At 41.2% G+C, this 125,112-nt stretch overlaps 1 protein-coding gene and 2 long non-coding RNA genes across 7 annotated transcripts; 2 read left to right on the forward strand and 1 right to left on the reverse strand.

Annotated features, from left to right (window-relative positions):
• The first annotated feature begins 8,007 nt into the window (after positions 1-8,007).
• LOC309482794 lies at positions 8,008-9,223 on the forward strand. Its single transcript, XR_014200374.1, has 4 exons — positions 8,008-8,116; positions 8,596-8,699; positions 8,886-9,089; positions 9,171-9,223. It is a non-coding gene; the product is annotated as an uncharacterized lncRNA (long non-coding RNA).
• Positions 9,224-44,974: 35,751 nt separating this feature from the next.
• Positions 44,975-120,036, forward strand: LOC309482689 (adhesion G protein-coupled receptor F4-like). 5 transcript variants are annotated; one of them, XM_082148181.1, is made up of 23 exons: positions 44,975-45,021; positions 46,407-46,510; positions 54,584-54,632; positions 54,783-54,929; positions 56,429-56,575; positions 56,680-56,826; positions 57,843-57,989; positions 63,456-63,602; positions 65,068-65,214; positions 71,395-71,463; positions 72,033-72,133; positions 99,579-99,646; positions 99,764-99,900; positions 99,992-100,186; positions 109,974-110,174; positions 110,711-110,866; positions 112,954-113,129; positions 113,218-113,388; positions 114,150-115,493; positions 115,669-115,710; positions 119,264-119,308; positions 119,406-119,469; positions 119,579-120,036. In XM_082148181.1, exons 2-23 carry the CDS (start codon positions 46,412-46,414, stop codon positions 119,659-119,661), a joined length of 3,882 nt encoding a protein of 1,293 aa, XP_082004307.1. In that variant the 5' UTR covers positions 44,975-45,021; positions 46,407-46,411; the 3' UTR covers positions 119,662-120,036. The 5 variants fall into 5 exon arrangements, with proteins under 5 accessions (XP_082004307.1, XP_082004306.1, XP_082004308.1 ...); XM_082148180.1 differs by lacking the exon at positions 44,975-45,021 and adding an exon at positions 45,331-45,358; XM_082148182.1 differs by lacking the exons at positions 44,975-45,021; positions 65,068-65,214 and adding an exon at positions 45,331-45,358.
• On the reverse strand, positions 53,548-62,997 carry LOC309482799. Its single transcript, XR_014200379.1, has 3 exons — positions 62,405-62,997; positions 58,454-58,837; positions 53,548-53,684 (listed from the first exon to the last, which is right to left on the reverse strand). It is a non-coding gene; the product is annotated as an uncharacterized lncRNA (long non-coding RNA).
• Positions 120,037-125,112: the final 5,076 nt, after the last annotated feature.

Raw genomic sequence — 125,112 nt, forward strand, 5'->3', positions numbered from 1 at the left:
TGAGGCCTGTTCAGCGTCACCTCTTCTAACGTCAATCCCCCCAGGGATTCCATGTGAGACTGTGTCTCCCATGATCGTCAGTGCCTTCTCCTCATGTACTGTTAAGGGTTGCGCCGAACTGGTCCCCGCACCTGTCCTCGCTCGGTCTCTACGGACAGCAGAACCTCTCACCTTAACCTGGCTTGAAAAATCATGCCATTCTTTCCTGACGTCCTGCCAGGACCTTGGTGTGCCTGATCCGGAGGCAGCCATCTTCCGTGCTATGTCGCTCCGTAGCTCTTTTTTGTTGCTGTTGCACAAGTTATTCCGAAAGCTGGAAAACAGTGTCACCTTGTGCAAGCTCACCTCGTCCAGCAAAACTTCAAGTTCCTCTGACGAGAAGCTTGGTGCCCTTTTTTTACGTTGCTTCCCCACCATATTCTGTATCTAACTCTCTCTCTCTGTTCATTGTAGATAGGTTGCTTTTTATTGAAAACATTAACCAATGGCAATCAATACCGCATTAAACAGAAGTAACTGCAGCTGCTTGCCAATCAATTCTGATTGTAAAGTACCTTACCATTAATATAAAAGTGTATTACATAATTTTTAGAAGTCGTTAAACCCATGTCAAGAAGCGGCACAAGTGGATAAGGGATAAGGAGGGTGGATGATTAGCGAGGGATACCCGGTTCGTCTACACGTCACAACATATCGTGTGAACATATTACTGACAATTTGAGAATTTAATTAATAGTCTATATTTTACTGATAACTTAAACTATGTTAAAATAAATGTTACTGGAATAATTTGAGGAATGTTTCATTTGCATAGAACGTGTTGTCTTTATTAATGCCGTAATGCACCTTCGCGTGAAGTGGAAAATCGATTCCTGAGCAATCGATGCCAACTAATTCAGCACCTACCCTTGGGACAGCGCCTTTGTAACGTCGAACATAAGAGGCAGCGTGTTAAGAAGCTTCCTAAGGGACACTTCAGAGAACACACTTAGGAACATAAACAACTTTGGTAAGATATATCTTTCGAGTCTTCTTAGCGCGCTAAGAGTTAGCGTTATCGGGGAACCGAGCCCAGATTGTTTTCTCTTCTTGACAGATTGGTAGAGAAATAAACTTTTGGTTATGTGAATTAAAATTTGGAAATTAAACAATCGTATACATTATTTATTTTTTTGTAAGTTATAATTTGTAAATTTGTTTATTTTTGTAATGCAAGTTATTACTTGTAAATGTAAAGAAATTATTCTGTACATTTATTTTTGTCATGTCAATTCATTTGTACATTTTATACAAAATAAATTGTTCTATACATTTTCACTTACATTACTTTTTACAACTATTTACAAGATAAGTTATGTTTAAGATAAGAAAAACAAAATAAAAGTTTAAATTAACAGTAGGCTATACCCACTAAACATTGGACGTCGGATAGACGTACAGATCATGTCTATATTTGGTCCGTCGGTCCATGACCAATTCTGGACCTCTATTCGACATCAAATCTAGGTCCACTATTTGGACGTCCAACCATGACCCAACTTGGATGTCATTTTGACGTTCAACATTTGACCTTTGAACTGGGTATTTTTTGGACGTCTATGACAGGTGCAGTATTTGATGTAATATTTTTTTATTTACAAATATCCACATTGTTGTTATCAACATAATTAATTAATATGAATACAGATATAAACACTTAAGATATTATTTATAAACAGACACGATTTATTATGTGTAGGCCTATTTATTTATTCAGTAGGCCATTTTCTTTCTGTTTTTCTTTAACTGGTTTATTTATTTTAACTAGCCTAATCAAGTTATTTATTTTTGCATAAACTGTATGTATTTTTGCATCTGTTTATTTATTTGGAAATGCAATTTGTGGGAAATTATAGTTCAGAAAATAATTTCATGGTAGCCTAGGCCAATCCACTGACTTAAATAGAACCAACAGCAGCAGAAAATTCAAGGACAGCCCAGCACAGCTCTATCAAGGGCATAGAGAGAGAAGAGTTGCGACACTCGTTGAACTCACTAGCGAAGTGGTCAAGTGGTTCATGTAAGCCTGTAGAGTTCCCCACACAGGTCACGCTGTCATGTTCTTCTATGGGACTGACAGCAGCGATTGCGAAATTGAAAGGTAAATATAAATGAAAACACATACACAAGTCCTTGTTTGACTATTATTGCATTATTGCATATTTTTAAATGTCAGTTTTACATTTGGAGTGGTAGGGTGACAACTGAAAGCTATATAGCCTATATACAGTAAGTATTACTTAGATACGTTTTGGAGGGAAAGCTTCACGTTCATGTTAGCATGGGTAGAACAGAGAGGGATTAAGAAAGCAGAGTAGCAGCAACAGTCCATTCAGCATTTAGTGTCCAGTCCTTTTCTTCTGATGAGGCATGAGTTGACCACAAACCAAGATAATTTTAAGACTAACCCATACACAAAGTACCAAATATATTTAAGAATAACAACTCATACTAAGCCATACACAAAGTATCAAATATATTTAAGAATAACAACTCATTATGCTTGGATGAATGAAGGCAATAGTATTTTTTTATTTTTTTTTTATTAAACAATGAGTGAGACAACAAGAACAAGTGTGTGTGTGGTCATCAGTTCATGAAGTTGAGGAGAAGTTGTCAACCACTCTCTGTGATGTTCAATGGTGTCATGTGCATTGGTTACAACTAACATTTTATAGATCAGTGGTCATACCATGGTTTGCTGTGCAGCTTTTGGATGCTCCAATCGGTCTGAGAAGGGTTACCAAATGTATGGCTTCCCCAAAGACCAAGAGTGCAGGAAAAGATGGATGGCAATGGTCAGCCGTCAAAACCTGCAAATGACAGGGTCCAGCAACAGACGAAAACTGTCATGTAGGTGACATCACTTGCTAGCATTTCAAAGGGCATCATATTTGTAAATGTAGAGAATTATGACTTTTCAATGATATTTGAAGTACAATGGAAACTGACCTTACAAGCCTACCTACAGGTACACTTTGAAGATGACCAATTCACTTCCACAAAAAAAGGAGGCAAAGTGAAGTTGAGGCCAGATGCTGTGCCAACAATATTCATTCACCGGCCTAAGCCGAAGAGGTGGAAACCCCCTTCAGTGAGGGTGCCTCCAGCACCAATCCAAACTACAACGGACCACACATATTACAAAAAATGTAAATTCGGAATGGTACATGCAGCTAACAATATTCTCCATTTCATATAATTCAATGATTATTCATATTAGTAAATCCAGCTTCAAAACAACCAGTGGGCAGGGATTCTCTGAGGATTTGCATACAAAATGTAGATAATTTCAAAATTTCTAAATTTCAAAATTTCTACAAATTAACCATTGCCAATAGATTAACTTATTCATTGTATTAGTTTCTGATTGTGATGAATGTTTGATCCACGTTACAGTAATGTTTCACTTTAATTTATTTTATTTTATTTAGGAGTGTAGTGTACCCTTACATTGTAGATGACAGTAGGTGCAAAGGCAAAATACATATAACAGCAACATTACCTTGTTATTGTTACAGAGATTGAGGGAGAAAATGAGGTGGATTTCGAGGGCAATGAAAGGGACATGACAGGAGACAGAGAGAGCAATCAAGAGGCCCCTTTGCCAGGGGCAGGTGATCCAGGGATGTTTGTGCCGAGGGCCAGTCAGTCAGGGGCCAGCAGTGAAGAGACAGCTTTGCCAGGGCCAGTTGCTCCAGAGACCAGACTGCCAGGGACTGATAGGGCGACTGTGGAGGACTTAATAAGGCAACTTAAATTGGAGAAATTAATGAGAAGGAGAGCATAGGGCTCTTGCACAACAAAAAAGAATTAATTTGGCGCTAAGAAAGATGAACAAATTAGTTAACCAGAAGTTCACACAAATGTTTAACAGAGACCAAATTAGAGCCCTTGGACAGGAAAAGAAGAAAGGAATACGGTGGGGAAAGGAGACAATTAAAAAGGCAATACAAATACAATTTACCGCTGGCTCCACTGTTTATAAAACCCTCCAGCAAATGCAGATTCCACTGCCTAACATCCGCACGCTGCAAAGGAGGATGCAGCATGTAAAACTGGAGCCAGGAGTTTTGGGGGAAGTGTTTGAGATGCTGAGGCTGAAGGCAGGTGGCATGAGTGAAATGGAGAGAGAGTGTGTGCTCTCCTTAGATGAGATGTCCATTACTCCAGGCGTGGAGCTCCATGTGGGAGCTGGGAAACTATTTGGCAATATCATGCTGCCTGACCATGAAGGACAAGCAACGCATGCACTGGTGTTTATGCTGGCTGGAGTTACAACACGGTGGAAACAAGTTGTGGCTTACCACTATAGCGGCAATTCCACCAAAGGCGCAGTTTACCGGCCCATCATAGTCAGCATTGTTGAAGCAGCAGCGTCTGTAGGGCTTCGTGTGCTCAACATCACCACAGACATGGGGAGCCCCAATAGAGCAATGTGGAAGTCCTTTGGGGTGACCTGTGACAAGCCATGGTTCCAGCATCCTGTTGAGCCAAACCAGCGCCTCCATTTCATGCCTGACGTTCCTCACCTCGTCAAGAACTTGAAGAGTGCCATTATCCGTGGTCACATCATCACCATACCACAGGATGTGGTGGAAAAAGAGCAGCTGGCCTCCAATGAGGTCTCTGTTGCCCCCTTAAAGGATCTGGTGTCCTTCCAAGAGGGCATGGCACTTAAGCTGGCACCCAATCTGTCCAGAGGTGTCCTGGAGCCTAGCCATTTTGAGAAGATGAAGGTGAGTTCAGCAATACACGTATTCAGCAAATCAACAAGTGCCGCCCTGAGGTACATGGTGGAGGAGGAGCGCAGACCAGAGTCCTACCTTACAACATCATTGTTTTTAGAGAAGATGGAACACTGGTTTGACCTCATGTCGTCCCGCAATGTTGTTACTGCCCTCAGTCATTTCAAGATGGAAGAGTATGAAAAGGCCATCAGCTTCCTCCGCGACTCGATCCATCTTTTTCAGAGCCTGAAAATCGGTACCCAGGGCAGCTGGAAACCTGTCCAGACAGGACTGGTAATGGCCACAATACTGGACGTCCAGCAAGATCTGTTGAGAGAAGGGCACAAATTTGTTCTTACAAGCCGGTTCACTCAGGACTGCCTAGAAAATACTTTTTCTTGCATACGTCAGAGGAACTCTGTCCCGACTAGGGTTGGGTATCGTTTGAATTTGAACGATTCCGATTCCGATTCCGATTCCTTGTTTCGATTCCGGTTCCTAACGATTCTCGATTCCGATTCTTTGGCAGGGTCAAAAAAGTTTAGATCAATTTTAATTATATTAACTTTTTACTTTTTATGAAATTTACTATGAATTTCTCACAGGGCTGTTTTCAACTACAATATAAATATCAAATCTACTTTAAACAACTTTTTTGACATTTTAAATGAGCTAGCTAACCAACGGTCTTTCTGAAGGAAATAGTCTGACCTTCTCCATCAATTGAAATATAAAAAAATTTGCTTCACAATAAGTGTATTGTATTGTATGTGATTGTCACTAACATTTTAGTAACTAAACTGAATTTTATTAGGTTTAGTGACAACATGTTACAATGTTTACATGGTACAATTTCTGGTAAGCTACGCTTTTTAATTATTTCATTTCAATTCAGTTATTGTGATTTGATTTAATATTGACTCATTTGGATAAATATTAGGTACTCAAGATAGGCTTTAATTTTTCTCAAGAAAAAAACAACTCACCTAATGCTGTAAACATACAGAGAGCCCTATCAGCTGGCAGTATTATTTAAGGTTAAAAATAACTCAAATTAAATATAATGCTTTTTTTTTTTATTATAATAACAACTTTATTTAATGATATAAGTTCAAATATAATAAATATGTAATATAGTACACATATTTAGCAAAATACTCTCTATAGCTCTTTTTTTCTTGCCAACTAGCCTATGTGCTACAGCCTATATGTTCATTAAATGGCTTTCCTGAGGTAAATATGACATAATTGTTCTCCAGCTATGTTATTGACCTCTTCACGCTGATAAAAAACACTGATTGATCGATATTATATATGAGGAATATACAGTTAGGTAAGTTGTAGTCTACTGTATCTTTCAACAGTGTTCGTGTTTTTTGTACTATTAGCTGCTAGTCGAGATGATCGGTTCACGTGCGCTAGGGATCTGTCGCGTCACATTTACAAGCGGCAAAACGGTATTTATTGTTATAATTTCGTAATAAAATTGACAGAATCTGAGAGCTGAGATTTTTTTGCATATCATAAAGTAACTGCTCTGTCTAGTCTGTCGGTCTCCGTGTCCTCTTTGCTTCACGATTTTATTGTGCGTGAGAAAATGGATGTGTGGTGTGAGAAGTGTCAATTGCGTGTGTCTCACGGTAAATGCGTGAGAGTTGGCAGCTCGTAAATGTGTTTTCATGAAAATATTTTTTTTTTTACGTTCGCCGGCATCGCGTGCAGTTTTCAAACGGACGAGCAGAGGACGAGAGAATATGGTTGCAACTTGCAAGATACCGAAGAATAAGAAAACATCATATGTACGTTTTTAAGGTTTAACGTCAGGGTTGTTTGCTCTGAATACATTTTATGAGACGCTGTGTGAGTTAATAAGGCAACTCACACAGCGTCTCATAAAATGTGTCGGTTCGCAGTTTAGCATAACAATCAATATAAGCTTACACCTGTGCTAGTACACGCATTTACCATGCCGTGTGTACGTTACAAATGTTTAACTAAAGTGTCAGCGAGTTAACATTTGGCAGTTTGAAATCGATTATGTAGTTACTTCAGTTCAGAATAGGGCTAGAAATGACTTAGACAGCGGTTTCTTCTTCCGGTCGGCGGACTGTGAATCGAAACTAGGAATCGAAATTTAAACTTTTGAACGATTCCGGGAAAATCGCAAAGCTAGTCCCGGTTCCAATCGATACTCGATACTCGATACCCAAGCCTAGTCCCGACCCCTGTGGAGTTCCACTATGCACTAAGGGCTGTCACTGTGGGGCAGTTCCTCTCGACAACACATACTGGCAGTTACCTGGATGATGCCTCAGACAACTTGGCAGACTTCCTGGACACCCAGAACAGCAGCTGCAGTGCTTCTGAGGTTGTGAGAGTGGAGCAGCTGTTAGACCCAACACCACCTGACTTGACAAAGACCGAGTCCTGTGTCCTCTACCACCTGGCAGGATACATAGTGAAGAGGGTCATCGGTTTCTCACTCTGTGGGGAATGCCAGTGTGCACTGGTTGAAAAAGTTACCAACACCACAAGTGAGAGAGCTCTTTTACTAGAGTTAAAATAATTTAAAAGGGGTGCATTATACCGGCCATCCGATGAAGTGTTCACTCTCCTGCGGAACGTGGAGCAGCTGTTCCGTTTGCAGACGAGTGATTCCCTCATGGAATCCTCCAATGTAGTGGCACAGCTGGAAAGAGAGGCCATGAGTCTGGACAGCAACCTTCCCTCATGCCATGAGCTGAAGAAAAAAATCCTGTCGACATATATCAGGCTGAGGTTAAGGATTCAATCAAAGTGCATCAGGGCTGAGAGGAAGGTAAACAACCGTAATAAGGAGTACCTTGGCAGCAAGAGTCAGACTAAGAAGGCCATTTCAACACAGCAGATTTCCTCAGCAAAGGCCATAACATCTAGGCCTCTGCAAAACACCTTACTGGTTGCCATGGATGTATTTGGCCTCTCCATTCCCGGCACACCGTCCACAGCCTCCAGTCTCCTCTCATTTCAGCAGCCATCGACAGCACCAGCCGCCACCACCTGCAGCAGAGTACAAATCAGTAGACAAGCGCTGTATTGTAGGTCAATGCGTTTCCCTACTCATAGAAGAAATTAGTCACACTGTTTAATAAACATTTTATTCAAGCTTAATGATCCTATAGAAGATTTCAGGCAGTTTCTCTTTTTTTTAAAAATAAAATATTTTACAGCCTTTTTATTTCACTTTGTGAAAAGTTTCAAAAGATAGTTTAGTGTTTCTAAACCAGTCTTTTCTTTCTGTCATCTGGTGTGCGATGTCCTTTTAATTTTGGACGTGGATTGAGGTCTCCTGCCTTTTAAGAAGCAAGGTACGTGTTGTGAACTCATCCTCCTTCCCTTCGCACATGCCCCAGTCAGTGTTAATTTTGACAGCAAATTCTGATTTAGTCTTTGTTTTAGTCTTTTGAATAACACACATTTAGTTTTAGTCATATTTCAGTCATCTTAGTCTAGTTTAGTTGACAAAATACAATAAGATTTTAGTCGACTAAATCTACAGTAGATTTAGTCGACTAAAGTCAAATGGGTTTAGTTAAATTGTAATGCATTCATTTAGAATTTCTCTACAATTTCCAAACCCATATATGTAGAAAACATCTGTTAACCTGTTAATATGAATATTTTTTAAAGGTTGAACATGCAATACAGACACAGATTTAGCACTGTGACATAAAATATCTTAAAAATAAATAAAAACACTTCTCCTAAAGTAAAACAGTCTTTTTTTTCTTCAATGAATGATTATGCAGTCTTTAAACTAACATGCATCATTCTTTATTCTTTCAAGCATCGTGAAAGCGATCTGTTCCGCAAGGTGGCCTGCCTCCCACTAGAAACTGTCGGTTCTGTCCTCATACCCCCTCGCCATGGTCTGGAACACAAATACTAAAGGTTAAATTTAGCTTTTAGCTGGATCCCAGAAGGGGTCATCTGTTTAATCTGTTTTTCTGCATCTTCCTCGGTGACTCCTGCCACTTGCATGTCCTTTCTCACTACATTCATAAACAATTTTGAAATTGAAAAGTTTGAAAATGAAAATGTTAACTTTTAGTAACATGCGTATGCTGTCCTTTCCAGATCATGTACGCGAGGGCTGTTTGGAAGGAGGGTGAACAAGAGAAGGAGGGTGTAGTTCCTTACAATTGGATCGACAGGAACAAGAGAACCCTTAGATGGCCAGGTAATATGAGCACCACAAAAACGGAAAGAGCTCTAAGGGACGAAATTAACCCCAGGATGACTGGATGACTTTCCCATTAATAAAGATACAAATGACTTCAGGTAAGTTTGGGTTGATGAATAGAAAATTAAATGTATATCCAAGTCAAAATATTTTTAAAGTTGAAATGTCTTAACTTCTAGCCAAGTTTTGTGAATGCAACAACTACGACCTGACCAGTCAGGCAGAGGAGGAGGAGGAGGAGGAGGAGGAGGAGGAGGAGGAGGTAATGATTAGATCGCACTAAAAAAGGACCTCCGGATGGTTTTATAAGAAATGGTATGTTTCTCTTTCTCAAGTAATAAATACATTTGTAGTCTGTTGTCTGTTGACAAATTGGGCCTCAAATTTTAGGCATCAATGTTTATAAACAATTTATTTTGCAGAATTAACAGATTCAGATGAGGAGAACGTCAGGGTAATGATTTTCTATAATACATTTATAATTCCAGTTTCAAAATGAATCAAATTCTTTAAGATTATGCCTATTTGGGGGGAAATGGATATGCTTATTTTTACTTGATATTACCTCTGTATAGGTGACAATCTGCCCAAATGCCCTACTGCACCAAGGAAGCTGCAGTCCATTCAGGACCCCAGCATGATGCACAATGCTTGTGAGTACTGATGACAACTTATGAAGCATGGTAATGCGTGTATCCACAACATGATCATTACAGGCGGATTCGTGTGTTTCAGCCTCTGAAGATGAAGCCTTGTCTGTCCAAGTGGAGTGTGCTGACAGCTCTCAGGGTAGTGAAATGTCCAATCCTCGTGAGTATTTACTTCTCCCCTTGCACCAACCATCCCATTCCACAAAGTTAAAGTCCATTCATGACGGCTAGTTTCACACTGCACGTGAATTAAGCATGGTAATGACTATAGTATTCACAATATGCCGACAGATCTGGGCAGGGAGATGACCACTCCACTTGAGTATAATTACATTTCCAGTTGCACCAATCATCCCACTGGACAAACTTAAAGCAACTCTTACCTTTCTGGCACGTCACACAGTACTTTGACCATGAACAACACCACCCTCTATTTGGATCAAATTAAATGATTGGTCAGACTTATCAGAGCCGTATGAGAATATTGATTTTCAAGACCTGGTGGTGGACCTCTTGCATTTTAGTGTGCCATCAGCTTAAAGGGGTCACTTTTACAAGTTGATTGTACTGAAATGTGTGTTGGCAGTGCCTGTACATCATAAAATGATAAAAATCCATCCAGTGTTTTTTTTTTTTTATCTTATGTTTTCCCCTCTCTCAAATCAAGCCGTCCCACGATTGTTGATTGACAGCAGCGTTTCAACACAGACCCGCGTCCGCGCAGACCGGCGCGGTCATTGTTGATATGCTGGAGTATGGAATTAATTTTGTGCCAATAATAATGAACGTAACTTTTCAAGAAACTAATGAAAATATAAATTGAAACTAAATTAAATATCTTTGAAACTGAAAAAGAATAAATCGCAGGCAAATTTTTTTACTTCGTTTTTAATACACTGCATGTTTTGCTAACTATTTCTCATATTTCAATTGCTGATCTGAACTTACAAATGCGCTTCGAGAGTTTTCGTTTACGCTTCTGAAGTTTTCGTTCGCCTTTCTGACACATTTCTCTCGTGGGGGCGGGGCTAGTGGCAGTGTGTTCTCATTGGCTACTGAGTTTTTGATTGACAGCTTCTTTACCTGGACGTGAAGACGTCAGTGGTGTGTTTATGTGTGGATGTGAGCGTCTGTAAATCACAGTTTTCTATTTCATTTTAGTGATAATAAGTTTATATCTGTATTTATTTGCTGCTACACTATATTGTTGCGTTTTTTCAGGTGGAGAAGCATTTTAGAGCTCAGTGAGAGCCCATAACATTATACAGCTGTGTTGTCTTGATTTAACTGTTAGCCCAATCATTACATGACTTGTTTATCTACATTCGATTACAGTCTTCGATTAGGTCATATTTCCCCCAAGCCACCCCAAACAACATCGGGCTAGAGTACTGTACAGTATCTGTAAAACTATGTAAGAAATGAGTTTAAAATTGACATAGAAATGATGTCCACAATGACCACATTTGGACTGCAATTAGCCCTTAAATAGAGGTCCTGTCGACGTCCATACCGGATGTTCGAAGGACGTCGGAAAAAAGACGTCATCTGGCGTCACAGTCTGCACCTTCAGGGGAGCATATTTGGATGTGCAAAAACGACGTAGAAAAGACGTCGTTTCGACGTGTCTATGCACAGTGGATCCTCATGCTTCACAATTTACCTGGTCTAACAGCTCTGGTTCATTGAGGTCTAGGATTGACTTCTGGTTAATATCTGACTCTTTATCTGATTACGTCAATAAGGTTGAAATTTTGCCTTCTCCACTGTCCGATCATAAGTCTATTATTCTGTCTTTTGATAACCCATCTTACTCAAGAACATACAGTTCATATTGGAAACTAAACTCTGCTTTATTAGAGGATGAGGAAACTTGTCAGTCTGTAATTTCTAAAATTCATTTTTTTTTTTTATATATATATAAAGCTCAAGCTGAGAATAACTTTGGTTCTAATTGGGAGCTATTAAAATACAATATTAGGTTAATGTTATTCAAAGTTGGATCTCAAAAAGCCAAGCAAGACAAATTAATAATAATTTTTAATTATAATAATAATTTGTTACATTTATATAGCGCTTTTTCTGAGACCTCAAAGCGCTTTACATGGAAGGGGGGAATCTCCTCATCCACCACCAATGTGCAGCATCCACTTGGATGATGCGACGGCAGCCATATTGCGCCAGAACACCCACCACACACCAGCTTACTGGTGGAGAGGAGACAGTGATGAAGCCAATCAGTATATGGGGATGATTAGGAGGCCATGATCGACAGAGGCCAAGGGGCAAATTTGGCCAGGATGCCGGGGTTACACCCCTACTCTTTTTCGAAGGACATCCTGGGATTTTTAATGACCACAGAGAGTCAGGACCTTGGTTTAACGTCTCATCCGAAGGACGGGAAATTAGAGGAACTTAACATTATAAAAAGTATTTTCTGTCTCTCCTGCATCCCCTTTGAAAATGTATCAGTTGTCCAGAAATTAGAAATGGCTGAACTTCAGAACTCATTAGATAACTTGTATATATGTAAAGCAAAGGGTGCTTTTGTTCGTTCAAGAAGTAGATGAATGGAAGAGGGAGAAAAAACTTCCACGAATTTTTTTTTAGATTAGAGAAACGGCGTAATCATCTCAATTCTATAAACAGTCTTAACATGTGGTTTTAAAAGATCATAAAGTAATTTCTAAGTATTGTGAAGAATTTTATAAAAATCTTTATCGTTCTAGACACTGTCAACAAAATTTTTATTTATTTTTTAATTCTCTTGACTGTATTTAAAAAATTGATGAAATTGGCAAAAGTCTGTGTGAATCTCCTATTCAAATGAAAGATATTTCTGAGGCGATCGACAAGCTGAAACTTAATACATCTCCTGGAAATGATGGTTTGACCACAGAGTTCTATAAGAAATTCACAAATTTTCTTTCTCCATTTCTTCTCCAAGTATATTTTGAAAGCCTGCATAAGGGAACTCTCCTAAGCTCTATGACTCAGGGTGTTATAAATTTGATCCCTAAACCTCAAAAGGACCCTCAACTTGAAAATTGACGACCTACAGTATAAGCTTATTAAATAATGATTACAAAATACTAGCCATGATTTTTGCTAAAAGAATTAAATGTGTTTTAGATAATATAATTTATGACTTTCAGTCAGGTTTCATGAAAGACAGACTTATTTCAAATAACATTAGGTTTGTTCTTGATATTTTAGATTACTCTGATCTGATCCCTGATGACAGTTTCTTGTTTTTTCTTGATTTTTATAAAGCTTTTGATTCTGTTGAGTTTCCTTTTATTCTTAAATCTTTGAATATTTTTGGTTTTGGCCCCAAATTTATCAATGCAATTCAAACTTTGTACAATAACGCCAATGCTTCAATTGAATTACAGCATGGTACTACTCATAGATTTAATATAGATAGAGGCATCCGTCAAAGCTGCCCAATATCGCCGTATCTTTTTCTGCTTCCTATGCAATTATTAGCCATCCACATTCAAACTAGTAATTGAAAGGTATCTCTGTTGCAAACCAATCATTATTAACTGGCTGATGATACAACTCTGTTTCTGAAAAATAAAGATGAAGTTTCTGTAGCCTTAAATATAATTGATCTCTTTTCATCTGCTTCTGGTTTAGTTCTTAATATTTCACAAATGTGAACTTTTATCTATTAAACATTCCACTGATGATAAAGTATATGACATTCCAGTCAAATCCGAAGTTAAATACTTAGGTATAATTATATGTAAAGATCAGAAGAAAAAACCTAACCTGAACCTTGAACCTCTTATTCTTTCTATTCAACGCAAATTTAATTCTTGGTTACAGCGTGATCTGTCTATAACAGGTAGAGTGCTGCTTTCCAAAGTAGATGGGTTATCTATCTGTCACGGATCAAGCAGTCCGGCAATGAGGAAAACAGAAGTCTTGTTGAAAAAAGTTTTTTTTTTTTTTTACACCCCAAAAAATACTAAACAATAGAAACCAAAATGTTAACAACTAGGCCTATAAAAGAGGTCAACAAAATATAACTATACTCAAAACATCATACAACAGACCAGGATATGAACTGAACAACCTGACCTAACTGAATGAGACACAAGGAAACATATATAGTGGCTTGGCCAAACCAATTTACACATAAAGGGAAAACAAAATGGACGACAAATACAAACAACTACAAAGCAAAACAAACTAAACCCAAAATCCCCCTCCAACATGGCAGCACATGGTATGGCTTAATTGGCAGGCCACAGGATATCACAGTCCTCCACCCTTGGCCACACCTTTCTTCCCCAGGACAGACCTCTCTCCAACAGGGTAACAAAGAAACAATGATTAATGGAACAGAAAATGTTTACATAACCCTATAATGTAAAAATGTGTGCACTCCATTTAAACAATGTATGGCTAAAGCAAATAAATGTATATTATACCTGAAATAAACTGTGATCTGTGTTTTCAAATCATGAATTGTTTGGGGTGTGGCTAACTGCAAAAATAACTTTACCTGTGTACCTAAAACATGGCTTGTGTGCTGGTAGGCTTGTATGCGGTATTACCATTGTTGGCTGTTACCCTGCCTTGCCAGTTATTCATCCTGTGTGGCTTGGGCCATCACACTATCCTGCAATGGCTCTGAATGTTTCTGTGGACATATGTAGAATGCTGGTGTAAGCTCGCGCTCGATCGGCCCAAAACCGGCATCTGACCAGCGCGGAAGGTCTTTTCGTGTTACTGTCCTTTTCTCGAGGCAAAGTATTTTTTGATTAAATGCAATACATTTGAATATGTATTCTCTCGTTATTTCATCTGACTCCATAAATGAAAAGGTTTTAATGCTATCTGTGCATCATTAAATGTGAGCGAATGTTCGACTATTCTTTTTAACTCTTTAATGCAAATAATGCCAAAGTCAGTTAGAATAATCAAATGTAACAATTTATTATGTCAGGTAAATGTATCATGCCAATTTCAAAATCAATTCAAAGATAATCGATACAAAACATCCAATACTCTGGAAAATGAGAAGAGATGTAAACCCAACAATAACAAATACATGAGGCTGAGAGTTTTGGCCGTTCTCAGCCTCACGGGCTCCTCTGAAGTACAGAAAGGCCCCGAATCCCCTGCTGCATTTCATTATATAGTCAGGACCTTTTTCACTTGGAAACATGTACTAACAAAAGAAATTTGCATTCAGAGGTTGCACCTTTTCGGGGATGTGTGACCATTTGCATGTCAGTTATCTTTGAACTCTTAAAAACCTTATTACCTTGTGTTTTACTTATTTGGAAATTAGACATTTGTACCAGTCGCAATGAGACATTCAAATGATACTAAATATGTACAATACTCGATGTCAATCATTCACATCAAACTATACATTTTCTTGGGTGAATTCAGATGATCTGAGCATGAGAGAGAGGGGGTGAGAGAAGGGGGAAAGAGATGTAGATTAGGATGACTCTGAGGTGAGATTTTCGTCTCAATAGTGCACGAGGAGGAGTTCAAATGTTAATTTCCAGAGAGGTCCTTTTGTCCTCTCAGGGTCTGGTCGCTCTTCAATCAGACTGTCCGGCATTTTGTAATTTTTCAATTCTTACACTGGACAAAATGATAGTAAACTTTGTTTGGAAATCTAAGAGTCATTTAATTAAAAAGAGTGTTATGATAGCTGATCGAACAATGGGTGGTTTTGACTTAGTGGACTTATCTTAATAATTCTTTCAAGGTTAAGTGGATAAATTCTTTTTTTAAACAATCCTACATCTTTTTGGAATATTATTCCAAATTATATTTTCAGTTCAGTTGGAGGTTTACATTTTTTTTCGCGCTGCAACTATGACATCTCTAAAATACCTTTACCTCTGTCTAGTTTTCATAAACAAGCTTTAATATGCTGGTCCCTAGTATATAATTATACATTTTCACCATATAGCTATTTTATCTGGAACAATATTAAAGGGACCGTAAGATTGTGGCCAAAACTGGTACTGCAATCACTTTCAAATTACTGTAGAGCGGTGTATCCCCTCCCCCTCCCCCTGACTCGAGGTTGCCAGCTATGCTGCAGGATCCAGCAGGAACGTAGGCTGCTACAAGGAGCTTCCAATGGCAAGTGACGATCTTTCAAAGGCATCTCCTATACAAATCCTTGTTTTATTTCGGACTTTGTCACGATGTATTTCGGATTCATAACGAGGTCTTTTAGGTTTCGTAACATTAGACATTTTTTATCCAACACGTTTGTAGCTGCAGACGTGGTAACTAGAGCAGAGCTGGCAACACGGATGCCGAAACACTACTGACGTCGTGATTAGTAGATAGGTGGAGGGTGGCGCATCAAGCCAAAACACAACATGACACAATTTTTGATAAAAACATACTTTTAGTGAGTCAACTTTTAGATGAAAGGGGTGTCTTGCTCTCTTATGAACACTTTATGCAAGAATTCTCTTTTCCATTGTTTTTGGGGCAATTCCTGATTGTGTGAAACCTTTAGTCAAACCTGGCCCTAAAGGTCCTTTATGCTCTCCATCTATATTTGACAACACTAATCTATTTGTTGATCAACGTCCTCTCAGCAGATTGTCTAACAAGAAAATTTGTTCAATTCTTAACAGAGATCAAATTTCTTTGCCTGCTTGTGTAAGCTTTTGCAATAACAAATTTGATGATATAGTATGGGAAGATTTCTGGCTCCTTCAGAAAAAAATTATTTTTATCAAATAAAGTTGAAGTTTCTATTAAAATTATTCGCAATTTCTACCAAGTTAATTATAAATTTGCTAAATTTAATAATAGAATTTCCCCATTGTGCTCCTTTTTATCATCGGGTTGATTAGACAATTATTCATTTATTTTGGGAATGTATATATTGCAAAATCTTTTGGGTTGACTTTTCAAATTTTGTTAAAAGGTATCTATCTTGAAACTTCTGTATAAGCCAAAAAAAAAAATCTCTGAAGCTAGACCCTTATCATGTTACATTTATTTTCAACTTGCTACTTTTTCTTGCCAAATTTTATATTCACAAGTGCAAATTTTCAAAGAAAACTCCTTTTTTCATTTTTAAGAAAGATTTTGATATATATTGAAATTCTTTGAGGTACCCTAAAAACTCTGCTGCATGTAAGACTCTGCAATGGTGTCAATCATTTAAGCTAGTTTAATTTGTTTTGTATGTTTATGTAATGTAACCCTTTGTATTGTGTATTGTTCATTGTTTATTATCGTCTTGTTTTGTATTATTGCAAAACTTTGCAAAAAAAAAAAAAAAAAAAAACGTTTTCTTTTGAGTGGCGTTGTGAGTGGTTTGAGTGGATTCTGACTAACACGCATCTGATTGGCCATTGCGTTCATGCGTTTAACTGACCTGTCTGTGATTGGCTATATTGCTCAACACTTCAAAAAATATGTTGTAAATATGTTTACAACATGTTTTTGAAGTGTTGAGCAATATAGTAGAATTGTAGCATTCCCGGCTGACCAGATGCAGCTTTATACATTTTATGAGCATTGTTATCATATAACCTTGGTGGACCTGTTGCCCTACGAATAATCTTGATCCGTCAGTTTAACTGAATAAGCTGTACATTTAACATGCTCTATTTTTATCCACCAGAAAATAATGTAATGCTTGGATTTTTAATGTGACATTGGTGAATATCTGTGACGAGACCTCTATTCAGTCCACTGTGTGTGCGGTGTTGTATTTCACTGTATTTGTCATGATTCCTGTCTTGTGTTAACCTGTCTTAAGGAATTTTAAGTTTCAGTTTTCCCTGTTCTCATTGTTTCTGTGTTCATTCCTGTGTCATGTGGGCATGTTTGTTGTTTTCCTTGTTGATTTGTCTTCCCCATGTGTGTCTTGTTAACTTGTTAAGCTTGTTTGCCCCTGTGTATTTAAACCCCTGTGTTTCCTGTGTTCTTTGTCAGGTCTTGTCCTACATGGATGTATGCTTGGTATTGCTCATTATGTGCCCCTGTTCCATTATAGTTATGTTTATTTTTATTATTAAACACTTCTGCATTTGGATCCAGCTCTCCCTTTTTTTTTTTTTTTTTTTTTTTTTTGGTCCACTCGGCATTACAGAAACAATATGAAAAAGACTACAGATGTTCTTATCTGTTCTCCATCTGTTAAAATGACTGAAAGCACTTTGAAATTTCCACCAGTGCTCCAGTTAATGACGGAACATATACTGTATATGTGACCCTGGACCACAAAATCAGTCTTATGTGTCATTTTTTCTAAATTGAGATTTATACATCATCTGAAAGCTGAATACATAATCTTTCCATTGATGTTAGGTTTGTTAGGATATGACAATATTTGGCTGAAATACAACTATTTGAAAATCTGGAAACTGAGGGTGCAGAAAAATCGAAATATTGAGAAAATCTCCTTTAAAGTTGTCCATTTCTATTGGCGATTGTCCTGCATCCACTCACAAAAAAGCATTTTTTATATATTTAAGGTGGGATATTTACAAAATATCTTCATGGATCATGATCTTTACTTAATATCCTGATGATTTTTGACATAAAAGAAAAATCTATAATTTTGACCCATACAATGTTTTGTTGACTATTGCCACAAATATACCCGTGCAACTTAAGACTGGTTTTGTGATCCAGGGTCACATATAGACTACATATAGAATATATAGACTTAAATATATTAGAGACCTATATGGTTTGCAAAGACAAGAATTTCCATTTAGAACAGCAAATGCTGCTTGACCAATCTAAATTTGGGTGTGTCTTACCTCTGTTTTAATTTAATGTTACTTTAGATAAGTGTAGGTGGGAAACCACGGCTTGGCCAATTCGAAGCTATTATAAGAGAAGTAATGTTGGTCTGTAATAGTGGCCATACCTCTACTGAAGTAAAGTTAAATTCAAGTGTATGCAATTCCATGGGGGCTATACCAAAGTATCTTTGATTGTGTAAACGGGAATGTGATCGATCTCAGGTATAGCAATTACCTCTGTTTGATGACCAAAACTGATGAGCTTGTGTATGTGAGACCCGCAGAAGACGTGAGGACGACATGGTTTCCTAATCTGAACGGGGTAAATATACTTAAAGAGTTAAAAAAATAATCAAACATTCGCTCACTTTTAATGATGCTCAGATATCATTAATCCCTTTTTCATTATATGGAGTCAGATGAAATAACGAGGTAATACATGAGAAAATGTATTTAATTTAATCTTGTTGTGTTGCGTAAATGGAAAGACAGTAACGCGCAGACACCTTCCCCGTATTATTGGAGACTGCCATTGGACCTTGAGACGACATCATTTTCAGAGATTTGCGTTTTTGTTGTTTACACAGAGACCTTTTCAAAAACGTGCACATTGAACTCCATTTTCAAAAGTTTGCGTTTTCAGCCAAAACGCCGTTATCGTGTAAATGAATGGCCAAACCGCAAACAAAGTTTTATGTTTTTAGTTGAGAATGGTGACGTGTATATAACTGCTGATAAGAACTCATTTTTATCAATTAATCTCATGACCGGATTTTCAGGTAAGTCTATCAGATGTATGATGACTATCTGACATGAAACCTTCCTCACACAACAGTGTCTTTCCTCATTCTTTGTTTAGGCTACTTTGGCCTGAAAAGGCATTTGCATATTTAACACATTTCCTGCTTTTCTGATACCCTAAATGTATAGCACTGATTCTTGAGATAAGGGACAAACATGTCCTACACAAAAAAGCCCTCTTCATTTAAAAAAAAAAAAGGATACTCTGGATACTCAGGACATTTGTTGCTTTTATTTTTAAATAGATTCTTTAGTATTATTTTAAATACATGCTCTATACTTAAAATACATGTAATGTAACCTGTCTGCAGCATGAGGTCACACTGTAAAATATACAAATTAAAAAATATACATTTAAATTGAAAGGCGGAGATCTGTAATATATCAAACAATACAAAAAGTAAATCTTGAATTATATTTTCCATTAAAAAATGCCTATCAAAGTTGTGCCCTCACTTTGCGTCAACTCCGTCAGAATTAATCAGCCAATAAATCAGGCAATGTCATGGTCATCTTTAATTCTGAGGACCCCTTTTCTATTTCCTGTTCATTGTGGATCTCACAGTATATAGGGCTGCGTTCCAGTCCACTTTTAGACACGCACTTGCAAACTTCCCTAAGCACTTCCCCTCGGGGGAATCCCTGCCGCCATTTTGAAGTGCGTTTCACTTCGTGAAGTGGACGAGGGAAGTTTATATGGACAGACCCTCGCTCCCTTGATTTTGACAGAGGGAGCGAGTCTACTTCATATGTACACTTAAGGCACCTATATGTCCCACAATGCAGTATTGTGCCGTCCCCACACATCTCATCTAATCACCACCACAACAAACAACTCTATGATATATTAATTCAATTTTTTTTTTTTTTAAAACAACCCAAACACACCTAGCAAAATTTGGATGCTGCATTATACAAATTCTTAAAGGGGAAAAATAAATAAATAAATAAATAAACTCCATAGCTGATTCCAAGTGATCAAGGGCTTAGGACGTTCCAATTCAGCCCATTGCAGTTTCCGCCAGTAGTTAGTACTCGTGCAACGTAAGCAATGACGGACATCCGAGTGAACGAGACGGAGGGAAGTTAGCGAGTGAAGGGCATGACAATTTTGGACTGGAACGCAGCATAGGACACATAGTCCTGGAAGTTTTATATTTTATACAAACAATTTTGAAATCTCTGCGGTCACAGCTTTAACATGTCAACTCTGTCATTCCGGTGTATCCTGTAAAGAGTTGTGGGATAAATCTTGCCATTTTTTATGTTTATTAAGGCAGCTACAAGTGAGGGAAAAAATGTAATTGCTCAATTGTACAACTCGTGGTTAAGGTGGATTAATATTCAGTTTTGCCAACTCTGTCAGACGTCAACTCCGTGAGGAGTGGGAACAACTTTGTATATATAGTTATATAAAATAAGTAAAAGCAATTACATTTATTTGCGTATATTTATTTGTCTGTTTTGTTATGTTGTAAGAAATCCTTATTAGGTGCACGGCACCAGATGTGAGCCTCCATGCCCATATTATAGGCCCATCATATATGATATGAGTGGGGGGTGATGGGGGCCCACATCAATGTTTTTTCAGGGGGCCCAGAATTCCTTTGCTATGGCCCTGGCTTTGTCCATGAGCTGCATTCAGTTTTGAGTGATGTAAAAATGGCAACATTTTATATAATTTAGTGGCTGTTGACCAATTTAGATAAAAGTTTGTGGAGATGTGAACTTTGATGAAAATATTCTGCCTCAGAGTAAGTTATTTTTATCTATTCATCTCATGATATGATTTTCAGATATTTTTAGGGACATACCCATTTCAAATGGAAGGAGGAAGTCTGTCAGCTGTGAGATTAGGGCTATGAATTTGTCCCTACAAATATCTGAAAATCATGTCATGAGTCATGAGTTGAATAGGTACTCTGGCATTCTGACAGAGAGCTCTGGTTGAACTGATTTCCCTCTGGAACCCTGGGGTCTCTGGTGCCGGCACAGAGAGGTCTGGTTGAGCATGAAGGTGGGCTCTATTTCTCTTAAGTTCCCCTGTTCCTGCTTGAACTATGTAGGACCTTGGTGTATTTGCTGTGCCAAGCACAATTGCTGGCTGTTGCGATTTATAGATCCATACTGCTTGTCTTGGCTTCAGCTGAGGCCTCACAGTGGCTCTGTTTCACATTACTTGCCCTGCCACTAGTAGCCGTTTATTATTGGGCCTGTACAGTTTTTTCTTTGTTTCCATCAAAGTTACGTACCTCCTGTAGTCACATAGTTTCATGGGAATGGCTGTGACAGCAACACCAATGTTTATTTTGAATTAAATGTTTTCCCCATTCAGTGTTATGTCTGAGTACCATCGACATACTACTGCATAATTCCCCCTTGTACCACATTTCTAACATTCCATCCAACCATGAGAGGGGATTCTGCCACATTTGAAACATTTACTCATGTTTGATACATTCTCTGTCTGTTTCATTGCATGTCCTCCTTGTTGTTTACTGTCATATTCTGCCTGTTTTCTTTTTACTGGTCCTGAAACTGCATCCCCTTCAATTTCCTCATAAGTCTGTGAAGAACTGCCCCGTATAACAGCTTGCTGCTGTTTTGCTGTCTCGTTCTGTTTCACCTGACTGATAGCTCTGCTTAACTGCTTATCAAGTCTGAGTCCAGCTGGAGTTTTTCTGAAAGTGCCATGTTAGTTATTCCCACGACAATGCGATCACGTATTACTTTGTCTTTCAAAAGTCCAAAATTACAATGTTCTGCTACAGTAGCTTATGGACGGCTGTTATAAAGCTATAAGCTGACTTTCCTGGTTCTTGTTTACGCATATTAAACTTAGCTCTCTCGAAAATTACGTTATACTTCCCCACAAAATGATTATTGAAACAGTTTTACACTGCAGTGTAGTTAAGCTCTTCCTCTGCATTTACAGTGGAAGCATTTAAAATATCCTTCGCTCCATCACCCATAAAGTAAATTTGAGTATTGACCTGGAATTCCCGACATGACACAGTATCTTCGGAAACGATCCATCTTCTGATCCATCTTGGCCAATCTTTGCCATCAGCATAATTGAATTTGTCAGGAATGCTGATATGAAAACTCTCTGTATGTGTGCAAGCTGGCGCTTCGTTCTCAGACATGATGAAAACAATTCAAAGTTCGTTGCAAACCAGTAAATGTTTCTCGGCCGTCAGAAGAGTATTTGTCCTTTTATTGCATTATCAAAACTTCGGACACTATGTAGAAATAAATCCACAACACACAGCTGATACGATAGACTTTGTTTTACTAAACTTTTTAGTGCATGCGTTCAACTTCTACTGGTCCCTTTGTGGGACGTATACTACAAGTGGCTACTTCCAGCAGGATAATGCACCATGTCACAAAGCTCAAATCATTGCAAAGGTTGTTTTTTTAAATGACGAGTTCACTATAAAATTATATATAATTAAATATAAAGTATTAATGGAGTACCTGGAGTATCAATTTCTCTGAACCTTCACTATGTAACTAACTCAAAGATTAAGTTAGAAGAACTTTACATTTTTATTTTGTAAAATACAAACATGTTAATAATTGAAATATTGAATATGAAATTTGAGTTATTATCATAATAACTAAATAAATGCTAGTTAGCAACAGCGAACTTGCATGTGCTAATGTAACTATTGAAGAGGCTATGACTATTTACTTGCATGTACATAGTTAATCAACATAGCCTTCACCACAATGGTAACCTTACAAAATTTCAACACAACAGAAATCTGCTTCAACTCCGTCAGTTTAATGGTGCGTTCAAGTCCTCCTGGGAAGTTCGCATTTACAAGTTGAGCAGTTGTACTTAAGTATTTTTTGTCGGAGCAAGATGCCGTTGTAGCCTACCTTCTCTTAATTAACTACACAAGGTTTTTAAACTCTACTTCTAGAAAATGAAGAACAAAAAATGTGCATCACGTGTGTAAACATACATCAGCTGGTAGTATTATTTAAGGTTAAAAATAACTCAAATTAAATATAATGTTTTTTTTTTATTATAATAACTTTATTTAATGATATAAGTAAAAATATAATAAATATGTAATATTGTACACATATTTAGCAAAATACTCTCTATAGCTCTTTTTTTCTAGCCAACTAACCTGCTATAGCCTATATTATGGTCATTAAATGGCTTTCCTGAGGTAAATGTTATGTGACATAATTGTTCCCCAGCTGTTTTATTGACCCCTTTCCACGGATGAATGAGGAATATACATAAGTTGTACTGTATCTTTCAACAGTGTTCATTCATGTTTATTTAGCAAGTAGAGATGATCGGTTCACGTGCCGCTAGGGATCTGTTACGTCACATTTACAAGCGCCCAAACGGTATTTACTCTTTGAATTTCGTAATAAAATTGACAGAATCTGAGAGCTGATATTTTTTTATATCACAAGTAACCTGCTCTGTCTAGTCTGTCGGTCTCTGTGTCCTCTTTGCTTCGCGATTTTTCTGTGCGTGAGAAAATGGATGTGTGGCGTGAGAGCGTGTGAAAAGTGTCAATCGCGTGAGTCTCATGGTGAATGCGTGAGAGTTGGTAGCTTTGTTCATGTGCATTCAACTCTTAAATACTAACTTTTTGACATGACTTTATTTATTGACCATTAGTTCAACATAATACAATAAAATTTTGAGTTCAGGTAACTTTTTTTCTATTAAGAACAATGAACTTTCAGTTAAACTGTTCAGTTTTACAGTGAGTATTATGAATGAGTGTGAGAAGATAGTTTCCCAGCCTGTTTCGTCGCCCAGAACCCAGCCCTTTTTTGTCGCCCAGCACCAAGCCTGTGTCTTTGTTGATGCTCCCACCCTGCCTCCAACTCGGCCAAAGAGACAAATTTTGAACGCTCTGTCTGTCCCGTGTCGGCCAAGGAGGCCATTTTTGAACTCTACCTCAAACCTCCAAACCCATCAACCCACCTCGGCACCTCGACCTGTCAGCTTCACCTGGGCTTCCTCATCCCTCCGGCTCCACCTTGGTCAGTCGTTGCTCTGCCTTCGCCATTGACTTCTAGGTCCTTCATCTGCGACTCATCCCTTTTTGGCTCCGTCGAGCTCCTCCTTCCCTTTGGCTCCAGAAATCACAGCAATATGGATCTAGCAGTAGTCAGGATCCTCCTCCTTTTCCAGGGGGATGTTTCCCTTAAGGTGCATAGGCAGAGGTTTTTAGATCTGGTCTATCTTGTCCATTACAGCGACGACAGCCTCTGCGTATTTTTACGGGCAGGTTTGAATCAGCGTATTCAAGCGCTGAGGGAGACAGCCCTCAAGGGAATTTTACTAGGGTTCATTGACTGGGTATTGTTACAGTGCTGATCCCCCTACACCAGTTGCGTAGGCAGAATTTTATTTTTGGCCGGGCATGGGAAAAACTGAGTGGGCACTTTCACATAGGGTCCTTCACTTTCCTATATATTCCTTATATCCAAAGCAAACTAATGGACTCGATATTAAGGTAATGTCAATAATTTTTTTCTTTGTTTTTATTGAAAATAAATACATTTGTAACTCTGTAGGGAAAAAGTATGTCCAATGTCAACATAACCAAAATGTATTCACGATAGGCCCAAGCACTAAATACTGTTGCAGATTAAAATACTCATCTCTCACGTCTGTTCAATTACAAATACAAAACACAGACGTGAACTTTTATCAGTTGTGAATTAACAGCACTTAGAATAGCTACAACTCATCCACATACAAAATAACACAAAAAAGATCTGATTTTCAAAATAAAACAACTTACCTGTTACAGAATGAGCTGGAAACTCCTGAGCTTGGAAGTTTTGCTGTTACCTGTGGACTGATGGATGGGTTCTCTCCCACATCAATGTAGATTTTAAAAAGGTTTTTTTTTTTTTTTTTTTTTTTTTGCGTAAACATCGCTGCTGTTTTTCTATCACAACTGCAAATTATAACTGAATGGGTGAACACAGACAAACTCGCAGTTGTGAAATGCCTAAGACAGCCTGGATAACACCTAACTGCCTAACACGGATGTCAATCAATCAAACATACAAAAACATTTTATGTATTTAAGGATTTGAGATGTAATAATAATGTTTGTAATTATATTAAAAATCAATGAAACAACAATACTCTGTGTAAATATATTATTTGTCCAATAACTGAGGGGCCTATTCATCATAGTGGGCTATATATTTATTTTCTGAATAATAAAAATCTTCCTCTCACACACTGCACCAGCAGCCACAGCCCCAACGGAGTACAGGACAGAGCCCACCACAGAGGCACAGGTAAAAACAGAGAAATCGTACTCGGTTACTAACGTAACCTCGGTTCTCTCTAGAAGAGGGAACGAGTACTTGCATAAGAATATCTTACGCTAGGGGAAAACCTCTTTTCCTCGAGATATTGAAGCCAAAAATTATCCTTAATTTTGCAATAATGTAAAACGCATTGCAGCAGCATGCAGACATGGGCGAGACAGCTCGCGCGCCCATTGGCTGCTCTGCGGCAACTGCACCAGCCTATCGATAGAGGCTCGCCGAAATCGGGTGGGGCCAGGGCTATAAATACGGCCCAGAGAGGCTGGTTTGGTCAGTTTTTTTCATCGCTGAAGCGAATCAGAACATGACGCATGCACGGCAAGATACGCAAGTACTCGTTCCCTCTTCTAGAGAGAACCGAGGTTACGTTAGTAACCGAGTACGTTCTCTTACGAGAGGTCTCTCGTACTTGCGTAAGAATATCTTACGCTAGGGGAACACAATGTAAAACGCCGTGCGTGCTTGAGACATAACACTAACGTCCCAAGGGCAGGTGCCCGGGGCTCATACAGTGCTTAATCACAAGGGACTCACAGAGAATCCGGGAAGAGGGGCTAGAATAGCATCATTCCTGTAACATTGAGCTCTGATAAGAGCATATTATATCAAGTGTTCCACACAGCCAGGGCGAACTCAGCCTGGACTGGTAAATATGGGGGACTAACGTATTGCCCACAGAAGTATATAGGCGATCAGTGATCGACGCTCTAGCAGTTTCAGCATCCCGAGCCGATAGCATCGGGCGGGCAATACTGAAAAATTAAACCGAGAGCAACCTAGCTTGCAAAGCGGGAACCTCGAGGTTATAAAACCTTATAAATGTAGACGGGGAGGCCCAGCCTGCCGCCATACAGATATCTTGCAAGGCAATCCCACTGGACCAAGCCCACGACGAGGCCATGCCTCTTGTGGAGTGCGCTTTGACACCTATCGGGCATTGCAGGCCCTTGGATGTGTAAGCTAGCGCTATAGCATCAACTATCCATCTGGATAGACTCTGTTTTGATGCAGCTAGTCCCTTAGAACGTCCGCTGAACAAAACAAAGAGCTGCTCCGTCTGTCTGAAAACAGATGAGCGAGACACATAGGCTCTTAACGCCCTGACCGGGCAAAGGAAGCCTGCATCCCCTTCCTCTTCAGATACCGGCAGGGCCGACAGGGAGATAACCTGTGCCCTAAACGGTGTGTTGAGGGATTTAGGAACATATCCGTGCTTTGGTTTGAGTATGACTCTCGAGTCATTCGGCCCAAACTCCATACACGTCGCGCTCACTGAGAGCGCTTGCAAATCCCCTATGCGCTTCACTAAAGCGAGAGCCAGAAGAAACACTGTTTTGAAAGACAAGAGTTTCAGGTCTATTGACCGTATTGGCTCGAATGGGGCACCTTTCATGGCTTCCAGAACCGTGGAAAGGTCCCAAACGGGAACTGAGGGTGGTCTGGGAGGGTTCAGCCTCTTAGCTCCTCTAAGGAAGCGAATGACCAGATCGTTCCTTCCTAATGACTGGCCAAGCGGTGGTTCAGAGAACGCTGCTATGGCCGCCACATAAACTTTGAGCGTGGATGGGGTTCTGCCCTTATCCAGAAGCTCTTGTAAAAAGGAGAGAACCTCCGGCACCCCACAGCGTGAGGGTGAAGTGCCACTCGCTGTACACCAGCTAGTGAACACAGACCATTTTGAGGAATAGAGCCGCCTCGTAGATGGAGCTCTAGCCTGCGTGATCGTGTTTAACACTCCCGCTGGGAGGTTAACAGGTACCCGTTGATGGCCCACACATGTAGGGACCAAAGCTCCGGGCGAGGATGCCAGATCGAGCCGTTCGCCTGCGAGAGGAGATCCCTCCTCACCGGTATCGGCCACGGGGCGGTACTCGTCAGCTGCATCAGGACTGGAAACCAGACTTGGTTTGTCCAAAATGGGGCGACGAGTAGCACTGGGAATCCGCTCTCCCTGATTCGCTCTAACACCTGGGGTAGGAGCGTGACAGGGGGAAACGCATAGAGCGGGCAGCGGGGCCAGCGCATCCCTGCTCTTGGAGAAGAATTCCTGACAATGAGCGTTCTCTTGAGACGCAAATAGGTCTATTTCCGCTCTGCCAAATGTCCTCCATAGCATTTTGACTGTCTGTGGATGTAAAGACCATTCTCCTGTCGGCAGATTGTTTCTGGACAGTCTGTCTGGTCCTACATTCAGATGGCCGGGCACATGCGCTGCCCTGAGCGAGCGCAGATTGTGCTGAGCCCAGACCAGGAGGCGTTCCGTCAGCCTGTGAAGGATTCTGGATCTGATACCTCCTTGGTGATTTATATAAGCCACCACTGACATGTTGTCCGAACGGACCAAGACGTGGTGTCTTTTTATCTGAGGACAAAAGCGCATCAGCGCGTTGTCGACTGCCATCATTTCCAGGCAGTTTATATGCAGAAGCTTTTCCCGTTCTGACCACTGGCCAAATAACGGTCTGCCCTCGAGCAGCGCTCCCCATCCCGAGGTTGAGGCATCCGTAGACACCACCTTCACACTCGAGGAAGTCCCCAGGCTTACACCTGACCGGTACCAGTCGGTCACTGTCCAAGGTTTCAGAGCTGCGACGCATTTCTGATCGACCTTGAGGCGCGCGAGACCGGAGGTCCAAGCTCTGCGCGGCGCGCGCTTTCAACCTATACTGCAGCGGGCACATGCGAAGCAGACCCAGCTGAAGCACTGAGGATGCTGAAGCCATGAGACCCAGCATCCTTTGAAGCTTTTTGAGCGGGACTAAATAAGCGCCGTGGCGAAAAATCTCTGTCATGCGCTGAATACTTAGTCTGCGCTGCGGCGACAGCTGTGCTGTCATAGACAGCGAGTCCAGATCTGTGCCCAGAAAAGATATTTTCTGACTGGGAGACAGTGAACTCTTTGCCCAATTGACTGTGAGACCTAAATTCTCGAGGTGATCGAGTAATATGGTCCTGTGTTCTATGAGCTCCGACTGTGATCGAGCTAGAACCAGCCAATCGTCCAAATAATTCAGCACTCGTATGCCTCGGAGCCTGAGGGGTGCGAGCGCTGCATCCATGCACATCGTGAATACGCGAGGTGCCAGGGATAGGCCAAATGGCAGGACTGTGTACTGATATGCCTGGCCCTCGAAGGCGAATCTCAAAATTCGCCTGTGACGTGACGCTATTTGTATTTGAAAATAAGCGTCTTTCAGATCTAACGACATGAACCAGTCCCCTTGGCAAATTTGCGAGAGGATTTTCTTGGTCGTGAGCATTCTGAACCGTCGTTTCAGAAGTGCTTTGTTTAGTCGTCTTAGATCTAAAAATGGGTCTGAGACCCCCGTCTTTTTTGGGTACCAGAAAATATCTGCTGTACATGCCCCCTTCGCTCTGAGCTTGTGATAGGGGTTCTATAGCCCCTTTGCTCAGTAACTTCGCTATTTCGGCCCGAAGTAGGTGTGCTACTTCCTTTTTCACCGTAGTATCGATTCGCGCCGCTCTGCGTTGCGGGCGTCGACCGAACTGTAGCGAATAGCCTCTTTCTATAATGTCTAGCACCCACTTCGAAACCCCGGGTAGCCTTGCCCATGCGTTTGCACGAATGGCTAGGGGTTGAATGCGAAGCGCGCTCTGGTCGCTCAGCGACAGAGGGGCTTCAGTGTGCTGCAACATAAGCGTCGCGCTTATGACATTTGAGGCAGGGGGCGCGCTGATAACAGCGGGCAGATTGCCCGCGCTCGACTCCTCTGCGGTGGTCAACCGAGAGGGGGAGGGCTGGGCGAGTCCCGTAAGACCTGTCATGTCTATGTGTGAATGTGGGCGTGGGATAGTGGGCACATTTACAACACTGAGAGCATTGTCTGCCTGAGCAGAGCGAATGCATGTTGGTTTCGTTTTGCAGAAACCTTGAGACATGCAGAACGTAGTGTTTGTGGGCACTGGGCAGTGGGCACATTTACCACATTTAATGCGCAATCGATCTGGGTCGATTTCATGTGCGCGAGCCCTGTGCGACGGGCTGTGTTCCTGTGTAGGAATGAGCACTGGGCAGTTGGCATTTCGTCTACACTCATAACACCATCGGCCGTGGCCGGAACACCAGGAAATACACTCTATGGGATTTATCTGGGTAGCCGTAAAGCGGCGTTTGTGAGCAGGCAAGCGGGCTGTGTCGCCGACTTGTTTACTGCAGAATACACTGGAACAGTCGCATTTACTGGAACTGAACGAGCGAGAAGTTGCCATAGAAACAGAGAGCGTCAACATGCTGGCGTTTGTTTGCAGGTGTGCGTGTATTACAGTAGGCTCGTCCACTGCAATATTGACATTTCCAGAGAAATGTGTGAGAATGGAGGTAGTGGCACGGAAACCATAGAAACGGTGCTTGGGTGCAGGCGAGCGGGTTGTACAACGCGCTCGTTGGCTGCAAAAATACACATCTGCAGTCGCCTTTTCAGGGAACTGACAGAGCGAGCATTGACGGCAAAAAAAAAAAAAAAAAATCTGTGAAAATACTGCAGAATACACTGGAACAGTCGCATTTACTGGAACTGAACGAGCGAGAAGTTGCCATAGAAACAGAGAGCGTCAACATGCTGGCGTTTGTCTGCAGGCGTGCGTGCATTACAACAGGCTCGCTCACTGCAGTATGACATTTCCAGTCGCCTGAACTTCAGAGGGGAATGAGAAATGTATGAGAAATAGAATTCGGCCCAGCCGCGGCGGGACATTAACGCTCTTTTCTCCTTTCGCCAGTGACGCACGGGAACCATAGAAACGGTGTTTGGGTGCAGGCGAGCGGGTTGTACAAGGCGCTCGTTGGCTGCAAAATGCACATCTGCAGTCGCCTTTCAGGGAACTGACAGAGCGAAGCATTGGAGGCATAATTAATCTGCCGTCAGACCGAGATTCGAACCCCGGTCTCTCGTGTGAAAAACCAAAAATTCCGCCACTGAGCCACAGGGGGGAACACAAAGGCTTTCAGATGCACGAGCATATAAGAGCGTCATGATTGACGCGTGAATGGGGCGCAGAGGCAGGGTAGCTTTCTTGTACGTAAAGAAAAACTAACCCCGACCGTCCGCTTCCAGCCTCCCCTGTGAACGGCGCATTTTGCGCGGCTCGAACAGAGGGAGAGAGAAAGCTAGCCCCGTGACCGTCCGCTCCTGACATCCCCTGTGAACGGCGCGGTTTGCGCGGCTCGAACAGAGGGAGAGCAGGTATCATCCTCCAAGCAGGCAAGGCAAGCGGGCGCACCGGCGAGCTTTGCGGGTTGGGGGGGAAAGGGGCGTCTTGAAAAAGACGTCCGGCTCTTTTAGTGCAATGAGAGTGTGTGTCGCGGCGGCGAACACACACACATACACAAAACACAGTAACAGAGAAAAGGATATGTACGCCGGAAAGCGTCAGCAGGAACGGCGACTGAAGGCGGCGAGTTGTCGACCGGCAGCTTCAGATGCAGAGTAATCCCGCTGGGTGCTTGTAATCAGACGGCGCGGCTTCCTCTCAGGATCCAGCGATGCGTGAGCCTGCTGAAGAGATAAAAAACTGACCAAACCAGCCTCTCTGGGCCGTATTTATAGCCCTGGCCCCACCCGATTTCGGCGGGACATGACGTATTGGGCGCGAAGCGCCCTCATTGGTTCTGACGTCATGAGGAGCCTCTATCGATAGGCTGGTGCAGTTGCCGCAGAGCAGCCAATGGGCGCGCGAGCTGTCTCGCCCATGTCTGCATGCTGCTGCAATGCGTTTTACATTATTGCAAAATTAAGGATAATTTTTGGCTTCAATATCTCGAGGAAAAGAGGTTTTCCCCTAGCGTAAGATATTCTTACGCAAGTACGAGAGACCTCTCGTAAGAGAACCAATAATAACAGTCAGAAGATCAAAAAACCAAGATACAGGGAACCAGGAAAATGTCAGAAAAACTTGAAATAGCTCAGAGATTAACTGCAGAGCGCAATCAAATATTAGTGCCACAGTCACTTGATGGTAGCCTGGTTAAAACCAGACCCTTCTCAGTTGAAACTGAGTATAGGGTCTGGGGAAGGTATGTAGACAAATCATTTCCAAAGGGGCGTCACCAACCGACGTAGCTCAAATTCCTCTGGCCGCAATTGGATAGTCATAAAACCGATCAGATCGATGAAGGAGATGACGTATGCTTCGAGTGTTGTTCTTTGCTCCGGTTTTAACGAAAACGGTAAGTTTAAATCGCTCAAAACAGACACGATAACTGATTCGTTTATATACTGTCTATGATTCGAACGAGTGATGTTCCACGGCGGCATCCATCTTTGTAATGAAATCTCCTTCAGCGTCGCTGCGCTGTCGTCATCATGTAAATCCCTCCCCAAACGTTTCTGATTGGTGCCGCGATTTCGGCGGCACAGAAATGAGTTTGAATGGGCTCTTCTCCAGACTATCCTGGAGAGAGAATTAAAATTCGCCGGAAGTAGTCTGGGTTTTCCCAGGCTAACTTGATGGTGGATCTGGTGAAGAAGCTGTCAGAGATCAAAATATTGATTTTGAAGATGTTGAAAATTATATTTTTGAGAATATGTTTGAGATCGTGAATATGAGCCAGATGCTGAAGGTAGCCTGGGAAATTAGCACTGACGAGGACAGTGATGATGGTATTAAACACCTGCTCAAACTAACCCCTTCCAAGCTCCAAAAGGTAACAAAATGTGAATCTAAATCCAGATATATTTTTTAAGTTGAGTGTACTTATATTTTGTAAATCGGTTGTACTTATATGTTATAAGTAATTTCAGATTAATTATATTCATAATTTTAGCTAAACTATTTTGAGTTGAATTTACAAATTTTTTTCAAGAATCAGCCTGTGAATCTCAACAATGGTGACAATTATAAAGCATGTTGCAGTGCATTCTGTGTGCCACCAATCAAAACTCATTCATGGCACCCATCATGCATTGCTGCATGAATAAATAATGAGCTTATGATCAGAGGTGAACGGTTTGTCACCATTGCTGAGATTCAGATAATTCTTGATGTCTGTGTGTGCCTACATAAAAAGAAAATGTTGACGTTTTTTGATTTGATCATTTGGATTTCATTGAAAAGGCTAAATATATTATGCTGTACAAGGCCAGTGCTGCTATAATTAATAAAGTAAACCTAATTGGGCTCTATATGAATTCAATGATTCAGGTCAAATGATTGTGAAATAATGATTATGTTAAATCACAACCATCACCATCAGATCACCTTTTCTATTTGTTCATCTGGCTGTTATTGTAGCGGCCCCTTGGATATATTAATCAAGACGCAGATAGTTTCAAACGGGTGTCGATTTATTTCTTCCTCTCAATGAGCACCATGCATCACAAGACCATGAACACCGTGAAAACTACAGAAGAAACAGAAGAAATACAAAATGCTTCTATGTAGCTTCACAAATAATTTGCACATATATTATGTTCGCATATGAATCATGTTTACACACAATAAATCATTTCAACAGATGACCAATATGAAATGAAATATGTTTTTAAGCCTTCATGACAAATGAAATATCACATGCTTCTTTTAAATGAAATACAATATATTGTAATTGTTCACAGAAAGAATATGTTTTATATTGATGAAATGTGCAAAAAACCTCTAAACAAATGAAGTATTGACATTCTCTTTTCCTTAAACAAAATCTCTTTTTGATAATACAAACTCCACACATTTCCTTCATACCTCATTCCGCTTCTCCAAGGGCGCTAATTCAAAGAGTTTCTGCCATCAGCTACCATGCTCTCTAGCTCGACACACCATCACAGTTCGGAGCTCGTTCTTCCGACGACGCGTGAGCACCACATTGTGAAGAGAGAGTAGCAGGAAGTTTTTAGCGTCACAAAAAACTTTCCGAAGAAGAAGAACGGCGCTTTTCAAAATAAAAGCCTGAACAGACAAGGTGACAGTGTCGAACTATAATGTCTTTTTAACATATAAAAATAAAATATTATATATTTTATAAACTGTGTAGTAAAATATTAATGCGATTTATAAGACATTTACACTCCCACCAAATCCTAGTACAATGAATGAACAAATATACAAAGAATAAGTGAATTGTGCAGGATTTCTTGACTTTAAGAAATGAATAGCCTTAAGTTAAGCTATCAGAGGTGTAACACAGAGCAGTTTGTGCAGTGTTATCAATCGCTTTCTTCTAGTCAGTTCTCTAGGAGGAGCACCAATTTTTTGATTGGTCTCTCAATAACTGAGGGCTTGGAGGGAGGATCTTGTTTTTTATGAGGTTTCTTCTCCCCAACTTGCACTTTAACTCGACGAACCAAGCCATCACTACTTTGAACAGTCTCAATCACTCGTCCCAGTTGCCACTGATTTCTTGGGAGGTTGTCGTCTTTAATAATGACAATGTCATTCACTTGGAGGTTGCGTTGAGGTGAGTGCCATTTCTGTCTCAAGGATATGTTCAGCAGATACTCCTTTTTCCAGCGGCTCCAAAACTGTTCGATGAGATACTGAACTCTTCTCCACCTCTTTGTCGCATACAGGTCCTCCTTGACAAATACTCCAGGAGGAGGAAGAGCAACTTTAGATTTCATCATAATGAGGTGATTCGGTGTTATAGGCTCCAGTGCCTGTGGATCATTGATTCCATCCACTGTTAACGGGCGGCTATTAACAATAGCCATGGCCTCATATAGCAGTGTTCTGAGGGAGGCGTCATCAAGTCGACCTGGGCACTGTGCAAAGGTGGCATTCAGCACATTTCGAACAGTTCTGATCTGGCGTTCCCAGACACCACCTGCAGGACTGTCAGAGGGAGCATTGAAGACAAATTCGCACTGGTTCTCAGTCAGGAAGATTTCCAGTAGCTTAGTATCACACTGTTTAAGTGCTTCCTTGAGCTCATTCCTGGTGCCAACAAAATTAGAGCCTTGGTCACAGCGAAGTTGTTGAACAGCTCCTCTCAGGCTGATGAAGCATCTCAATGAGTTGATGAATGAGTCTGTTGACAAATCTTCGAGCATTTCAATATGAACAGCTCTAGAGTACAGACATGTGAAAATTAAGCCGTATCTTTTGTATTCTTTGCGGGCTCTCTTTACAATGAAAGGACCGAAACAGTCCATGCCGCTGTGCGTGAAAGGTGCTGAGGCTTCGACGCGTTCTGCGGGAAGCTCGGCCATTTGTTGTCTTTCTGTCGGCCGTCGCAGTTTTCTGCAAAGCACACAAGTGTGTATAAGCTTGGCAACCAACTTGCTCCAACCAATTACCCAGAATCCATTGGCCCGAAGCTCCATCAAAGTCTGGCTTCGACCCTGATGGCATGTTTTAGCATGGAAATGAGACACAATCAGCTTGGTGATGTGGCTGCTATTCGGTAGGATGACTGGGTGCTTGACTTTGTGACAGAGCGATGACTCTTTCAATCTCCCACCAACACAGAGAAGTCCTTCAGACCAGATAGGGTCGAGACGGAAAAGAGAGCTTGAGTTTGGAAGGTCTTTTTTACCCTGAAGCATCTTTATCTCCTGGGGGAAAGCTTGCTGCTGTACGATCTTAATCACTTCTTCTGCAGCCTTCTCGCGCTCCTTAACAGTCACATACTCACCGTGTTGTTTCTGTTTAGACCCCAGCCTCTTGATTCTTGCCACCACCTTAATAATTGTTGTCCAGGAGGAAAACTGACTCAAACGCCTGAGGATGTCATTGCAGTTTTTGACTTCTGTTGCAAACACCTGAATTGTCTTGACTTCAGGATCACCAATGAGTAATTCTGATGGAGCGCTGGGTGTTAGAAGTAACTTACTCTCCCAGAGAAACTTCGGTCCTCGCAGCCAGTTTGTTGAATGAATGTCTGAAGCACAAAGACCTCGGGAAGCGTGATCTGCCGGGTTTTCTGCGGTGTCCACATAGTGCCACTGACTGGGATCACTGTTATCCCTTATCAGCTGAACACGGTTTGCAACAAATATGTGGAACCTACGGGCATCATTGTTAATATACCCAAGCACAACTTGTGAGTCTGTCCAGAAAACCTCTTCATCAATCTTTATGTCAAGTTCACTTTTTAACATGACACTGACTTTCGTAGAAACCACAGCTGCTGCGAGTTCTAGTCTCGGGATACTTGTGACCTTTGAGGGTGCAACTCTTGCTTTCGCCAGAACGAGACTGCAATGGACTTCATCCTTGTCATTTTTGAACCTGAGGTAAGAACATGCACCGTATCCCACGCAGCTGGCATCCGAAAAATGGTGCAACTCTACTCTGACAATGTTATGGAAGTCATGTGGGTGGTAACATCTCGGAATTGAAACCTCTCTCAACCTCTGAAGCCCATTTATCCACTCCTCCCACCGTGGCCTCATATCTTCTGGGAATGGATCATCCCATCCGATGCCTCTGTGACACAGCTCTTGAAGTATACGCTTTCCAGTTAGGCTGAATGGAGCGATGAATCCAAGAGGGTCATAAAGAGAGGCAATGACAGAAAGGCAACCACGCCGGGTTGAAGGCTGATCTTTCAAGCTGCTGCTAAAACTGAAAGTATCAGTTTCAATCGACCATTGAATGCCGAGTGCACGCTCTGATAGGGTTGGATCCAGTCCTAGAGGTTTGATGGTTGCTGCTCTTTCTGTGGGATCTAAGCAGGCGAGGGCTGCTTCCTCATTTGAGTTGAATTTATGGAGGCGTAGACCTCCTCTTTTGCACAACTCCTGTGACTCAATGATCAGTTTCTGGGCTTCCTCGACTGATGGGACGCTGACTAGCCCGTCATCAACATAAAAGTTTTTCTCCACAAATGTTGATGCTAGTGGGTAGGTAGCTTTGTGTTGCCGTGCGAGATGTTTTAAGCCAAAGTTGGCACATCCTGGAGACGAGGCGGCTCCGAAGAGATGAACTGCCATCCTGTATTCCTGTGGTTCCTTCTCCAAATCTCCACCTTTCCACCAGAGGAATTTCAGATAATTCCGGGATTCAGGAGTGACGGAGAACTGATAAAACATTCTTTCGATATCACAGATGATCGCTACGGCCTCCTTCCTGAAGCGGCAGAGAACTCCTACCAGAGGATTGATAAGATCAGGCCCAGTTAGCAGAGTGTCGTTTAGAGAAACACCATGGAATTTGGCTGAACAGTCGAATACGACTCTCAGCTTGTTTGGTTTTCTGGGATGAAAGATGCCGTGATGCGGAAGGTACCACTCAGTCTCTCCTGCAAATGTTGTAGGGGCAGGCTCTGCATCACCCTTGTTAATTGTTTCTTCCATGAATGTTTTGTATTGATCATAATATTGTTTATTGGTCTTTAACTTCTTCTTAAGACACTGCAGGCGAACTGTGGCTAGCCTCTTGTTGTTTGGTAGGTTGGGTGGACTGTTGCCCTTGAAAGGGAGGGGCAGCTCATAATGTCCGTCTTTCTTCTGTGTGATGTTGTCACTGAGGAACTGTATGAAATGAACATCGTTCTGGGACACATATTTATCTTCATAAGTTCTCTCGGTAAAGTCTGATTCTAGGGCTTTTAGAACATCTGTCGTCGATGGAATTGGCAGTTCCTTTACTGTGAGCCGATGCACAAAGCTCTGACTTCCTTGTCTGTCTAGGTGAGGATTTGATGAGCCTATGATACTCCATCCTAGTTTTGATCTCTGTGCAAACGGTTGATTTCTGTCTCCAATGATAACCTCAAGAGGAGCTAGTGCTGCTGGACAGTCATAGCCAATCAAGAGCCCTACATCACAGTCTTGAAGGGGTGGTAGCTTATCTGCCAAATGTCTGAGATGAGGCCAGAGTAAAGCTGTTTCCTTCGTTGGGCCGTAAGACTTGTCCACCGGGATAAAGTCACGGCTGTAGGCTTGCTGTAATTGGATGTGGTTCTTAGAGTGCAGTCCTCGTACTTGTAGACCATGGACGTTCTTGCTAGATATGATTGTATCAATAGCCGTCATAGTACTTAATTTAAATTTTACTGGTTGGGCATCAACATTCAGCTTGTCAAGTACATCTTCTAAGACAAACGTTGAGTCACTCTGTGTGTCCAGTATTGCGTACGTAAGTACTTCTCTGTGTGGCTCTTGTATTGAAGACACAAGGACTGGGACGATACTTGAGGTAGCAGAAGCACGTTGTGTTGATGCATGGGATACAACCTTGTGCATTTCCAAGCTTGCATGGTTTTCTGTGGAAGTGGAGCTATTCGTTGTTGCTTCCACAGGTCTTTGTTTCCTGTCATCGTGCAAGCAGGTTGGGTGACGACGGCTGTATATGTTGCATGTGTGTCGTCTCTTACAATCTTTGGTCATGTGACCCTTCCTCAAGCACCCAAAGCAGAGCCGATTTTCACAGATGAATGCCTTTTTATCTTCACCACTCTTTGCTGCGAAGATGGGACACTTGGTGATGTTATGAGCTTCACTTTTACAGACAGAGCACAGTGATTTTGGTTTACTGCTGTTTGTTTCTTGTTTCTCCTGAGTGAAACTCTTAGTTTGTGTATTTGTGTTGAGAGCTTTGGCTCTCTTTGGTGATCTTTCATCTGTGGCCTTGAAGTTCATCAACAATGGAGAAGCAATAGGGTTACAGGCTATCCGTGCCTCTTTGCTCAGGAACTTTGTGAAGCATGCAAGATCTGGATAGCTTCCGGATGAATCAAGTTCCTCTACAACAATTCGACTCCACTTGCGCACAATCCATTCCGGTAGTTTTTTGAGCAACTTGTGGTTTTCCTCACAATCGTTAAGGATAGCTAGTCCTTTGACGTGGGGAATCGCCTCAGTGCAGCCTTGGAGGAAGTCAGCAAACTCTTGTAGTGCAAGTGGGTCGTTTGTGTTGATCTTTGGCCATCTCATGAGCTTATCTCGGAAAGCCTTTTGTATGATGAACGGGTTCCCATATCTGTCTTGTAAGACTTTCCATGCTCCATTGTATGCGCTTTCCGAATCTCGATAAAATAAACCTTCTACAGCTTTGCGCGCCTCTCCAGCAAGATAATTTTTTAGATAAAACATCTTCTCACTTGGTGGGAGGGGTTTTCTGTCAATAAGAGCTATGAATGACATCTTCCAATCTGTAAACTGTAAAGGGTCACCACGGAACATGGTTGGTTCAGGGACAGGCAAGCGGTTCATGCTTAGCGAGCTGGCGATTGCTTGGGCTAGACTGACAGACTCCTGGGACATTGTCACCTCCGGAGCAATTTGGTGAGGTTGGAATGATGCAGCATCAGGATTTAATCGAGGTTCAGTTTCCTTTCTGTAGCAAGCAGAGTTAGTTGTGTCATTAATCACCTCATCATGGTTCTCAAACCCTTCAAAATCGTCATATGCTCTCACACGAGCTGCTGCTATGGCAACATCTTTTGCTGCTTGTAACTGCTGCAATTTGGTTCTCTCTTGTTCCAACTGTTGTTGCATTTCCACCTCTTTTTGTTTCATTTCTACTAAAATTTTTGCCTCTTTAAGTTTCCATTCACCTTCTAACTTCTGGAGATGTGCTTGCTGAGCTTGGATTTCTTTCATGGCTTTTGATTGTTCCAGCTTAGCCGCAAGCTCGGCTTGTGCATCTACTCTACTGCTGTGGGTACTGGCTGAGCTGGAGTGGTTGCTCAGTCTCTCCGGTGACTCCACTGAGCTCACCGTTTCAGTTTTAGTGTGGCCAAAGACAGACCCATATTCATCTTTGTTTAATGTTTCTCTTACCCTTTCCTTCTCAAGTTGATCATTATAATCTTGGTTAACGGTCTCTAGACGAATACTTATGAGGTCACAAATGTCTTTTGTTAGCGTAACACAGGCATCCATTTTCTTTACAATCTCTGGTGTGGTGTTACTGTTACGAAGTATAGGTTCATACTGCTTGCTTACGTCATCACGCTTTGCTTGAATGTCTTGCTGTAATTCAATAAGGTCTTCTGATGAACAGAGGGTTTTTAATTTTGTCCTAGTCTCCCTTGCTACAAGCTTCCAAGAATCATAGGACTTGTTAAATGCTTTCTCACGTTTTCTGGTGTCTTGGTCATGCATCTCTTTGCCTTTCTCTGTTAGCTTTCTTTCACGTGAGCTAGACCTGCATGGGGTGTCTTTAAGTGACATCTTGTTTGTTTGTGCTGCTGCTTTAAGTCGAGTGTAGCCTTTGATTGCCCAACGCCCAAATTTTCACTTGTAAGCTGTAGTTATCTTTTACCACAGAGTAATGTTTATGCTGAGCATTAACAGATTATGGACATCTAAAGGATTTTTAGCTTAAAACAGTAGTAGCAACAAAAAACTCCCTTTCTACCTTTTCATAAATAGACATTACCCAAGCGCATGAGCTAGTTTCTTGAAATAATCACCAATTTTAGAAGCGTTAGGAACTGAGAATTAGCTTGCAAGATATTTTGACCTTATAATACCATATTATTATTTAAGTCACTTCAGTTATGCTGCAAGGATGTGTGTAGAAATTGTCCCTTTTTAGCTTTTTTGCTCCTTGGCATCCAGTGTCTCTTTTTGCAGCTTTAGCTGTACCTTAAGCATGCTGTCCATTTTAAGTCTTGCCTGGGTGCATGAGTTGGATGCAAGCGAAGTAAACTGGATGGTATTAGGTTGGTGGATGGACCTCAGATGTGATGGCGTCAGCTTCTCACCGGGGACGGCAGGGCTGGTGCAGCGTTGAGTTTTCACTGTAGCGGCCCCTTGGATATATTAATCAAGACGCAGATAGTTTCAAACGGGTGTCGATTTATTTCTTCCTCTCAATGAGCACCATGCATCACAAGACCATGAACACCGTGAAAACTACAGAAGAAACAGAAGAAATACAAAATGCTTCTATGTAGCTTCACAAATAATTTGCACATATATTATGTTCGCATATGAATCATGTTTACACACAATAAATCATTTCAACAGATGACCAATATGAAATGAAATATGTTTTTAAGCCTTCATGACAAATGAAATATCACATGCTTCTTTTAAATGAAATACAATATATTGTAATTGTTCACAGAAAGAATATGTTTTATATTGATGAAATGTGCAAAAAACCTCTAAACAAATGAAGTATTGACATTCTCTTTTCCTTAAACAAAATCTCTTTTTGATAATACAAACTCCACACATTTCCTTCATACCTCATTCCGCTTCTCCAAGGGCGCTAATTCAAAGAGTTTCTGCCATCAGCTACCATGCTCTCTAGCTCGACACACCATCACAGTTCGGAGCTCGTTCTTCCGACGACGCGTGAGCACCACATTGTGAAGAGAGAGTAGCAGGAAGTTTTTAGCGTCACAAAAAACTTTCCGAAGAAGAAGAACGGCGCTTTTCAAAATAAAAGCCTGAACAGACAAGGTGACAGTGTCGAACTATAATGTCTTTTTAACATATAAAAATAAAATATTATATATTTTATAAACTGTGTAGGAAAATATTAATGCGATTTATAAGACATTTACAGTTATAGCTCAGGTACAGCAGCCAAACAAAATCTAAAGTTAACGGTTTAAGGGTAAAGAGCCCAACTAAAACACACACTAATTCCCATAATGGTGACTTAAAGTTACGGTTTTAAAATTACGGTTTTGTCCTTCAGTGATTCTGCTGCAAAATGATGTCCAAAAGACGTCTTTTCAACGTCTTTGTCACAAAAGTCGGACGTTGAAAAGACGTCCACTGAGGAGCCAGAATGAACGTTTTTATGACGTCTTTTTTTGACGTGTTCTGCACGTCCGATATAGATGTTCATCAAACCTTCGTACAAGGTTATAACTAGTTCATATGTGGCCATTGTGGACATATTTCAACATCATTTATGGTCTCATTTAGACATAATTACTTTGACTATTGCTGTCAGATGATCTTAGTGAGAATTAACAGAGGTTTAGATGTTGATATTTGTTTAATTTGAAGTGTCACCATTTTGGTGATTAGTGTTTGCTTTAGTTGGGCTCTTGGTCCCCGTTCCTTTTACTTTAACTTTTATTTGACTGCTTTGTGTTTGTAAAACACAATTGTTGTGGTAGAGAAAGCCAATAATAAGTAAGATCAGCTGTTTTCAGCTTAATGATGAAATCATCACAAAAAAAGCATCTATTGATGTCAGATGCTTTGGCATACATAACCACCAACCTTGTGGAACTGCAATATTGGTTCCAAAAGCATTAAAATGATCACTTATTTGAAGGTGTATAAAAAGCATGTGCACATGATGTTTTGACCAAGTGTATCATGTAAACACAGACATCACGATTTTGCATATGATTCACAACAATGGTGACAATAAAAAATAAAAAAAGCTTCATGCTGAAATGCATGATGGGTAGCTTTCATAGTACAAAACTCATCCTTAATTCCCAAGCTTTTTTGTTTTGATTGTCACCATTGTTGTGAATCATATGCAAAATATTGATGTCTGTGTGTTTACATGATACATTTGTTCAAAACATCATGTTGCAGTTCCACAAGGTTGGTGGTTATGAATGCCAAAGCATCTGACAACATTAGATGCTTTTTTTGTGATGATTTCATCATCATCATCAATAAGCTGAAAACAGCTGATCTTATTTATTATTGGCTTTCTCTGCCACAAAAATTGTGTTTTACAAACACACAGTTAAAGCAGTCAAATAAAAGTTAAAGTAAAAGGAACGGGGACCAAGAGGCCAACTAAAGCAAACACTCACCAAAATGGTGACACTTCAAATTAAACAAATATCAACATCTAAACCTCTGTTAATTCTCACTAAGATCATCTGACAGCAATAGTCAAAGTAACTGTGTCTAAATGAGACCATAAATGATGTTGAAATATGTCCACAATGGCCACATCTGAACTAGTTATAACCTTGTACGAAGGTTCCATGAACGTCTATATCGGACGTGCAGAACACGTCAAAAAAAGACGTCATAAAAACTTTCATTCTAGCTCCTCAGTGGACGTCTTTTCAACGTCCGACTTTTGTGACCAAGACGTTGAAAAGACGTATTTTGGACATCATTTTGCTTAGTGGGTCAGGTGTCTTCAGTGTTGGCAATACAAAATAAAGAGTTCTTAATTCATCTTTGACGTCTGTCTGTTATTCAGATATTTTTGTTTAAACATTTTTAAATGGTTAACTTTTAAGGAATTAATTTGATTAATTATTACTCAATTCTAATGTGTTACATTTAATTAATAATATTGCTTGTAATCTGCACAATTTTATTGAGTAGATATAGCGTATTCACTTTACAGTGTATCTGGAAATATTTTTTTTCTAATTACTTTTAATTTAATGAAATTAACTTGTTTTAAACAAGGGCAGTGAATTTGAAAATTATTAATAAAAAATAAGTAGGATTAAATAACACATTAAAATCAGTGAAATTAACCAGATAAAAACATGTAACATTTACAAGGGGTCAGAATCATTTTTTTCAGTGTAGGCTATTTGAGTTGTTTTCCACTGTTTCAAGATCAGTTTCTTTTGTCTGTGTTCATTTGTCACTATGGTTTGATTTGCCCTCATGTATCACACCTGTGTTTTATTAATTACCTCGTTTTGTCCCTAGTGTTTCTCCATGTGTATATCTACCAGTAGTCCTCATTTTTTTATGTCCTTGTGAATCCTCCTTGTAAATAAGTGGTTGTTTTGCTCTTTATATTTGTATTCCTATTTCCTGTATAAGAGTAAGTTTGAGTTAGTTTAATAACAGAGACTGTTTGCACGTAGATCCAGCACTTTTAATTCCCGTGCTGGTGAAAACCCCATGCTGACAGTAACCATTTTTTATTTAAAAAAAATAAAAAAATAAACAGGAATGCAGTCAGACAGAAACTAAATCACTTGTCCATTTCCTTTTTTCCTTGTCATTACATAAGCAGTCATCTTCTTCTCATATTCAAAACAATATATTTTTTTTTTCTTAGGTATTAGGCAGTGAGAAAACGTATTAGCAGAAAGGCTTGCGTGTGTTTTATTACACTTTACACTTTATTTCCACTTTGGTATAAAAAAATCTATATTCATGAAAAATGTGTCAATATACACTGTGTTCCAAATTATTATGCATGTGACATATATTCAGAACAATAAACATTAAAAATTTTCAAAGAAGGTGTATGTTTGTTGTATTTCTCATATCTTTTTAGGTAACTGGGTACAACCTATCAATCTCAGACAGGTTTGTCAAGTAGTTTGCCAGGTCTTCTTGGGTAAAACCTTTTTCTAAAGATGAAAGCATGAAATGGTACAATGTCTTGGAAAAAGGCATGAAAACAACTAATATTTTGTGAAAAGTGATTTAGAGCAAAGAAGAATTTGGTCAGATAAAGGCTTATTAATGAAAGTTTCTCCAAACAAATTAATTGTATTAAAAGTGTAGCTATAAAAATGGCACTGTTGAGCAGCAAACAGGTCATTTAAGCTGCTGGTGTCTCAAGAATGCATGCTGGCTGGCAGAGTTGCATTTCCTCCTCTTCTAACTAAAGCTCACAAAGAGAAATGTTTACAGTAGGTGTATAAATACATTTTACAACAGTTTTATTGCTGTGGTGTTTTTTTGTGTGTGTGTTTTTTGCAGCATGGGATTGTGCATTGTCCTGCATGGGAAAACCCCCCATTTTATTTCAGATGGCACTATCCTTCTTTTTATACCATAGCAGAAAATGTTCAGTTATAAACTCCACATATCTTGCAGAAGTGATTTTTCACACCTTAAAAGGACCTTTCAATTCACCCAAATCATCACCCGCCTGCCACCTCCTTGTGCTCAGTCTTTTTGGAGTACGTTGGCCATTCCCCAACCATTCAGAAATCAATCCATCCAGACCCTAATTTATTTATATATAGCGCTTTATTTATGACCTTAGAGATAATCACAATATTTATAATGAAACAATATTATTTAAAAAAAATATATTAATCATATCATATCATAAAATTTTATATTTATTGGTTCCTACTGTAAGCTTTATTAAATTATAATGGGATCTCCTTCAAAGCCTTCAGAATCTTTACTTTTTTAAAATAATTTTGTTTCTATATTTTATAAAATGAACATAGTTTAATGATAGTATATTTATTGAGCAAAAAATGTATTCTTTTATTTACGAAAAACAAACCAAAAATAGTACAAACTTTGCTAAAGGGATTGTTTTGAGCGTATAAATACTAGCCAAAGTATTTGTATCAATACTCTGTGACTTTTTCCCAATGCTGTGAGCCTTTTACCCCACCTTGCCACATCATTTATAAGATGGTCAAACAAACAAACAAACAAACAAATAAACATGTTTTCATGCCTTTTGCAAGACATTGTAAAGAGTGTAAAGAGTTAATCTGATACTACTTTAACTTAAGCTAGTCTTTATTATCATCTTTGAAAAGATGCACTCATCATTAAGAAATGCATGGAAACTTTTGGATAAAAAGTGTAAGGGGAATGTTTTGTAGGAGGATCTCACAAAGGAAATAAAACCTCAGATCTTCAGACAGATTACTTCAGTTCAGGGCATCATATCAGCGTTGTTATAAGGTAAGAATTCTATGTTCCTTCTTATTCTTTTTTTGTTTTGATTTGTTATGCATACATTCAAAAGTGTAAATTACTACTTATATATACAATTACTTTATCTTGATGTTGCTTTTACTTAATGATTTAACCAATGCATTCACATATATAATTTTATAGTATGATTTTTTTTACAGCAGTTACTCATGTTCATGATCATATAACCTGTGTTTTGTAATATGACATTATTAAACTCATAGGGCCTATATGACAGAGCCTGGATGAATAAAAGAAAATCCACATTCTGAAGAAATATTCTGAAGTTTACCTTTACCACATGTGTGAAACATGGCTAGTGAAGGTATAACTACACATACTTTTGTTAGAAATCCTGCAGTAGGCATATTTTAAGTATAATCAACTTAAGATATTTGATTATGGCCTGGTTTCACAGACAAGGCTTAGATTAAGCCAGGATTAGGCATTAGTTCAATTAGGGCATTTAAGTAGCTTTTATAAACGTGCCGTTGAAAAACACATTACTGGTGTGCATCTTGAGACAAAACAATGTCACTGACATATTTTTAGATATGTCAGTGCAACTTGTTTTCAGTTAAAACCGCTAAATAATGCATTTTAGTCTGGGACTAGGCTTAAGCCTAGTTTGTGAAACCGGGGGATTACTGTATGTTTTATTAAATTTTTAGTTGGCATAACAATCAAAAGAAGCCCCAGTTAGGCAAAAACATCAGTCCATTTATAGGCAACAAAAATGTATATCTTTTTATTGAACATTGATGGAACAACACATTTTGTTTTGTTTAAAAATCATATGAGGTGGCGAGGTTTAAAATAAATAGGCCCAGCTATATTAGCTTAAGTTATGTGTATTTTTTGTTATATCTGAGTTTATACTTGTTTATTCTAAGTTTCTAAGTTAAGGACCAATCTCCAAAACACGGAAAATGAATAATAATCTCTAAAGCTAGAAGAATTAAAAAGAAGTTATCTTGTAAAAAAAAAAAGAAAAGTAGGCTAGATAATTCAGTAGCCTATATTATTATCAGTTTAAAGGCATTTTTTTGGTATTTTAGGTCGAAACTAATATGTATGTCTCATGCCATTACGGCTGCTCAAGTTTACCACCTACAGTAGTACAGTACAGTAGTCTGCTCCAGTTTTTGTTTTTGTTTGTTTTTCTATATTCGTGCACTTGCAAGTTTCCCTTCCTCGTGCAACCACATCTCTTCTCTGGTGGGAGATGGGACAGGACAACAATCTAACGATCCATACATTTTTACTTGTTCAAGAAGCCGTTTCACTCTGATGTACATCACAATAGGAAAGAAAAGACAATCGCAATTTCCATATCATGCTGAATTTAAGAATGTATCTTTTCTCAATTTCAGGGAAAATGTTAAAATACCTATTAGGAATCAGCATTGCTATCCTGCTGAACCATGTGTGTGTTGTGGAAACCCTTGTTTTTTCAGAAACAAGTATGGATTTACAGGTAAGGAAATGTTGTTTTATAAATTTTATCAACAATAAAAATTAGGGATGCACCGATACCCCTTTTCCCAAATGAGTCTGATAGCCTACCAAATACTTTCAGTTATGTGATCCATTCAAGTAACTGTAACCTGATTATGAGCATTTTAACCTGTAATATATTCTAATTGCAAGTAGGCCTACAACATTTTTGGAATTGGATTAGGCCTACTTAATCAGTGTAATCAGTTATTATGGAAGGCATTTTCTTCCTAAATTAAATAAATCAATTAAATGATAAAAATGAAAACTAAAACCAGATTAACAATTTCATTACAGAAAACTGTACACAAAAATTCTCAATATCCATACTATCCATCCTAAACAGTATGTGAGACGTTGCAGGAGTGCCCACTACTGATATATGTGTGTGTGTGTGTGTGTGTGTGTGTGTGTGTGTGTGTGTGTGTGTGTGTGTGTGTGTGTGTGTGTGTGTGTGTGTGTGTGTGTGTGTGTGTGTGTGTGTGTGTGTGTGTGTGTGTGTGTAGATCAGCAGCTGAGCAATATCAGTTTTTTTTTTTTTTTTACAACAATATAAACAGGTAATAGAAGACAGAATAAGCATGCATTTATAGGAAACAACTCCCTTGTTCAAGTACGCATTCTCTCAACAGGCACAGCCTCTCGGTCACTGTTCGTTTTTTGTTCATCCAAATCAGGTCATGCTTGTGGTCTGTCATGCTTGTGAATCAAGACAGGGTGAATAATCTGTGAAGGACAAACGTTTATGCAATAATAATAATAATAATAAAAATAATCTAAAACAAGAGTGGCTTGAATTAGTAATAATTGAAATCAGACATAATTTCTGCCTTAGTCCGTGTGTCCACCAAAGCATTTTTTTCACGCGGCTGGCGTGTTTTTTCAATTGTTTTCAATGGGAGCGCCGCGTTTTTAAAACGCCATGAGACGGTACGGATCCACTTTTGCGACACAACTGAAGCGTGGAGTCGCAATGCCTCCCCTCATTTGTACGTTGATGGGCATTCCTCAAGTTTAGAGCAGGTCCCAAAGGCTACTGAAAGCTTCTGGGTTACAACTGAACCTGAAAAAGTGTGAGTTGTTATCTATACATGACTGCCACCTTGAGGCAGCATATGGTATCCCTATTAAAACTGCAGTCAAATACTTGGGTATACATATAACCAAAAATACTAAGTTGAGTGAAACATTGAATGTATGGAACAAAATGGATGAATGTAAATCAAGATTAGACAGATGGTTAAATAGAGATCTTTCTCTGTTTGGTCGCATCTATATAACCAAAATGGAAAGCCTTCCGAGGTGTATTTACCCAGCCTTTTCTCTGTCTATCCCCAACAAAACCAGATTATCTGAAAAAAGCGACTATAGTCAGAGCCCGTCTACGGAGAGCCTTGGCACTTCCTATTAGCCTCATTGTATCGATCTTGGTTGCAGTTCCATTAGAATTCCACTGGAGGTGATCGCGGGCGAGTGCAGACTGAATGGGAGTCTATGGGGCTAGACGGCTAAATTTGTCTCTTTCACCCGATTGCCGTTGAGAAATCTCAGATTTTATTGTAGGATTTGCAAGTTCAACATGGGTTATAGGTCGAAAATTGAATGAACGAGTACTTATGTCCTTTCGATTTCTTACAGGTTGAGTTGTTGTTGCCCATAACACGCTAGCATTCTGCTAATGAACGCTGATTGGTCAGTGAAGGACTGATTACGACCAGAGATACAGCTTGATGGCATCGTGGCATCCGAAGCGGGACCAGAAACAAACAAAACAAAAACTCTTCTAGCACGTGTATTTACCTGTGTCAGCTGTGTTGTCGATGCCTCGAGAGAAAAGAAAGTGCAGAGCGCGAAAGCACCAACGCGACTGAAGGATTGCCGTAAAGCAGTATCTCTGGTCGTACGATATGTATGACGTCATTGACATTTTAAAATACTTTTTAAAGCTAATAAGTGACTCTAAAAAAATCTAACACCCAGCAGTGTGTAATTTCTTTGCATCTCCTTTCGAATACAACATTCAAATTACTAGACAAAAAATTATATCCTGAGAAAAGTGTATTTTGAGGGGTATAGCGCCATAGACCTCCATTCATTCTGCACTCGCCTGCGAGCGCCCCCGCATGGACAGAGACGTGTTACTGCAGCCAGTCCAGAAACCGGAAGTAACCAGAGAGTGCCAATTCTCTTCCTATTAGACATTCTCTGCTATAGTGAAAAACTATGAAGATGGTGGGCTACAAGCCATAGACTTTGATTGTAATGGAACCTTAAAGGGGAAATGAAGCAGTCAATCAAGTTTACATGATTTACAAAATGGATTTCCACTATAATCAACAATTATATAAGAAACATGACAAATGTAAACATATAAAATAAAAAAATAAAAAACGTTATATCTTTCGCGGCCAGGGCGCCGCCATTGTGCAGTATTCTAACATGTGACGTCACGGGGTTGGTTGGCTTTAAAGGCTCTGGGCTGAGTTCAGTAAAACGCAGTGAAAGACATAAAACTTAACATTAAACTACGCATAAAAAGCGTTCATCTGCTATCATGTTATCATGTCAAACCTCTCATACATGTTTGCATCACACTGGCTCGTTAACAAGATGCGTGCTGGTCGACCAGCGAACAACTAACGTTAGGTACAGTCATTGTTAGCTAACAGCTGTAAGCATGAACTAGCTAAATAACGCTAACTTAGTGTTTAGCTAGTGAAGTTTATTAGTACCAGACAAAAAGACGAAGTCTAACGTTATGTTAACAAACTGCACACTGTAGATGTTTGTGAAATAATTTTTTATTCAATATAATGTTTTACATTTTACAGACATGTTACAAACTATTTACAGGCTATTTGCTAACGTTATAGCTTTTGTGTGTGTGTGTGTGTGTGTGTGTGTGTGTGTGTGTGTGGACTACTCTTCAATCCTTGGCTCACTGAAATGACAAAATAAAAAAGCCGTCTTCCTGCTTCATTCTGTAACATACAGATCTGTATTATGCTATTGTTTTTGATTCTGTAACATACAGATCTGTATTATGCTATTGTTTTTGATAGTGTTATACATTTCTTACAGATAATCACGATGATCATTGCGTTTGTCTTACCGAATGTGGTATCTTCCTGTCAGCAATTACAGTTTTTCTATAAGCTTTTTTTATTTTTATTAATGCCGACAGTAAAATGTTGCCAGATATTGCTACGAAAAACAAGCAACAATATATATATTTTTTTTATAATAATCCGAAATAAGTTCAAAGCTTGTGTTTTGGAAATAAGATTAATATATCACGAACCCTAACATGCAACTTTCCACTTTAATAACTTCATAAAGTGTGACATTAAATCAGAAAAACAAGTCCAGAAGACTACTGCCACCTTTCCATTAGGTGGATCTGGCAACACTGGATCGCACCCGCGCCCTCACAACGCGCTCTCAAGCACCGTTCACTGCGCTAGATTCTCGCAGCAAAATGAATTGCAAACACTCATATGAGGTGGTTTAAACGGCTAATTAATCATTCAGAGAGCTTGAAATTTTATTTTTGAATGTAAAAAAATGACCGAGGTCCGGACCGAGGTGACCTCATATCTGGCTACGGCCATGTATCACCGGCTGTTCGACATAGCGACGTACCACTGCTCGGTTCCCACGCCGTATCGACTCAAATGCATAAGCAATGGGACACACGGGCTCAACAGGTCTTTCAAGTTCGTCTTCCTCCATTTCAAATCAATTGCGTATTCAGTCCGGTCCAGTAACGCTTCACTCTCTTCACTCACCAGCGGAACCAACCAACCCCCTTACGTAGGCTGTGACGTCACTTCAAAATGGCGACTCGCTAGCTAGATAGATAGCTAGAAATTACGAAAATAATTTAGTCATATCTGTGGTTTTACCAACTTTTTTAAATAAAATGTTTGGCAAGGTGATTTTTCTAATATATGTAGCTACTACCAGTGCCAAAACATGGACGTTTCATTTCCCCTTTAAAGACTAAATGGTTAAGATGCTTTCTAGCAAACAATGGTAGCTTCTGGTATTGTGTCTCCAGGGAACTGTTTAAAAAATTGGAGGTATTGATTTACTTTTACGCTGTGATTTTGATGTTCCAAAACAAACTGTCTGCATTTCATTCTCAAGTTCTGTTATATTGGAAACTATTGCACAAACACAATTTTACTCCCCATGATGTACCCATCATTGCAGATTCATTCTCTTTAGAAATAAGTCCCTGTATTTCAGTGAATGGATGGAAAACAACATTTGGTCTGTCACACATCTACTGGACAGTTATGGCAATGTTTTATCTTTTGAAGATTTTGGTACAAAATTTAATTTTCAGTGCAATCGTAAACATTATGATATGGTTATCCAAAGCGTCTCTTCTGCCTTCCTTTTGATGGCAAAAAATGCACTCATTTGCTCAACCCCCCTCTTCTCCCTTAATTGATGATTGCTGGTCACCAGTTCTGTAGTAGGACTTTGCAAAACAAAGTGTTCCGTGATCTCTTTGCTATAACTTTATACCCAGTGCAATACAGCCGAAACGCTGCTTCTCTTATCTTCAATCATTCTTCTCTGAAGAAACTACACACAGATTTCTTAAAGTTACCTTTATCACCAAAAGCTAAAGAGCTTCACTTCAAAGTATTGAATGACATATATCCTTCAAGAGACCTCCTCTCACGTAGATTTAACTTTGATCTAACTAACTATATATTCTGTGATGAGGACATAGAGACCACGGATCATTTGTTTTTCTTCTGCCCTTACAGTAACACATTCTGGTGTAACATAGACATCCATGACATGCGGAGTCCCTCAAGGCTCAATTCTTGCGCCACTCCTGTTCAACCACATGCTCCCACTGAGCCAAATAATGAAAAAGAACCAAATTGCTTACCACAGCTATGCAGACGACAAACAGATCTACTTAGCCCTATCGCCTAACGATTACAGCCCCATTGACTCCCTGTGCCAATGCATTGATGAAGTCAACAGTTGGATGTGCCAAAACTTTCTTCAGTTAAACAAAGACAAAATTGAAGTCATTGCGTTTGGAAACAAAGATGAAGTTCTCAAGGTGAACGCATACCTTCACTCTAGGGGTCAAACAACTAAAGATCAAGTCAGGAATCTTGGTATGTCACTAGAATCAGACCTTTTCAGTAGTCATGTCAAAGCAATGAAGTGCATAATGTCTGGCACCTACATGAACACTTTACAGTTGGTTTTATGACTGTAAGTCATTCTCTTCAAATGCTATTTAAGTTAGAATCGTGTGTACCAATGTCGTATGTAACTTTAGAGATGGTCTCTAAATGTGTGAATATCCAGTGTCAGGCGAACTTATGCCAGTATATCACTGGGAAACGCTTAGCGTGAAACTTTGCGCGTTACGTTCATATTCTGGTCCATCTGCTTGCCTGTAGCCTAGCCTACATCCCCAATAAGGTGGGAGTTTGGTCTTTTATATCACTGTATTTTTTCCATTGAGTTACTTTGAGTGTCCTGAGACCGCAGGGGAATCCTGGAGAGTGACGTATTGAGGGAATGATATAAAAACATATAGGCTATGTAGGCTTCACTGTATATAAAGTGCAAAAGAAACTACGAGCATGCAACGTCGTTAAGTTGTAAATTAGTAAGTCACGAAATAAAAGTAAAATACCAATAAATCACGTCACTGGTACGTCGTGTGTTAGCTGAGAAGGAATTGCATGCAGGTATGATTTTCATTCTATTCACCAGGAGAAGTTTCCATGCTTCATTAACAGTTCTTGTTAGTATTGTGTATTCACCATGGTAACTGTCGTTTCTATATTAACCCCAAAATGCCACTTTATTTTCATTTTGTGTTATTTTTGATATTTTTAAATGACTGTGGTGGCTCATACCAACATTGTATAAACACAAAGTTTGGGACTACTATTTAATAGCTTTAGCATAGGCCCAATGTTTATTTATTAGTAGTCTTTACTATTAGTCATATTCTTACAATTTATGTGTATGTTAAGTAAAGGGGGACAGTACTTGTGTAATTTTTTTGTGTGTAAACATGTATTATAATATGCATGCATATATATATATATATATATATATTTTTTTTTTTTTTTTTTTTATATTTTTTTTTTTTTTTGTAAATTGTGATAATCGTAATTAATAATCGCAATTACAATTTCAAGTGAATAATCGGCAATTAAGATTTTTGTCATAATCATGCAGCCCTAATTTATGCTATTTATGTTCGTTCATTTTTAAAAACACTGTTCAAAATTTATTTTAGATTAAATCCTGCAATTTACAATCTTAGTCTGTTTGTCAGGTAAATTTCCATAGTTTCCAATGTGCCAGCACGTAATTACGTCTTAACACGCAATTCACACATTAACATGTCATTTACGTGTCAATTTACGTATTAACGCATAAATGACTGCTAATGCGTAAATTGCATGTTTACAGGGCAGTTTCACACGTTTTGGCCCTTCCATACTGCAGATCAACATGCTTCTGCATTTCTCTCCGATAAATGAAATGTGGAGGATTTTAACTGTGACAAGATGATTGACCGGCCAGTTTACTGTGACAGGATGCAACAGAGAGCAACCGTTAAAAACACAATTGTATGACGTGATAGTATGTCCCAAAGCTTGTCTACTTTTTACTATGCACTCAAAAGTATGTACTATTCTTCACAAAAAGAGTACATACTTTTAGGGCGTATTATAAGTAGGCATAAGTCTTCCTATGAGTCCGCACTTTCGTAACGTGATGCCGTTTTGACTGTCGGGAAGAAGTCTGCTGCGGAGCTCGCACCAGTGCAGGCTTGGCAAAAGTGTGCATTGAGGGGACATATCAACCGCAGAGGGGGAGCTCGCGAGCATCCTTCTGAATCCTAAAATGTCAAATGGGACATGATACGGTCTCATGAACTTAAAGGGATACTCCACTTTTTTTGGAAATAGGCTCATTTTACAACTCCCCCAGTTGCGTAATAATCAAGAAACTTTGCTGCCGAGCAGGCGTAATGATATGACGCAGCGCCTGAAAATAGTCCCCAGCTCTGTAGACTATAGGGTCGACTATTTTCAGGCGCTGCGTCATATCATTACGCCTGCTGGACCCATGGTACGGCAGCAAAGTTTCTTGATTATTACGTAGGAATGAGAGAATAGTTCCTAGCCATATCAGCCTAGAAAATCGCAACTTTTCATTTTCCGTCAGGTCTTAGTACACAATGTAACTACAGAAGAGTCAAGTTTTAAATAGGAAAAATATCGAAACTCTTTGGTCATTTTTTTGAGAGAGATGCTAATAGTCTTGTCCGATTCAATGATCCATGCTAAGCTATGCTAAAAGTGGTACCGCCAGACCCGGAGATCGGCTGAATGGATTCGAAAACGGTAAAACTCAACTGTTTAACTCTGGGGGAGTTGTAAAATGAGCCTATATCCCAAAAAAGTGGAGTATCCCTTTAGGTGCACTGTGTAATTTTTAGCGGCATCTAGTGGTGAGGTTGCGAATTGCAACCAATTCTTACGGTGGTCAACAAGTCTTTGTCTGAGACAGCAGAGAGTTGCCAGTTAAGCAATGAGGTTTCTTTACAAAGATAAATTCAGAAATTAGATTTACTTAATTATTAAGGCGTAAACATTGAATTGATGCTTAATATTCTATTAATTCAAATACATTTTCATTGACTTCATAGACATCTTTAATCTCTGAAATCTCCATATCTGTTGTATGTTTCTTAGTCTGGACACAAACACTACATTGCATCGGTTATTGGTATAGGATAACCTATATCATAATATTATGATATTATATAATAATATCTATACCTATATCTATAATATATATATTTTTAAATAATTTTATTACAATAAGATATACATTATGCAACATTGACCCCAAAACACTGTGGGTAAATGTCGAAATTTAAATAAATAAATACTGGAATTAGTTACATTCTTTCAGTGTGAGAAAAGCTCAAACTTTGTTGAAAGTCTGCAATGAAAATTTTGTTCTTTTTACATAATTCCAGCTTAGGGACACAGATGAGTCCGTGCATCATATAAGACGAAGAAGTGCAGGTCTGATTCAGTTTTGTCCTCTACTCAATACAATGCCCTAATAACATGCATATGTGTGATTCATTATCATGTTTTTCATATGTTATTAAAATACTTTTTTTTTTTTCTAATTAGAAAATTATTTTAAATATGGAGATTTTCTCTTTCCAGAAATGAATTCATGTATCAACTCATCATCTGTATGTGGTCCAAATGCCAACTGCACAAATCAAACAGGAAATTACAGTTGCTCATGTTTGGATGGATTCACTGCAACAAACTCAAGTCTCCCCGCCAGCATCAATAACACATGTAGAGGTACATTATATATTCAGATTTGTGTGTATTATTACCGTAGATAATAAGGTAAGATGAATAATGCAGGGTTTTTTGTGTGTATAACATTAAGCACTGGTTTCACAGACAGGGCTTAGATTAAGCCAGGAGTAGGCCTTAGTTTAGTGGTTCTTAACGGGGGCGTTCAGAGAACAACCGGGGGCGTTGGAAGCAAGATTTTTGATAGGGGGGCGTTCAGGCGTTCATGGACAATATATATTCACAAGTTTCACAAGTTTCACACATATATTCACAAGGTTCACAAGTTTACACCAAAGATCCAGGCAAGCCAAGATTAAACATGTAATTACTTGCAAAATAATTGCCTACAACGTTCTAAAATCAGTTTAATGCTACATGTAAGTTATGTATCGTTTCTTTTGCAAAGACTCTAGAATCAGACTCTAGACTGACTAGAATCAGCATCCACATGCTCAAAAATGTGTTTCACGCTGACAACAATCTGGTGGTGGCTAGAACCCAGCGCTGACTAGAATCACACAGCAGAGGAATGAAAGTTGACAAGCCATTAAAAAAGTATTGACTTAAGAACCACTTATACAGTTTCAAATATTTTCAATAAATCATGTTCCCATTCACTCCGGCGATGAATTTTAAAATTAATTAAACTAAATTCTATTTATAAGGTAAAACGTTTACATTTTTAGGCATTAACTAATGCCAATGCCTAATGCCAAAATGTTTTCTTTGTTCACCAAGTAATTTACTGGTCAGGCATTATTGTTAACTCGCAAGACTGTAAGGAGAAAATGACAATTTGATGGATAAATTAAATATATTCTGTAATCACATTTTGGTATTGTATTAATTCCGCCATCCCATCTGAGCACGAAACGCTGCTTGGATAGTTTCAAGATAGTAAAAAATAATTAATAGTACAATAATAATTTAATTGTACATATGTGTTTATTCTTGTTAGAAGGTTTTTTTTTTATTTGTTTTTTTTTTACTGATTATGAACACAAATGAATCATGACAAACCAAATTAATTGTAATTGTATTAATTAAATACCAGCCTGAAACGTTAACACAAGACAATGAATGGACAATGACTGAGGGTTAACACTACACAAATAATCAGGGACTAAATGAATTTAAAATAAAATCTAGGAACTTAGACACAGGAATCGTGACAGATCCACTGAAATGCATTATGGTAGTGGAAGTGAATGTATCCAAAAACAGTAGCAATCAACAAAATTAGATCTTCTGATTTTGCTAGTTGTTAAAAAACATAATTTTTCTATCCCATATGTATACTCTAATCTTCAATAATAACCTAGATTTTATTTTTATTTTATTTATATATTTATTTATTTTTTATATAATTGACAGCTGAATTTCTGAACAAGTTTCTATTTGTTCTACATGATTCAAAGCTGGCTTGCTTGATGGATGATATCAGACTGGATATTTTAATCTTGTCAGCTGCCATGTTTCTATCATCTGTTTTATTTCAGGTATCAATGAATGTATCAACTCATCATCGGTGTGTGGGCCGAATGCCATCTGTTACAATTACAGCGGAAACTATTCATGCTCTTGTCTGAAAGGATATAATTCTACACGGATGAATGAAACTATCAGTAGCAGTAACCCATGCATAGGTGTGATTCATTTATTTGCATTATCATGTTTTTCACATGTTATTAAAAAAATTATAATTTCTAATTAGAAAATTATTTTAAATATGGAGATTTTCCCTTTCCAGATATGAATGCATGTCTGTTCAATTCATCTGTATGTGGTCCAAATGCCACCTGCACAAATCAAACAGGAATTTACAGTTGCTCATGTTTGGATGGATTCACTGCAACAAACTCAAGTCTCCCCGCCAGCATCAATAACATATGTAGAGGTACATTCTATATTCAGATTTGTGTGTATTATTACTGTAGATAATAAGGTAAGATAAATAATGCGATTTTTTTGTGTATAACATTAAGGCCTGGTTTCACAGACAGAGGAGTAGGCCTTAGTTTAGTGGTTCTCAACGGGGGCGTTCAGAGAACAACGGGGGGCGTTGGAAGCAAGATTTTTGAAAGGGGGGCGTTCAGGTGTTCATGGGGGGCATTCACGAGTTTACACCAAAGATCCAGGCAAGACGAGATTAAACATGTAATTACTTGCAAAATAATTGCCTACAACATTCTAAAATCTGCCAGTTTAATGCGACATGTAAGTTATGTATCGTTTATTTTGCAACGACTCTATTATTTTTCCAGTCATAGACCAGCGCTCAAACACTGACTAGAATCCAGCGCTGACTAGAATCAGCATTCACATGCTCAAAAATGTGTTTCGCGCTGACAACAATCTGGTGGTGGCTAGAATCCAGCGCTGACTAGAATCACACAGCAGAGGAATAGAAAGTTGAAAAGCCATTAAAAAAGTATTAACTTAAGAACCACTTATACATTTTCAAATATTTTCAATAAATCATGTTTCCATTCACTCCGGCGATGAATTTGAAAATGAATTAAACTAAATTCTATTTATAAGTTAAAACGTTTACATTTTTAGGCATTAACTAATGCCAATGCCTAATGCCAAAATGTTTTCTTTGTTCACCAAGTAATTTACTGGTCAGGCATTATTGTTTATCATGACAAACCAAATTAACTGTAATTGTATTAACTAAATACCAGCCTGAAACGTTAACACAAGACAATGAATGGACAATGACTGAGGGTTAACACTACACCAATAACCAGGGACTAAATGAATTAATAAATGAATGAAACTATCAGTAGCAGTAACCCATGCATAGGTGTGATTCATTTATTTGCATTATCATGTTTTTCACATGTTATTAAAAAATATATAATTTCTAATTAGAAAATAATTTTAAATATGGAGATTTTCCCTTTCCAGATATGAATGCATGTCTGTTCAATTCATCTGTATGTGGTCCAAATGCCACCTGCACAAATCAAACAGGAATTTACAGTTGCTCATGTTTGGATGGATTCACTGCAACAAACTCAAGTCTCCCCGCCAGCATCAATAACACATGTAGAGGTACATTCTATATTCAGATTTGTGTGTATTATTACCGTAGATAATAAGTAAGATAAATAATGCGATTTTTTTGTGTATAACATTAAGGCCTGGTTTCACAGATAAAGGAGTAGGCCTTAGTTTAGTGGTTCTCAACTGGGGCGCTCAGAGAACAACGGGGGGCAAGCAAGATTTTTGAAAGGGGGGCGTTCAGGTGTTCATGTTCACGAGTTTACACCAAAGATCCAGGCAAGACAAGATTAAACATGTAATTACTTGCAAAATAATTGCCTAAAAAATTCAAAAAATCTGCCAGTTTAATGCGACATGTAAGTTATGTATCGTTTATTTTGCAACGACTCTATTATTTTTCCAGTCATAGGCCAGCGCTCAAGCACTGACTAGAATCCAGCGCTGACAAGAATCAGCATTCACACACTCAAAAATGTGTTTCACGCTGACAACAATCTGGTGGTGGCTAGAACCCTTTGCTTGTGTCTGACCAGCTAGTTGTGCCTCAGGCTTGTTACATCTGGCCCGGCCCTCTAGCTGCTACCGTAGGCGCACACCAGGCTCAACATCCCTGGTGAGTCGGTACAGTCAGCAGCTGCCAACGCCGAACCCCGGGCGGCGGTTAACTAACCCGGAAAACTCAGCTTGTCTGAGCTTGGGCGCGTGGAGCCCCTGGTGGAGGAAATTCCACCAAAACGGGTCTTTGGACCTTCCACTGCAACCAGGACCATCTCCAGTCGTCTTGACTACGTCTTGCCACTGGGTACAGATGTGGCTGGTCGAGAGAGTGAGGTTGAATGCTGCGCAAATCACCCTCACTTAAATCCAAGTTCCCTGCGCAAGTCATGGCACTTTTTCTTACCATCGTCATTATCCAAGTCCTGTGGCGATGGGTGAGCGACGAAGCAGCAGGCACGGATATGCTGGAAGCTGTAGCCGCAAACCTGCACGCAGGCGGCTCAGGATATTGGTCGTTCCCTCACTGGACCGAAGCAGCAGTGAAGTCCGGCAGCACCCTGAGTGACTGAGCAGCCCTATTCAGGATCACACTGCTCACCTCCGTAGTGAGGAAAGTGTTAGAAAAGGTACCCTAAACATTGTCTGCTTCAAAACATCCTGGCCAGCCTACCGCAGCTGGCGGGATCCCATACTTGCGGTCGAAAAACAAAAAGAAAAACAAATAAAACGAAAAAGACCAAAGTGATACCACTCACTGTTGGCGCCTGGAATGTGCGCACCTTGATGGACACATCTGGATCAAAAAGACCTGAGAGATGCACCGCCCTCGTGGGTAGAGAGCTAGCCAGATATAATGTGGATGTTGCTGCCCTTAGTGAGACCCGACTGGCCGATACTGGACAAGTGACTGAAGTGGGTGCAGGTTACACATTCTTCCGGAGCGGACGAGGCCAGGAGGAGAGACGTGATGCTGGTGTTGGTTTTGCAGTAAAAAATCACCTGGTCAACCAACTGGCAAGCCAACTCAAGGGGATAAACGACCGTTTAATGACCTTACAGCTCCACCTATTTGGTAAAAAGGCGGCCACCATCATCAGTGCCTATGCTCCTACCATGACCAACTCTGACGAGATCAAAACCAAGTTTTATAATGACCTGGAAGTCATTATTGCTGCCACAGTCAGCTCGGATAAACTCCTGATACTGGGTGATTTCAACGCCAGAGTTGGAAGTGACCATCAATCATGGAGTGGAGTCATAGGTGCACATGGTATTGGAAAATGTAACAGCAACGGTCTTCTACTGCTGCAAACATGCTCTGAATTTGACCTGCTCATCACCAACACGATATTCCAACTACCAAAGCGCAAGAAAACTTCGTGGATGCATCCTCGTTCACACCACTGGCACTTGATTGACTACGTCATCGTGAGGAGGAGCGACCGGCACGATGTCAGGGTGACCAAGGCAATGTGTGGTGCTGAATGTTGGACTGACCATCGTCTCATTATCTCCAAACTTAACATCCGGATTAAGCCTAGCAGATGCCCACAAGGACAAAGACGTGTCAAGCGTCTTAACATCACTCGCCTACAACAGGAACACACCAGACTGGCCTTTGTTGAGGCTTTAGACCATCACCTGGAGTCTCTAAGCTTCGAGCATACAGACGCTGAGGCAGACTGGACTGCTCTCAAGACCGTGCTGCATTCTACAGCCCTTGAATCACTTGGTGTTCCATTACGTACACATCAAGACTGGTTTGATGAGAACGATGCAGAAATCCGAGCACTCCTTGACGAAAAACATTGCCTGCATAAAGCATATCTGAATGACAGCAGCTCAAGTTTAAAGAAAATTGCCTTCCTCAACATTCGCAGGATTGTTCAGCAGAGACTCAGAGTCATGCAAGACGCCTGGCTGTGCGCAAAAGCTCAGGAGATTCAATCCTACGCTGACAGTAACAACACCAAGTGCCTCTATTATGCACTCAAGCAGGTCTATGGTCCGCAACACTCAGGAACTTCACCTCTCCTGAACTTAGATGGAACAACACTCCTTACGGAGAAGGACAAAATACTTGAAAGGTGGGTCGAACACTACAGCACGGTCCTCAATCGGCCATCATGCATAAATGAGGAGGCAATTGCAAGATTGCCTCAAGTTGAAATAAAACAGTCCTTGGCTGTTCTACCATCCACTGAGGAAACCAACAAAGCCATAACACTTCTCTCATCATGCAAAGCTCCAGGGTCCGATGCCATTCCAGCAGAAATTTACAAGGCTGGAGAGCCTCGCTTAGTCGAGAAACTGACCGACCTCTTCCAGGCTATGTGGAAATTAGAAGCCGTTCCCAAGGAGTTCAAGGATACTACTATAATCAATCTATATAAAAGGAAAGGCAATCGGCAGGACTGCGACAACCATAGAGGTATCTCCATACTATCAGTCGCTGGCAAAATCTTGGCAAGAATCCTTCTGAACCGCCTAATTGTCCATCTAGACCAGGGTCTGCTACCTGAGAGTCAGTGTGGTTTCAGAAAAGATTGCGGAACCACTGACATGGTATTTACTGCTCGGCAGTTACAGGAGAAATGCCAAGAACAAAATGTTGACTTATATATGGCTTTCGTTGATCTAACAAAAGCATTCGACACAGTCAGCCGGGAGGGCCTATGGAAAATCATGGCCAAGTATGGGTGTCCAGTCAAGTTCATTGGCATTGTGCGCAATCTCCATGATGGCATGATGGCCAGTGTCAGAGACCAGCAAGAACTCTCTGATCCGTTCCCAATCACAAACGGGGTGAAGCAAGGCTGCGTTTTAGCGCCAACGCTCTTCAGCATGGTGTTTTCTGCCATGCTGTAAGATTCATTCCAGAATTACAACACCGGGATTAACTTCATCTACCGTTTTGACGGTGGGCTATTCAATCTGCGGAGGATGCAAGCCAAAACTAGAGTGGAGGAAGTCACTGTTCGAGAACTTTTGTTTGCTGATGACTGTGCTCTGGCTGCTGGCTCAAATAAAGATATACAGGACAGTATGGACCACCTCTCCTCAGCTTGCAACAACTTCGGCCTAACAATCAGCACAAAGAAGACTAAAGTCCTATACCAACCTGCTCCTGGGAAACCCTACACTGAGCCAACCATCTTTGTGAATGGGCAAAAGCTTTCAGCCGTTGACAAGTTTATTTACCTTGGTAGTACACTGTCTCGTGCTGTGCACATAGATGATGAAGTTAACATCAGGATTGTCAAGGCCAGCGCAGCCTTTGGACGTCTACGTGACTCAGTATGGGAAAGGACTGGCATCAAGCAGGAGACAAAACTGAAGGTCTACCGGGCTGTTGTCTTACCAACTCTTCTGAATGGGTGCGAAGCCTGGACAGTTTACCAGCGCCATGCCAAAAAATTTAATCATACCCACTTGAGCTGTCTGAGGAAACTGCTGAGGATCAAGTGGCAAGACAGAATCCCTGACACGGAAGTCCTCAGCAAGGCAAATATCCCCAGCATCTACACCATGCTTGCGAAGGAACAGCTTAGATGGACTGGCCACGTGACCAGAATGCCCTACGTGAGACTTCCAAAACAAGTCTTCTTTGGCGAGCTGAAAAATGGCAAGCGAGCACAAGGTGGCCCAAAAAAGCGCAACAAGGACACACTTAAAGCTTCCTTGAAGAGCTTTGGACTCGACCTGAAAAGCTGGGAATCCCTAGCACAGGACCGACCTGCCTGGAGAAGAAAAGTTCAGGACGGTGCAGTCCTCTGTGAGAGCAGGAGAAGCTCCTGTGCTATCTTGAAGAGGCAGCAGCGCAAATCTACCAAGGAAGGACATGTGGCTGCACCTCAGAGCTCTACATCCTCCCTGACCTGTCCAGTGTGCCACAGGGAATTCCGGGCTCGGATTGGCCTCTTCAGCCATCCGCGGACTCATCAAAACCCAACAAAATGACAAACGTGCCATGGTCATCATCAACTTTGATGGACGAACAAGAAGGGGGTGGCTAGAACCCAGCGCTGAGAATCACACAGCAGAGGAATGGAAAGTTGACAAGCCATTAAAAAAGTATTAACTTAAGAACCACTTATACATTTTCAGATATTTTCAATAAATCATGTTCCCATTCACTCCGGCGGTGAATTTTAAAATTAATTCAACTAAATTCTATTTATAAGGTAAAACGTTTACATTTTTAGGCATTAACTAATGCCAATGCCTAATGCCAAAATGTTTTCTTTGTTCACCAAGTAATTTACTGGTCAGGCATTATTGTTAACTCGCAAGACTGTAAGGAGAAAATGACAATTTGATGGATAATTTCAATATATTCTGTAATCACATTTTGGTAATGTATTAATTCCGCCGTCACATCTGAGGGCGAAACGCTGCTTGGATAGTTTCAAGATAGTAAAAAATTATTAATAATACCATCATCATTTAATTGTTCAAATGTGTTTATTGTTGTTAGAAGATTTTTTTTTTTTTTTTTTTTTTTTACTGATTATGAACACAAATTAATCATGACAAACCAAATTAATTGTAATTGTATTAACTAAATACCAGCCTGAAACGTTAACACAAGACAATGAATGGACAATGACTGAGGGTTAACACTACACAAATAACCAGGGACTAAATTAATTTAAAATAAAATCTAGGAACTTAGACACAGGAATCGTGACAGATCCACTGAAATGCATTATGGTAGTGGAAGTGAATGTATCCAAAACAGTAGCAATCAACAAAATTAGATCTTCTGATTTTGCTAGTTGTTCAAAAACATAATTTTTCTATCACATATGTATACTCTAATCTTCAATAATAACCTAGATTTAATTTTAATTTTATTTATTTATTTATTTATTTTTTATATAATTGACAGCTGAATTTCTGAACAAGTTTCTATTTGTTCTACATGATTCAAAGCTGGCTTGCTTGATGGATGATATCAGACTGGACATTTTAATCTTGTCAGCTGCCATGTTTCTATCATTTGTTTTATTTCAGGTATCAATAAATGTATCAACTCATCATCTGTATGTGGTCCAAATGCCAACTGCACAAATCAAACAGGAATTTACAGTTGCTCATGTTTGGATGGATTCACTGCAACAAACTCAAGTCTTCCCGCCAGCATCAATAACATATGTAGAGGTACATTCTATATTCAGATTTGTGTGTATTATTACCGTAGATAATAAGGTAAGATAAATAATGCGATTTTTTTGTGTGTATAACATTAAGGCCTGGTTTCACAGACAGAGGAGTAGGCCTTAGTTTACTGGTTCTCAACGGGGGCGTTCAGAGAACAACGGGGGGCGTTGGAAGCAAGATTTTTGAAAGGGGGGCGTTCAGGTGTTCATGGGGGGCATTCACGAGTTTACACCAAAGATCCAGGCAAAACAAGATTAAACATGTAATTTCTTGCAAAATAATTGCCTACAACATTCTAAAATCTGCCAGTTTAATGCGACATGTAAGTTATGTATCGTTTATTTTGCAACGACTCTATTATTTTCCCAGTCATAGACCAGCGCTGACTAGAGTCCAGCGCTGACAAGAATCAGCATTCACATGCTCAAAAATGTGTTTCACGCTGACAACAATCTGGTGGTGGCTAGAACCCAGCATTGACTAGAACCAGCATTCATGTGCTCAAAAATGTGTTTCGCGCTGACAAGAATCTGGTGGTGGCTAGAACCCAGAATCGCACAGCAGAGGAATGGAAAGTTGACAAGCCATTAAAAAAGTATTGAATTAAGAACCACTTATACATTTTCAAATATTTTCAATAAATCATGTTTCCATTCACTCCGGCGATGAATTTTTAAATTAATTAAACTAAATTCAATTTATAAGGTAAAACGTTTAAATTTTTAGGCATTAACTAATGCCAATGCCTAATGCCAAAATGTTTTCTTTGTTCACCAAGTAATTTACTGGTCAGGCATTATTGTTTACTCGCAAGACTGTAAGGAGAAAATGACAATTTGATGGATAATTTAAATATATTCTGTAATCACATTTTGGTCATGTATTAATTCCGCCGTCCCATCTGAGCGCGAAACGCTGCTTGGATAGTTTCAAGATAGTAAAAAATTATTAATAATACCATAATAATTTAATTGTTCAAATGTGTTTATTCTTGTTAAAACCAAATTAATTGTATTAACTAAATACCAGCCTGAAACATTAACACAAGACAATGAATGGACAATGACTGAGGGTTAACACTACACAAATAACCAGGGACTAAATTAATTTAAAATAAAATCTAGGAACTTAGACACAGGAATCGTGACAGATCCACTGAAATGCATTATGGTAGTGGAAGTGAATGTAAAACAGTAGCAATGAACAAAATTAGATCTTCTGATTTTGCTAGTTGTTCAAAAATATATTTTTTCTATCCCATATGTATTCTCTAATCTTCAATAATAACCTATATTTTATTTTTATTTTATTTATTTATTTATTTTTTATATAATTGACAGCTGAATTTCTGAACAAGTTTCTATTTGTTCTACATGATTCAAAGCTGGCTTGCTTGATGGATGATATCAGACTGGATATTTTAATCTTGTCAGCTGCCATGTTTCTATGATTTGTTTTATTTCAGGTATCAATAAATGTATCAACTCATCATCTGTATGTGGTCCAAATGCCAACTGCACAAATCAAACAGGAATTTACAGTTGCTCATGTTTGGATGGATTCACTGCAACAAACTCAAGTCTCCCCGCCAGCATCAATAACACATGTAGAGGTACATTCTATATTCAGATTTGTGTGTATTATTACCGTAGATAATAAGGTAAGATAAATAATGTGATTTTTTTTGTGTATAACATTAAGGCCTGGTTTCACAGACAGAGGAGTAGGCCTTAGTTTACTGGTTCTCAACGGGGGCGTTCAGAGAACAACGTTGGAAGCAAGATTTTTGAAAGGGGGGCGTTCAGGCGTTCATGGGGGGCATTCACAAGTTTACACCAAAGATCCAGGCAAGACAAGATTAAACATGTAATTACTTGCAAAATAATTGCCTAAAAAATTCTAAAATCTGCCAGTTTAATGCGACATGTAAGTTATGTATCGTTTATTTTGCAACGACTCTATTATTTTTCCAGTCGCTGACAAGAATCAGCATTCACATGCTCAAAAATGTGTTTCATGCTGACAACAATCTGGTGGTGGCTAGAACCCAGCGTTGACTAGAATCACACAGCAGAGGAATGGAAAGTTGACAAGCCATTAAAAAAGTATTAACTTAAGATCCACTTATACATTTTCAAAAAATTTCAATAAATCATGTTCCCATTCACTCCGGCTGTGAATTTTAAAATGAATTAAACTAAATTCTATTTATAAGGTAAAACATTTACATTTTTAGGCATTAACTAATGCCAATGCCTAATGCCAAAATGTTTTCTTTGCTCACCAAGTAATTTATTGGTCAGGCATTATTGTTAAAGGTGAACTAAGTAACTTTTTTACCTTAACCGAACAGCTTCGGAGTCATTGGAATAGTTATATGACTTTTTTCGGGTTGAATGGTGGTCGTCTCGCATCCCCCAAGCGCCTATGAGCCGAAAAACCACCCTTACAACTTTGGGCCGGCGGACCGCCTCAGCGTCAGGAAGTATCGCGTGATATCAGGTCTCGTTATGTAACGAATTGCTTTACGGCAAAAAAATCTGCTAAAATTCTGTCATTATTGCGCTCCCTCACGCTGTTCGAACCCGAATGAAAAAGAATGTCCCATCTGCTTTGATGTGGTTGATCTACTAGCCTCTGGTATCTGAGAGTCGCAAACGAGTTTTTCGTCAGTGTTGTCAAATATCTATTCCAAAGCTGTAGGGGGGGCTCTGCAGAGAAACCTGCGAGCAAAAAGCGAGAATACAGCGAAGAAATTCACGAAACTGCATAGCCCTGCTTTAACTCGCAAGACTGTAAGGAGAAAATGACAATTTGATGGATAATTAAAATATATTCTGTAATCACATTTTGGTAATGTATTAATTCCGCCGTCACATCTGAGCACGAAACGCTGCTTGGATAGTTTCAAGATAGTAAAAAATAATTAATAATACAATAATAATTGAATTGTTCATATGTGTTCTTGTTAGAAGATTTTTTTTACTGATTATGAACACAATTTAAACATGACAAACCAAAATAATTGTAATTGTATTAATTATACCATTGATGAAAACAAGCTGATACTAAGGTATTTTAGGCCTACAATTCTACAGTAATTTTTCATGAAAAAAATCATGATTGTATTTTTTTTTCTTCGAAAGTAAGGTTAATGTAAGCAGCTTCTTGCAATACTCTCCTAAATGCTGCAAGGGACCTGGATAATGGATAGGGGGCGCTGGCCCAAAAAAGATTTAGAACCACTGCCTTTACACTGAGATCCGATCACAATGCGTCCTCGACCATAGACATATTAAATACATAGACGTCCACCATATTGCTGAGGGCAAGACTGCGCTGTAAACAAATGCAAGTAAACGGGTGAGCAGCTGTATAAAGACAAAAATAACGTTTACATGTATCAACCAATTTCAGTGGTTTGTACGTGGTGTACAAAAAGTTCCATCTCTAGTTATTTAAAATCTCGATAGTTAGACTTATAAAATATATTTTTTAATAAGGAATGGCCAAAGCTCAGGCTTGTCATGTATTTGGCTTTTTATTCTTGGATAAGAATTGTGAAGACCCCCATACTGAGATATAATTAAATTTCACATTAAATTAAATAAAGTTTTCTTATTGTGGAAAAATCATTTTCTGTCTTTAACCCTATTTTAGCTTTTCTTGTGCTTAGAATTGACCGCCATTGAGAAAATTAAACAAATTGGCAAACACAAATCACACCGGAAGGCTGCTTTCTGTATTTTCATAGCACTAAAATGATAGATATTTACAGATAGATCCTTTATGGTAATACATATGATATGGTACAACTACAGTTCAATGCAAATAGTAAATATAAGATAAATTGAGAAGTAATAGTAAATAGTTTAGTGTATAGTCAATAAAATAAAATAAACAATATACAGCAAATAAATCCATCCATCTTCTTCCGCTTATCGCGGCCGGGTCTCGGGGGCAGCAGTCTAAGCAGGGATGCCCAGACTTCCCTCTCCCTAGACACTTCCTCCAGCTCTTCCGGGGGGACACCGAGGCGTTCCCAGGCCAGCCGGGAGACATAGTCCCTCCAGCGTGTCCTAGGTCTTCCCCGGGGTCTCCTCCCGGTGGGACATGCCCGGAACACCTTCCCGGGAAGGCGTCCAGGAGGCATCCGGAAAAGATGCCCGAGCCACCTCAGCTGGCCCCTCTCGATGTGGAGGAGCAGCGGCTCTACTCTGAGCTCCTCCCGAGTGACTGAGCTTCTCACCCTATCTCTAAGGGATCGCCCAGCCACCCTGCGGAGAAAGCTCATTTCGGCCGCCTGTATCCGGGATCTTGTCCTTTCGGTCATGACCCACAGCTCATGACCATAGGTGAGAGTAGGAACGTAGATTGACCGGTAAATCGAGAGCTTCGCCTTGCTGCTCAGCTCCTTCTTCACCATGACAGACCGGTACAGCGACCGCATTACTGCAGAAGCTGCACCGATCCGTCTGTCAATCTCCCGTTCCATCCTTCCCTCACTCGTGAACAAGACCCCAAGATACTTGAACTCCTCCACTTGAGGCAGGAACTCTCCACCAACCTGAAGCGGGCAAACCACCCTTTTCCGACTGAGAACCATGGCCTCGGATTTGGAGGTGCTGATTCTCATCCCAGCCGCTTCACACTCGGCTGCAAACCGTCCCAGTGCATGCTGAAGGTCCTGGTCTGATGGGGCCAACACGACAACATCATCCGCGAAGAGCAGAGATGAAATTGTGTGGTCCCCAAACCTGACCCCCTCCAGCCCCTGGCTGCACCTAGAAATTCTGTCCATAAAAGTTATGAACAGAACCGGCGACAAAGGGCAGCCCTGCCGGAGTCCAACATGCACCGGGAACAAGTCTGACTTACTGCCGGCAATGCGAACCAAGCTCCTGCTCCGGTCGTACAGGGACCGGGTAGCCCTTAGCAAAGGGCCCCGAACCCCATACTCCCAGAGCACCCTCCACAAGATGCCACGAGGGACACAGTCGAATGCCTTCTCCAAATCCACAAAGCACATGTGGATTGGTTGGGCAAACTCCCATGAACCCTCCAGCACCCTGTAGAGGGTATAGAGCTGGTCCAGTGTTCCACGACCGGGACGAAAACCACACTGTTCCTCCTGAATCCGAGGTTCTACTATCGGCCGGATTCTCCTCTCCAGTACCCTGGAATAGACTTTCCCGGGGAGGCTGAGAAGTGTGATCCCCCTATAGTTGGAGCACACCCTCCGGTCCCCCTTCTTAAAAAGAGGGACCACCACCCCGGTCTGCCAGTCCAAAGGCACTGTCCCCGACCGCCACGCGATGCTGCAGAGACGTGTCAGCCAAGACAGCCCCACAACATCCAGAGACTTGAGGTACTCAGGGCGGATCTCATCCACCCCCGGTGCCTTGCCACCGAGGAGTTTCTTGACTACCTCGGTGACTTCAGCTTGGGTGATGGACGAGTCCGCCTCCGAGCCCTCAGCCTCTGCTTCCTCATTGGAAGATGTGACGGCGGGATTGAGGAGATCCTCGAAGTATTCCTTCCACCGTCCGGTGATATCCCCAGTCGAGGTCAACAGCTGCCCACCTCCACTGTAAACAGCGTTGGTAGGGCACTGCTTCCCCCTCCTGAGGCGCCGGACGGTTTGCCAGAATCTCTTCGAGGCCGACCGATAGTCCTTCTCCATGGCCTCACCGAACTCCTCCCAGGCCCGAGTTTTTGCCTCCCCAACCACCCGGACTGCAGTCCGCTTGGCCCGTCGGTACCCGTCAGCTGCCTCAGGAGTCCCACAAGCCAGCCAGGCCCGATAGGACTCCTTCTTCAGCTTGACGGCATCCCTTACTTCCGGTGTCCACCACCGGGTTCGGGGATTGCCGCCTCGACAGGCACCGGAGACCTTACGGCCACAGCTCCGAGTGGCCACGTTGACAATGGAGGTGGAGAACATGGTCCACTCGGACTCAATATCTCCAGACTCCCTCGGGATCTGGTCGAAGCTCTGTCGGAGGTGGGAGTTGAAGATCTCTCTGACAGGGGATTCGGCCAAACGTTCCCAACAGACCCTCACAGTACGTTTGGGTCTGCCAAGTCTGTCCAGCTTCCTCCCCCGCCATCGGATCCAACTCACCACCAGGTGGTGATCAGTTGACAGCTCCGCCCCTCTCTTCACCCGAGTGTCCAAGACATACGGCCGGAGGTCAGATGAAACAACCACAAAGTCGATCATCGACCTCCGGCCTAGGGTGTCCTGGTGCCATGTGCACTGATGGACACCCTTATGCTTGAACATGGTGTTTGTTATGGACAAGCTATAACTAGCACAGAAGTCCAATAACAGAACACCACTCGGGTTCAGATCAGGGGGGCCGTTCCTCCCAATCACGCCTCTCCAGTTGTCACTGTCGCTGCCCACGTGGGCGTTGAAGTCCCCCAGTAGAACGACGACCGCCCATTCCGCGTCCAGGGATCGGGTTGTCTAGGCCCCCGCCTTCGACTGCCGCCCAATCCACTTAGCACCGGCCCCTTACGGTCCCTCCTGCAGGTGGTGGGTCCACGGGAGGGTGGCCCCATGTCGCTCCTTCGGGCTGAGCCCGGCCGGACCCCATGGGGAGAGGCCCGACCACCAGGCGCTCGCATACGAGTCCCAACCCGGGCCCGGCATGCTGCGCCATGCCGGGCGACGTCACGGTCCTCGAATTTATAGGCATCATAAGGGTTTTTGAACCCTTAATAAAATATTAATGAATAGTATAATTATATAATATCATAAGTATAATAATAATATATTGATAATAGCATATAGTTCATGTATAATACCATAATAATAGCAATAGAATATGAAATATCAATGACAATATAGACAATAAAAAATAATAAGTTAAATAGTGACTAGTACAATAATTTACTATAATTAACTATAGGCCTAATAGATTGATAATTGTAAGTGGTATAATATTATAATTACAACAACAACAATAATAATAATAATAGCAAATACAATGTATTATCAATTGCAGAATAATATAGACAATAATAAAAATAGTAAATTAAATAGTGACTAGTACCTACCCAAAACAAGTACTTGTCATAAAAGTCGGTTTTAAGAAAATATAGATTAATATTTAGATTTCAGGAAATTTACTTTATTATATAAAATATAATATTTAAGCTAAAACTATAATATAAATCGTGCCAACTCATGGCTCAACTTTCACAGCGAAGTCTGACTGACTCCGGTGGCCAACTAACGTTACTATTACTAATTATATAATGACCAAATACAACCAGAAACAAATGTTCAGTCTTGCTTGTGAAAGGTAATTCCCCGAGACCTGTTTTCAATTGTGCGGCGATTTGTACATCCCCAAGCAGCACACTAAACAGGCATTTTTCTCAATTCCCATCATAAGAGTTATGGGAAAGTTGCCCTCCGCAATATGGCGACGCCGTTGGCGTACGATCCAGAGGCCAATAGGGCGTCTATGTATTTATTATGTCTATGTCCTCGACTACCTCCGAACCTGGACACGCTGATCGGATAACATTCTGATCAGAAGCGCGTTTACACTTGTCTTTTCAAGGCGTATGTGGACAACATCCGGATATAGGTCGCATGTTAATGCCAAGTGTAAACGCAGCCAGAGAGAACTTAAATACTAGTGATAATGGGTGAACACAGCTGAACTAAATGACTAGTCACCTAATAACCATGACAATGAACTAAGAGAAACAGTGCAAACTAAGAGGATAGAGGCTGAATTCTCAAGTAATTTCAAGTCATGTCTGTTTTCTTTAGTTCCAACAATAACACAACCAGCATCACCAACAACACAAGCATCAACAGCAGCAACAGCAGCAACAACAGGTATGCCCAGTAAAACAAAATGTGTAATAAAGCACAACAATTGTGATGATGGTGAAGATTTGTATTAGTATTGAGAACTGTTACTAAAACCTGTTCATTCAGTGGACACTTAAAGGGTTAGTTCACCCAAAAATTTAAATTCTGTCATTAATTACTCACCCTCATGTCGTTCCAAATCCGTAAAAGTTTTGCACATCTTCGGAACACAAATGAAGATCTTTTTGATGAAATCTGAGACCTTTCTTTCCCACCATTGACAGCCTACGCAACTACAACTTTCAAGCCTCACAAAGGTGGTAAAGACACCATTAAAGTAATCCATGTGACTCCAGCCTCAATTTTATGGAGTGACGTCCAATGAATTACTTTAATGATGTCTTTACTACCTTACTGCACAAAAATATATCTCTGAATCAAGATATTTTGTATTAGCAGGAGCACAAGCAAATAACAATAACAGAAAATAACATTGGGGGCAACATTGTTTATCTTGAATTGTATATTGTATTGTATATTGAGGATTGTTTGATACTTGATCCAATGCACATAAATGTACATTTGTTTTACAGTTATTGGAATGTCAATAAAAATAGTTCAGACTTTTGAAACCAGTCTTACTGACCCTAATAGCAAGAACTACAAAGATTTATCTGGACAAATTGAGACAGCAGTGAGTATTCCATGTTTCATATTTAACTAAATTGTTTATGAAAAAGAATATGTTGATTTTTAATACTATAAATACAACTTTGAAAACAGCTTCACTGTAAAAAGAACACTGTGAAATGTACAGTAACTTGCTGGCAGAAAATAGAAAGAAAGTAGCTGTGGTCTATTCCACAGTAAGCTTAATGTAAATTTCATCATGATAACTATATACTTACTGTGATTTATTTTACAGTACTAATCACAGTATTATTAGTGCTGTAATTTTTTATGCAAATATAAGATTACTGTTATCTGGCATTTCTGCTTTAATTTTGTGTACTGTAAAATGAAGACACCATTTTTGTCAGAAAATGACATTAAAACTTTCCAAATTATATATATATATATATATATATATATATATATATATATATATATATATATATATATATATATATATAAATTGTAAACAACACTACTTTCCTAAACATAATAAATCCACATAAATCCATTCTCTTTGTTTAAGTTAAATGTTAAATTATTAGAATGTCCAGATAAAATTGGAAATGATTAAAACAGAAATTAAACATAATTAAAAAACAATAGAAATTTAAACTTCAAAATCTTTAAGACTGACTTTTTTCCTGAACTGGAAACTTCTTCCTGGGCTGGATTCTTCTACTCTGCAGTGGAAGAAATGAATCATTAATGTAGAAGTTGAAAGGCAGGACTGATGGCTTGATGACAATGTATACAAGTTGGATACAAATTAAAATCCAGTCAACATTAGTAGTACTATGGTGGTGACCATATTAACTAGTGGGAAAGTGATATGTTGTGGCATGTCCTATGTTGAGGGAACAACATTTTTTTCTCATGGCCACAAGTTTAATATGTACAAACCTTTGTAACCATAGCAACATGCGATAGTCATAAAGGGAGATTAGTAATAAATTATAAATTACTTTATTTATTTAAAATGTTATTTTTATTTTTAATTAAGAATGAAGACATGGGTGGCTATATTATATTGTATAATAATACATTATACTCCGCACAATGTAGGTAGCTACCTCATGCCCATGACAGCATTTGAAAAAATATTAAAGAATATACACAAATAAATACAGTAAATGTCCGACAATCATGCATGCCAATAAAGTTTGGTTTTGTATGACTCTATTTCTGTAAGCATGCAGTATCTAAATGCAGCAGGCTTTTATTGGACTAACTCAAAAACGAAACAAAAAACTCATGGACAGGAACAGATCAGTACGGTGGTCCAGTAGTGCGCAACACAGCGAAATTTAAAAAGCAAACATAAGTTCACAACACAACGAAATTAAGCCGCAACACAACGAAATGAATACGCAACACAATGGAAATAACACAGCGGAAAATGTACAACACAAAGGAAATGAGCGGAAAATGTACAATACAACATAGATATCTATATGATGTCTATGCAACACAACAAACTAAAGCCGCAACACAACGGAAATACTTCCGACCACTAGAGGGCTCTCGGAGCGCGATAATGTTAGTTTTCCTTGCCATTGTTCTATAGAGTCTGCAATCTTATCAATACCAGGATTAGTTTTAACAGTATGTAACCATTGTATATCGACATAAAGGGCCCTATCTTGCACCCAGCGCAAGTGACTTTGTACACCGACGCATGTATCATTCCTATTTTGCACCCGCGCAAAGCGAACTTTTCCCTCCACAGAAGCACGTCGGTAAGTTAGGAAATAGACTTGCGCCCCCGAGGGCGGTTCAGCGCAAAGAGGAGGCGTGTTCCGGCGCAAACGTTCCTTCATGCTATTTTGCAGGTTTAGAAAACAATTGCGCCACTAACCAGGAAAAAATAGTTTAAAGTCAGTGGCGCGTTGCGCATGTTATTCATATGCTATTTTAAGGGCGCATGCTTGGCCATAATCAATGTAGCGTGTGCACAACGCGCATACACTTTGATTCTCTCATCTACACAGAAGCAGCAGTTTTCATTTTTGCAAATCATACATTATTACGATAGAGAGATAGATAGATAGATAGATAGATAGATAGATAGATAGATAGATAGATAGATAGATAGATAGATAGATAGATAGATAGATAGATAGATAGATAGATAGACAATTTATTATAAAAGCATACATCTAGCTTACACATTTACCCAAATTATCATACGCCTGTTTAACCGAAGTTAATTTGGGTGGGTTTCTCCATTTCAATGTAACTTCTCTCTTTTACGGCCGTGACGAGAGCGTTGCTCTCCTTGGCTGTGAACCGCTCCTGGCGCGCGCCTGGCAAATCCGCCGTTACAATAGCAATCCGCTATGGAAAAAGCGCATCTGCTCTTAAAGGGAATGTCAGATGACGCTCTGATTGGTTTATTTCACGTTACGCCCAAACCACACCTATGAATAATGAAGCTACTTCAGACCAACCCATTTTATATTTGCGCCTGGCGCAAGAGTCATTTATCCCGCCGGGAAAATAGCAACAGCGTCGAGACCCGCCCACAAAGTTACTTGCGCTTTGCGCTTGACACTTGCGTTTCAGATCGTTAAAATAGGGCCCAAAATGTTACTTCAAAATCACCTGAATCATCACATGAATTATAGCTGCGTATTTATACTCGAGAATGCTTTGACGCTCTAACACAGCGCATGATCCCTAAAGCCGCTTGTCCACCAGCGTCTCGATTTCTGACGCGACGCCAAAGCCCATTCATTTCCTATGGAACTACGTCAGGCAGCAAAAACGCCCCCGCAAAGCATGATGGGTCGCGTCGCCTCGATTTGGTCAACAGCAGAGCTGCAAAAAAGTATCTCGGTGGATACTTTATGCAAATGAGAGCGTCAAAACGCGGGGCAGCAGCCAATGGAAACTCGGCGGCGAGAATTTGTGTATGGGCGTTGCTATGGTTTCATATTTAAAGTACATTTTTCCCGGCGCGAAAAGCAGCGAAAACGTCACAGGCGTCGCGTCGGAACAAAAATTGATCGGACGCTGGTGGACAAGCGGCTTAAGGGAACGTCTGGCAATACCACCAAGTGGTTAAAACGTATAATTTATTACATGGGCGTCGGAAGCAAAAAAAATTTGGGTGGGTCATCCTCCAGAATTTTTTTACTGGAGTAGATTAGGGGTGTTCCCGAAAGCCAAATACCTTATCTAAAATCTTTATGCAATAATGAGTGAAGTGAATGAGTGAGAGTACAAATGAAATGAGTGCGAATCCGTGCATCTCTCAGAAATTAGAGCTTGGCAAGAGTAATGTAAACTGTTATTCAAGTTTTAACAGTTAACTAAATCACTGTCAATCAGTGACTTAAATCAATAGGCTACTACATCATATACATGTTCTACGATATGATTTTGTATATTATTGTATGTATATTTAAATGATTTAAGCCTTGTACAATATGATACTCGAATGAATGGAATAAGCACAGCATGATCACAAATCAAACAGCGTGTTAATTGCCTTCTCTGCGCATCTCCGTCTCTCAGCAACCAAACCAGCTCTAATAGCCTGTAATCAATTAAGATTCATATACATTAATAAACTATCCCGCCTTCTAACAGGGTTTCTGCAGGGTTTGGTCAGTCAAATTTAAGACTTTTTAAGACCTTTTTATGACCATTATGATTGAAATTTATGACCTACACGAATTACGAAAAATCATTAAAATTCCTTTCAAAAGTTTTTTTTTTTAATTGACTTTCATTGAAAGTAACAAGATGTATTATTTAAATGCCTAAAGACAGCTCCAACGCCTTCTTACCCAGTGTGCAATATGCTTGATACTGATTATTTGCAACAGGCTTGAGCCAACTACTAAACACACCATCTTTGAGCCATGGCTCGTTAAATGTACACTTTCCCATTGTGATAGACCGGGAGATTTCAGTTAGGGCTGGGCAATATGGCCAAAAACAATTATCACGATAATTGTTTTATATTAGTCAATATCGATAATTATCACGATAAATGTCAAATCTTTATTTCTTTCAAGTTTAAAGGCAGACTGTTACTTCTAAGTGCAAGTTGTAGAAACCAGAGCTTTAATTGTGGTTTTAAACTAACTTTACTCTTTATTGTCAGAAAATATAATGACAAACACTTGCTAAAACAGGTGAACATTTCACAAATCTGAGGTAGGACATTCAAACATTTGTCATTTGTCCTTAACAAAATAAATATCTTTATTGGGAAAATAATTACTTAGTTTCTGCATGTGCTAATAGGGGCCAAGTCTTGAAACAGGTTTGTGTTGCCTAACTTTGATGGCACATATCTTCAGGAAATGTATGAAAAACAGTAGCCTAAATACATTATTAAATACTGTAAATATTCCATTAGTCCTTTAATACATTATCAGCACTAATAATATAATAAAATTCAATATGTATATCCCACATGGTGCAGTTAATATTACTAGGCTAACGTTACAGTAAATCCATGATAAATGATGGGAGATTGTAGACGGAAAAGCCTTCAGACTGTATCGTTGTGCAGAGTTTCTCCTGTTGGTCAGCGCTGTTTAATCTGCCTTTAAACTGGTTTAAATCACTGAGACAGTGTGTTCTTCGCTGAATTCAAGCACTTCTCACTGGATCTTGTGACCGAGACGATCAGAGTAAACGCATCAGTTCTATTGAGCTCGCGCTGCGCTGCCGTTTGGACTTGGAGCCGAGCGGGTAAATGGTTCGTGTGGCGCGCGTTTCAAATGAGCGTTCCGCTTTTGGCGCATTTAACCTGTGCATTTAACATTATGCCGCCAGCGCATTTTCAGGGGGGAAAAGCAATGGTAGAACCAACGAATGAACGAGCATATCAATTTAAGACGTGGCTAAATGAAATTTATGACCTTGTATGGAAAATCCGGACGTTTTTATGACTTTTTATGGCCTAAAATTCAGATTATTCAATTTAAGACGTTTTATGACTTTTTATGACTCCGCGGAAACCCTGTTCTAAGTAAAAGAGCCAAATACTGATTGGTCGATCTGTTAGAAGCTCCGGTTCACATAGGAACCTGAGAATCACGCTTAGGACAGCACATGCGCATTGACTCGTCTAGCCTGAAAAGTAAGTGTTTTGTGGAAATCAACGGTGTAGCTAAAACGAGGAATGGAGTTTAATTTATTAGGGCATTCCTCAAGTGGAATGGATTTGACTGACGGCGCTCTGAAAAGTGAACAGACATATGCGCTGAATTAGAGACGGTAAAAGTGAGTGAGTCCAATATCATTGGTCTTAAAAAGTGGGTGGCTCTTGTCCCACCCATATACAATGGTTCCGATGACCATGATTTATTATAATATAATTTATTAATTAAAAATAAAAAACATTTGGTGAATTGCAGAATTATGTGAATTACAGTAGGCCTAATCTTTTTATAAAAATCTAATTGTGTACTGTGCATACAGGGAGCTATTGGCACAATTTCAAAGTCAGTCGGTTTAATAGGAACTACAACCTTTGAAACATGAAAAAAAAAAAAAAAAAACTTGTATTATATTTTATTATATCTACTACCAATACAATCAAGCTTTGGATTTTGAACATGTCTGTTTTTTTTATATTAAAAGTCATTTTAATTCATACAAATGGTACGTTTTAACAACTTGGAGGAATTGGCAGATGTTCCCTTAGGGATCATGTGCTGTGGTAGCGCGGCAAAGCATTCTAGAGTATAAATATGCAGCTATAATGCATGTTTGTGATTTTGAATTAATAAATGTTGATATACAATGGTTAGCTACATACTGTTAAAACTAATCGTGCTGTTGATATAAATTTTAGACTGCTGCTGACTCTATAGAACAGTGGCATGGAAAACGTCTCGGTTACGTATGTAACCCTCGTTCCCTGAGTAGGGAACGGAGACGTTGCGTTGGATGACGACGAATGGGGTTTCGCATAGAAAGCCTATCACCTTCGAGTATATAAAACGAGCCAATGGCAATGAAATGCCATGGGTCTGCGGAATTTGCATAGCGTATCTCCGCCCCACCCTGGGGGTATATAAGGAATTACGCCGGCAACATGCAGATATGACTTCGCTGAGGAGCCGAGACTGAACTCAGGCGTTCCCAGCGATACAGCAGAAGTGGCAGGGAGACGTAACGTCTCTGTTCCCTACTCAGGGAACGAGGGTTACATACGTAACCGAGACGTTCCCTTTCGTGGTCACTCCGAGTTACGTCGGATGACGACGAATGGGGTCCCCAGTCTAATCATGCCACCTCGGCTGTCTTCCAGTGCCCTGCGAAAGTCTGAGCTCCCTGTCGTGAGACTAGCACGGACGAAAGAGTCCTACTTAACACAGGAATACCAAGGTACACTGGGAAGCATATCTCAGAGGAAATATGCAATTATGCCCAGCCCGAAGGGGGGGACTTGGAATACACATAAGACCCAGAGGGGCTGCATATGGAGTATCACTGGGGTGTCCAGCCGCAGGTGGAATGTTTCAACCCCAGGGGTGGCAAGGTGGCTTGCCGAGGGAAAGACACATGCTCAGAGAGGCTTACAGTGGAAATACACATGTGGGGGTCGCCAAGAGGGGGAACCATGCACATGGAGGCACCTAGCCAAGCGCGAAAGCTGCTGGTGGCAAAACTCTGGCGTTGACGTCGACAGTGCTGGAGGAGACTCAGGGCTTATTAGGCTCACCTGAGGAAAATATCGCACGTATCCCGTCCGTGGAGAGGAATGGCGAGCAAGCGAAGACACCTGAACAGAATCTAGCACCGGCTAGTTGAAGCGAGTACATGAGAAGAAACTGGCTCCACTCAGAGATTATGGAATCTCGCGAATGTGTTAGGTGTCGCCCAGCCTGCAGCTCTACAAATGTCTGTTAGCGAGGCGCCATGCGCTAGAGTCCAAGAGGATGCCACACTCTACCTGGTCTCGAAAGGGTGTGGTAGGAACCTTGGGCACATATGGTGTGGTAGGAACCTTGGGCTTTCCTGTAGCTTTGCGTTAACAAGCATTCGATCCCAGGGGATTGCACATACCTAAGTATAAAATATATAGGATAATGCAATGTAAGTCGCTTTGGATAAAAGCGTCTGCCAAATGCATAAATGTAAATGTAAATATCCAGGCCGGGGTCTCAGGATCACGTGAGAGTTAGCCGGCCCGAATTCCAGGCACGCTTCGTCAACCGAAAATGCCTGCAGGTCCCCTACCCTCTTGATGGAGGCCAATGCAACCAGGAGCGCTTTCTTAATTGACAGGAACTTAAGCTCCACTGATTGCAGAGGCTCAAAGGGAGCACTTAAAAGGCAGTTAAAACCACTGAGATGTCCCAAGAGGGTACGAGGGGAGGGCGAGGAGGATTCAGTCTCCTCGCTCCACTCAGGAACCTGATGATCAGGTCGTGCTTTCCCAGAGACTTACCATCAACTGCGTCGTGATGTGCGGCAATGGCGGCAACATACACTTTCAGGGTGGAGGGAGACAGCCTTCGCTCCAACCCTTCTTGCAGGAAGGAAAGCACGACACTGATCGGGCATTTCGTGGGTTCTTGATGTTTAGAAGAACATCAGTTGACGAAGAGGTTCCACTTCAACGCATAGGCATGTCTCGTGGACGATGCTCTAGCGGAAGTGATGGTAGCCACCACCGCTGGTGGTAGGGTACTCAAACACACGTGGAGGTTCCAAAGATCGGGACGAGGGTGCCAAAGGGTGCCCCGTCCCTGAGAAAGCAGGTCCTTCCTCGGGGGAATTGGCCAGGGAGGTGCTGTCGCGAGGAGTACTAGTTCTGAGAACCAGGTCCGGTTGTGCCAGTACGGGGCAACCAAAATGACCTGCTCCTCGTCCTCTCTGATCTTGCGCAAGGTCTGCGCAAGAAGGCTCACTGGGGGAAACGCATACTTGCGTAGGCCCCGCGGCCAGCTGTGCGCCAGTGCATCCGTGCCGAGCGTGCCCTCGGTCAGGGAATAATACAGGTCGCAGTGGGACGAGTCGTGGGAGGCAAACAGGTCTACCTGTGCGTCCCCGAACTGATCCCAAATCAGCTGGACCGACTGGGGATGGAGTCTCCATTCTCCAGCGAGAGGCCGAAGCTGAGACAGCTCGTCGGCTGCCTGGTTCAGGTCTCCCGGGATATAAATGGCTCGAAGCGACCTCAGATGCTTCTGACTCCATATGAGGAGGTGGCGAGCGAGTTGCGACATACGGCGGGAGCGTAGACCACCTTGATGGTTGATGTACGCTACTGTCGCGGTATTGTGTGATCGGACTAGTACGTGCTGACCCTTGAGCAACGCACGGAAGCGGTGCAGGGCGAGACGTACAGCCAGCAACTCGAGGCAATTAACATGCCAAAGGCGCTGAGGTCCTGTCCAGGAGCCTGCGGCAGCATGTCCATTGCACATGGCGCTCCAGCCCGTGGTGGAGGCATCTGTTGATACAACAACATGCCGGGAAACTCGTTCTAAGGGCACTCCGTCCCGTAGAAAATGACCACGGGGTGAAGGTCTGACGGCAGGCCGGAGTCACTGGAACTCGGAGCGTGCCGTGATGCCATGCCCACCTCGGGACTCGATCGCGAAGCCAAAGCTGAAGCGGTCTCATATGAAGCAATCCGAGCGGCGTTACTGCGGCTGCGGATGCCATATGCCCCAGGAGCCTCTGAAATAGTTTCAGTGGAACCGTGCTCTTGCCCTCGAACCGGCGAAGGCAAGTCAGCAGTGACTGCGCGCGCTCGCTCGTAAGCTGCGCGCACATGGCGACCGAGTCGATCTCCATACCGAGAAAAGAGATCCTCTGCATGGAGCAGAGTTTGCTCTTCTCCTAGTTGACCCGAAGGCCCAGACGAGCTAGGTGCCGGAGCACTAGGTCCCTGTGTTTGCAAACTTGATCTCGAGAGTGAGCTAGGATCAGCCAGTCGTCGAGATAGTTCAGGATGCGAACCCCGTGTTCCCGGAGGGGAACAAGGGCTGCCTCGACGACCTTCGTGAAGACGCGAGGAGACAGGGCTAGCCCGAATGGGAGAACCGCGTACTGGTATGCCCGCCCCTCGAAAGCAAACCGAAGAAACATTCTGTGTTGAGGTAAGATGGAGACATGGAAGTAGGCGTCCTTCAGGTCGATCGCTGCAAACCAATCCTGCGGCCGCACGCACTGGAGGATGCGTTTGGCCGTGAGCATCTTGAACGGCAGCCTGTGAAGGGAGCGGTTCAAGACGTGCAGGTCGAGGATTGGCCGTAACCCACCGGATTTCTTCGGTACAATGAAGTAAGGGCTGTAGAAGCCAGATTTCACTTCCGCTGGAGGGACAATCTCGATCGCACCCTTCGCCAGTAGGGTGTCGACCTCCACTCTCATGACAGGGACCATAGTGAAGCGGACTCCCCTGAAGCGGGGAGGAGACCGCGCAAAATGAATCGCGTAGCCGAACCTGATGGTTCTCGCGACCCAGCGGGGCAGTCTGGGAAGCTCTAGCCAGGCCTCCAGAAACTGTGCCAGCGGGGTCATACGAACCACAGACGTACCGTCGGTAGTGCAGCGAGGCGGAATGACCGGCCCAGGCGGGGGTGGCATAGCGGCCCTGTGCGGGGGCACGGTCATTAGCCGCGTCCTGCCAGAGGAGGCCAGGGGAGGACCAGCGTCCCACGGGGGCATGCTCTGGCAGGGGTCTGGCAACAGAGGGGGATGAGAGGAGCGTGGCCCGTGGGCGGCGCATGCTGTCATCCGAGAACTCTGTGACAGATGGGGACGACAGTGGCGGGACCCGTGGGCGGCGCGCACTATGATCCGAGAACTCTGTGTGCTCAGGGTTGGGGGAATCAGTTCTTTCTTTAACCTGTTAAGCTGCACCAGTGCGTCGGCGCACTGAAGCATTTTTTTATTTATTTAGTTCAAAGTTACTATCAGATTAAATGTTTTACCTTGACAAACTATACATCATTAAAAAGATATAAGATTCAAGTTTCAGTATTTGACAACTATTGTATTCTGAGAAACTTATAGTGACAGTTATGTCTTAATTTGTGTCAGGAGTTATGAAATGAAAAAATGCGTTGATCCCTTTAATATGAATTATGAGCGTCAGCTGGTCCATTCATAAAAAAAAACTCTGTGCTGTTGTCATGACAGTGCTATACAAAACAACGTCCCTCAGGGCTTTTAGCTCAAAAATGTGCAGACTTGGAGAAATATTGATATATTCTCATAGATTTACATCATATTTCTATAGACAGGAATAATATTTCTTGAATTTATACCCAAATGCGTCGATGTAATCATTATGAGCGCTTCTTACTGAGATGTGCTGTGTTTTCAATTCATACCAATAGCCTGAGGGCGCTATATGCACAATAATACTCCATATATGGAACATGAAGAAGAGACATAATCATGTGACCTTCAAGGACGTCACTGATAGCAGCTACACACAAAGCTAACACAGAGATCGCTGTAATATGCAGATATAGACAAGTACACCTGGCTGCAGCCTGCAGATCGGGGCGGGGCTGCACCTGGGGCGGGGCTGCACGTGCAGCCCCGCCCATAACGCTTCTCATTGGTTAGGGGCAAAGTGATGACGTCGATCGAGGCGGGGCCGCACCTGGGGCTTCTCGTTGGTTAGTGGCACCATAGATATCATATAAAGGCTAGATGTCTTAAGGCGGAGTCACTTCCGGCATCACCGGCGGCCATCTTAGGACAGGGCTCTGTGAATTAAGGTGAGTGAGCAGCACGCACACAAATCCTCTTATCTCGCTGAAATCTGGACGGATTTACAAACGGTTTGGTTTCTTACAAACGTTATTAACGTGGCTATAATTCTGAATGCTTAAACATTTTGAACATAATTATTCATATGTATGCAGTATAATAGCTACATCTCTGACGTTTATAACAAACCAAACCGTTTGAAAATCGGTAGAAAATTGAGCAAGTTATGGTTATTTAAAAGTACATGCACCATGTTATGAGTGAGCGAGCACCCTGTCTTAAGATGGCCGCCGTGTGCGGACGTCGAGCTCCATTGGCCAGCAGCGCGGACGAGACATCTAGCCTTTATATGATATCTATGAGTGGCACAGTAATGACGTCGACGCCACGGTAAACAGGAAATGCAGTTGAAAACTCATGCGCCATATCGCGCTGACAGCGCATGCGTCGTATTTGCGTTAAGTGGTGACGTCACGCGTCTTAAAAACGCTTGCGCAAATTTAAAATAATACTTTAATAAAATGATAAAGTATTAAAACAACTCTAAAGTAATAATGAAAGCAGCAAAAAGTAGTTGAGCATATATCCATAGTTTTAACTATGTCTGATCAAAGGTAAACATAAGGAATTACAGAGTATAGGCTATATATTGTGCAATATCTGTGTAGTATTTTAAAAGTTTTTTACATTCTGTTGCACTTCACTGTGTAAATTACAAAATTACTGTAAACATTAATGGCACCTTATATATTTCTTATTTTAATCATTCCTCTGTAATAGTTCTTGTTTATTTTTGTGCATTAGGTTATTATAAAACATTTATGCCAATAAAGTAGTTTTAAGTTAAACTAACTACATACAGTACATTGTCAATCTCTGTCTGTATCCCATATTATGCATGCCAACTCAAAAAAACAGACTCATACCAGTGATAACTTTTATTTCAAAACAAAAATAATTGTGTAAAAGAGATATGCACACATACAGATAATCACGTACATCAACCGTACACACACACACGTACATACACACACACACACACACGTGTACGTACACACACGCACGCGTGTACGTACACACACGCATACGTATACACACAGACAGACGCGTACGTACACACACACGCACGCACGTACGTACGTACGTACGTACGTACGTACACACACACACACACACACACACAGACAGACGCGTACGTACACACACGTACACTCACACACACGTACACTCACACACACATGTACATACACTCACACACACGCGCGTACACTCACACGCACGTACACTCACACACACGTACACTCACACACACGTACACTCACACACACACGTACGTACACTCACACGCACGTACGTACACACACACATCCATACGTACACTCACACACACACGTACGTACACTCACACACACACACACACGTACGTGCGTGAGCGTACGTACGTGTGTGTGTGTGTGTGCGTGTGTGTGTATGTGTATGTACGCGTCTGTCTGTGTGTATACGTATGCGTGTGTGTACGTACGCATGTGTGTGTACGGTTGATGTACGTGATTATCTGTATGTGTGCATATACACTCACACACGTACATACACTCACACACGTACGTACACTCACACACACACACACGTACGTTCACTCACTCACACACACACACACACACACACACACACACACACACGTACACACACACGTACGTACACACACACACACGTACACTCACACACACGTACGTACACTCACTCACACGTACACTCACACACACGTACGTACACTCACACACACACACACACGTACGTTCACTCACTCACACACACACACACACACACACACACACACACACGTACACACACACGTACGTACACACACACACACGTACACTCACACACACGTACGTACACTCACTCACACGTACGTGCGTGTGTGTGTGTGTGTACGTACGCGTCTGTCTGTGTGTATACGTATGCGTGTGTGTGTACGGTTGATGTACGTGATTATCTGTATGTGTGCATGCATATACACTCACACACGTACATACACTCACACACGTACGTACACTCACACACGTACGTGCACTCACACGCGTACGTGCACTCACACGCGTACGTGCACTCACACGCGTACGTGCACTCACACGCGTACGTGCACTCACACGTACACTCACACACGTACGTACACTCACACACGTATGTACACTCACACGTACGTACACTCACACACGTACGTACACTCACACACAATCTACTCAGCCTGAAAAAAAAACAGTCAACCGAGCAATAGCCCTCAACCTCCTTCTCAGAATAAAGTCCCCGCTGGACTCCGCTTCGGCCATCACCCACAGACCCAGGTGGGCAGTCCTTGTATACTTCAGTGCAGTGCAAGCACAGAGTCAGCGAGTAGGGCACCCGGAACTCTTGCCTATGTTGTCTGGAAAATGCACTCCAGTTCACAACACCTAATTTAGATAAAATACAGAACAAACAATATTGAATAATTTTAAAGAGAGGCATTAACATAGTACAGAGTCATACAAGGAATTTCTTTTTTATACATTTTAAACATATTATAGGGAAATGTTAGACAAGATATGCTTGAGTGTTATTGGCTTTGTCTGTAAAGTACCTAAGAGACTTACTTTGTTTATGAACAACAAACTAGTTAAAAAAGTTTGTCAACACAAACTTTAATTTGGCTTCAGAAAGCCTATCCTAAAAGTTTGAAATAGTTTTAAAAGCTTGAAGGTTATTTTTATATATATATTTTTTTTTATATACCTTATATTTATATATATTTATATATATTAATAACAATAATATCAAAATACATTTAATCAGTGTATTCATAGAAAAAGAATATCCTACAATATATCTTTGTATATTAATATTAACTCTTAAATCCTAGCCTATATTTCTTCTCCTGGTTTAGTTTTGCCACTATGTTTCTTTTTAAGGGCCTCTGTTGTTTTAACCTATGGTTTTAACACTATTTATATCCTAATCCCACCAAAACCACAGACACCACGCACACCACGCACACCACGCAAACGCGCGCGCACACACACACACACACACACACACACACACACACACACACACACACACACACTACGCACGCACGCACACACACACACACACACACATACTTAGACCTAGTTATTTGTGTGATATGAGCAAAGTTAGCACCACACGATCTCATTTTTACACCAATTAACATCACACTAAACGCCACTTCAGAATTAAAAATGGTAAAATAAAATGTAAATAAAATTAGAACAAAAAAGTAGCTTGCCTGTAATGTACTCACCATGCAGCGATGAACATGAAAACATGCTAGAATCACGTCATGACTTCACGCCACTAACCAATGAGAAGAGATGTTGGCGGGAAGAGACGTGCAGCCCCGCCCCAGGTGCGGCCCCGCCTCGATTGACGTCATCACTTGCCACTAACCAATGAGAAGCATTGTGGGCGGGGCTGCACGTGCAGCGCCGCCCCAGGTGCACCCCCGCCCAAATCTGCAGGCTGCAGCCAGGTGCTTCTCGATATAGACGTTTTGAAGACAATAAACATGATTGCAAATGATATTTGATATTTGAGTGTTCTTCAAGCAATGCCAGGTATTTTTATAATAATAGATTATATTTATAATGTAATGCTAATCGATTTAGACTTTATCATCGTGCATACTATAAATAATATATTTTCTTTCTGATTTTTTTTTATCTGAAGCCAAATTAGATCACAGAAGATTATTTAAAACACTCGACTTGAGTTATGAAATAAGTTTGAAGCACAAACATAGTTTTAATCTCATAAATGGTCGTGTATTGATGGTGTGCTAAGTTAACATGCTAGCTAGCTCAGGTGCACCTGTCACCTAGAAGTTATTCTTTTATGGGTTTTTTTCTAAATAGTAATGCTTTTCTGAAATGTTTTAGTGCATTTGATACAGTTTCAAATGTAAGTGAGAACTTTGATAAAATAAATTAGGGACTGAAACCCTATGAATAGCCTGTGAATAGCCAGTCGTTAGTAACTATAATGCAGACAAAAGATATGCATATTTAGATCCATTACCAGGCTGGAGAGGTGTGTGAATGTGTACTGGGGAGACTGAGACTGAATGGGGCTCGTTTGCACCACAAAACAATAGAGACAATAGACTGAATAGATGACTTAGATGATGACTAAACATCAGTAGCATTTTTAGAGTCTAATCAAAATAAAATCATTTGACATGATCTTGAAAAACATTTAACTAAATACAGAGTTTTAGACTTATCATTTTCAGATTTTAAATATAACATGGTCACACATATGGCTTTAGCTGCAGTGCATTTCTAGATTGCTCCAGGGCCCACTTCAATTTTATTTTCATGAATATGTTTATTCTGTCCTGGCAGTGGTGTTTTGAACCGAGCGCTGACAGATAGCTAACAGAAATAAAGCTCCATCACACGTTCTTCTTTGTGCTTATGTGATGCACACTTTACTTTACTTGTAAAACTAAAGGAAACACACAAAAAATACAAATTACAAAGTAATCCACAAAATGTCATGGATATTGTTCACATTCAAACATCCATTAACACATTTAAACAACTAAATAAACAACCGATATGCCTTATAATCTTAAAACATGTGTTTGGAGAAAATAAAGGGAAGAACAACTTCACTTGTATATTAGCCGTTAGATCGCGCTAGCTTTCATTATCAAACATCAATTTCTAAACATTCTAATAACGACTAGCCTTTAATTAAACCAACAGCATGCTATTACAGTTATTTTCAATATAAAATGAATAACTTACGATCGTAACTACTCCAAGGATTAGACAGCAACAATGACGTGCATCCAAAACACAGATCACGGAACGAGTCTCTTCTTCTATTAATCTACGTGCTTCCTGTTGCGTTCTGTTAAGCAGCGCAATACCATTTTTCACCACTAGGAGTCACACACGATCTACTTACACAAATCAAAATAACTTACAGCTTGCAAAGAAAACTAACACTGCACAGAACACTCCCCACCTGGTATAACTTAGGTTATACCACTATGTATTCTGATTACTTGACAAAAGTAAAACTATGTCACATATAGGTCTTAGGTATTCTCTGACAGTTCCCTGCTTAGCAGTCTTCACTATAACCTTACGAATCTTTCCATCAGAAGAGGCTACAGTCTTTGTTACGAGACCAACTGGCCACTCACTGCGCTTAGCTTCCCCATCTTTCAACATGACAACGTCCCCTTCCTGAATACTATTTCTCTCTTCAGTCCATTTCCTTCTGGGTTGCAAGGTCGACAAGTACTCCTGTTTCCATCGTTTCCAAAATGAATCCGCCAACATCTGGACTTGACGCCATTGATTTTTGTGCAGGTGACCTAATTCAAAGTTTCCTGGAGGCGCTGGAGCAACACTAGCTTTCTGAGTTAAGAGCATCGCTGGTGAGAGCACTTGAGGCATGCTTGCATCTGTCGAAATTGGGGTTAAGGGTCGTGAATTCATAATAGCCATGACTTCAGCCATTAACGTTGTTAAGACCTCATGCGTGAGTCTTGTTGGAGTTTTCATCAAGAGAGCTTCCAGAATACGTCTGGCTATCCCGATCATTCTTTCCCACACTCCTCCCATATGGGAGGAGTGCGGAGCATTAAATGTCCAAGTGCAGCCCTGATCCTGCAAGAAACCTTTCAGCTCTGAGTTGCTACTCTCAATTTGTAGTTCCTTCACTGATCCAACAAAATTCGTCCCTCTGTCGGAACGAAAATGTTTCACCGGTCCTCTGACAGCCAAGAAGCGTCGCAGAGCACAAATGAAGCTTGACGTTGATAGGGACTCTATCACCTCCAAGTGAACTGCCCTGGTACTCAAGCAACTGAATATGACAGCCCATCGCTTGTTCTCAGTGCTGTGCCCTCTTGTCTTGCGTGTCACCACAGTGAATGGACCGAAAACATCAAGACCTGTGTGTGTGAAAGGTGGATCAACAGAAACTCTGTCTGAGGGCAAAGCAGACATCTTTTGACTCTCCATTCTACCTCTCAACTTCCTGCATAACACACATTTGTGGATGACATTTGAGATAAGCCTTTTGCCACTGACGATCCACAAGCCAGCACTGCGTATCGCGCCCTCTGTAAAATGTCGGCCTTGATGAGCCACTTGATCGTGGTAATGCTGAATTAAAATCTCAACCACGTGATGTTTGGGTGGAATTATCAAGGGATGCTTCTCTGGATCTGAGATGTCAGCAGAGTGAATGCGACCCCCGACTCTTAACAGACCTTGCTCGTCTATAAAGGGGTCAAGTCTCTGAAGTGTGCTACGCTCAGGGACTTTATTATACCTTGTCAAGCTTTCAAATTCATCTCTGTACACTTCTCGCTGCACAGTTTTGATTATAGTTGACTTGGCCTGTGATATCTCCACATCTAAGGTTTCGGTACATTGATGCCATTTACGGCAAATATTGCTAGGCACAGATTTTGAGAACGATTTTGCAATGTGAGTAAGAGTAGTGACAGCCCTCACCAAGGATTTCCAGCTTGAGAAACGTTCGAATCTGCTTGAGCCTAGTGACTGCTCTGTGATGTTAGTTGCCATTGTGTTCACTTGAGAGTGAATTTCAACATCCTCTTCTGCTTTGACAAGCCCATATGACTCTTCTACACTACATGCTATAGGGCCACATTCGTTGAGGAATCCTGGACCTGAGAACCAGTTGGTAAGTGACAAGTGAGCTGCTGCTACAAACCTCGTGGCATGATCTGCCGGGTTCTGTTCAGAACAGACGTAATGCCATTGTCTAGGTTCCGTAGTTTTTCTTATGCGTGCAACCCTATTGGCCACATACATGTAGAATCTTCGTGTCACATTGTGAATGTAACCGAGCACTATACGACTGTCTGTATAGAAATGAATGTCGTGAAGCTCTGTGTCAATTTCTCCTTTTATGAGTTCCATCAACTCAACAGCAAGCACCGCTGCACATAGCTCCAGGCGTGGAACAGTGTGAGCAGGAAAAGGGGCCAACTTGGATCTTCCCATTACAAACCCCACGTGAGGCCGTCCATCTAAGTCTATTACTCGTAGGTATGCTACTGCAGCAATAGCTAAAGTGGAAGCATCTGAGAAAATGCACAGCTCTCTGCGCTGAGCTCCACATACTGAGGTTGGGACATAAGCTCTTGGTATTTGCAATTGATCAAGTTCGGCTAGAGATGAAGTCCATGCTTTCCATTTTTCTCTTTTGTCTAATGGAAGAATAGTGTCCCAATCCTGTTGTGTTGTTGAAAGTTCTCTCACAAGTGCTTTGCCTTGCATGGTGACTGGACAGACAAATCCGAGAGGATCATACAAACTATTGACTGTAGAAAGGATGCCTCTTCGAGTGAAGGGTTTGTGATCCTGAGAAGCTTTGAACGTAAAGCAGTCTGCCTTGAGATCCCAACTTATGCCGAGGCTGCGTTGGAGAGGTATCAGGTCCTTTTCAAAGTCCAAGTTCTTGAGATCTTTGGCTCTCTCACAAGATGGAAAAGCTTCCATAACCGAAACACTGTTGGAGGCTACTTTATGCAGATTTATACTCGACTTCGCCAACACAGTCTGTGTGCACTTTAAGAGATCAATTGCTTCTCTTTCAGTAGGGAGAGATGTGATGCCATCATCAACATAGAAATTGCGGAACACAAAATTCTTGGCGTCCCCTCCACCCTCTGATTCACCAAGCTCTGCCGCTCTTCTTAGAGCGTAAATAGCGACCGCTGGCGAAGGACTGTTGCCAAAGACATGTACAGTCATTCTGTATTCAATGATCTCCTTTTCTGCACAGTTGTCTTTGTGCCAAAGGAAACGAAGATAGTTGCGATGCTGCTCTTTTACCTTGAAACAATAGAACATCTGTTCTATGTCCGCCATCACCGCTATCTTCTCCCTACGGAAGCGCAACAGTACACCCAACAGAGTATTGTTAAGGTCAGGTCCGCTCAGTAAAACATCATTGAGGGATATCCCTCTGCACTGGGCACTCGAATCAAAGACCACCCGAATTTTGTCAGGTTTGAGAGGATGGTAAACTCCGAAAATTGGCAAATACCAACATTCTTCCCCCGACTTCAGGGGCGGAGCGGGTTCTGCCTGCTCATTTTCAATCACCTTCTGCATGAAGTCAAAGAAATGTGTTTTCATATTTGGCTTCTTTAGGAGAGTACGCTGTAATGAGTTCAGCCTCTGCATAGCTTGCTCTTTATTGTTTGGGAGTTGAATTCTTGGAGAGCGGAATGGAAGCGGCGCCACCCAATAGTTATCCTCACCAAGGTACACTTCTTTGTCCATTATGTCTAGAAAAACTTTATCCTCCACAGATAAAGCAGCTTTATCATCCTCTGGAGATCTGAAGAACACATTCTCCTTCAAGCTCTTTGTGTAGCTCTCATTGGCTTTCGAACATTGAGAACATGGTGGATCAGGCAAATATGACAAAAGAGGTGACTCACCCCGTTCTACGATGTTGATGCTTTTTGTGCATGGAGAGAAGAATGAAGTTCGTCCATTTGAAAGTATGTTGGTCTTGTAAGCGTTAACGCTAGACTGCCAATGAGTCCCATCGAGGCAAACTTCTCCCACTATCACCCAGCCTAAGTCCAAGCGTTGTGCATAAGGCGTGTTGTGAGGTCCGTTGTGCTGTTCACGCACTTTGTGCACACTAAGAATGTCTCGTCCCAAAAGGAGAAGGATAGGAGCGGTAGGATCTAGAGGTGGGATTTTATCTGACACGGTAGTGAGGTGAGGGAAACGCAAAGCTACCTCGGGCGTAGGAATCTCAGATCTGTCATCCGGTAAGGTATTACACTCTATCAAGGGGGGAAGAGCAACAATGGTTTCCCCATCAAGCGACTCAATTGAGAATCCACTTATTTTCCTCCCCGCCGTGGACACTACGCCTGAACACGTTTTCAGTGTATAGGGGGAAGAACCGCTAACGATGTTGAACAGATCAAAGAACTGTGATTTTGCTAATGATCTGTTGCTCTGTTCGTCCAGAACAGCATAAATGCGTTTGGCTTTTTCACGTTGATTAGAAGGGTAAACGTTTACAAGACAGATCTTTGAACAAGACTTGGGTTTTCTAGCGTCCCCGCAAATCTCAGTACACTTGTTGTTGATTTCAGCAACGTGCTCATCTGTTTGTTTCATGAATTGATCTGGTGTTGATACAGACACTTCAATGGACCATGGAGCAGGACCCGGATGCATAGCTGCAATGTGTCTGTCACTGTCACATTCTCTGCACTTAATAGATGCTCTGCAGTCTCTTGCAACATGCTTAGCGGAAGCACAACATCTAAAACAGATGGACTTTTCCTTCAAATGCGCTTTCCGTTCGTCCAAATGTTTGCTTCTAAAGGTGCGACACTTGTGAAGTGGATGAGGTTTGTTGTGTATGGTGCAAACCTTGTCTGGGTCTGCATTCTCATCAGAGTTTCTGTCTTGGTTTGGTCGTGCAGCCATTATTTCAGTTTTTTTGACGACGACAGATGTCCTGTTATTCGACCTGACAGCTCCGTCGAATCTTGTGATGTTCAAACGGCCAGTTGAAGCAAGTGCAAAACTAGGATCGTTTCTGGTTCTTGCTTGTCTACAAACAAATTCAACGAAGAAACTGAATGGAGGAAAATACACATTATGGTCCTCCTTATACCTGGAACCTTGTGTCATCCACTTGTCTTGCAGACTAAATGGGAGTTTTTCTACGATAGGGTTGACTCCCCTCGCTGTGTCCAAGTAAGTGAGTCCAGGTAAACGTCCACTCTCCTTTGCAGATTGCAGTTCAAGCAACAAGTCTCCAAGGTCTCTCAGACGATAGGTGTCTTTGTTTGTGATGTGAGGAAAAGCCTCAAGTCTCCTCAACATTGCTTGCTCGATGACCTCTGGACACCCGTAGCAGTCTTCAAGGCGACGCCATATCATTTTTACACCTATGGCAGGATTATTGACATGAACTGCTTTAATTCGTTTGGCATGCATAGACGAATCAGGACCAAGCCATCTGATGAGAAGGTCAATCTCCTCTCTGCTTGTTACACTGAGTTCACTGGTTACAGCTTGAAAAGATGTTTTCCACGCCCAGTAATTTTCTGGACAGTCGTCAAATTGGAACAGGCCAGAACTCACCATTTCTTTTTTCAACAGATATGTGGCGAAGTCTTTCGCTTGTGGTGGTGTTGGAGTAAAGCACTCAGCAGAGACTTGAGAGGGCAGGCCTGACTCACGTGGCGTTCTTACAGGATAGTTTTGACTCCTTACTTCATCAGCTCTATCAAACGGCTCTATTTTTACATTTCTAGGAGAACAATGGTAGTTGTGTTGAATTGTTTGTTCCTGCCTCATAGGAACTGTCTCTGCGTTCGACTCCTCCTTCACCATTGGAGGGAGAGAACTAAGTGAGCCTGCAACGTAGCTCCGCGTCACATAACTTGAGTTCTCACTTGCTTGTCGTAAATTAGGATTAAGATTAGGAGCATTTTGTAGCTGTGAGTGTTTCTGCACATACTCTCTGGTGCGTTCAGATTTGCTTGAAATGTATGATTCTTTTTCTAGGTCGACACTTGCTCCATTTTCTCCATAAATTACTGCTTCGTAAACTTCTGCCTCTGTGGATGCTGCTTCAGCTTCTTTCTGCATTTTTAACACATATAAATCAGCCTCAACCTCTGCTTTTCTGCGTGCTGTTACAGCTAGCGTTTTCTGTTGATCCTCTTTGATTTGAGCTTTTTCTCTCATCATGATGGCTTCCTTCTCTGCATAAGAAGCTTTTACTTTGCATGCTGCTGCTTTAGCTCTTGCAGTGGTCGCAGCCGCTGAAGATCTACTTGAAGATCTAGCTGAAGATCTACTTGAACGATGTGATCTGCTTGACCGTGATTTTGCTTCTAGCGCTTGGTCAGCTTCCTCTGCTTTCTTTTGAGTATGTGACTCCTCCATCTTGTTATTGTAGTACTGACTGTAAGTTGGATGAAACTGTGTTTGGTTGTCTTCACCCGCCGTGCAGTCGATCTTTTACTATTCTGTCCTGGCAGTGGTGTTTTGAACCGAGCGCTGACAGATAGCTAACAGAAATAAAGCTCCATCACACGTTCTTCTTTGTGCTTATGTGATGCACACTTTACTTTACTTGTAAAACTAAAGGAAACACACAAAAAATACAAATTACAAAGTAATCCACAAAATGTCATGGATATTGTTCACATTCAAACATCCATTAACACATTTAAACAACTAAATAAACAACCGATATGCCTTATAATCTTAAAACATGTGTTTGGAGAAAATAAAGGGAAGAACAACTTCACTTGTATATTAGCCGTTAGATCGCGCTAGCTTTCATTATCAAACATCAATTTCTAAACATTCTAATAACGACTAGCCTTTAATTAAACCAACAGCATGCTATTACAGTTATTTTCAATATAAAATGAATAACTTACGATCGTAACTACTCCAAGGATTAGACAGCAACAATGACGTGCATCCAAAACACAGATCACGGAACGAGTCTCTTCTTCTATTAATCTACGTGCTTCCTGTTGCGTTCTGTTAAGCAGCGCAATACCATTTTTCACCACTAGGAGTCACACACGATCTACTTACACAAATCAAAATAACTTACAGCTTGCAAAGAAAACTAACACTGCACAGAACAATGTTTCATAAAAATAAATTTCTAATAACTTTACAAAACTTTGAAGCTATTTAAAAAAATAATTTTCATTATGGGTATGTCATTTCTGGGGATTTTTCAAAAGTGGCGTTGCAGCTTAACAGGTTAACCCTCTGGGGTCTGAGCTGTTTTCTGGGCCCTGGAGGTGTTCTGACATGCTCTGACATTTATGTTTTTTTCTGTTACTAGTGACATTTTCATGGCTAAAGTCTAATTACACTGTATTCAGCACAAACTCTGCTACAATAATATATCAGCAGCATGTATGTAAAAGTTTGTAGTTTTGAGATAATTACATTTATGCGTGGTTTGTGAAAATACAAAAAAAAATTCTCACTGAAATAAGGCCATGAAACCCATACTGATTATTTCTTCACAAGACTTTTGAAAATTGTATGACGTAGCCTAGAATATTTGCTCCAAAACTATGTGAAAATCACCCTGACTGCTCATTCAGATAAGACAATATATTGATTTAAAAATTTTACGACGTGTTTTGTGTGAGAAAGCTTTATGCGGGAGCTCATTAATATGTAAGCTTTTCACACCTGAGAAAGACAAAGACACTCCCCTAACTGCCCTATTAGGAGCTATCAGGCCCTGTCATTCAGAGCAACCTTGCACAAAGAATGAGGAGATTTAAAAAAGAATGGCTTTTAGATTGTTTGGATTTATTTACAACACAACATAATCCAAAAATACACAACAAATGACAAAAGAGCACATTGAAAACAATGATCCAAAGACAGAGACCTTTGTGCCATTCCTAAAAACATTGTACATACCTTTCATTTCCAAGGTGTTTAATTTTCACTTTACCATGTTCATGTACAGAGACTCATGTGAATGTTGAAGTCAGCAGGACTCAGTTGCATCTGGTCCCTGAAAGAAAAGAAAAAAGTGAACATACTGGTATCAAGAGAAACTAGGCCTGCACGATTTTGGGAATACATTTTAGATTTTTCTGGTTAAAATTGCTTTTTAAAATTCACAGAATACACACACACACACACACACAAATGTTTCCAACAATATATAATATAATGAACACCATGTTTGTTGTGCCTTGTAGGCACAAGCTATGTGCAGTACTGCATAAAATAATTATAACAATAACCTATAGCAGCCTATAAATCTTCCAAAAGATTTCAGTAACAATGCTAGAGAAAAATATATTGATTATCTTATGTTACTTCAAATGTTTCCATTCGTTATGATGATATGAAATGAGATAATAGTAAAAACATAAAGCCTAATGTTTGGTGCATTTTTCCTTTCAAACGCAATCGCGCTCCAAAATATGATACATTCAAACGCACAGCGCGCTCCAAAATATGATACATTCAAACCCACAGAGCGCTCCAAAATATGATACATTCAAACGCACAGCGCGCTCCAAAATATGATACATTCAAATGCACAGCGCGCTCCAAAATATGATACATTCAAACCCACAGCGCGCTCCAAAATATGATACATTCAAACGCCATCGCGCTCCAAAATATTAAACATTATGGTTATACATATCTATGTTTGAGCAGATATCCACAAACAGTATTTAACAGTAAACACGGGTCTAAATAGTATAATATTCACCATATATCTAGCAACAGTTCAACTGCAATGTGAAGTTTATGCAACAATACCATAAACTAATAAGTAAGAATTTCTTACCTTACATCTTTCTTGTCTTCAAATCGCGTTCTTCTTCTTCTGATGTAAATTCAATGTAAGCTCACAGCGCGTCTTCCAAACTCGACGAAAAGCAGAGACTTGTGAAGTGTTTTGGTGTTTTGTGTTTGAGGTAACGAGGGCGTTCGCGTTCCATGTGGAGATTTGCATGTGAATCTCTTTTGCGCGAGTGGGCGTGGTCGAATTAAAAAATAATTAGCAAGCGTTTGAGATACTGGACATCCTGTTGGTTTTATACAAATTACTTAAACAGAGAATATTTGTTTTCAGTTTGAATCCGATCATTTAAAAGTACACACTTAAATGTGTATAAAGGTATATGGCTCATAAATGTGTGACAAGTATTCGCTGAGTTTTGTTTCAGTTTATAGACGTGCTAAAGAAAAAAAAGTTCACCGCGACGGAGAGGCAGAACGCACACCCTGTTTATTTTCTTTATTTTACAAAAGCACAATGTTTTGATTTGATTGTAAGTGGACACATACAAAAGTAGAAATATCACAGATTCTTTTTTTATATTTCTTTTTTCTGTATAACCATAAATGACGGCGTAATTTAAGTTTATTGTACTACAATGTGAAGAAAATCCAGCAAAACGCGGGGGCGCGTTTGCCGACCTCAGAGGGTTAACCACATTAGGGTACTGCTCGTCGTTGGACGAGCAGCGGGGAGTGGAGAACAAAAGATTATGGCCCTGCTACCATCTCCTGAGAAAAACTGGTTGCCAACCCTGAGCAGCCCGTCTCAGGGGCGCCGCTTAGCCTGGCGTTTAGCGGGGCGCGGGGCCGGTGAAGGCTGTGGCGCCTTCCTGTGGCTTCCTCCATGACGCGGCCCGGGTGAAGGCTGCTGCTGGGGCTGTGCGGGAGAGGCGGGAGCCGCAGGAGGGCGCCCTCGGCGGCGAGCAGGCTGAGGATTCTGTGCCGACGGCTGGGTGGAGGCAGCAGCGGGGCACCTCAGTCTGCTTCTGAGCGGTCGAGAACTGTTGGGCGAAGTCCTCGACCGCACCGCCGAAGAGGCCGGCCTGGGATATGGGGGTGTCGAGCAGACGAGTCCGCTCGGCCTCCCTCATATCAGCCAGGTTCAGCCACAGGTGTCTCTCCTGGACCACAGCTGTGGACACGCAGCTCATCAAAGAGCCCTGGATCAGTCCTGCCCTCGTGCATGTCCTTGAGCATCTGGGCCTGGTAGACCTGCAAGATGGCCATGGCATGCAAAGAGGCAGCTGCCTGTCACGCCGCTCTGTAAGACTTCGCCACCAGGGTAGACGAAAATCTACAGGCTTTGGATGGGTGCTTAGGGTCGCTGCGAGAGGAAGCGCTTGCAGGACACAGCTGCATCGCGACAGAAAATGAGGTGCAGGTGTGTAGCAGGGGGTCAGGGTTTCATAAAATATTGAAGCTTCCCCTGGGCGCCGCCATTGATTAGCGGACCATCACCTGCTGTTAGCATTCCATTGACTCCCATTCATTTTGGCGTCACTTTGACAGCGAATAACTTTACATCTGAGGTGTTTAAAGACTCCATTTGTCCATTATTTATTTCTAAAGAAACACGAAAATGTATAAAAGGCTCCATTACCATGTATCTTACGTTATGGCCCCATAGAAGCAATTTTTGTAAAAATAGGCTAACGATTGCGTCATAACCATGCGACTCTCTGTCGCACAGTAGAGAGATTACCGTATGGACAGGACGAGAAGCTCGCGGGCAATCGGGGGGACGTGGAGGCAAAATGACAAAGTAATTAATCAGAATACTTAGCAAAAGTTTCTCCTGCTCCTAGCTCATGAACACCTCCTACTGACACTCTCCGTCTCTGCAAGTTTCGGAAGGGAATGATTCAGATTTCTCTTGGCACAGCTACTAGAAGACAGATGGGTTGCTCATGTCACATCTACGTCGTCAAGCTCAGTTTGAGTCTGCGCAGTACGCTCGGCCATCAGGAAGTGAGAGCTTCTAATTGACTTCACTTGTCTCCGTTGAATCCAATGGGGTCGCTGTGTCCAGTTTATATACTGTCTATGGTGTGTAGTGCAATCAGTCCCAGGTAAGAGGTATTATGGGAATTTAAGTTCGGTGAGTAATGTTAATATTCCGGAGACGGTTCCCTCCGGTGGTGAAGAGGAGGTGGTGCGGGAGCCTGTTCTGTAACAGTATGCCTCACTTACCAAAATTGGGGCTGTCTGGTATGGGGTTCATGCAAACATGAACTAACAAACACTAAACGTGACAGAACTTCCCCCTCCCGGAAGGTGTGTCCTTGCGCTGTAACACATCCCCGGGATGGGAGGGTGGGCGCGCTGGAGGCTGACGAGGAGGTGGCTTCGCCGAACTGTGTGATCATCCACAATCTGTATTTTAAAGTATTTAACCCCTTTGTAATATAAAAAAAAAAAAAAAAAAAAAAACATTCATCAAAGAAAATACATATTTCAACATAACCCCATACAGGCATGAGTCCACACTGAATTACAATAATCTTCTTATATTATAGAGATCACAGATGAACACTGATGAAGGAGCCCATAATGGTTAGCGTCCATATAAAAAGTCCAGTCCATTCCAGTCTAGAACAAGTATCAAGGATTATACATGATAGTCCAAATGAGTAATCAGTCCATATGAGTTTTCATGAAAAAGTAGGCCTTACAGGTTGCAATACTCGGGTTTGATGATTGACACATCCCATGCACCCACAAATGTGAGGTTTCTTTACAAAGATAAATTAAGAAATTAGGTTTACTTAATTATTCAGTAAAACAATATGTTATTGTGAATATTATTGTTGTTCATCATTGTGTCAGTGTTTTATTCACTGACTTTAGCTAGCTTCTTTGCACGAAGAACAACATAGTGACGAAACACGTTTGAACGTTTAGGGCTACTGTAGAAACACGGTGGCACATTTCAATGTAAGCGTATATATATATATGTAGAAACCGTCAGCTCACTCTGCAGCCACTATGGCATTAGTGTTAATAAAACAGCTTACCATACAAATAAAGCCCACAGTGTTGAGAGACCTATGAAAGGGAACCGCGTTGTATGTAGATAGAAATGGCTCATTCTAAGGTAATAAAAACATAACGGTTCATTAAGTAAGGTCTTTATATACCACTGAAAACATAGTTATGTATATGATATTGCATTTCTGTCAACAGATCCTCCTAAATATTACACAATGCACCTTTACATGGAATGTGCTTATTATGCTTCCATGAGGCGGGAATGAGAATCCCAATTTAGCTGCAGCATTTTACCCAGCGATGAAACTCAAAAAAAACATGATCCTGTGAAAAGTGTCATGCTGTTTAAAAGTCTTACCTGTTGCTACGTTTTTACAGATTAACACAAGTTATTCTAAAAAGTTAACTGGCTACATTTCTGGTTCTACAAAAGTCTCTGGCTTCAGGTATGATCTATCATTTAAATGTTTTTTATACAACATTCCCATTTATTCACTTGTTTTTTCAAATACAATATTTATACAGTGTTTTCACCTTGGTGTGGTTTGTGTTTCACTCTGTAGATCTGGTAGTGTTATAGCAGATTATACAATAAGTGCAACATCAAACAACCTTAATTTTAGAGCAGCAAACACAGATGTCTCTGACTCTCTAAAAGCACAAGGAATCATTTTAGCTGAAGATGCTTTTGCTCGGAGTGGTAAGGGTAATCAGTGCCTAATCTAAAACCCTTCACATTTCTTAGTTCCATCATATTTGTTATATTGTATCTTTATGGTTTTTATTGTCAGAACAAAAGTACTTCACAACAGATGAATTATATCCGTTGCAAAACCTGGACCTGGAATGTACACCCCCAGACTTTGCAGAAGGACCAATAAAATGGATGGTGAATAACAAAGATCCTGCACTGGACAACACAAGATACATAATTTCAAACAACAATAGCACTCTCACTGTGAAAACCACTAGTGAAAGTGACAGTGGTGAGTGACGTGTGATTTATCTTTAATATCTTACATGGCCTGATTGCTTTTAGAGTCCTGTTTTAAAAAGCAGACTGCTGTAAAACTTTACCATAATAAGTATATTATCACTGATTTACTATAGCATAGCATATTATGGTAATATATGACACCATAGAGATTAGTGTTTCTCAACCGTGTGTCTCGACCCAAAAGCAGGTCGCAAGACCATTCTGAGTGGTTCGCGGAGTGTGTAGTCAAAGAAACAACAAGTAGTTTAAAGGGGTCATATGATGCTTTTTTCAAAGATCATTATTTTGTTTATTGGGTGTAATAGAATATGTTAACATGCTTTAATGTTCAAAAATACATAATTTTTCACAAAGTATACGTTATTGTAGCAGCTCTATGCCCCATCTTTCTAAAACGCGTCGATTTCTACAAAGCCCCTCCTTCTGAAAAGCGCAGAGTGATCTGATTGGCCAGCTGGCCCAGTGCGTTGTGTCGGAAATGTAATGCCCCTTTTATCATAATTGCAAGCTTCAGCTTTTTACCATATCAGTTCGAGCCCGAGTCGGATTCTGAAAATGCAGATGACCAAGCCGATCGATCAGAACCTGATACCCGTCTGTATTTGCATTGAAAGCACAATATGGGCGCGTGCTGCTTCAACTCTGCTTGTAGAACATGTAGTGCATATATGTTTGCCATCTTTTCACCACAAGTTATAGCGGAGAACGTCTCGGTTACGTATGTAACCCTCGTTCCCTGAGTAGGGAACGGAGACGTTACGTCGGATGACGACGAATGGGGTTTCGCTTAGAAAGCCTATCATCTTCGAGTATATAAAACGAGCCAATGGCAATGAAATGCCATGGGTCTGCGGAATTTGCATAGCGTAACTCCGCCCCACCCTGTGGGTATATAAGGAAGTACCCTGGCAACATGCAGATATGTCTTCGCTGAGGAGCCGAGACTGAACTCAGGCGTTCCAGAGGTACAGCGGAAGTGGCAGGGAGACGGAACGAGGGTTCGAGGGGAACGAGGGTTACATACGTAACCGAGACGTTCCCTTTCGTGGTCACTCCGAGTTACGTCGGATGACGACGAATGGGGTCCCCAGTCTAATCACGCCACCTCGGCTGTCTTCCAGTGCCCTGCGTAAGTCTGAGCTCCCTGTCGTGAGACTAGCATGGACGAAGGAGTCCTACTTAACACAGGAATACCAAGGTACACTGGGAAGCATATCTCAGTGGAAATATGCAATTATGCCCAGCCCAAAGGGGGGGGGGGACTTGGAATACACATATGACCCCGAGGGGCTGCATATGGAGAATCACTGGGGTATCCAGCCGCAGGTGGAATATTTCAACCCCAGGCTTGCCGAGGGAAAGACTCATGCTCAGAGAGGCTTACAGTGGAAATACCCATGTGGGGGTCACCCAGAGGGGGAACCATGCACATGGAGGCACCTAGCCAAGCGCGAAAGCTGCCGGTGGCATAACTCTGGCGTTGACGTCAACAGTGCTGGAGGAACTCAGGGCTTATTAGGCTCACCTGAGGAAAATATTGCAAGTGTCCCGTCCGTGGAGAGGAATGGCGAGCAAGCGAAGACACCTGAGCAGAATCTAGTACCGGTTAGTTGAAGCGAGTACAAGAGAAGAAACTGGCTCCACTCGGAGATTATAGAATCTCGCGAATGTGTTAGGTGTCGCCCAGCCTGCAGCTCTGAAAATGTCTGTTAGCGAGGCGCCATGCGCTAGAGCCAAAGAGGATGCCACACTCCGAGTGGAGTGGGCTGTCACACCAAGGGGGCACGGTCGACCTTGCTGCTGGTATGCCAAAGCAATGGTGTCCACTATCCAGTGAGACAACCTTTGCTTGGAGAGAGCCTTTCCCTTCAGCTTCCCACCATAACAGACAAAGAGCTGGTCTGAGGTCCTGAAACACTGCGTTCTGTCTACGTAAGCACGGAGGGCGCGTACTGGACAGAGCAGTACCAAGGCTGGGTCTGCCTCCTCCAGGGGCAGCGCTTGCAGGTTCACCACCTGGTCTCGAAAGGGTGTGGTGGGAACCTTGGACACATATCCAGGCCGGGGTCTCAGGATCACGTGAGAGTTAGCCGGCCCGAATTCCAGGCACGCTTCGTCAAGCGAAAATGCCTGCAGGTCCCCTACCCTCTTGATGGAGGCCAATGCAACCAGGAGCACTGTCTTCATTGACAGGAACTTAAGCTCCACTGATTGCAGAGGCTCAAAGGGAGCACTCTGCAGGGCAGTTAGTACCGCTGAGAGGTCCCAAGAGGGTACGAGAGGAGGGCGAGGAGGATTCAGTCTCTCCTCTCAGGAACCTGATGATCAGGTTGTGCTTTCCAACGGACTTACCTTCAACTGCGTCATGATGTGCGGCAATGGCGGCAACATACACTTTCAGGGTGGAGGGAGACAGCCTTCGCTCCAACCCTTCTTGCAGGAAGGAAAGCACGACACTGATCGGGCATTTCGTGGGGTCTTGTTGTTTAGAAGAACACCAGTTGACAAAGAGGTTCCACTTCAACGCATAGGCATGTCTCGTGGATGATGCTCTAGCGGAAGTGATGGTAGCCACCACCGCTGGTGGTAGGGTACTCAAACCTGCCTCGTCCCTTCCAGGAGCCACACGTGGAGGTTCCAAAGATCGGGACGAGGGTGCCATAGGGTGCCCCGTCCCTGAGAAAGCAGGTCCCTGAGACAGCTCGCCGGCCGCACGGTTCAGGTCTCCCGGGATATAAATGGCTCAAAGTGACCTCAGATGCTTCTGACTCCATATGAGGAGGTGGCGGGCGAGTTGTGACATACGGCGGGAGCGCAGACCACCTTGTCGGTTGATGTACGCTACTGTCGCAGTATTGTCTGATCGGACTAGTACGTGCTGACCCCTGAGCAACGCACGGAAGCGGTGCAGGGAGAGACGTACAGCCAGCAATTCGAGGCAATTGACATGCCAAAGGCGCTGGGATCCTGTCCAGGAGCCCGCGGCAGCATGTCCATTGCACATGGCGCCCCAGCCCGTGGTGGAGGCATCTGTTGATACAACAACATGCCTGGAAACTTGTTCTAAGGGCACTCCGGCCCGTAGAAAAACTGAGGTTCGTCCACGGGGTGAAGGGCTGACAGCAGGTCGGAGTCACTGGGACTCGGAGCGTGCCGTGTTGCCATGCCCACCTCGGGACTCAATCGCGAAGCCAAAGCTGAAGCGGTCTCATATGAAGCAATCCGAGCGGCGTTACTGCGGCTGCAGATGCCATATGCCCTAGGAGCCAGGATGTCCCTGGATGCCATCTTTGAGCAGCCCGTCTCAGGAGCGGTGCTTTGCCTGGCGTTTAGCGGGGCGCAGGGCGGGAGAGGGCTGTGGCGCCTTCCTGCGGCTTCCTCCACGATGCGGCCCGCTTTTTTTGAAGGCTGCTGTTGGGGCCGCGCGGGAGGGGTGGGAGCCGTGGGAGGGCGCCCTCGTCGGCGAGCAGACTGAGGCACCTGTGCCGACGGCTGGGTGGATGCCGTCGGGGCAGGACATGTTTTAAAGCCTCAGTCTGCTTCTGAGCAGTCGAGAACTGCTGGGCAAAGTCCAGCTCGGCCTCCCGCATATCAGCCAGGTTGAGCCACAGTTGTCGCTCCTGGACCACACATTTGGACATCACCTGACCCAGGGAGAGTGCGGTTACCTTCGTCGCTCGGAGAGCAAGGTCGGTGGCGACACGCAGCTCATCAAAGAGCCCTGGGTCAGTCCTCCCCTCGTGCATGTCATGCAACAACTGGGCCCGGTAGACCTGCAGCGTTACCATGTCATGCAGTGAGGAGGCTGCCAGCCCCGCAGCTCTATAGGCCTTCGCCACAAGGGTGGAGGAGAACCTACAGGCCTTGGAGGGGTGCTTAGGGTCACCGCGGGAATAAGCACTCTGAGGACATAGTTGCATGGCAACAGAGCGTTCAACCTGGGGAACCCCAGTGTACCCTTTGGCAGCCGCCTGATCGAGAGGAGGCAAGGTGGAGGAGGCCGCCGAGCAATCACGGGAAGACAGGGGTGCCTTCCAGGACCTCGTGACCTCCTCATGCACGTGGCCGCACCCAAAAACCAATCGTCCAGCCGCGAGCACACTGGACCGGGTGGCGGAGACCACTCGAGGCCAATGGCCGCGGCTGCCCGGGAAAGCATGGCCGTCAGCTCAGGATCAGACACGGACAATGCTGGCACACCCGAATGCGGCAGCACAGCCGAATCCTCACTTCCCGAGGACTCACGCCCACCTTGTGATGCAGCGATCGACATCTCATCATCATCTGGAGCGCCGAAAGAGACCCAATCGGAACACTCTCGGGTTGCACTGTGGTAGAGGGGGGTGTGGAGCGTGGAATAGTCTGCGCTTTGTTCCACACCGTAACCCTCAGTTCACCCTGGCTGCCAGCCGAAGTACCAGCTCTCGCGGAGCTCGTAGATCGGGGTGCGGATGTGGGGACTCTCCCTCGAACGAGGTCATTGAGTCTCGAACGCAACAGCGTGATGGTCATGTTCCCGCAATGGGAACATGACTCATCCACAAACGTTGCCTTAGCGTGGTCAACGCCCAGACACGCAAGACAGCGATTGTGCCCATCAGAATCAGATATGACGCGACCGCAACCAGAAGTGCACGGGCGGGGCATCTTTAAAAAGATGTGCCGCGTGCAATGCTCTTTTGTGAAAGGAGATTTCTCCGCAAGTGTTGAAGCGACCAGGGAGAGAAACACACAAACACTGGCAAATCACTGCACAGATAAGCAGGGAATGTGCACTCGCTGGAACTCACTGTCACACCAACACCTGGAGAGAGGCTCGTCTCGAAGAGAAGTAGAGATGAACTCAGAATTGGCTGTGGAGTGAAGTGAATTAACTTGGCTCTGAAGCGAAAACATATCTGCATGTTGCCAGCGTACTTCCTTATATACTCACAGGGTGGGGCGGAGTTATGCTATGCAAATTCCGCAGACCCATGGCATTTCATTGGCATTGGCTCGTTTTATATACTCGAAGAAGATAGGCTTTCTAAGCGAAACCCCATTCGTCGTCATCCGACGTAACTCGGAGTGACCACGAAATGGAACTGAGGATACTGTTTGTAAACATAAATCCATCTCTGCACTTTTGATCGCAAGAATGACAAAAAAAAAAAAAGAATTTCTCTACACTGCACAAAAAGACTGCATTTGAACAGTCAATAGCAAATTCTTTACTGTCCTTCGTGAAATGCACTGCACACACACACACAAACATTTAGGTTTTACTGTTCTGGAACAGTGTTGTAAATAAATATTAACCACTGATTCCTAATTACATCCACTTTCGGAAGGCCAAATAAAGTGCTTTCGTGTAGAAACAAACAGCGTCTCCACAACATGGCGGCGATAGCACTACTACAAGAACTGGAGCCACGCCTTCTTTCTTTGCGTATGCATTTTGGCGGCATTATGCAAATATTTGCAGGCGACCTTAAAAGAACAAACTTGGAAGGACGCAAGGACACAGAACGCATCTTTGTGAGAATTGAGATGTGCCGCAATCTTGTTGCTCAACTGACCGTCCCAGCATATTTTAAGTAGCGGCTAAACAACTAGATGTACCGCATCGCGGTACAAAATATGACCGCCGCTCAGGCCTGCACTGGCTTTCCACAAAAATAAATGACGTGGAGTAATTTGGCTGTATTGCGTGTTTATGTATATACCTAAAAAAAGTAATAGTATGTGCATGTCTGTCTGTGTGTGTGTGTGTGTGTGTGTGTGTGTGTGTGTATGTGTGTGTATTTGTGTATGTGTGTGTCTGTGTGTGTGTGTGTGTGTGTGTGTGTGTGTCTGTGCGTGTATGTATGTGTGCGTACATGTGTGCGCGTGTGTGTTTGTGTGTGTGTGTGTCTGTGCATGTGGATTTGTATGTGTGTGTATGGGTGTGTGTCTGTGCGTGTGGATGTCAGTGTGTGTGCATGCTTGCGTTTGTTTGTATTCCTGCATGTGTGTGTGTGACAGTATCATCCTAAACCAGCAACCCTTCGCTCAACAGCACCATCTACAGGCCGATGAGTGTACAGTCACTAAATGTGCACATAAATGAATTTATTTTATACCCCCCCATGGATGAAATGGACCCCGGGGACCAAACGAAATTTTTCCGTAGAAGTCTAGTGGGGCTACATGCCCACCAAATTTCATGTTCCCCGGTGTTTCGGTGTCCCTGGTATCGTTGACGAAAAATTTACGGGGGCCCCAGCGCAGGGGGGGGAAGTGGCCCCCGGGGACCAAACGAAATTTTTCCGTAAAAGTCTAGTAGACCAACATACCATAAAAATTTCTTCATCCTCGGTGCCACGGTTCAGGTAGTTATTTAGGAAAAACTGCATTTTTGGGGGTTTGGGGGGGCCCAGCGCGGGGGGGGAGTGGCCCCCGGGGACCAAACAAAATTTTTCCGTAGAAGTGTAGTGGGGCTACATGCCCACCAAATTTCATGTTCCCCGGTGCTTCGGTGTCCCTGGTATCGTTGACGAAAAATTTACGGGGGCCCCAGTGCGGGGAGGGGGGAGTGGCCCCCGGGGACCAAACGAAATTTTTCCGTAAAAGTCTAGTAGACGAACATACCATAAAAATTTCTTCATCCTCGGTGCCACGGTTCAGGTAATTATTTAGGAAAAACTGCATTTTTTTGGGTTTGGGGGGGCCCAGCGCGGGGGGGGAGTGGCCCCCGGGGACCAATCGAAATTTTTCCGTAGAAGTCTAGTGGGGCTACATGCCCACCAAATTTCATGTTCCCCGGTGCTTCGGTGTCCCTGGTATCGTTGACGAAAAATTTACGGGGGCCCCAGCGCGGGGGGGGAAGTGGCCCCGGGGACCAAACGAAATTTTTCCGTAAAAGTCTAGTAGACCAACATACCATAAAAATGTCTTCATCCTCGGTGCCACGATTCAGGTAGTTATTTAGGAAAAACTGCATTTTTTTGGGTTTGGGGGGGCCCAGCGCGGGGGGGGAGTGGCCCCCGGGGACCAAACGAAATTTTTCCTTAGAAGTCTAGTGGGGCTACATGCCCACCAAATTTCATGTTCCCTGGTGTTTCGGTGTCCCTGGTATGGTTGACGAAAAATTTACGGGGGCCCCAGCGCGGGGGGGGGAAGTGGCCCCCGGGGACCAAATGAAATTTTTCCGTAAAAGTCTAGTAGACCAACATACCACAAAAATTTCTTCATCCTCGGTGCCACGGTTCAGGTAGTTATTTAGGAAAAACTGAATTTTTTTGGGTTTGGGGGGGCCCAGCGCGGGGGGGGAGTGGCCCCCGAGGACCAAACGAAATTTTTCCTTAGAAGTCTAGTGGGGCTACATGCCCACCAAATTTCATGTTCCCCGGTGTTTCGGTGTCCCTGGTATCGTTGACGAAAAATTTAAGGGGGCCCCAGCGCGGGGGGGAAGTGGCCCCCGGGGACCAAACGAAATTTTTCCGTAAAAGTCTAGTAGACCAACATACCATAAAAATTTCTTCATCCTCGGTGCCACGGTTCAGGTAGTTATTTAGGAAAAACGGCTTTTTTTTGGGTTTGGGGGGGCCCAGCGCGGGGGGGAGTGGCCCCCGGGGACCAAACAAAATTTTTCCTTAGAAGTCTAGTGGGGCTACATGCCCACCAAATTTCATGTTCCCCGGTGTTTCGGTGTCCCTGGTATGGTTGACGAAAAATTTACGGGGGCCCCAGCGCGGGGGGGGGAAGTGGCCCCCGGGGACCAAATGAAATTTTTCCGTAAAAGTCTAGTAGACCAACATACCACAAAAATTTCTTCATCCTCGGTGCCACGGTTCAGGTAGTTATTTAGGAAAAACTGCATTTTTTTGGGTTTGGGGGGGCCCAGCGCGGGGGTGGAGTGGCCCCCGGGGACCAAACGAAATTTTTCCTTAGAAGTCTAGTGGGGCTACATGCCCACCAAATTTCATGTTCCCCGGTGTTTCGGTGTCCCTGGTATCGTTGACGAAAAATTTACGGGGGCCCCAGCGCGGGGGGGGAAGTGGCCCCCGCGGACCAAACGAAATTTTTCCGTAAAAGTCTAGTAGACCAACATACCATAAAAATTTCTTCATCCTCGGTGCCACGGTTCAGGTAGTTATTTAGGAAAAACTGCATTTTTTGGGGTTTGGGGGGGCCCAGCGCGGGGGGGGGAGTGGCCCCCGGGGACCAAACGAAATTTTTCCTTAGAAGTCTAGTGGGGCTACATGCCCACCAAATTTCATGTTCCCCGGTGCTTCGGTGTCCCTGGTATCGTTGACGAAAAATTCAGTAAGGTGACGGAAAAAAAAAAGAAAAAAAACTTTGACAATCCCTATATGACCGGCTAGCTACGCTAGCGGCGGTCATAATTAATACAACATAACATCACAAACAAATGTCAAAACCTATTACAACATTTCTTTCATATTATTATAGACATTATTTTCATATAATTTTTTCTTTTTATTTAATCTTTTTATTTTACCACGTGTATTTATGAAAATGAGTAGCCTATGTGTTACAGTACCATTGTTTTGTCAATATTAAGATTATTTTAATATGCCAATAAAAATACTGCTGGCTTTCTTCATATTATCACTTTATTAAAATTAAGCAAAACAAAAAGACAAATGTTTACTTTCACAAGCAGTCACGTATTTTGCGAGCTTGCAGAGGCAATCTCTTAAGTGAGAACGTGAAGTTTAAAGCTCCCATACATTGGTCGCCTGCAGTGATGGTCTTCTGGGATTCTCTCAGTCTGCATTCGATGCATCCTCGAAATTAAGAGCACATCCGGGTACTTTCATGCGTCCTCTGTACTTGCATTCTTGAGTATTGGAATTTAACTTTGATGGTTGATGATGACGTAGTACTAGAACACAAGGACGCAAGATCACTTAGGAACGCATATTGAGAAATGGCCATTATCAGGCTTTTTATTTAGAAATGATACCATTGTAATATAACAATACGATAAAGTTTACAGTGCTTCCTAAATTAATTAAAAACACAAAAAAGCAAAACACACCTGATGCACATTCTATGTTCTTCATTTTCTAGAAGTAGAGTTAAAAAACCTTGCTGTATTTTTGTGTAGTTAATTAAGTCAAGGTACACCATCATCTTGCTCTGAGACATCATAGGACTTCCCCCGTAAATAACTTCCCAGGAGGACCTGAATGCAGCAAAAGAGTAACTGAAATGACGAGCATGCAATGTCGTAGTTACATTGTTCATCAGTAAGACATGAAATTACCAAAAAGTACCAATAATTTACATACTGTAATTGGCATGTTGTGCGTGTTAGCTGCACATTTTATTTTATTAATAATTCATGTTAGTATTTTGTATTTATCATGGTAACTGTAGTTTCCATAACCTTAACCTACTTCATTTTCACTTTGTGGTATTTTATTTGTGCTGCCAACGAGTTTTTACAACAGTGTTATCAAATATCTATTCCGAAGCTGTTGGGGGAGCTCTATAGAGAAACCCGCGAGCAAAAAGCGAAATTGCCAAAACTGCATAGCGCTGCTTTAAGTGTGAAACAAATCAACCAATCAAAGTTAAGCTATGCTTACAGGATGTCAATGTCATGAACATTCTCTTATTTACAAACTGTTATTAATAATTAAATGATCAATAGTTTTGTTTGATTTGTGTGTGTGTGTGTGTGTGTGTGTGTGTGTGTGTGTGTGTGTGTGTGTGTGTGTGTGTGTGTGTGTGTGTGTGTGTGTGTGTGTGTGTGTGTGTGTGTGTGTGTGTGTGTGTCCATGCAGGTCAATACTCATGCATCATACAGACGAATACAATACCATACATTCAGTGGCAAAACATTGTTATTAAAAACCGCCCCAATATCATTGTGGGTGATGGATATCGTGTTTTTCCGTGTAAAAGCAACATTGTTCAACTGAGATGTTCTGTTGATGCTGGCTACAATATTGAGTGGGTCCTGAATGACATCGTACAATCTTCAGGTTGGTACTTTTGTATAAATTGTGTGTGTACAGTGTGTAGCACTATTGCCTCGCAGCAAAGTCACTGGTTCAAGCCCCAGCTGAGCTATGCAGGAGACCTTTCTGTGTGGAGTTTGCATATTCTCCCCGTGTCTGTGTGTGTTCCTTCCGGGTGCTCCGGTTTCCCCCACAGTTTAAAGACATGCCGTTTGAGTGGATTGGACACAGTAAAATTGCCTGTAGAAGTGAGGGTTTGTATGAGTGTGTCCTTTCAGTGCTGGGTTGATTAGGGACGCTCATCCGGTGTAAAACCTCTGCCATATCAGATGTGCAGATTTGTCTCTCTCAGCCGAGAGAGAGAGAGAGAGAGAGAGAGAGAGAGAGAGAGAGAGAGAGAGAGAGAGAGAGAGAGAGAGAGAGAGAGAGAGAGAGAGAGAGAGAGAGAGAGAAAGACAGAGACAGAGACAGAGACAGAGAGACTGAGCTGTTGTCATTTAAACCTTCAGTTAAATCCTCCATGTTATTAATGTTTTCTAATAAATGTATTCCCCTTTTAGTTTTTACCCAATCAGGATCTGACATCACAGTAGACTATGCTACTCAAAGTGGAAATTGTAAGGAGGAAACCTTTACATGCCGTCTCAAGGGTCTGCCACAACTACTTCAATACAGTTACAGCAGGAGCAGCGTCAAAGTAAAGACAAGCATAGAAAGTGAGCCTGAAGTTTCTTATTGTTTTCAGCATCAAGTTTTTTTTCTCTGTTATGGAATTGCATTGGATGATTTTAACGATCTGGCAGACTTTTCTTTGGATCACATCGCATTTTATGTTGTGCTGTTGACTGCTTTGATACCATCATTCAATTACTGTATAGGGGAGAGCGGGGCACAAAGTAACGCTTTTTGACTTTCTCAGTTTGTGTAAATCTACTTATGGTTCAGAGTATTTATTTTTTCCCACATTAATTTCCCACATGTCTAGTACAATTATGTGTTTTTGTTTTATTAATACAGTATATACTTTTTTCTTGACATACCCCGAAAGAATGGAAGTGAAATGTGACAACGTGCCCCATAGGTGGGGTATATTGTAACATGTGAGGGGCACATTGTAACATAACATATGACAGCTTAAAATGTTATCTGATCTAATAAAAAAAATAATTTTTTTTTTTTTTACAAATTCTAAATAAAATACAATTAAAAAACTTTTTCATATAAAATAATGGCAATTTTTTATAATTAAATATAAACTCATTTTTGAGTTTTGACTACGAACACATGAAAACACTAGCCTGGTTAAAACCAGACCCTTCTCAGTTGAAACTGAGTATAGGGTCTGGGGAAGCTATGTAGACAAATTATTTCCAAAGGGGCGTCACCAACCGACGTAGCTCAAATTCCTCTGGGCGCAATTGGATAGTCATAAAACCAATCAGATCGATGAAGGAGATGACGTATGCTTCGAGTGTTGTTCTTTGCTCCGGTTTTAAAGGGATAGTTCACTTTGAAATAAAATTTTGGTATGTTTTAGCTTACCTCAAGGGCATCCAAGATGTAGGTGTCTTTTTTTCCGCAGTAGTTTCAATTTTGATATTTTTAGGTCAAACCGTTCTTGTCTGTCAGTCATATAAGTTAATGCAGGTCTATGGTCACGGTCTCAAAGAGCATGCACAAAGTCCAAATTAAAACAATTCCCCATCGTCCAAATTAAACAATTCCCCATCGTAAGTACACATTGATGGCCTAAGACACGAAACGAGCGGTTTGTGTGAGAAAACGAACAGTATTTATATCGTTTTTAGCTCTTATACGTAGCCGCGTCCAAGTGATCTGAGGGCGCGCGCAGTCTGCGTACATGTCACACAGCAGGATGCGCGCGCGCCCTCTATCCCTTTAACGAAAACGGTAAGTTTAAATCGCTCAAAACAGACGCGATAACTGATTCGTTTATATACTGTCTATGATTCGAACGACTGATGTTCCACGGCGGCATCCATCTTTGTAATGAAATCTCCTTCAGCGTCGCTGCGCTGTCGTCATCATGTAAATCCCTCCCCAAACGTTTCTGATTGGTGCCGCGATTTCGGCGGCACAGAAATGAGTTTGAATGGGCTCTTCTCCAGACTGTCCTGGAGAGAGAATTAAAATTCGCCGGAAGTAGTCTGGGTTTTCCCAGGCTATGAAAACACAGCTAGTTCAAAACAAATAAATAATTAGTAATTTCTGAACATTGACTCTCAGTCTTTATTCACCTTTTTCTCACGTTTTCTCAATAAAATTAATAAAAGTATAGAATATAATAGCATATTTCTAATAGGGGCACATTGTAATGCAGTGTTACAACATGCCCTGCCTGCACAACTGGGATTTAAACCCTGCTAGTGTCTTCTGCTAGTTAGCGAAGCATTAAAGAACTATCTCAACTGTTAAATAACATCTTGGAGATTAAAATAATATCAGATTTGTCTTATTTTAAATAAACACAAAAAATAGAGATGAAAAATTAACTTAAGTAAGAAATTTACTTTTGCTATGGTTTAATAAATGTCTATGGATATCTTAAAAAAAAAAAAAAAATTGGCGGATTTTTTTTTTATATATAGTGTTGATATGGCAACTAGTCATCCAAGCATGTGCGGAAGTATTTAAAACAAGCGTGTTACAACTAGCCCCGCGTTAGGTTGTGCCCCGCGCTCCCCTATTTGACCCTAGTTATTTCTGACGCTTCTGCATAGTGTGCGAACACCTCTTCAATTGAATCAGTTTCCTTCTGACTTTCAATCAAATACTTCTCCAGATTATGACTGTGAAAATACAGAACTTGGACTTGGGAAAAAAAGTGAAGAAAAGACAGGAATCTGTAGAAGTGGCTTTAATGGCACCATAACTTACAGATGTGATTCCCCTGATTGGACACCAGTACAAGACAACTGTGTACTTGACATTATAGCCAAACTTCAAAGGGAAGTTGAGGTAATTTATAGATCATGTATCTCTATCTCTATTCATCTTGCCAAATTAAATGTTTCTAATATTTATATTTTTGTACTTTGCAATGTAGGCCTTGACTTTGGAGGGGATTCCAGGGTTTATGGCTAACCTCAGTAGAGTCTCAGTACAGAATAATGTTAATATAACACAGTCTCCTGCTACTGTTCAAACAATTGTTTTTATACTTTCTACAATTACTAATTTGTCACAAACTGCTGTCATCAATAATCCAGTGATGGTGGTATGTATGCACATTTAAGCAAATTTAATGTATAGACATTTTATTATTGTATTATTGAAGATGTCTAGTTAACATAAAATTGTTTTGATTCAGTGCACATACAGAAATTGTGTTGTGCAGTAGACATTCTGTAACGAGTCAGTAGGCAGATCCATATGCAACAACTTTATTAACAAAGGCAGGTAAAGAGAAACTTTAGGAATTCTTGAGTGGGACACGCCGAGAGGAGAGTGAGAACAGGCTGGAAGTCGAGGGCAGGCGGCAAGCAAACAGAATCCAGGGACAGGCAAGAGGTTGAGGCAGGCGGCTGAGAAACGAGGTCAGGATCAGGCACTGGGTCGAGAGGCAGGCTGCAGACAATCAGAGAAGATGATATTAGCGAGGGTCAGTAACACAGGAAGACAAGGTACTCATAAACTGCTCGGAAATGCACACGTAGAGAGGCAATACTTCGCAAGGAACAGTCCGTGAACAAGGCATATAAAGGCTGAGCAATTGAGCACTGATGCAGAACAGGTGAAGGCAATAACTGCACAAATGATGCATACTAATGGGGAAGTATGCACTGCGCTAGAACTCGGGAGAGGGCGCTCGTGACTGAGAGATGGGGAAACCAGGGAGACTGGACTCCGTAACACATTCTCTCATAAAATAATATCTTATATTGTCTTCTTATATTATCCAAATATATTTTATATGAAATATTTCCATATTTTATTAAACTTCATCATATTAAACATATTTTTATATTTAATTTCCAGGATTACCTTAAAACAGTGAACATCATTGTATCAGGTAATATCAGTGATACATGGAACAAACTGAACAAAGGAAACACCACAGAAAACACCAGTGTTCAACTACTGGACGCTATTGAGAAGATAAGTGACCGTCTCAAAGATGAGTTTGTTATTAATGAAACATCTATTCAGCTGAACAGAACTACAATTAAAAACTCATTCAGTATAACATCAACACTGCCAAACTCAACTACAGAGATTTTCATACCACAGGTTCCTAATGTGAATACCATAACCATCATAATCTTTTCGACTCTTGACAATGTCCTACCTACTCGTGATACTAATAATGACAGTAGGAATTCAGATGTGCGCATCAATGGAGACGTGGTTGTTGTTAAGGTTAATGAAACACTTAACAACATTTCTTTTGCATTTGATATTACTGATCAGTCTTTGGGAAATCCTCAGTGTGTCTTTTGGAACTTCAGTCTTAATGCATGGGATTCCACTGGATGTAAAGTAAAACCCTCAGGGAACAAAGCGGGCAAGATTACATGTGAATGCGACCACACAACCTCTTTTTCAATCCTGATGTCACCGTTTTCCCTGGATCACAAAGCCTTAGCCTTTATAACTTACATTGGTGTAACTATTTCAATGGCCAGCTTGGTAATATGCCTCATTATTGAGATTATCGTGTGGAAGTCAATGACAAGAAATGACACATCCTACATGCGACATGTCTCCATAGTCAACATTGCCGTGTCCCTGCTGATCGCAAACATCTGTTTTATCATTGGAGCCGCAGTCGCAGAACAAGAGCAACCAACATCAGTGGCTCGCTGCAGTCCAGCGGTTTTCTTCATGCACTTTTTCTACCTGGCTCTTTTCTTCTGGATGTTAATTTCAGCGCTGCTGCTCTTTTACCGTACAGTCATGGTCTTGTCCCAAATGTCAAGGGCCAAAATGATGTCCATTTCCTTCATAGTCGGTTATGGTGCGCCTTTGCTCATAGCGGTCATTACTGTTGCGTCGACAGCTGGACCACAGAAATATATCACGAAACAATATGCATGCTGGCTGAACTGGGTTGAATCTAAGGCCCTTCTGGCATTTGTGATTCCAGCTCTCACTATTGTAGCCATAAACCTTGTGGTTTTGATTGTGGTTATGTATAAGATGTTGAGCAGAGGAGTTAGTGCCACAACTCAACCGGATGAGAAACATGCCCTGGTGGTCATTGCCCGATGTGTGGCCATATTGACTCCTATCTTTGGTCTAACATGGGGATTTGGAATTGGAACCATGGTGTCCAGTGCATTAGGCATTCATGTGGTGTTTGCACTCCTCAATTCACTTCAGGTATCACTTTCTATCTCTATCAATTTTATATTAAGGTTACATTTCCAATTTGTGCAATCTACTAATGTTGTACATAATGATTTATAATGCATGTCCATGGTTTTATTTTTCAATGGATTTAAAATTGAACCATATCGTAACTAATACCTGTAATTTGTAACACTTCCTTTAACAGGGATTATTTATTTTGGTGTTTGGAACACTTTTAGACAGCAAGGTACGAGTTTACTTATTTTGCTTTGCACTGTAAGAGCTTAAGTACAGTCACTTAAATTTCTAATGCTGCATTTAATCGAATCTACCATTATCCTCCGGTTTCACAGACCAGGCTTAAGATAGTCCCCTATGGAATGATATTCCGGACATTATTCAAAAGGAATTGCAAATTGTATTTGTTTGTGGACGCATAAAATGTGACATAATCCAATCGTAAATGCAAATCGCGCATTACCGTTTGCATTTTCGTTTAAGCGAACGCACAGTGACGGCCAAATTTAAAATGGAAATGCAAAGTCTGTTTGCAACCGGGGGGGGGGGGGGGGGGGGGGGGGGATATCAAATGAGGTCTAAACAGAACCCAAAGACAACATGAGGGTTTAAGAAATATTCATTTTAAACTAAACCAAAACCAAAGCTGTTGCTGGACACAGCTGCATTTAGATCAGCGCTGAATTCTTCATAATGACACTTAAAATCCCACTGCATTACAATCATTGTCTTTGGGTTCTGTTTGGACCTCATTTGATCCCCCATTAAAAAAAAAAACATTGCTCCCTTTATCTCAGTGTCATGGAATTTTGTGACTTTTGTTACATTATTTGTCTAAACACACAAAAAAACCTGGGTTTGAATATTGTTCTGAAAGTAGCCTATGTATAATTTTGTTTTTGTCCATTTCACAGTTGAGATTCATTTTTCAATAAAATGATTAAATCCCACATAAATCTAAACAAATTGACAAATGAAAGCCTGATACTACCACAAATGTAAAGTGGAACAAACATTCTCACACACACACATCCACAGGTTTAAAGGGTTAGTTCACCCAAAAATGAAAATTCTGTCAGTAATTACTCACCCTCATGTTCCAACCGCGTAAGACCTTCGTTCATCTTCGGAACACAAATTAAGATATTTTTGATGAAATCTGAGAGCTGATCACTTCTCCGTAGGCTGCTAGGTGGCCCAAACTTGCTGGCCCAGAAAAGTTATTAAAGAGATCGTTAATATAGTCCAAGTGACTACAGTGGCTCAATCTTAAGTATATCAAGCGACGAGAATACTTTTTGTGCGCAAAAACAAACAAAAATAACGACTTTATTCCACTATTCATTTCCTTCTCTCTGGGCCTCTACTTGGTTCACGTAGTGTTTTTGCGCTGCACGTCACACACATGACCAGCGTCGGCCAATAGTGAGCCTACGTGGGGACGTGTAACACAGACGCGCTGCGCAAAAACACTACGAGGCCCAGAGAGAAGGAAATGAATAGTGGAATAAAGTCGTTATTTTTGTTTGTTTTTGCGCACAAAAAGTATTATCGTCGCTTGATATACTTAAGATTGAGCCACTGTAGTCACTTGGACTATATTAACGATCTCTTTAATAACTTTTCTGGGCCAGCAAGTTTGGGCCACCTAGCAGCCTACAGAGAAGTGATCAGCTCTCAGATTTCATCAAAAATATCTTAATTTGTGTTCCGAAGATGAACGAAGGTCTTACGCGGTTGGAACAACATGAGGGTGAGTAATTACTGACAGAATTTTCATTTTTGGGTGAACTAACCCTTTAACTGCAACAGACAGAATTTTTATTGAATTTCGCAAATTGAGAACACTTATTTGAAGGGGTGAGACCTAGCACCGACACTCATCTCTTGTGGTATGTCCAGTAAAGGACGTCCAGGTCCTTTAGTTGTCCTGTCCTTCACAAAAAGCCTGTTAGCTACTTCACTGAGGTTGGCGAAGACAGCGTTACTGATGTTGCTGTTGGTCAAGGCCACGAACTCATTTAACTTATCTAAAACTAAAATGCTTCTGAGTAAGAGGACATCTGTAGAGGATGTACTGTCATCAACTTGCTGCACGAGCATCATAAGGTCCTCCACAATTTCACCAACTAACTACCTCCATTGTTTACAATAAATCAGCGTCTGTCTGTTCAGGGCATCACCTCTTGACGGTCGACTGTGAGTGACGTCACGTCCCAACACGAACACGCCCCATAGCATAATCCCACCCTTGACACTGATTGACAGGTTTCCGTGTAAGGCATCGGAAATGGAAATACTAAGGGAATTGCGATTCCATTTGAGTTTTGGCTGGTTACATACGCGACGCTGAGAAAGTGAAAAAGCAGACGTGGTAATTGAAATTGCTATTTAAATATGACAGGGTCAAGACTAGTAAGATATGGGAAACACAGTTGCAAACAGACTTTGCATTTCCATTTTAAATTTGTCCGTCACTGTGCGTTCGCGTAAACGAAAATGCAAACGGTAATGCGCGATTTGCATTTGCGTTTGGATTATGTCACATTTTATGCGTCCACAAATTGAAAACGCAATTGCAAATACAATTTGCAATTCCTTTTGAATATCATTCCATAGTCCCCGACTAAAATGTTAGTTTGAACTGTTTTAACTGAAAGCAACTTGCACTGACATATCTTATATGTCAGTGCCATTGTTTTGTCTCAAGATGCACACCAGTAATGTTTTTTATTAAGGAACATTTATAAAAGCTATACATGTCATCATTAAACTAAGGCCTAATCCTGGCTTAATCTAAGCCCTGTCTGTGAAACCAGGCCTATATGCATTATATTAAAACATTCATTACAAATTTGACAACAGCATATCACCTTGGCAGGCTTTATTTAGATTCTTATTTGAATTGATAGTACATTATCTTGCTTATTACACGACTGGCCACCAAATACGTGAACATGAAAAATGTATTTGAGTTGAAATTATTTAACAAATATATCTGTATATTAAGAAAATACGGGAAAAAGTCTACTATAACATACTGTAACGTTGGGGTTGAATGATAGGAGGAAGCAGGATCTACATGCAGCAAACTTTATTAAATAAATCCAAAACTAGACAAACTTAGACTCGGGAAACAGGACACAGGACCCAAACAGCCAACATACAATAACAAGAACTCACAAAGACTGAGACTAGACACAGGGCTTAAATACATGGGCAAACAATCTAAACAAGATAACAAGGGGGCGTGGTTAATCAGAAACACCTGGGGAGACTAATCAACATAATGGGGAACTGCTAAACACGGGACAAGACAGAGGAACACAGACATGAATCATTACACATACAATCGATGGTCAGCAATACGGACACTATGACAGCATTACAGTATTAATAGGCATTTACATTACAGTTGATAACTGAGACCCTAACAGAGATAGCATCAGGTGCTTTTGTATCCTTTTGTCAAACGTCTTTTTATTAAAACACATGATTTAACATACAATTCACTTGTACATTCTGAGATTTTTTTTCCACAACTAATTAAATAAAACTTAAAGTGATACAACATTGACACAAGGCAAAGCAAAACAGGACAAATAACAACAATAGAAAAGCGATGAGAAAAAACAAAAAACAAAAAAACAACCCCGGCTGACCACGATCCCCACACTATCCCAACCCTCTATCTGCCCGTCTAACCCCTTCCCATGTTTTTTGTATCCTTTTGTATGAAGATACGATTTCTGGATGTAAAGTAGAGATCTTTTTTGTTGCAGGTTCGTGAGTCAATAACAGGAAAGCTCAGTTCCAGCCATACCAAGGTAAATGCCATTCTATAGCATCACACACTTATAGGACTTTATCTAATGTTCAAATTCGAACCATTGTTAAAATATATTTACATTATTTGACTCACAGAGCACCAGTGCAGGATCATCATCCACATCTGGACTCAATTTATTTCAAAGGATGCGACGGAGGAGTGAGTAGATGGCATATATCTTGTTATTATTGTCACTTGGATAAATGTTACTGCTAAATAAATTAATTGACAATAGTTATGTGAGTAATATACATCTAACTGTTTGCAGATGTATACAACGTGTCCGAAGCCAACCTTTCCTCAGCAGTTACAGACAGCTCCAATGGCTCACATACCATTATCAACAATTAAAACACACTCTAAAAGTGTTTCCTCCACTGCAGTGTATGTTTGTGTTTGGTGGAAGAAATGTTTCCATGTTCTAAGATCATTAGTCTAATGATAAGGTTACAATATGACTTTTTTGCTTCGTTGTGTAATATACTGGACTTGAAAAATCAGGGTAATTTTTCACAAATCAAGTAAGTTTATGTGGTTTGTGAAGTTCACTTTTGTTTTATATTAGACATTTATGTGTGAGTTGTTGTTGTCAAGTTGGTTTAATTACATTCTGGTTTTCTGCTTTGTTATGACAAATTATAAACGTTTCCAAAATGTACAAATGTTACTTTTGACCAATAATTACTAATAATTAAATACCTCTTCATATTCTATTTACTTGGGTAGCTTTGGGTATTTACTTTGGCACCATACCAAAAATATTGAAGCTTTTTTAACAAATTAAAATACTAATTATTAATGCTATAATAATTATAAGCGAATAATATATAAAAAAAACATTAGCATTGAGCCTTCAAATGTTTTTAAGCAATTAAACTGCTTTAAAAAGGTAAAGTTAAGGTATAAAAAAATGTTGTTTAAAAATAAATTAATAAAATAAAAAATACATGTAATGGAACAAGTGGCTGGTCTTGTAACGTCACCAGCTGGAGTGCCCTTGAGAGCCACCAGAGGGCACTCCTCACCAGACTATCATGTTTCACTCACAGACATGATCTCCCATCATTCTCTGCCTGGACTCATCAGCACTCATTATCACATTCACCTGTGTCTCATTATCTTGTTATGCTGCGTTCACACCGGACGCGAATAGCGCGTCAAATTCGCGTCTACCGCGTCTAGTTTGACGCTTGACCACATGTGTACATTCGCGTGTCAAGAGCGAGATTGACGCGCGTAAAAACAAAAGTTTGAAGCGAAATTTACGCGCGTCAGAGGCGAAAGTTTCGAAACCCGTTGGCGGCCATCTTTTTTAGATGTTTATCGAGCATTAGCATTAGCATTAATCGAGAGAGTCACCGCTCGTATATGCTCTGGAGAGCAGAAACAGCTGCGTAGGGGACATCGTCGCTGTACTCGGGTCCACCAGACTCTCCGGAGGGTTTCAGGAGTTTCACAATTTGGTCCAGGACCTAGGTTTGGTGGACCTAACGGTGAGGACGCTGACGAGGACAGCGTAGGCCGTATAAGGCCTCGGCCTCGAGTGGTCGCTGCCTGACGAGCCCGCGCTGTACAGCCCGGCGCGAGGTTCACCCTCGCCCGCACCCACCTAATCTGTCATTTATTTTTGTTTTGATAATAAATGGAGCCAGCCTCCAAAAGTGAAACCTGTCCTGTGATTTTTTTTTTTTTTTTTGTTTACACTAAATTGTATTTGTTGTCTTCACATTAGATTAATAATGTTTCATATTGATATGGAATAAATAGCATTCAATACAAAATGAGTATCTCTCATATATTGAAATCGAGTTTTTATGTGCTTTGTTGTGCATTTTAGTCGTATTACAAAATAATTTATTGAGGCCAAACATAAAATAACATTATAAACTGTCACTTCACCACGTGACAGCAGCAAGCAGGCTCCTGATTGGTTAACGCGGCGCCAGCTGGAGGGCGAACACACCAAACGCGGCGAACACACCAAAAAACAGGTTATATGGATGAATGATTTTGAAGACATCACTCTGCACTTCAGCTTCTCATCAGATTTTTTGTGCAATCAAATGCTCTCTAGAGTCTGAAGCATCCCGCCCCCTGCATTATAATAGACTCTGAAGCTGCAGCTCAAATCAGTAACTTGTTCACACATTTACAATTGATGTGTGGATTAGCTTTTTCTAAAATTGAATTAGTTGAATGCTATCACTGCTAAATTGAATGAGGCTATATTCTGAAGATTCGTTTTCCTGGGGTGGAATAATAGGGTGGAATCGTTTTCCTAGCCCTTCTTCATATTTCCTTGCAGGAATGCCGAACATCTGCTAGATTGAGCTGTTCTCTCTGGCATCTGCATCATAAAAAGTTGGGGTTGCCTGAGGTGATACAGGATATCAGCAGTCTAATAAAGCTGGCACAAAGTATTTTATTTGACAGAAAAATACCTTCAAAAGCCTTCAAAATACAAAGTACAACACAGCATTTTGTATTTCAAATATATTATGATATGGTACAGAAAGAATGTCACTGTGAAATCAAGACACTTTGGTGCTAGATGTGAGACTTTGAGATGTGAGATTTGATCCTAATAACAGGTGTTCATCATGATTTCAAACTAAAAGTCTGAGGGTACGTTTACACGACAACGATATGCTTTAAACTGAGAAGTTTTTCCTCAAGAGTTTTCTGTGTACAGACATTGTCAAAACGATCCCCATTCACATTAATCCGCGAAAACAACAAAATGCTGTATTCTGCTGCCAGGCCATTAGATAGTGATGAAACACTACAGATTGAACACGTAATACGCGTGTGCTTGATGTCATCGGTTTCAGAGATTTGCTTTTTTGTCGATTACATGGAGACCTTTTCAAAAACTTGCACTTTGAACCCCGTTTTCAAAAGTCTGCAAAACGCCGTTGTCATGTAAATGAACGGCCAAACTGCATAAAACGTTTTATGTTTTTAGTTGAGAATGGTGTCGTGTATACAACCGCTGCGTTCTGAACAATTCATTTTTATCAATTAATCTCATGACTGGATTTTCAGGTAAGTCATCAGATGTATGATGACTGTCTGACATGAAACCGTTGTTCCTTACACAACAGTGTCTTTCCTCATTCTTTGTTTAGACTACTTTGGCCTGAAAAGGCATTTTGCATATTTTACACATTTCCTGCTTTTTTTCAACAAGTCGCTTTTCAAACAAGTCGTTTTATTTTGACAAACCCCAATTATGATGGATAAGCTATTCTTACTCATAAAGTATCCTAACCATTCGCAGGCATAAGTCATAACTTTTCTGTTACCCTAAATGTATAGCACTGACACTTCAAAAACATGTTATTTACAACATCTTTTTGAGGTGTTGAGCAATATAATATAATAAATGCTTGATGCATTTTCAATGTTTCTAAAACAAAAACAAAAAAATCTGACATTCCACCCTGCAAAAACTCATTTCAGGGAGGTCGACTGTAGAACCCGCCGACAAAGAAAACTCTATAGCTGTGTCCCAATCTCAGTAAGATTTAAACCCCTGTGTTTCCTGTGTTCTTTGTCCGGTCTTGTCCTACATGGATGTATGCTTGCTGTTACTCATTCTGTTCCCCTGTTCCAGTATTGTAATGTTTATTTTTATTATTAAACACTTCTGCATTTGGATCCAGCTCTCCCTTTGTTTGTTTTTTAGTTCACCCGGCATTACAGAAACAATATAAAAAAAACGAAGTTCTTATCTCTTCATCTGTTAAAATGAATGAAAGCACTTTGAAATTTCCATCAGTGCTCTAGTTAATGACGGAACATAACCCTATTACTTAATATATAGACTTATATATTACTACAGTAGGCTAATATTTAACGTGGAAATACTCATCCAAGCTTTCAGTGTTCTACATGGTCTGCTATTGTAATTTGTTAATACTTTTACATTTTTAAGTTTCATTTTGATGTTCAGTGGTTGAAGGGTGAGAAGCTTAATTTGTTAAACAAATGTTTAGCAATAGCAATAAGGTACGAGGGGCTGTGCAAAAATACCAACACTATCTCACGACCAATTCGTACGAATTCGTACGAATGATAAAAAGATGGCTAAATCGTACGAATTCGTACGACCTCACTCGTACGAATTTGTACGATTTATCTAAACCCACGTGATGGGTAGGTTTAGGGGCGGGGTCAGGGATAGGTCATTCGTATGAATTCATACGAATTGGGAAATTCGTAAAATATGTACGATTTAGCAAAAATCGTACGAATTCGTACGAGTGAGGTCATATGAATACGTACGAATTAGCCACCTCGTAGAATTTGTACATTTTCCCGTGAGATCGGGTTGAAAATACGTTTGTTTAGCAAATTAATCTTTTTCATATTGTTTACGTTATAAAACGGTTACCTCACAATACAAATAACGTTATTAAAGCCAAAAAATATGTATCAATGAAACTTTTATGAAGTAAAATCACTAAAAGACCTTGACGTGAACAGCAACAGAAGTTACATTATGGCGGCAAAGACTGTCCTTATGAGTGAGTCAGTCAGTAGCGAAGACTTTATATTGAACTCAAACTTGTGCACGAGTCAAGTGACAACTGACTAACTTAGAGGACAAAGAAAAAAAGGACAAGATATCGCGGCGGACATTCAAACGGATTTTTTTACCACGAATATAGGACTGACCTGAAGGAAAATACTATATCTACTGTAAATGCAGGTACACTCGCTTACCTATGGAATGCCAAAGCTGACTTAATTATAAATAAATAAATAAATACATAAATAAATATGCGTAGAAATGTAAAAAAGCAAAAATACATAAATAAATATACAAAAAAAATGTAAAAAACTACCAATAAATGAGTATCTCTTCAACTGGTCTGATAGCAGACACTTGGACATGGAAGCGCATGAAAGTATCCACTAATAATGACAATTAGTGCAGCAGATTAGTAAAAAAAAATTCACTTTGGTATAGAAGCATGAAATTTGGCACAGATACTCTCTAAGGGCCACTATTTTGGAAAAAGGCGTTGGCCACTCAAAAAAATTTTTTTCAAAATGGCCGCCATTGCTATTCAATGCTTATTATATCAATTATTCAAACAGTGATCCAAGCATAAAATTTTATACAAATACTCTCTAAAGGACATGTTAATAGAAAAAGATGCTTGTCCCTCAGAAATTCAAGATGGCCGCCATTTTTAAAGATGGCCACCGTTCCTGTCGAATATTAATTATTTCAAGTGTTCAAATGGTGATGCAATCATAAAATTAGGCAGAAATACTCTTCAAGGAACACTCTTTTGGAAAAAGGTATGTGCCACTCAAAAATTCAGGATGGACACCATTTTCAAGATGGCCATAATTTCTGTCAAATAGTCATAATGTCTGCTTTGTCTGCCTCCTCTCCTTTGACCTGTCCAGCATAGTTAAACTTGCCAGGGATATAAAATCCTCGCCGGCATAGGTCTCAGGTTCATTGGAGTACACAAGCCTCTCCACCACGGCAAGGTGTAGTCCACAGAGAGGAAGTGCCACTGTTAGAAAAAGGATACGCTGCTGGTACAGGTTGCACATACAGTAGGGAGAACAAGTATTTGATACACTGCTGATTTTGAAGGTTTTCCTACTTACAAAGCATGTAGAGGTCTGTAATTTTTATCAAAGGTACACTGAAACTGTGAGAGACGGAATCTAAAACAAAAATCCAGAAAATCACATTGTATGATTTTTAAATAATTAATTTGCATTTTATTGCATGACATAAGTCAGGGGTCGGCAAGTAACTTTGGCCGCGGGCCA

Source organism: Leuciscus leuciscus (genome assembly GCF_965113295.1).
Source record: "Leuciscus leuciscus genome assembly, chromosome: 19".
Taxonomy (NCBI): Eukaryota; Metazoa; Chordata; class Actinopteri; order Cypriniformes; family Leuciscidae; genus Leuciscus; species Leuciscus leuciscus.

Bases quoted from the DNA above. Each gene is read 5' to 3' on its own strand.
- LOC309482689 (XM_082148180.1), top strand. The intron at 71,464-72,032 runs GTATGCCCAGTA...TTTGTTTTACAG, and splicing joins AGCAACAGCAGCAACAACAG to TTATTGGAATGTCAATAAAA. The intron at 115,711-119,263 runs GTACGAGTTTAC...TTTTTGTTGCAG, and splicing joins GAACACTTTTAGACAGCAAG to GTTCGTGAGTCAATAACAGG.